The 138,664-nt window shown below is 35.1% G+C and overlaps 3 protein-coding genes across 13 annotated transcripts in view; 2 read left to right on the forward strand and 1 right to left on the reverse strand.

Annotated features, from left to right (window-relative positions):
• Positions 1 to 24,988: 24,988 nt before the first annotated feature.
• Positions 24,989 to 83,744, reverse strand: Gale (UDP-galactose 4'-epimerase). Of its 10 annotated transcripts, none has more exons than XR_013880401.1 (16): positions 83,626 to 83,744; positions 78,360 to 78,424; positions 77,899 to 77,984; positions 74,849 to 74,949; positions 74,369 to 74,434; positions 72,021 to 72,095; positions 70,687 to 70,786; positions 67,663 to 67,718; positions 67,286 to 67,329; positions 66,957 to 67,047; positions 66,513 to 66,579; positions 48,316 to 48,354; positions 47,755 to 47,870; positions 43,419 to 43,548; positions 28,552 to 28,660; positions 27,554 to 28,121 (listed from the first exon to the last, which is right to left on the reverse strand). XR_013880401.1 is itself a non-coding variant. In XM_080163288.1 (15 exons), the coding sequence occupies exons 2-15, from the start codon at positions 78,401 to 78,403 to the stop codon at positions 25,545 to 25,547; spliced, it is 1,101 nt and encodes a 366-aa protein (XP_080019414.1). In that variant the 5' UTR covers positions 78,404 to 78,424; positions 79,027 to 79,048; the 3' UTR covers positions 24,989 to 25,544. The 10 variants fall into 10 exon arrangements, 8 of the variants coding, with proteins under 8 accessions (XP_080019414.1, XP_080019413.1, XP_080019409.1 ...); XR_013880402.1 differs by lacking the exon at positions 83,626 to 83,744 and adding an exon at positions 81,942 to 82,092; XM_080163288.1 differs by lacking the exons at positions 27,554 to 28,121; positions 28,552 to 28,660; positions 83,626 to 83,744 and adding exons at positions 24,989 to 25,630; positions 79,027 to 79,048.
• Positions 83,745 to 113,162: 29,418 nt separating this feature from the next.
• On the forward strand, positions 113,163 to 120,100 carry LOC145321735 (uncharacterized). 2 transcript variants are annotated; one of them, XM_080163296.1, is made up of 5 exons: positions 113,163 to 113,353; positions 113,779 to 113,835; positions 118,591 to 118,690; positions 119,099 to 119,215; positions 119,608 to 120,100. In XM_080163296.1, the coding sequence occupies exons 1-5, from the start codon at positions 113,202 to 113,204 to the stop codon at positions 119,920 to 119,922; spliced, it is 741 nt and encodes a 246-aa protein (XP_080019422.1). In that variant the 5' UTR covers positions 113,163 to 113,201; the 3' UTR covers positions 119,923 to 120,100. The 2 variants fall into 2 exon arrangements, with proteins under 2 accessions (XP_080019422.1, XP_080019423.1); XM_080163297.1 differs by lacking the exon at positions 113,779 to 113,835.
• A 15,293-nt stretch (positions 120,101 to 135,393) lies between these two features.
• Positions 135,394 to 138,664, forward strand: part of LOC145321734 (uncharacterized) — a 14,578-nt gene continuing 11,307 nt past the window's right edge. Inside the window, exons 1-2 of the mRNA XM_080163295.1 lie at positions 135,394 to 135,463; positions 135,899 to 135,916. Of these exons, the coding sequence (XP_080019421.1) occupies positions 135,395 to 135,463; positions 135,899 to 135,916 (87 nt within the window). The 5' untranslated portion in view covers position 135,394. The remainder of the gene's footprint in view (positions 135,464 to 135,898; positions 135,917 to 138,664) is intronic.

The following is a 138,664-nucleotide window of genomic DNA, read 5'->3' on the forward strand; positions in this document are numbered from 1 at the left end:
TCAGGAATAAGCTTCAAAGGGTTTAGGCTTCGGAGGTGGGGGGGGGGGGGGTTCTGTGCTTGCTTTGAACTTTGTGGGAAAGCACCGAACTAACTTAAAATAGACAGGACAAGACTTTGTGGTCGTCTAAACACTCTCTTGGGAGGTATAACTTGAGTCAACAACTTTTAACATTCAAACCTTCATACAGAACAGCAAGTAACAGTGATAAAGCACAAGAACAGAAAATACTATAAATAAATATTTTCTGCAGTGATTTTTTTAATACAGAATTAAGTAAGTTTGGAAGCATTAAACAAAATGGAAACATTTTAAATTAGGTCTTTGTTATATTTGACAGTTTTTGTTTGAAAATAATATTTGCTATGTGGATAAAATGCCTATCATAATAACCAACTAAAATTAAGCGATACCTATAATTTTAAAATACTTAAATATGAAATTAATATTTTCATTCTTATTAAAAATACCATCTTATTTCATTTATTAATTAAACAACATTCATAAAAAAACCAAACAAACTCAAAAGAAGGGGACATTTGACTGGTACAAAATGTTTTTTAACCAAGTTATCTTATTCCGTAGCTCAAAAACTTCTGTTATTTTTCATGAACTTTGATTGGTCTGTTTCTATTTAGTAGTGTAAAACCTTTATTTAGAAAATTATGATCTACAGAATGGCAAATTTCATTAATCATCGTTAGAAAGCTATATATATTTATCTTTCTTTGTCTTATATCCCTGCCTATAGAGTAGCTTCGCTACTAAATATTACTTCCCCACTACTTTAATAAATTGTGTGTCTATAGAAGAATGTTATTTTATGTAAAGTTTTGTGATTTCTCTTGGGATGAATCATTTTCTGCTCAATTTAGTTTTGTCAACAGTTTTAATGGGACTCTTTCCTTGATACAATCATGTCCACATTGTAACACTCCAATACCATCCCACTTCTTATTATTTAGCCCGCTGCATGTTTCACTTTATTAGAGAACATGAAAAACTGTTGTAGGATCCAAGTAATAATATATCCATTCCTATTTATGACTTCTTTATCTATAATACAAAGTAGAACGATGTCTGTTTGTTTGTCTGTCTGTCTGTTTGTTTGTCTGTCTGTTTGTAGCGAAGGATCTCGCTTACCGCTGAACCGATCGGGTTCTCCTTTACAGGGTAGCTTCTTATAGGTCCCGGGGGGACATCCCCAACCCCCCCAAAAAATGAAAATTACTCCCACCAAAATTTATTGGTTATTGGTTTTCACTAGCGATATAAGGGACTATAACAACTTTATACGTTGAGACTTGGTAAAAACAACACATTTACCAAGGTAAAAATTCTCTTTCATCTTTTCTTTATCATTTTGTGCCGTTTAACATTAAATATATCAAATTTTAACATTCATTCTTCAAAAACTTTTTTTAACTGAAAGAATCGAAGCATTTGGTGTCAAGGACGATTTTTATTTTCATTTTTTTTTAGGGGGGGGGGGCCGGGGGGCGGCGTAGTAAAAATCTCAATGTTGGTGGTAATTCAACTTTTTTTTTTGTTGGGGGGATGGGGTAATGACAAGTTATACCCTGATAAGGAAAAAATGTAAACCCTGAAAATAAAAACTATAACTTCAGATATACTTTAAAACCAAGATATCGCTCATTCTTTCCTCCAATATTTTACACACAAGAATGACAAGGTGGAGATTTTTTGCCATTGTCAATCCACATATTCTTAAATATTCAAAATAAAAAATGTATGAGACAAATCTAAAAATATACAGAGAAAGAATGAATAACCTTTAAATATCAATTTATAACACATTACTTCAATCCAAATGCATCTCTTTAATAATAATAATCATTTCCTAAATTTAGACTGAAAACGATTTTCTTTCTTTTCATTAAATGCAAAAGGTTAGGTTATGTTAAGTGATGATAAGCCCCGCATTGGTAGTTCCCCAAGAAATAATGGGTAGGGTTAGGTTGACAATATTTAGGTTTGAGTGAAAGCACAAATTTTTTTATAAGCATGTAACTGTAATTTTAATAGTATTCTGTATTTAAAACCGATATGAAGTGTCCATCTTTGTTAACTGTAATTGTAAAGGATAAGGAATTTGTAAGTAATTGATATTTATTGATAATAATGTTAAATGTGTATGTATGTGTGTTTTCAGCGAAGGATCACTATCTTCATAGTGTAGCTTATTCGTAGGTTTAGGAGGGTTTTCCAAGATAAATCGCCCCTAGAAAAAAATGAAATTATTTATGTAGACTATGCACAACCATATATGTATAATATTTATGCACATTTTGAAACATTATATATCCATATATCCGTGTGATTAGCACATATGGCTAGTAATATGATAATAATTGTACACTTTTTACACTATATATGTACACTTTTGTACACCACAGAGACATTATATAGATCTACCCGTGTGATTAGCACATCTGGCTGGCAATATAATAATAATTGTACACTATTTATGTACACTCTGTACACTATGTATGTACACTTTGAACACAATTTATGTACTTTCTGTACATAAACATAGCTGTCTATCCGTGTGATTAGCACATCTGGCTAGCAATATTATGATAATTGTACACTTTGTACATTATTTATGTACACTTTGTACACTGTAATGTACACCATATAAATATATCTGTCTATCCGTGTGATTAGCACATCTGGCTAGCAATATGATAATAATTGTACACTGCTGAATCTGCAAATATAATCGCAACTTTGGCACATTAGGGTTTAACAGAACATTTGGATGATTTTCAAATGAGACCGAAAGAAAAAATATCGTAGTTTTTTTTAGTAATAATAAGGTTCATCTGAAGAAAGATATTTTACCTCTAATTTACTATTTCTTCATCTCTATATTTTTTTTTTAAGTCTATTCAGAGAGGGAGGGCACATTGGGATGTTTATTACACTAGTCCCCGACGTTTTCAAATAACGTTTCCATACTCGTTAGCCAGAAAACATCAGTGGATTTTGTTGTATTTTGTTTGGTTGGTTCATTACGTTGAGTATCCAAACGTTTTAACTGTTAATTATAAAGTATAGAAGGGATAATTTTGTTTATCATAATAGTAAAACTATTTATCTCCATCAAAAAAAATTTAATGCTAAAACATTAATGAAATTTTAAAAAGCAAAAAACAATATGCCCATAGTTAAAGATATATTTTATGAACAATTTTGATATCTTTATTAAATAAGATAATGCTTGACTATTTGCATTTGTTATACAAATTGTCGCCACTACCCTATAATCCTTTTTCATCTCACTGTAAAATACTTCTATCATAACAGCCCAAAAATATGGTGTTCCTACCTTCAAGCAACAAACAGATTTTTCAATATGCTTAAAGAAAAATCAAAATGTACGTTTGTCTGTTCGACCAAAACAAGCTCTTTACAGACTATAACTCTTTGAGGGATTTTAAAAGTACAGAAATTTAAATTAAACCAATCATGAGCAATAAACATTAAATGTTACATTAGCTATAACAAAATGAGAGTAAAGTAATAGAGGGGGAAGGGGTTAGATGACTGGTCTCTTCCTCAGAACCCAGTGCCGACTTTCAATTGGGTCCTTGAAAATAAACCAGTAGCGTTGGGAATATTAACAAAGCCGCTAAAAGTGGCTACAAAAGAGCAGATAGCAATTTGCTAGCAGACGAAATAGTTGTCTGATTATACATTTATATATCTATAATACAAAGTAGCATGATGTCTGTCTGTCTGTCTGTCTGTCCGTCCGTCCGTCCGTCTGAAGCTTAAGATCTCGGTAACCACTTAACCGATCGGATTCTACTCTTCAGGGTATATACCTATTGGTCCTGTGGTGGTTTTAAGCTATTTTCTTGGGGGGTGGGACACCCCCAACCCCCCCAAACCCCCCCCCCATTTTTTTTTATTTGCTGAAGATTTCCTTGGTCCTTTAGGTTTTGTAAAAGATTTCCTTGGTCCTTTAGGTTTTGTAGAAGATTTCCTTGGTACTTTAACGAATTTCGCCTTAATTTTTTTTTATCGGCTCTTGGGGCAAAGCCCCTAGAGGCTAGGGGCGAACCCGCTAGTTGAGATATATTATAACAAGGACATAACTTTTTCGCGGTTTTGAATGTACATGCTCGTGTTGAAGGTGTTAATTTGTGTGGAATCCTCCACGGACATTCCAAAAATAGGTGGAAATAATCGCAAATTACTATATACAAATATTACATCTCAAATGTAATACTTTTTTAAGACATCTTTTTCGTGTGTTTTAAAACAATTTTTAGAGGGATGTGCACTGAAATAACTGTTTAAAATCAACGTACTAACAGCTGTGCCCCTAGCATCTAGGGACTCAGTATTTAAAAGGATAATAAGGGGACAGGAATATAGCCTAAATCCATTACATAGCTAAAACCTGAAAAAAACGACCCCATACAAAAGCTTCTTATAAGGAAACCGTTTTGATGTTTAATATAGACAAAGCTTTATGTTGGTCATGATGTCGACGCAAATAACATAAGTTATTGAAATTTAATGTCAAAAAAATATTTTAATGTATCGACTAACATATAAGAAGTGTAAAGAAAATTTGCAATTGAAAAGAGAAATTTATATAGACAAAGATAAAAGCTGATCAATATGAAACATGCCTTTATTACCCATTCAAGTGTCATAGATAGTTAGTTAGATAGATAGATAGATAGATAGATAGATAGATAAATAGATAGATAGATAGATAGATAGATAGACAGATAGATAGATAGATAGATAGATAGATTTAACAAATGCACCATGACTTACCCTAAATATAATCTAATTATTATATTTCAATAGATTGATGTATCATTATCATAAGATCAACACTTCTCTAGTACAAAATTTGTATTGTTTGTTCAATAATATTTCATTTATTATTGTCTGTCCTTGTATCAGTTATGCTGTTCATTATAATTATCTTTCTTCCCATATTATACACTCTTAATTACTTAACTTTAACTCAATAACCAAGTTAGTTCAGGGACATACTGACAAACGAACATACACTCAATATTTATAGAAGATGCACTACATACCGTTAGATACAATCATCAAATTGTACGAATCTTATAAATAACACAACTGCCGCTAGATTGCAAGTATTACAAATATTTATTATTATGCACAGCTACTCTATAACTATTTCGTCTCTCCTTTACAAAGTAAAATTAAGTCATTAGATTTTACACTAAATATATTTTTTTAAGAGGGATTTTTTGTACAATTTTCAAGTTTGTTATCAATATACAAAAGACCATTTAATTAGCATTTCTGACAAAAAACAACCATGTACTTTAAGTAACATTAGTGAATCCAGACAATTGTCTTTTAGAAAAAAATTGTTCTTGTTGATATTTATGAATTGTCTGCTAATAAGATTTATATCAAAATTAAAGGGACATGAAACACTTTGAAATTTCTAAAGATTCTATTGGTAAAGCCTAGAAAAGATATCCTTTAAAAGGATTATGCGTACAAATCTCAGCAAAGGCTGCTTAGAATATGCAACACTTTACATAGACCATTGTCTTATCCCATTAGATCAATGTGATTACAATTTTAGGACTCAAAGTTAAGACTTTTAGAAAATGGTCGTGCAATCAAATAAATAGATGTTAAAAAGGTCTTCCTCCCCATTTCATATAAGTTTGGAATTATCTGCGTTTTTACCCTTTCCTGGTCAATATGAAGTATCACTAAAAGGTGTCTTATCATTTCCACATGAGGACTTGTTTTTCGCGTCTCCAAATTTCTATTCGTAAAAAAGCCCCACTTCTTCCACCATTAAAAATATTATATGTGTTATTGAACTTTCAGAAGGGATCTAATGGGATAAGACAATGGGGGTAATTTTATATACATCCCTAATAATGATTAACAAAATTATCCCTTCTGTAGATTCAATTATTGGTTGAAAGGTTTGTACACTATAAGTTTTAAATCAACCAATTAAAATTCAATAAAAAGTACCCAAAGTTTTTAAGCTAACCAATAAGATAACATGGTTATAAAACTTTGGGTACCATCGCGGATTTCATGGCACATCATCCCACTAACCAACCATGCACTTGATATAATTATAACTTGACACTTAGATTCATCAAACTAATATTTATCTATATCAATCTGTCCATCCATCGAAATGTGCCAATCGGTTTGACAGCATATTGACCACCGTAGGCATAGTTAAGTGGCCAGTATGGGTTAATTCTATTATAACAGGGATGACAAAATCCATAAAAATCGAAGTTTAACAAATTAAAAGTCAGAGACAAACGAACAATAATAAATATAGGGTAACAACGTATTAAGATTCAGCATTATTAAGAAGTTGAAGAGAAGAAAATAATTAGTATAAATCTCATATTTACTTAAATACAATGCATACTTACTTTTAAAAACTTGAGTATAGAGAATGAGATGATTCGCTTATTACATTATACCCAACGTCTTAGCTGGAGCAGTTATTTAAAAATTACAAAATAAAAAGTTTCTTTATGATTAATCTAAGGTAAATTTCGTTTTAGATTAGAAAATTAAATTAAGATTTGAAAACTTTTTTGTTATCATCAATATTTTTGCAATTTAAACATTCTTTGAGCGAAGCTACACTAAAATCAGGCCCTTCGGGGATAAGACAATAGACGACAAATTGTTGTACATTCCCAATGATAATTGCCAAAATTACCCCTTCTGATATTTTTTAATGTACTAGCGGCTTCGCCCCTAACCTCTTGGGGCTGTGCCCCAAGCGGTAATTGAAAAAAAAGATAAGTATTTCTGGTGCTGCTAATTTTATGTGAAGTATTTTCCCCAGAAAACATTTTTTTTTTTTTTTTTTGGGGGGAGGGGTGAAATATTAATTTTTGTTGGGGTTGGGGGTGTTCCACTCCCCAAGAAATTAGCTTAAAACCACCACAGGACCAATAGGTATATACCCTGAATCCGATTGGTTCAGTGGTTACTGAGATCTTAAGCTTCAGACGGACGGACAGACAGACGGTATCAGTATTATTTTCAATCCAATATCCTCTCCCTCTCTTTTTACAAGTGATGATGTATTTTCTAGATATAAAACAATGGGGATTATGTATGTAATGGTTTACTTAATCGGAAAATTTTTAAATATCAAAGACTTTAACAAGTAAACTGTGCTCTACAAAGTTTAGCTTTCCTTACGCTTAAACTTTATCCTATAAGATTTCTTGCAAAATTAATTGAAATTAAAGTTGATATATTTTTGCTGTATCACGCTAATCTCCTATGACTAACCATTTAAAATATATACTTTAGATTTACACCCCCAAAGCCTTTTGATTGCATCACATTATTAAAAGCGAAACTTTTCTCTAATTAGGATCGGTCCGTCCGTCCGTCCGATTTAATTTAAGCATGTTAGAACTGTCCTATCGATTTCAAACTTTGCATGGTGATTCCTGTAGTAGTTAGGTACGATTTAAAAAACGTAGCAACTCTATAATCATTACCAGAATGTCCGTACGTCCATTTTAAACATGTTGATTTTTAACTTTTTTTTAACAATTTTTAATTGATCTAATTATCCGATTAATTTGATTTTAGGTATACTAATTCCAGAGTCAACAAAGTACAATAATATAAGCAAAGCAACTCTATAATCAAATCTTAAAAATGTATGTATGTCCAAAAAATACTAGAAAATATCTGCTAAAGTACACATTAACTCCCCCATACTCCACACTATAAAAATGTTTGGCTCCTTATCTTAATAAAGTTATCAAAATTTGAACACGAAACTGCTCTCGGGTATGACTCTCAACAGCTTGTGAGCCACATAAATAAAGTGGCTGTGAACAAAAATAATCTTTTACAACAAATTGGTGGATAAATTAATTTGTTATACTTCTAACCGTAAAAGAATATGAGAAATATGAAGTTTTTTGTAAAAAGGTGTAATCAAAAGAAAAAAGAGTAGAGAAAGAATAAATTTAACTTGACATTTTTAACGGAAAATCAATATGATAAAAGGCCACAACACTACTAATTTTTAGATTTCTAGCTCTAAAAGAATTCTGATATAGTAAGGGTTGGGGCGTTTTTGGGTTGACAACATGGAAAAGAACAAATACCAAAAAACTTCATGTCATACAGATTAATAAAAAAATTTACTTTCTGGTGTTTGCATTGCTGAAATATGTTCACGAACACTTTAAGTGCATGAAAGGCAAATCTGAAAGTAAGTGTGGGAGAAAACCTTGTCAAGTTTTAGGTGTTTAAAACATTTTCAAAACTCTTCTCACGCCACCAAAAACTAAATTTTACCAATTTTTATTTTAGATTAGATGGTACTTTTTTATTTGCACCCTTCCAATTAATGCACTAAAATCTTTAGGATTATTGGGATTTCTTCAAGCCCTCTGGCGAAAATAAACAAATAAGATAAGTTTTAAAGAAAAAAACTTTCTGTAAAAAACATTTACGGTAGGAACTCTATCTCCTGTAGACCCTTTGTACTTTGTTATCCAAACTGAATTTGGCATTTGAATTACATTTTCAATGTTGCTTAGAATTAATGGATGTAGAACAGTATACGTGGATATTAAGAAAAAATTGTCGTCAATTTGAGTTGCTATTTCCCCCGTCATTTATTGGTCGATTCGTTCATCTAATATAAGGGGAGGGGATTGGGTTAAGGGAGGGGCGGAGATGAATCGATATTTTAACACGGTGCTTGTTTTAATTTATTAGAAAACATGAAAATCAGGTGTAAGATCCAAGTAATTTTATAAATTCATTTAGAAATAAAATTATTTAATATTACAATGAACATTGGAAATAAACACTTTCAACTGCACTGCAAGTAAAAAATCTTATGGTTTTGAGAGGTAGGTATTTTGAAAGAGACATTTTCAATTAATATGGAAAATGTTCTTTTTTTTGCAGGCGGACAGAAAATGAGATGTATTTGGTCAAAATATCAACAGTTCAGCTCAAAGGGTAACATGTAACATCTTTTTAGGTACATAGCATCTCTATAATTATCCAATTACCTCACACATTCACTTACTAATATTTTTTTATAGCGTTATTAGGAAGAGTCTAAAGCTATTAGAGAGAAGTATAGTGTAAATGTTAGATCTTTAAAAAGCTACCATATAATTAGGTAGTCTGTATTGTATTATATCAGAAAACATAGCCTTATCGTTTAATGGTTACCAAGAAATTCTGGGTTTAGTCCCTTTCGTGACAATGCCTCTTAAGGGGCGTTTTGTCGTATTTTCATATAGATTTTCTTCTATTCCTAGCCACTGCGGGGGACTCTAACTTACTTAACTTAACCTAACCAAACCTATAATAACCTATTAAAAGCTACTGTGAAAATACGACGAAATGTCCCTAAATAGACGTTGCCACGAAAGGTTCTTTAGCTAAACTTCTTTCAGCAGACAGACAGACAAATATTGTACTACTTTGTATTGTAGATGCTTATCTAATTAAAATTTAAACATAAAACTTTTTAAAGTTACATTTTATATAAGAAAGTAACTTTTTTGTCCGCTAGCAAGTGAACCAATTCGCTTTTTAATAGATAACAGGATGGTTTTAGGCTATTTTATGCCCTCCATGGTGCTAGGTACACAGCTGCTAGTTTATCAAATAACTGAAAAGTTGTATTGATTGTGTAAACGCCCTGTAAGTAATAAGAGTTCCAGTTATGGAGTAGTATCTCGGCGAAATTTTAATAAAAGAAACTCAAATTATAACCTATTTTAATAACTTTTAAGTTCCCGGAAAAATTAATGGAATATTTTCATATTTAGAGATGTGAGAAAGTAATTTGGTAAAAATAACACAATAAGAAAATTATAAATTAGCCAACTATTCGTGTAAATCTTTAGTTATGTTTAGGACTTTAGGTAGGGAGGGGACATTGGGCTGTTTATTAAACTAGTACTCAAAGTTTTATAATGTATATGCTTATTTGTTGACTTAACAACTTTGGGTACTTTTATTAAATTTTGATCGTTTATGTCCAAACATTTCAACCACAAATTGTAACTAATATCTAAGGGCGCAGCCGCTAGTAACAAAAATTTTGCAAAGCTCCAAAATTAAGGATATATTAGACACTCGTAAGACGGTCCGTTTTAGAAAATGTCCACAACTCTTTGGATGGATTTTATACATCATGCAATTAATCTACTTTATAACTTCATTTCCTTTTTTATTTTCTGAATAAATGCTACGCTTTTAATGGGCATAACTAACCTTGTTCACTTAAAACCAAATCCTTATTTATGTTATTTGAGTTTAAGGTTTAAATATGCCCCATGTAAAGCAACAAAGCAAACCATGCAAACAAGGAAGAGAATGACCAAAGAAGAATCGCATAATAATGTCAAAAACACCTAAGCTGACTTAATAACATTCAAATTTTGGGTCCGATAGGGGAAAGTGCTTATTCGTAGCTGGATAAAGTGTATCAAAATCAGCCATGTGACGTCATAAAAATGATGTAGAAGAGAGGAGAAGTGGGAGAGAAAACCCTAAAACCCTGGGTAGCCCTGTAGGGTTAGGACCACCCCCCCCCCCCCAATCCGCCTCCCCTCCACAAAGGTTAGTCAAAGGACAAAAACCTACCGCTACCCCTCTTATTTTCAATTAGTAAGCACCGACGAATAAATTGAATAGTATCTTTGCAACCCAAAATGCTTAAGTCCTTTTTTGCCATGTCTTGCATAGATGTAGTTTGAATTATTGCACATGGACCATGCGGAATGTCAATTTCGACCATAGACAAAGTATACATGACATAGAACGGCAAATCTTCTTAGCATTCAAAACAGAGTAATTGATATACTAACATGTGTCTGTTACATATAATATGATAATATGTTTAGTCGATGTAAAGATGTAGCAAATAACCACGAATTAATCACACATTTGGTAATAACAAACAAACTTATCTTAGTTGTAGAGTATTAACACCACAAAGACTCTAGCTTCTTATAAAAGCGGGAAGTTTGTAAATATTTTACTCAAGACACTAAATCGTTACAATTTTCATGAGAAATACGCATTTTATAAGGCTTACAAAACGCTCTAATTTTCGTTCTATTTAACGTAATTTTGTAATTTTTTTTGCTGGTTATTTCATTTTACATATACTTTTATCATTTTATCAAAAAAAAATTTATCTTTTTTCATCATTTTTTGGAGAAATTAATGCTTAAACTAAGGGTATCTTTAAACGCAAAATTGACGCACTTAGAATAAAAAATGCGTATTGAGTACAAAGGGGGGATAATTTCAAGTCATGCATGTTCCAAAGATATCTTTTTTTCCATAAAATTTTAATGTTTAGTCCACCGGAGATTACCCTGAAAATCATATATCAATTTAGGAAGGTAATTTTTGTAGAATAGTTACTGAATTTACAACTTTATGTACACTAAATAGTTAAGATCAAAGGCGTGCAAAAGGTTGGTGTAGGGGTTGTTTACACCACCCTTGTAAAATTAAGGGGGATGGATACACCTCCCTAGGTGTCCACCCATGTCCACCCTCTTGACAAGAGCCTACACCCTCAGATACACCCCTCTATAAATTCCAAGGGGGTGTAAAGGAAATAAATTTACACCCCTTAAAATAAAGAGTGAGGGGGGGGGGGTGTTTAAGGCGGGTGTATAAAATTAAGCCACTGATTAAGATAATTCTATGCTATCTATTTTTAGATAAATTAATCATTAATTTCCAGACTTAACTAAAAAAATCTTGCAATATTCTGTACAACTGTACTGTACAAATTTTAATCAGTAAATAAAAGTGATTGACACAAGAAGGAGCTCTCATACATATGTAATTAAACCACAGTTAATACCTCTAAAGATCTTGATTGATATATATTTATAACTTTTAATATTGTTTACAATAGTGATTAAAGTTAATGTTGGGGAGGGAGATATTTCCCAATCCTCTTTTTAAAGTTTGTAAAAATGTATTACTTATGTAATGAAGTTTTGGTGACATACTTAAATAAACTATCCTTGATTTTGGTTAAAGGGAGCTGTTAAAAGTTGTAAGTGTCCAAAAATTTAGGTGGTTATAAATTAATGGAATATAACCTGATATTATTATCATTTATGTACAAAAAGATTATAGATACAGTATTACACTTTTTTTCATAAGTAAATTGGATAATTTTTTATATTTTTTATTGCAACACAAGGTTATTTGTTTATCTCCTGGTACAAGATTCAACATTATTATTAGTTAAATCTAATTTTCTATTGAAACAAGCATTCAACCATTTTTACAGTATTATCGATTTTAATATGAATTATTAAATATGTATTATTAACCCTTAACAGTCGGGCCCCTTGCCGCACCTTAATCGGTTGGTGATGGGGTGGGCGTTCAACGCTCCCCCCCTATTATCTCAGTTCCTATTAGACCTAGAGGGCTAAATCTTTTTTGTGCAAGTCCCCTGTTTGATAATAAATTTCCGACCTTTTATAAGTCAAAGTCAATTTTTGCTTAGTTCACCTTTTTATTTAACAACCTTTTTTACTTAAAAATTTTAAACGGCTGTAATTTTCTTATTTTTGAAGCTAGAAGAACAATTTTTTTACAGAAAATGTTTATCTTTAAGTAAATTTTGTATTAGAAATATCAAATATAAATTTCAGCGGCCGCAGCAGGCGGTCAGCAGGGAAAACGGCTGCGGATCTCTATGAAATTTAGATATGTTATGTTGACATATAAGAAAAGCTTACGTTTAAAAGGGGGACACAACTGAAGCTTTTTTGATGCTGGGGGGGGGGGGGGGGGTTCTCCGGAACCACTTGATGAACCATGCAAATTTTTTGGACTTAAGCTTTTAGGGGTATGAACATCTTATGGTTTCAAAGTCAACCCCCTACCCCCATCCTCTAGCCCCCTGGGGCTCAAAACCCCCCTAAAAATGAACATAACCTTAATTTTCTCAGAAACCATTTGACCAATAGGGATGATTTCTTAAACTTAAGCTTTTATGGTTATAAACTAACTTCTAGTTTAGAAGTCACCCCCCTGCCGCCTACTCCTAGCCCTCCGGGGCTCAAAAAAACCCTAAAAATGAACCTAACCTTAATTTTCTCAGAAACCATTTGACCAATAGAGATGAATTCTTAAACTTAAGCCTTTATGGTTATAAACTAGCTTTTGGTATAGAAGTCACCCCCCTGCTGCTAACCCCTAGTCCTCCGGGGATCAAAAAAACCCATAAAAATGAACCTAACCTTTATTTTCAAGGGGGTGACTTATAATCTAGGAGTTAGCTTATAATCATAAAAGCTTAAGTTTAAGAAATCATCCCTATTAGTCAAATGGTTTCTGAGAAAATTAAGGTTAGGTTCATTTTTAGGATTTTTTGGAGCCCCGGAGGGCTAGGGGTTGGCGGCAGGGGGTGACTTAAAATCTAAAAGTTAGTTTATAACCATAAAAGCTTAAGTTTAAGAAATCATCCCTATTGGTCAAATGGTTTCTGAGAAAAATAAAGGTAGGTTCATTTTTAGGGTTTTCGGAGCCCTGGAGGGCTAGGGGTTGGCGGCAGGGGGTGACTTATAATCTAGGAGTTAGTTTATAATCATAAAAGCTTAAGTTTAAGAAATCATCCCTATTGGTCAAATGGTGTCTGAGAAAAATAAGGTTAGGTTCATTTATAGGGTGACCCCCCCTCCCCCCCCCGACTGATTAAGGTGCGGTAAGGGGCCCGACCGTAAGGGGTTAATTAAGTGAATCAGTCTGTTAGACCAATGGTAGAAACTCAGCAGATAGACGAGACAGACAGACAGGCAAGAAGAATGATCAAATTACAGTTTGACCATAATAGACAATTCATTAAATAAAATCCAATAGAGAACCTGTGAATGATCAGACAGATGGAGGGATAGACAGACAGACGGACAGACAGACAGTTTTTGAGGCATTAACAAATTAGAATTAGGCTATGCTAGATGATTCATTGAAATCCGAAAAAGAGGCAGTTAGACAGATAGACTGACAAGTGGAGTGACAGACAGACAAAAAACAGACAGACAGAGGGACAGACAGACAAAGGGGTATTGCCTAAAAACAAATTGGCTGCTATATGAATCATTAAAACCCACCATAAAAAGAAATTTACATTAGTTTCATTATTTCGATACTCAACGCCCCCCCCCCCTCCCCAACTCAAAGGGGTTTATTATTTCTTAAAACCAATAGGTGACTTCTCAGCATAATAAAATTGAAAATACTTTTTATTTCATCAATTTATCTTAAATAGAACGAAAGTTATAATCATTTTATTGTCTACAAGAAAAATGCTTTGAGTAAAAATCAACCTAATTGTCAGTAAAAACGTCATATTTATGCATATTTACACAGTAAATAAATTTTAAAATTGTATTCTATTGTAATGAATAACTTAAGGGGGTTGTATGAATTATAAAAAACCTAAAAAAAACCTAATTTGGTTAAATTAGTCCACGTAAAGATTGATTTAGTACAGTACGTATGAATAAGTTGTCAATTTCCTGCCAGAGTCCTTGTGACACAACATCAGATGATAATCACAATTATGATGTATGTCCTATCCATAGAATATATTTCGTCAATGATAAGTTGTAACCCTTAACCACGATTTGGTCACAAATTTAGACATGCCAATAAACACAAAAGAAGGGTCAAACATCCTGAATATCATGTACGATTCATTTTTACTTTTTTAGCAACGTTTAAAGATGTCTTAGTGGCATAGCAACTCTACCAACAAGACCTTATGTTAATTTTAAACATGTTGATTTTCATATTTTGACTTATTTCTTACGCTATGAAATTGTATTAGCATGATTTTTAAAAATATTGATTCATGGAACGATTAGGTTACATGCATGTAATACATCATCATAATCGCTTTTATGATGCTGCCATCCTTGTTTTAAATTCAAATTAATGTTGATGTGCTACTTATAGAAATAATTGACATTTTTTACTATAAATATTTTGTATGATGATGTAAGCAATATTTTTATACCATATAAGCCAGATATAACGAGGGGATATTTTTTGTTGGTTGCAGCAAATCAACTTTACATTTAGGGTTTGTTTGAAAATAACAAAGTTTTTTTTTAAATATGGAAAATGTAATAGTATTTTCCATTATGGCTTCAAAATTTATTAATATTCTCTGCCATACTGAAATCATGTGTATCAATTTTCCACGAATATTAATATAAAAATCATAAAATTATTATGAGTTTTTTTTAGCCCGGACTTTCTGCCACTCAGGGTTAACAAAACCTGTTTCAATCTTATAATTTTTATTTTAATATTCGCGGAAAGCTATGATAAATAACTAATAAAACATACAGTATGACAAATCTATACATATAATTTGGTTTTGGTTTGTACAGGGATCATAAGGGATAAGACAATAGGTGATAAATTAAGGCATACCACCAAATCTGTAGATCAAAATAATCGATATGAAAGTTTGGACATTACTAGTGCTCTTACCAATCTCATTGCAATAAAAGTACCAAAATGTTTTGTTTAATTATAAGACTTCGAATACTAATGAAATTTACAATGTCCCCTCTCTGGGTCTGTGCGTCATTTCATTCAATTTAATACATATTACTGGCTGCGATGCTTATAAACAAAACTATCCTTGTTATAATACCATATCTAGATTCACTTATTTACCGCGGATTAACTCTCGTAAAATCACTCTAATCTATCTATACCCCAAACAAGGACAACAAATTCTATAAATTGAATAGTGCAGCGATTGACGGTATTGTAAGTTGTACAAGTACCCAAAGTTTATAATAGACATATTGTTGTGCCTTTATTGACAATTCTTAAAAATGGTCCTACGACAAACGCAGGAGTCCAAAACGTCGGAGTTTACAAACGCAGGAGTGGACACTTAACCTAACCTAACCTATTTTAGACCATCTTACAGGTTTTTAAAATGTCTAACCCCTGCGGGGGGCTTATTTGTACATTCATATCTTAAATCTAACCTAATCTGTATAAAAATACTTAATCAAATTAATGTTTAACACTCCTGCGTCTGTCCAATCCGACGTTTGGTACTCCTACGTTTGTACTGGAATCTTAAAAATCCTTATGCGATCGAAGCCCACAATTTATTGACGTCACGCGGTTCACCTTTTGAGACACTTTGTAAAGCTTCACTTTGTGGTAATGAATATTCAGTTACCTAATAATACCTAACTGTCACAGGAATCACTATGCAAAGTTTGAAATGTTTAGGAAATTACTTTGACGGATTTTCCTTGTTATAGAGTACCTTTGCTACAAATAATGAACAATATGAACTTGAAATAATGAAGTATTACCTTAATAAATTAATTAATAAAAGTGTTCTGTATAAATTATAATTTTAAGGTCAAATTTGAATTTCTAATAAGATAATGAATCCCATATAATTAAATTGTTATATTTAATTAATAAACTTCAACCCAAGTTAATCTTGGAATAAGGGATAAGCACGTTCAAGAAAATGTGATTAAGTTGGGTAAGGTCTTATTTCAATGACAGTCTGACAGGATTCACACCTATACGTTTTTATAAAATTGTAATCTGAAACTACAATTCTTAAATAGCCAGGAAAAGTAAGATATACAGAACGCTCTAGGATGAAGCAGCTTTTAGTACCTAATACAAATGTTCAATGATAGGCCAGTATACATTTTACCATTTGGTCGATTACAATGCATACCGGTCTATCATTGGTCATTTGTATTTTATGACGTCATTTTTAATAGGCTTTGTGTGCTGCTTTTCTAGGATTTATATGCGTTTTCTAGCGCTTCTTGTGCTTTTTGGTTCTTAACTATTTTTGTTTTGTAGAAGCCTTGTTGAACTGGTTCTATCAGGGATATTAAGGGATAAGACAATGAATGGTGAATTCATGTAAACCCCCAATAATGAAAAATAAAATAGCCATTCTGTAGAAAAAAGTTTTAAGGTTGAAAGACATAGACACTGCTAGTTTGAATTACCCAATCAAGATTCAAAGTTGCAAGTCACAAATGAGAAAACCTATTTATAAAACTTTGAATACCAGTATAGTTTACAGTCGAATGTCCTCTAATTCATACTATTCTATAAACTTTTTCCCGTTTAAATTTTAAATGATTTAATAAAGTGAAATTAAATTAATTTTTCTTGAGATGAACTATTCCTTGTCCAGGAGTTAATGACTCAATATGTTAATATTAATTAGATGATTTCTTAATCAAGAAACATTAACCTTAAGTAAAATAGGATAATTGTGTTCATATGTGGCTAAGCTAAGAATAATATTTTGCTCCTACCTTATAGTTAAACAAGGACAATAACATCCAGTAGTAATAAGGTAATAGTAGAAAGGGAAGTAAAAGTATAGGGAAGAATTTGCACTGCTAATAAAAATTGGTCCTCCCTAGCGTTAAACGATGATTTGAAACATAGACGTCCAAGGGGGGGGGGGGTAAAGGGGTGATTACCCCCCCCCCCCCCCAAATGAATTTTGGATTTTCAATTTTTATACCCCCCCCCCAAATAAAAAAAAATGCCTCTATAAAAAAAAGATTACCCCCCCCAAAATTTTTATTTTCAAAATTTTACCACCCCCAAAAAAAAGCTTGCACGCCCCTGATTTGAAAGAAAGACATAAACAATAGTAATAGAAACGCCAATAAAAATCTAATTATATGATGCTTAATTGCCTAAGGAATCAGCATTAAATCTTAAAGTTATAGGTTGATTTATTACGTAGTATGAAAATTTTAATGATATTTTGATACTCAATTTAGAACTTACTGTCAAAGAAAATCCATTCAAAGTTTAAAATTAATAGGATAATTCAATATGCATAAGTTTAAGATTTCATTAAAATTCCTGTACAAACGATACCGGCCAATATGTAGAAAAGCCCTTCTCTGTAAAGTTCCAGGGATCTGAAGGGATAAGACAATAGCCGATAAATTTATGTACATTGTAAATTCCCAATGATAATGCATAAAATTACCCCATCAGAAGATTACAATTGATGGTTGAAACGTTTGGACACTTAACTTAATAGCCCAACCAATCAAAATTCACTAGAAGTTCACAAAGTTCTTAAGCCGACGAATAAGAAAACGTAAATTATAAAACTTTGGGGACTAATATAATAATCAGCCTATTGTCCCTTCTCTCTCTGGTAAAGTGCAAAATATAATTAATTTTAGTTTAAAAGCAGCTTGTTATCTATAACTAGGTATTTTAATAAATATAATAGCCAGGCCATGAACAAATAATTTTATATAATAACATACACTTTGTTTTTAGATGGCCAATTAGGTCGAAAAATATGTACTAAGAATTTTTAGCCATACTTTAGCTGTAAATAAAAATAGATTTGTCAATCATATATCCTTCTTTTCCAATTTTTAAAGCAATTTTTTCTATAATTAAGGTCGGTCCGTCCGTAACGGTTAGCTCTTTTAGATAATTTAGGCAAGCTAAAATGTTCTATCAATTTCAAATTTTGCATGCTGATTCCTATAGCAGTAAGGTACGAGTTAAAAGCGAAGCAACTCCATAATCGTTACCAGAAAGTCAATTCTTCCATTTTAAACATGTTGATTTTTAACTTTTTTAACAACTAATTTTTATATCAAATTTCATATATATTATCAATATCCTGTATTTAAGCAGTTTTTCAATTTACTTACAATTTTGTTTCGTTCGATTTAAAAACAAATTTATATTCTGATTATTGAGTTCTGACACTCTACAAGTATCAATGTTCATTTGTCTTACCGTTTCAGAGCTTCGCTTTTATGGATGTTGTCATCCTTGTTTATCTATTTTTGCATTTGAGTGTTTTTTTGTGCGTGAAGGAGTATTCATAAATGTGTTGTCAACAAACATACCGAAAAAAGGGTTTTTGTAAGGGATGGGGTTGACATTAGACAGCAAATTATACTGGTCCCCAAAGTTGTAGCAACATGTACTCTTATTTGTTGGCTTTATTAAAGTTTGAGACTTTTATTATGTCTTGATTTGGTTGAATGAGCCACCAGTGTCAAAACTTTCTCTAAAAAATCTGGGGTGTATACTTCAATTTATATTCTATTTTTCTATACCTCAATGTCCCTTGTTTATTGGCACAATTGTACATTTTAACTATTACAACTTTTAGTATTTTTTTAAGTTACAAGGTTGTGTGATTTTTCTTGATACATTTTAAATTATTTCTTCAATATTGGTTTGTGGATTGTGTATTTAAAATCTATATATAAAAGTAAGCGGATGTCTGTAAGTCTGTCTGTCTACCAAAGGATCTTGCTAATCGCTGAGCCATTGTGAATCTCATTTTCAGTGTAGCTTCTTTTAGGTCCTAGTAAGGTTTATAGATATTTTTGGGGAGGAGAACCATCACTTTTTATAGAATCACTCCAAAAGAATGACTCCTTCAAAATAATTTTTTTATTTATTTTATTTTATCAGTTTAAATCAAAACCAATTAAATTTCCTTTTAACAAGAATGACAACATCCCTCAAAACTTTAGTCTCAATTACATTATCCCTATTGGTTGATGACTACGGGATATTTTATAAAAACTTACTTTCTTATTGAGATTAAATTATAGAGAGTCTTTAATACAGTTTCTACACTTTCAAGATTTAGTCTAAATTGAATTTCAGGGTTATTCGTTACGGACAGACGGACTGACGGACATACCGATCACAAAAAAAGCTTATGAAATTTTAACTTATATAAAAGAACACTTAGGACTCCGTATTCCTTTTCTTTCTCCCTTCTTTTTCCTCAGTCGCTGTATAATACTTCCTTTTACTATTGTGGTGTTATACCTACCATAATATGATAGAGTAGCGTTGCTACTAAAAATTTAGACTCATCATTAGACTATAAAAATTTGTATTTAAATTGAAAAGTGTTCCATCACTCCCGCGAATTAATATAATACTGCCAAAGTCAGAAAATCATTGAATTTTAGTAATGAAAAGTTGTTTATTTTATTTCTTGATTAAATACAAACTGCCTTGAAAATAGATATATTCTTTATATAAAAACATGGATACATTTTAATATATTACCCCTCAATATGTATTTATATTTTGCGAATACTTTCATATTTGTTTTTTGATTAATATACTTCTTATATAAAAGTAACAGGAGTCTTTCTGTGTGTCTATTTGTACCAACGCATCTCGCTAACTTCTGGTCCAATGGTTCTTATATACAGTGAAGCTTCTTATATGTCATGGAAAGGATTTTGGGCGGGGAGGATACGACAAGTCTCCCAAGAAAAATCGCCCCCAAAGGCCTCTTGTGGCGTACACGCTTGTTATTGGCAGTTCCTTTAAAACTGGTTATAATGTGTAAGTGATGACACACCATATTGAAATGGTTCACCTTGATTTTGTGTGTTTAACGTTTACCTAGGTATATTATAGCCTTAAAGGTGTTTCCATAAAGCTGATTTTATTTTAAGCATTCCAGCTACTCTATAATATTCATTTTCCGGCTTTCAACCAATAGCTCGTTTATTAATTTTAAGTAATACAGTCTCTGTGGAGTTTACCTGAGCATCCTCTAGGTAATGTGTACTTCTTTCCTAAAATAAAGTTTCTATATTTTGCTGAGAACGTTTTTAATAAGTCTTAGTATGTTCTTTTTTTCATTTTTGATAAATTTGTATTTTCTCTTTGGTAAATCATGTAAAGATTACCACTTTTTATGGAAATCTTTTAAGCATACCACATATTTTTTTTTTTTAAATCTCGCCTCGTCATTCTGTTTGATTAGATTTGAAATCAATTACTAAAATATGTATTTTCATCACCGTAAATAATGCTCCAAATTCATATTGTTTTAGGGATGAAAATTTCAAAAGATTTCATTGAATTTTTCTATCCGTAAAATAAATGATTAATGATAATTGATTAACACTTGTATGTGAACGTAATATAGAAAATTAGTTGCGTGCGCAGGTTAAATCCAGTTGAAAAGGAAAACAGTTTAAGGAGAATATTGACACTTTCCTACCCCCTTCCTTACTAACACTAATTATTTGATAGTTATCGAAATTCTACCTTCAGTCACCATTAATTTGTATAGTAATAGCAGAAAGCAAGGCCTTTATTTTGCAAAATCTATTTTGAAAATCATTAAATATAGCTTTTATGACCAAGTCCAGACGTACAGTACTGTACCAGTTTCATTATGAAAGTTTGAAACCAGCGAAATATTACATGACAAGGATGACAATATCCTCAAAAAGGCAAAGAACATCACAAAAAGATAATCTTCATTTATAAAAGTGTACGCGTCAAATATACAGACAGTCATATTGAGTTATTGAATAAATTCGTATTAGGACATTTTAGGATTTATCCTCTACAGCAGCAGTATACAAATTATATGTTCCTTCCAGACGTACCAACGTATGCAGAGCATCATAGAGGATCTTCCCAAAAATGCTTAGCTTTCTATCTATAATAAAAACTGATAAAATTACACCTTTCCCATAGAACTTTTACGTTTCCAATATAGCATTACAAACAGATTAAGTTAATTGAATACTGGATGTTCATTTCATTGGGAAACACCTGTCACCTATCTTAAATAGAAGCCAAGAAAATCATGATTTTGCCCATAATTCTTCAGAAGTACAGACGGACATTCAGAGTTATAGAGTAGCTTGTCTACCAATAATGAAGCATGTAAATATATTCTGGCAGACGTATTGATATATTTTCAAGGGTACTTCAACTATATTCACCCAGATAAACTATTACAAACTATACATAATACAAATATATTATGTATATAATGTAAAACAGTTAGATACACAAAAGGATTACTGTGTTACGGTAGAGATAACCTGCTAGTATAGTTTTGTGAAGATTGTCTTTTCTCTTAAATTGATTTATGAATAAGATCTTATCTCTTTATTACGTTGTTCATTTCAATATTTGGACTGTAAATTATCAGGGATCAGACAAAGGCTGATAAATAAATGGGGTATTCCTGTCCAGTTTTTTGTTTAGGAATGAATATTTCTATATTCATTCCTAAACAAAAAACTGGACAGGAATATCATTCTCATTTAAACAAAAACTCATTTTTATGCTAAAATGTGGTTTAATTTTGATTTTTAAATTTCATTTGTTTCCCTGGTATAATTTTTCTTTCTTTTAATAATTAATAAAAATTCTAAAATCTTCCAAAAAAAATTTAAAATCTTCTTAAAATGATACCCGGGATATAAATGATCATACCCGGGAAATAAATGAATATTTACATGATTTTACACAAAATTACCCCTTCTGTGGATTACATTTTGTGGTTGAAATGTTTGCACATTCAACTTATTGAACCAAACAATCAAAATTCAATAAAAGTTCCCAAAGTTGTTAATCCAACGAATAGGAAAACGTTATTATAAAACTTTTGGGACTAGTGTAATAAATAGCTCAATGTCTCTTCCCTCCCTGGTAAATTATACAGGGTGCGCCACATAAATCCGGACTTTTTTTAAACGGCCATTGCGCCAAAACTACTTGACCAATCAGAACGTTTGACCCCACTATAAAAAGCTTAGGTAATGACCTTTTTGCCCATGAAAATCTTTGGACGATGGAGGACGTGTACGCCGAGCTGGCCGCGCATATATTCAACAAGGCAGATTCGAATTGCGCAGATAAATTACCGTGGATTTATGACTTGGGCCTACTAAATCTGACCTCAGCCCATCTGTAGGTGAGATGGACTAATGTAACTTGCTAGAGATACTAACAGATACCTAGTGAAAACACTAGAAAAGACTAGAGCTCTCTATCCCAGCTGACTTGGCTGTAGTGCTCCGACAAAGTGGATCGTGGTAGATTTTAAGATGTCAAAAACGTCAAAAATCTTGAAAATTTCTCGGTTCTTGACTTCAGGGGCCCATATGGAACCTTGAAACTTGTTTTAGACTATGTATTGCGCTGATAACCCTATCTTAATCTTCATGCCATTTTTAAAAAGGTATAAAACGTTGTTCTAGCTTAACTGTGGCCCAAATGAGAGCCGCCGTGTCAAAGAGTAGCTTAAAAGATGGGTTAATTTGGATCCTACTGTTACTCACTCTATAAGGATATGTGGCCTCCCAGCAGCCCCGATCTTAATCCAATGGACTTTTGAGCCTAGAGCGCCATTAAAGCATGAACCAATAGACGCGCCCATACCAAGAAGACCTCTCTCACTGCTCCTATCATGGAGAACTTCGCCTGCTTGAACAGGGATATGGTGACCAGGGTCGGCGGGCGGTTCAGGGGGCGGGTAGAGGCGATGATTGAGGCTGGCGGCGATTTTATTGAATATTCTAATAGTCATATACCTAGTTTGCATTCCAGTTTTTAAAATTCCATAAAATCTTTAAAATTGACGATTTTATGTTCATTTGTTTCAAATTAAGAAAAAGTCCGGATTTATGTGGCGCACCCTGTATTGATACAAAGGCTAACAATCGTTGCTGTACTTGTTGATGTACATCAGTTTATCTTTCATTGTCTTATTCCTAACCTTAGGAAAACTGAGTGAATGGTCACCTTATCGCCAATGTATGATAGTTAATTTAAGTATTTTACTAATAAACTACGTATATAGTTCAATTGTACAGATTTCAATGGGTAGTTTATAAGAGTTACACCAAACAATGGATTTAGAATATACGTGTATATTAAGGTACGGGAAAATTGTCCTCAATTTAGGTTGCTATTTTCCCTGTCATTTATTGGCAAGCTTATTAATCCGGTAGGTGGGGAGAAAATGAAGTAAAGAGGGGTATGGGGTGGATCGTCATTTTTGCCTGCTGCAAGTTTCACTTTATTGGATATACATGATAATCTCCTGGAGTGATATCCAAGTAATAATAAATCCATTCACCAAATGACTTTTCCGACTTTTGTCATAGTTTATTTTTATTATGGTTATTTTCTTCATCATAATTCACAATCCCCCAGGCCCCTGCGGGGCGTTTTGGTAAAGATCCAAAGCCATTACCAAGATAAGAACCGTCTAATTACTTTAATGAGTTTTAATTACACACATCAACAAGAGAGAGGAGAGAAAGAGAGTAACAGTGAGGAATATCAGTTGAAGTCAGTTTACTTAAGTGGCTACGCTACTTGTATATACCAGACATTTTAGTTTACGACTTACTTACTTATGGGAGAGAAAATGGTATTGGTATAAAAAGGTATCCATGCTTCGTGTACAACCTCCTCCCTACCCCAGAGAAAAAGTAGTATTATCCCCTTTCCCTACGAAAAATATGGGAAATCCTAATACACTTTCATAATGAATTTTTATACCATTATAAATCTTAGACAACATAAACAAAAATTAAAAACTTTTTAACCTTTCCAATACCATTGATATCTATACCTGGCACCAGAAGTACCAGGTACCTGGAACGTACCTCAGAATTCAAACTCCCTTATGTTTCAATGCATCATGATAAAAATTACATAAAAAAAATTTGCTTATCTACAACAATTAGACACATTTTGCTAACAATTAAGGATAACATAAAGGCCGTAGCATGTACAATGTACATACATTTTCCTATCTTAGAGTATGTGATTCTATTTAATATAAATAGCTTCAACGCCCCTAGCCTCTAGGGGCTCTGTATTCTAAGAGGCAGAGAAAATGAAATGGCTAAAACCACCACAGGGCCTTTGTGAAGCTTCCCTGAAGGGGAGAAAACTAAAACGGTTCAGTGTTTGTTGAGATCTTAAGCTTTGGACAAAAAACAGAACCATTTTATCTAATAGCACACCAAAAACCGGTTAAGTTTACATTAATACACCCATATGCCACACTGAGTAAGCTGTCTTCGTGCTAGGAATTCCATTAAGGTTTAATGTCATAAACATGTATTATTTTAATATATTCAAACCAGGAATAAAGAGGGTTTATTAACATAAACATGTATTATTTTAATATATTCAAACCAGGAATAAAGATGATTTAATAACATAAACATGTATTATTTCAATATATTTAAACCAGGAATAAAGAGGGTTTAATAACATAAACATGTATTATTTTAATATAATCAGCCAATAGAGTAGGAAATATAAACACACCCTACAAAAGAAGCAAAAGCTATTTGCTAGCAGACGAAAAGGGTTTCTGCCACTTGTCTAGGATTATACATCTATACTTATACATTTATTGATTTATCATTCTCAAATAATGATATTATTAACGTTTAATAGTAGCAATGGATCTATCAGGCTAAATGAATTGAACAATTATAACATTCAATTCATTATTATCATTTATTCTAGATGTACATATAAACTTATCAGATCTTTAACAATCAGAAATTTCCTCTTTTACGTGGCAGATAAAACATTTTGAAGTTTTTAAACATCATTGTAGATTTATCAGGGATAGATCAATGCAATCAATTTTGTTGAATATTGTTATTAATATCCAGTTGTTGGGTATATCCAGTTGGACTCTTCTTCTGCCAGTTATACTCTGCTGCACCTAAAATATACATATTCTATGATATAAAGTAGTAAGATTTTATGTTTGTTTGTCCGTCAATATCCCTTAACTTCTGAACCGATCGAGTTCTCATTTTAAGAGAAGCTTCACAAAAATCATTAGAAAGTTTGGGTCTAGTCCCTTTCCTAGCAACGCTCCTTAAAAGGCGATTCTTCGTTTTTTTTTCACAGTAGCTTTTTCCCTGTGGGGCCAATTGCCTAACCCTGTGGGGCAATCACCTAACCTAACATAAAATAACCTATCAAAAGTTATTTTAAAAATACAACGAAAAATGCCACAAAATGACTATTCCCCAAAAAGTTGTTTTGATTTTAAATTCAAGTCTTAGATTTTTTCTAGCTTCCCCAGACCCTACCCCTTCAAAAATAGAATCAAGCTTCTTAAAAGTTAATGGACATACTAAATTAAATTCACATTGCATTGAATCTGCGATGCCAAATTGGGATTTTTAAAAATCATTTGCTTTAAAACCAATTAGATGGTTTGAGGTAGAAGTAAACCCCTTTTTTACCCCACCAAACCATTGAAATCCCTCATTTATCCCCCTCAAAAAAAAACTTGGATATTCTCGGTGGAGGGAGATTACCTTAATTACACCTTCCAACATGAAAACCTGCTTCCTTTCATTAGTTATTTAGGGTACAGATAGACACAAAAACACCCTTCTGATTTTATATTTAGATACCATGTTTACTTTCATTTTTATGAAAAAGCTTTGTTTGAATGTTTTGTACATGTAGATTCTTGTTATAACAATTTACCAACACCTCTTTTCTTCACCAAATCAAAAGTGTACAAAAAGACAATTTTTTTAATATTAAGTTTATTAAACACACATAAACATAACAATAAATAGTAAAATAACAAAAAAATATTAAATATAACATACAACACAAATTTATATTGAAAATTGATTTTAAAATTAAGAAACTAGAGACAAAGAAATAGGTGAATTTACACCTAATTTTAAATTAAGATTAAATAAAAGGTTAACTTTAAAGTATGTAAACAGAATGTTGGGGAACATACATTGTTCGTTCAGCCAGCATTTTGAAAATTAAAATAATGTAAATCCATAAAATAAAATGAATAGTTTCTTAGAATTTAAATTGTTTAATGTAAACTTCAAATATTTCTAACTCATTGAATTTTAAATGATAATTTTTTCTTCATTGTTAAAAACTTTATATATAAAGGGTCAAATGTAATAGGATAAATACAAAAATAATAAACAAAATATACTAAAATAAAGCAAAATTAAGTAAAAAGATATAAAAATTTTTAGAACCAAAATGATTGGGCAAGATATTTTACATTAGTAAGGAATGTGAGTTATTTGTAGTTTTCTTTAGTGGCCTTAAAATTTTGATTTATAAAACTCCTGTGTTAAAATAGACTTATTATTTTTTAGTCTTGTAAAATATATCTTTTACAGCTAGATTCTAATTTGAATTTTAAATATATAAATAATCTATAAAGTGTTTTAAGAAATCTAGGAGAGTTAAGTGGCTTAAGTAAACCGTAGTACACTCATATTCCCTTCTGTTAAAGTACTTAAAAAATTAAATGAAATTTTAGATAGGGAATGTAAATTTTTGGTAGTTGTTTTTTTAACATATTAAATGCTAATAAGATTTTAACCACAACCGCATTGATAAAAAAAAAATCAAAAACCCAAGAAACAAATCAAGTCATATGGAAAAATGGTTAAGACAGTGAAGGATTAATTAATCCTACCCCAATTGTCATGTGTAAGATCATGCATTCTGGGGGAGTATGGAGATTGATTTATCTACCATTGTCTTATCCTTCTCCTAAACAAAACCTGTCGTTTTATTTTTTTTAGATAAAAAATAAATTACTTGACTTTTAAATTGGGTTGCTTTTTTACACTTTCGATACTCTTTAACACAATTAATCTAAATTAGTAATTACATTAAGATAATAATTTAAGTAATTATTAACTTTATCAACAATTTTATAAACTAAGTATAAAGGTAAATTGAACCAAATTACATTGAATTAATTTTTGGGTCATGGATTTTATGATATGTTTTTTTCTAAAGCATAAAAAAAGAATTTTTAACAATATTTTTTAACTTACAAAAAAAAAACAAAAAAACATTAAAAAAAGATAAAAAAATATTATATAAGGCACAAAACACGGTCAAAATGTAGAACTATTTTTTTGCATATTTTAAAGAATTTTGAAATTGAGCTTCTTGCTATTTTAAGTCTTTGGTCTGTTTTGTACAATATTACTTTAATTGTAATTCAAAATCTTTATTTTCTTTTTTTAAAAATATTTTACAAATGTAATAATAAGATAAAAATTCAGTTATAGCTAAATAATAAAAATCTAAAAACCAACTTGCTATACAATTTTAAAATTTCAGTTTATTTTATTTTCAAATTTTGTTTTGTTATGTCGTAAAATTGATTTGTCAAGATTGCTAGTTTAAAAGTTTACCTATTTTTTCGTATTGTACATGGTTTAGCCTCCGTAGTTCAAATCAGAAGCTTTTTATAGTGCCTATAAAAATGACGTCATACAATACAAATGACCAATGATAGGCCATTTGACAAACTAAATTATCAATGGCAGGCCAGTGTACATTTTAATTGACCAATGGTAGGCCAGTATGGTCATCTCTTATATGCACTCTAAAAAGATTCTTTATAACAGTTGCTTTTTTATTTCACAGGGTGTTTCATTTTTTACGACATTTAACTCAAAATCTTTTAATTTTCAATTTGTTTATTGTAAAAATCTCAATAGTCTTAAAACAAGATTAACAACGACACCTATTAACTTTTTGTTTAATCAAATACTTAATAAGAACAGATCAATTAAGACGCCCTGTAAAATTAACAAAGCAAAATATGTGCGGCGGCCAAACCCTTAATTTGCAATAAAAATACATATGTACAAAAGATTGTTTTCTTAAAAATTCAGCTACTTAGCAAACCCCTTGGGGTTCTTCTCCTGCCAGGCCCAGTGGTCGCGACCTAAAAATAGAAATAGATATATAGACCAAGGACAATCACGAACACGAATAATAAGTAGCGTAACAAAAATATACTCAACTCAAAGCATTATAATATGTTTTTAAGGATAACAACTGAAGACTTATGAACCAACAACCCTTTGATTTTAATAACTTTTTCTGGATGTTTCAGAATTATAAAGATGTTTTCCACCAATTTAAAGACCTAATTTGATACTTGGACTAGAAGCCGCCACCAAATTATATTTGTCACAGTTAATAAGCAAAACATATGGTATATAAATTATTAATCTTTACATAGATATAAATCTGTTAAATAAAAATGAATAAACAACAATAAAACATTATTGATACTTTTTACTCAAACCTATTTTCAGGCCACCTGTCACCCCCTTCCGTATCATTTAACAAGGATGACAACATCCATAAAAGCGAAGCACTGAAACAGTAGGACAAACGGACATTAACATTTGTATAGTGACAGAACTGAATAATCAGAATATAAATGTATACGAGTTGAACCAAAATAGTAAGTAAATTTGTTAAAAAACTGCTTGATACAGGATAACGTTCATGGACATACTTACATTTTTAGGACTTGATTATAGAGTTGCTTCGCTTAAAACATTATACTTTATTGTCCCAGGAATTAATGTACCAAAAATCAGATCAATAGTGAAAAAATCGACATGTTTAAAATGGACGTACGGACTTTCTGGTAATGATTATAGAGTTGCTACGCTTTCTAAATCGTACCTAACTACTAAAGGAATCACCATGCAAAGTTTGAAATCGATAGGACAATTCTAACATGCCTAAATAAACGAATAAAAGCTATCTATCTCGGACGGACGTACGGACGGACGTACGGACGGACGTACGGACGGACGTACGGACCGACCCTAATTATAGAAAAGCTTCGCTTTTAAAAATTATTTATATATCTTAGCATCATAAAGCTCGTTTTTGTTCATCCCCAAAGAAATGGAAACCTCCCCTCATTTGATACTTGTCATTTTAAATATTTAGCATTTTAAAACCAATTGATATAAACAAAAGACATGCAAGATCAAATAGTTTTTATTCACCCTTTGTAAGGGATTTTAAAATTTTGAGGTTAAATCTTTCTTTTCTTCGTGTTTGATGTTTGATAGTTAGTTACACGAATAGATTGGTTTGGATTGGAATAGCCTAAAAATCTTTGGATCCATGTAATAAAGAGCTTTACTAAATATTCATTTCCCTATTTGTCGAACAAAAATAAGAATCTCTTTCTCTGTTACAAAAATAAAAAAAGGGTTCAAGAAATTTGTTTGTCATCGTAGTCTTTCTATATATAGAATGTAAAGCACCTCTACAATTAGAGTATATAATATTGTCAGGAAAGGAAAGGCTTGTCCTTTTTCTCTAATAAAACACATTGATCCATTCGTGTGTCTAACTGTTTGAAGTTTTGAATTGGGTCGAGATCAATGATCATTTTCACAAAATTGACCTTGAGGATTTACAATGATGCAGGAAAAGGACAATGATAGCTAAATGAATCTTCCACCAAGGTTTATGGTTAAAATTCTACCTCTAATTATTATTTTTAGGGGTGGGGGGAGGGATTTTTTAAAGATTATTATACAGATAATTTTCTTCAATTCCAGATGGTTTGGGTTTTAATAGGATGGCTTGATTTTAAATCAAACGATAACAATTTTGCCTGTTGTTCGCACAGTGATTTATAGGTATCATAGTTTTATATAAAAAGAAAGAATTACAAGCAATACCTTGATAAAGCAATTGCCTTTAAAATCTTAAACAGGTCGACTCTAATGAAAAGATGATATATGAAGCTAAAGAAGGTGTATTAACTTTTTTGCTTTTTATTTAGAATAGATAGTCGGTGCTTTATACCTTAAAACCGACTTAATCATTTTTAAAAAAAACTTAAATTACTTCAAAAATAAGAGGTCTGCAAAAAAAACAATTGCATATTTAAATTCTATGGACCATTTTACATCTATTACTTACTAAAAGCACCGACTAGCTATTCTAAATAAAAAGCAAAAAAGTTAATACACCTTCTTTAAAGGAAAATGATACCAGGTACATTTTTTAACTTTTTCAAGTTTGAATTTTAATTCTTTATTGGTTTAGTATAAAATTTTAACATTAAAGGTAAACAATCGACAAATAAATATTCTCTAATACTGTATGATATGTCAATCAAATCCACTATATATAGGCAATATAGTAGAAATATAATGAAGAAAAAAACCTATAAATTTACTTGTCACTATACCCATGAGTTTGCTCCAACCTACCCTCCCCCCTCAGTATTTCCCTGCCATATTTTTCCGGTGTGTCCGGAAACCCCAGAACCAATTTCAAATGAAAACTCAACACAACATTAACCAGTTGGGTACAAGAAGGAATTTTTGAGTGTTGGAAGAGCTATTTTGTAAGTATTACGTGGAAAAGTAATTCACTATTACAATTGAATAACAAATATTATTACTATTTAAATTCACAGCATCCATTTTTAAATATATCCAAAGAATATTACAGAAATTTCAATAATATTGTTTTTATATAATTTACTACATCACTAAAATACATTTCCTATTAGATAAAGTAGCAAGGTTTTTTATGAAGATTAAGATCTCAATAACTACTGAACTGATTGGGTTCTCTATTACAGGTAGGCATTACATAGGTCCCGTGATTGTTTTAAGCTATTTCATTTTCAGATTCAAGTCTTGGGATGGTTTGAAGCTATTTTTCTAGCCCTTTTGAATATAGAGTCTTTAGATGCTAGCGGTGCAGCTGCTAGTTATATAAAAACCACACCAATCTTACCAAAACACGGTGATCCGTGTATGTATCTAACTGTAAAACACAAGGATATATATTTTCAGCAACACAGGAAGATGCAGAAAAAAATAGAGAAAAGACGGAGCAAAGGATGTATTGACAGATAAACAGACAAATAATGAACATAAAGATAAAAAATGGATGGATGGATAGATAGATAGATAGTAAGAGAGATTGAAAGGATGAAAGAAAGAAAGAAAGAAAGAAAGACAGAAAGCGAAAGAATTTCATTTAGAAGAGTATAAGCATTGAAGATGAAAAAAGAGAACATTTTTGTAAAGGTACAGAGAATGAATGATACATATTCAAATTAAAAAGAATCCTATCAATTTATCAATTGAAAAGATAGAAAGATTTTTAGATAGGTAGATAGATAAATAGATAGATAGACAAAAAGGTCGGGAGAAAAAGAAGAGGAAAGATGATTTAAAATGACTTTTTATAATCAATGGCATGGGGTCTAGCAAATTGGGTTGTGACGATAATTTTCTAGAGAAATGTTAATCAAGAACTCATAACAAATAGAGCAGGGAAAAATATGTTAATAAATAGCGCAGCAATGACAATATATTAGTGATGACATTTGTATTACTATCAAAGTCCAGTCACTCTGTTTTTGAAAAAAAGTTGGCGTTTTAGGTCAAAATTGGCAATATTTTTTATCCAATATTGTCAAAATTACACCTTGACCACTGTCATAAATACAATTTCATTGTCCTTTTAACACTTCAAAAGTTCAATTAAATTCAGTTTCAGCAGTTATAGTCGGTAAAACACTTGATTTTTAAATCTAGATGACTAGCTCATTTAATTTTAAGCAATTTCCATTTTATATATCAGTAAGTGAAAGGTCACAATAAACTTTAAAGATTCATTAACGGATGAACTAATTTACAAAGTGAAATTCCCTTGTTTTAGAGAAATTACATTCTTGAACAGTATTCGGGTTAAAAATTAATTTATATATGAATAAATAAGTTTTAGTAATTGTTACCGACTTACCATTTTAGATTTAATTTTTGACGGACAGACTAACACACTGACATGCGTTAGTTTAAGAGTAGTTTCACAAAGAACAATATTTTAATTAAAAATTAACTTTTCCATGAAGTAAAAAAACACGAAATTCCGCCCAAGCCCTATGTTTATCATTTTATGTATTGCGCATCATTAGGAGATTTAAAATAGATCATTTTCTGGGGGAGTAAATTTAAGGATGGATCGACCACCACTGGTTTCAACAAATAATAGGTTTTTCTCGTATTCATTCGAATCCGGTGGATAGGAACCGGTTCTCATCCATACGAAAAAAACTATGTCTAGCATCGTATTATATCCAGCTTTCTACGAATATAAAAATGTACAATCATAAGATAAAAACCAGTTTTTTTTATCCAGTGCCTTCGGCTCCTCGTGTCTAAAAAAATGGTTTTAATCTCATAATTGTACATTCTATATCCACGGAAATATGTTTATAATATGATGCGAGAAATAATTATTATTGAATTTAAAGAATGGTACACCCATAAAAATGGATTTTTAAGGGGTAATATGAAGGTTTTAAAAAAGAAAAAAAAAATTGAGGTAAAGCAGTAATGTTTTACTAAGTTTTTGGCCCTATTACAATGAGCAAAAAAACACTTACAATTTGTTGCATCTTTAAAACTTTCAATAGTTTTATTTTTTAACTAAATAATAAAATATTTTGATTATTTTCATGAATATAAAACTTTATAATATACTAGCGGCTTTGCACCAGGAGGTAATTCTAAAAAATTAAATTAACTGCCTAAAAAAAAGGAAAAAAATTGGGGGAGAATTTTTATGTTTTTTGGGGGGTTGGGGTGTCCCAACTCGCAAAAAATAGCCTAAACCCATCACAGGACAAGTAAGTATATTCCTTGAAGAGTAGAATCCAATCGGTTCATTAGAGATCTTAAGGGAGAGACGGATAGACAGACGGACGGACAGACGTCATTCTACTTTGTATTATAGATAGCTTAAATGTTGTTAAAGATGTGTGTTTGTAATATTTGATAATTTACCCTGTATATTGTCGAAAAAGAACTCTAAAAGAAAAAAAGAACTTTTTGAATAATTGACAACCTAAAAAATTGCATAAATATTCTAGATTTAGGACACTAGAGTAAAACCTAAATATTGTTTGAGGCAAGTGTGTATATTATTTGTTGATTCACCCACATTTCAAGGATAATCACATCATAAAGCATCCATAACATACAGAGAGAAATATTAATTGAATCAAAACAAACGATTCCATAAACGATTATATCCAATAAAGAAAAAAGAAAAAAAAATACTTTAGATAAATAACAAAAAAAAAATAGTTTTTTTTACGATTTTATGTTATCTTTAGTAATTTCTTTGCTCTCACTCAATAAGCCCCTTATATTTCATAGAAACTAAATAAGTTAGTGAATGGATAGCTTAATTCTTTATGATTAAATCCTTTAGGGATCCCGAACCCTGTTGGGCTACCCTGTACCCATTATAACCTAACCTAACCTTGCCTAAGGAAAACAGAAAAACACAAACCCCTATTTTAAAAAATGAAGGGGTTCTTTGGAAGGAAAGCACCAAAAGATATTAGTTATATATTGGCTACAATCCTAATAACGGCATAGAAAAAGGTTAAAAATCCGCTAATAGTTTTTTCAACATAAAAAAATGTTTAAACAAACCATAGGAATCAATTTACTCAACCCAAAATAATATTCAATAATGTTTTTAAATCAATACTCATCATAAGAATAACTGTATTTCTTCAATCTACATAAATTCTTAAAAAATTATTATATAAATTGTTTAAAATCAATATATCCAATTTTTATTAAAACAAACTAAATCATATTTTTTTTATTAAAGATTATCCTTTCCTTTCCAATATGTCTTTCAATGTGAATATATTGTAAAACTCTCTAACACTTTAACAATCTTTTGATAAACATATTATGATTTTAATAAGTTGAATGTTAATAAAATTAGATATCTTGCCCTAATACAGCTCGATCTCATAAATGCTACTCTAAACGTGTTTCTGGAAACCGCAAAAAGACCTGCTATTCACATCAGCTATATGTGTAGGATATTGATATTATGCAATTATATTATGTCTGAGACTAAAATTTAATAGAGGTACCCTACTACTTATTCCCATTAAATAACATTACCAAAATCAAATGAAACACAAAAAATGTCTTTAAGATATTTTAGAGAATTCCATTCAAAATCTTTTCTAAGTTGAATTAATAGGACACCTTCCTAAATAATTGTAAGTAGCCCATCCTTTGAATTTCAACTTAAAATTATGCATACACTGTTTGTTTCAATATACAGTCACAGATTAGAGCTATAACCTACTTAAATGTAAGGTTATTTGTAGGATTCTAAAGGGAAAAGACATTGGCCGATAAATTGATAAACATCCCCAATTATGACACACAATATTACCCCTAATGTAGAATAAAATTAGTGGTTGAAACATTAGAACACTCAACTAAATAAACCAACCAATCATAATTCAGAAAAAGTACCCAAAGCTGCTAATTTAACGAATATGAAAAAAAGTTACTATAAAACTTTAGGGAATAGTGTAATAAACAGCCTATTGTCCCCTCTCTATCTGAGTTATTTGTCCTTTTTTATGCCATTGAATATTTATTTAAGTAGGCAGTGTTTACAAAATATCTTTTAATACTTTCTAATATCAATATCAAAAAATGTTCATTTTAGACATGCGGTTATAAAAAATCTTACTACCTATGTTTAGTATAACTGCTTGAAACCTCTATTTACTATCTACACATGGAACGACATTATGAAGAGGGAGGGAGGGTACACTGGCATGTAATCAATAATGGTTTCGAAGTTATCAAAAACATGATATCTCATTCGTTGACTTAAAAACTATGAGCATTTGATTGGTTTGTACAAAGTTTTAGTGTCCAAACTTGCATCCTTGCATTATGAGACAATAGTATTATGCTACAGTTATAGTCAAGTTGATATGATAACAATACCGAAGATCTTTTGTTATCCCAAGAATCTTAAGGGATAAGATAATAAACGATAAATTGATGATAAAATTACAACTTCTGCAGTTTAAAATTATTGGTGGAAAAATTTGGACAATTATAGTTTGTAGCAACCAATTAAGATGTAATAAAAGTCATCAAAGGTTTAAAGTATTTAGAAACTGTGAGTACTAGTATCTCCCTCCCTGAGTTAACATATTCTTTTTAAAAACCTAAGTCATATGCCATGTGATCTAGCCTACTGCTGCTCTGCCAAGTGTCTGACATTGTAGACAAAAGACAAGCCAATAAAATATACATTCATTGAAGGATGTTCTTCCATTCTCGCAAATAAACTTGAAATTATGTATTATCAATTTCATTGGTTGTATTGCTAATGAAATTAAAATAAAATTGGTTTTTAATTTGCTGCAAATTTATTCCACATTATTTTTTATCTAAAATATACTATACAAATAACTTATGATAAAGCCATTTCGACTTTCAGCTATCTTAAAGTAGTAAGGTTTTTGTTTGTTTGAAGCAAAGTATCTCTGAAATTACTGTTTTGTTTTAAGGACTAAGGACCTCCTTGCCAAATAATCTGCTAGGGGCGCAGTCGTTTTTAAGATGATAAAACATGTTAAACAGATTCTTTTAAAATGGCATATTAGCAGAGGAACCAATCTGTCAATAGCTATCAAAGCCTGTAGAAGTAACTTTAGCAAATAGCTTAAAGCTGTTTAATGTAATAAAAAATTTGCGTTTTTGATGTGACTCCTTCATTGAATATATGTACAACTTATGATTCACTTCAACAAGGATGTCATCTATTTGTCAACAAAGGAGTGTAGCTCATACTAATTAGATAATTGGTAGATGTAAATCTTTAGTATTAAAGACTATTTTAAACTTAAGACTTTTTTAAAAGACTGAATATCTGTGCTATATCATTTATCAAATTTCATTATCTCATTAACTTTTATTGGACAATGTTTGTCTAAAATTCCCCATTTTTCATGGTGATTAGTTTCATCTAATTGCTTCTATGAATGTCACGCGCCAAGCAAAGCAGATGTGCGTACTATTTCATTATTTAGCTTAGGGCCAGACTCGAACCCATAGTGTTAAGAGTCAGGGAGGAAGGGGACATTGGGCTGTTTATTACACTAGTCCCCAAAGTTTACTAAGAACGTTTTCTTATGCGCTGGCTTAACAATTTTGGGGACTTTAATTTGGATTTGGATTGGTTAGTTAATTAAGTTGAGTGTTCAAATATTTCTAACACTAATTGTAATTCACAGTAAGGGTATGTTTGTGTATCATTATTGGAGCTACGCATAAATTTGTCGGCCATTGTCGTATCCCTTAAGATTCCTGATTAAGAGTTGTTTTGTGTTGTAATTAGCATAAAAAATAATTGTCTGAAACTTGAAGTGTATATACATATTTTGAAGATGGTTTCAAACAAAGTAAATTATGCAGTCTCATTCAAACTAAAAGCATTACACTTCACGGAAAAAGAAATAGCTAGTCCAAAGTTAACTGGGAATTAGAATTTAAAATATTGCCATTCTGGCAGTCACAGAAGATCAGCAACTCTTGCTAGATCTATAGGGCTAAAGATTTCTTTTACTTAAAAAAAAAACATTTAACGTTTTTTATACTGAAATATCCTATGCAAGTAAAAAATAATAACTTTTAGGTTACAACAAGTGATGTGCGGTAAGGGTTATCAACACCACCTTTAAATTGAGCAGTAATGTATGCCTTCTCTTTTTTCACCCCCTGATGGTTTCACATCCTATGGTGAATTGCTGTGCACGCTACCGGTTACAGCTTTGATTCAAAAGATCCTTATACTTCAGATCTCCAGGAAACTTTAAATCTCCTATGGACTAACATACTTAAAATTTAAACATAAGATTATCTTACTTGTCTTAATGACATATAAAAACATAAATAAACTTAGATCACAACACTTTTGATTAACACAAACCAGTTATCTTATTCCTTAATTGCTGAAGGTAACTAGAGTCTCACTTCTCAATCCCAAGAGGGGCTCAATTTTAACAGGTCTTTAGGGTTAGAGCAAATTTAGAAATAATTTGCAGAATGTTGTCAGAATGCCTTTCATTCTGTGATTGTGATCTCTATAACTTCTGGGCAGAAGAACTTGTTATTTTGAGAGATTATTTGAACTCTTTTAAAATTAAAATTCCATTCAGAGGTGGCTTTAGGTGTTGCAACATCTCATTATGGGGGAGGGAGCGAGTCTCTAAAATCTTACAAGGAACAATACCCAGATTTCCTCCAAACCATTGGTTTAATGACCAAGAAATTTTTAGGATCCTACTGGACAACATATATCAAACCATAATTTTTTACTATGTATTTATTGGAATATTTGTGTGAAGCCTATTTAAAGCCTACGCCCTGAAGTGCCTTTCATTCTCTCACTCTCATCTCATTATGCTAATTTAGTATTTCATTAGTCTTCACAGGGAGGGATAGTTCATCTTTGGAAAATTATCATTCTCTTTTAACATAATAATTTCATTCAAAGTTTCTATTAAATAAGTTATTATTTAATGAAGTCATATGATACAATGTTTTTCCTATTTTAATCCTGAAAATACCACAGTTTATTCAATAGCTAACTTTAATTAGAAATTCCTGGTATAGTCCCTTTCATGGCAATTCCTCTTATGGGGCGTTTCGTCGTATTTTTTCATTAGTTTTTATAGTTTTTTTAGGTTATGTTAGGTTAAGTTGGGTTAGGTGATTGCCCCGTAGGGCTATGAACTTTGCCCCGCCGGGTTAGGCAATTGGACCTGCAGGGTTAGAGCCCCCGGCAGGGGCTAGAAATAGGGGAAAAGCTAATGTGAAAATACGACAAAACAAGGCCACGAAAGGGACTATACCTGAAACTCCTTGAATTTTCACTCACAATTTTATGAAATATAGTATTACTTTAATTCATTAATTCGAATGTCTTGAGAGGTTTAAACATGTCTATTTTAAATTAAATTAATTTATTCTTTTCGTAAGTTCATGTTTCTTAATAAAAACAAAAAAGGTAACAAGACACAATGTGGAGCTAGGTGAAACAAGGATGACAACATCCATAAAGCTCTAAAATAGAAGGACAAACGAACATTAACACTTGTAGACTGTCAGAACTGAATTAGCAGAATATTAATGCATCAGTACAAACAATATTTTAAGAAAATTTGTTGCAAAACTGCATAAATAGATGATACTGTTTAAGGACATACTTACATTTTTGGGACTTGTTTATAGAATACTTCGCTTATAACATTGTACCTTGTTGTAATAGGAATCAGTTTTCAAAAAATCAAAAGAATCGGATAATTTTAACATACAAAAATTTGTTGTCAAAAAAGTTAAAAATCGACATGTTAAAAATGGACGTACGGACATTCTGGTATTGTTTATAGAGTTGCTACGCTTTCTAAATTGTACCTAACTACTAAAGGAATCAGTATGCAAAGTTTGGAATCGATAGGACAATTCTAACCTATTTAAATTAACGAAAAGAGCTAACTCTCTGTGACGGACGTAGGGACGGACGGACCGACCCTAATTGTAGAAAAGCTTCGCTTTTAAAAAAAGACTAGAAAAAAAATTAAAGAAACCAGGCAAAATAAGTGCATACACGGGATAGAGCAAAAATAAATTTAAAAAAAAACAATGACAGAAAAAATATAATTAAAGAAAAAAGTTAAAGAACAAATAATCCTATATCACAAAGAATTAAGGATTTTTGTCTGTAGCTATAGATCTTGGAAATTGCTGGTATGAATAAGTTTACTTCTTCAGGAAAGATGTATACATGTCTTGAAGCCTCTTTAAGCTATTTTCCTAAACTCTTCCTATCTCCTCTATAGGCTAGAGGCGAGCAACTATTTAAGAGAAAAGAAGAATAAGTATAAGAGAGGCACTTTTAGACAGAGTGAGGTAAACAAAACAAAAAATGAGAAAGAAAGAAAGAGGGAAAAAAAAGAGGACAAAAGTAAACAAATTGTTTACCATTACAGTCTGACATAGTCACACTTTTCACTACAAAAATACAACAAATAACACTTTTTACAGTGTCCATACATGTCCACAAAGGTGTCAAACTGCAAATTAAGAACAAACTGGGACATATTAGAAAAAGATTAAAAGCAAATAACATAAATGAAGTTATTTAATGTAGAGATTTAAGTGTAGAATAGAGAAAGTTTTATACCCTAACCATAAAAGTTTTAAAGGCATTTGTAGTGTAATTTCTTTTTTTTACTATGTATTAGGAAGTTCTTTTGCAGACGTAATTGAACACTCATTTTAATAGCAAATCTACCTAAATTTTTATTCTTTTGATGGTCTGAAATAAGTTTCCTAATCCCATTGAAATAAAAAAAAAATGGGTGAAGGGAATCATGAAAAATTGGTTCCTTTAATTTGTTAATATAATATAGGATATAATGAATTCTTAAAATGGATGGGCATTATTTCCTAAGAAATATCAAATCCAAACTACTATCAAACCTGATAGTTCTTGTGTATCCATACAATTACACAACTATAAAAATAAGAACAGTGTATCCATAAAATTTGTTTTACATTATGCTTAGGTTTTGGAATAAAACAAACCGGGGGAGGTCAATGGATTTGACAGTTAATTTCTCTCAAAGAGAAAAAGAAAGAAAGATAGGGTGTATTGATTGCTAGATAACTTTAATTTTAAAATAGAGTGTGAGACAGAAAAAAAAGAGATGGAGAGAGAGAGAGAGATGGAGAGAGAGAGAGAGAGAGAGAGAGAGAGAGAGAGAGCGAGAGAGAGAGAGCGAGAGAGAGAGAGAGAGAGAGAGAGTGAGTGAGAGAGAGAGAGGGGGGAAGAGAAAGAGAGAGAAAGACAGAAAGGAAAAGTGAGTAAAAGAGAAAGAGAGAAGGAAAAAAAAGTAAAGATATTTATTGAAAAAAAAAAGATCTGTAAATTTGCATAAACAGAAAAGCGAATGGGAACAGAGAAAGATTTAAAAATAGGAATGGAAGTGAGAATGTGAAAATAAGAACCCACAGATTTTGTTATGCTGGAGTAAAAAAACCGGACCCTCCCCTCTTATTACCTTTTAGCCTAAATACATGTCATTTTAAGATACTTCAAGAAAAGGCTTAGTATTAGCTCTACATGGGAAATGAAATGGATTATTAATAACAATATTACTAAACTGAAGATTGCAAAAAATTACCTAACTCTGTCAATATTAGGGCAGGTGTCCTACTTTAATCTTTCTTAATGAAATGGATCTTACAATTGGCCGTAGGGGAGATTCATAGACGAAGCCCATTTTGTTCCGAATTTGTATCACTTTTGAAAAGTGCGACTCCAGTTACGACATATTTTTCTTTCCCGAAAAAGGGAAGGGGGGAAGAAAATCTGTTCAAAAGAGATGGGGAAAACCCCCTTTTCTCTCATCTCTTTTTTCTTCCCCCCTTCCCTTTTTCGGGAAAGAAAAATATGACGTAACTGGAGTCGCACTTTTCAAAAGTGATACAAATTCGGAACAAAATGGGCTTCGTCAGATTCATATCGTAAAATCTTAGTGATGACTTGTGTAGACTCAAATGATCTACCAGATAATATGGATAGGACCTACCCAATTCACTTTGTAAAGTACCTCTTTCTGTACTCCTACATAGACAAATCCCTTGGTTCCTCTATATGTGTGAGAAAGATAGTTTATCCGTGAAAGAATCCATTTGTTGGCAAAACTTTAGGCAAACCCTATCCATATAAAATACAAAAATTAGATATAGCCAAAAATATTTATTTTACTTTGTGAAGACCCATAAAAAGTACTCTTTATATGTAGCCCTTCAGCCTTTCCCTAGTTCTACTTCGAAGACAATAAAAAATATCAAATCAAACTAGATTAATTTTCGTGAAAATTTGTGCCTTTTTAAAATGAAAAATGGGTAAGATACTACAAAATTACAATAAACAGACACATAAACATCCTACTTCTTTTACAAATAGACATCCTATTGCTGTATTTAGCGTCTGGGACCATACAAATAATGAGCTCATAATTCCCTTTTTTTTATGCGCACCTTTTTAAACAACACTAAAGCCAACCAACAACACAAGGTCAAAATTTTATAAACTTATGAAAACAGCAAAATGCCAATAATTTAGTTTAGATTTTAATTACTATGTAAAAAAACGGTGCCAGGCTAATAAAAGAGAACTAAAATTATGGGCAATATGAAAAAAAAGGTGCTTCAGCTCTCTTGTAGCTAAAACCAATTGAGACTTCCAGAAAAGAGTTGTGTAATCAAAGTGTGTTCTACAGATGATTAAGGAACGTCAATATAAGCATATCAAATCTTAAAAGCATAAGTCGCTAATTATTTAGAAACTCACACGTGACAACTTTAAGTGTCCTACAATATTTTTAGACTAGCCATGTAACACACAAAATTTAGAGTATTTTTACTCCTTATAATGCAAATCACTTCAATTTAAGGGAAAACTAATATTAAGCTAAAGACTTTTAAAATCTTCTCAACTGATGCCTTTCTAGGCGTTTGATAATATTAGCAGTGCAGTGCAGGGGTTGAGCATGTTGTAGACTATACCAAAAGCAGCTAATTATCAAGCAAATACATCCAAGATTCTACTCACCCCGCTAGATAAATTCCTAATGGTGCTAATCAACAATATTTGCTAATATGTGAAATACAAAAGCTTCAACTTTGAAAATTGAAAAAGTTTTCCTTTCTATGACAGATAATATAATAAGCTAAATTTTTATAAACTTTTTGCAATATGTGTAAATATGATAGAATATCTTATTAGACTTTTATACTGTTATTGTTGTTAAAGTTAAAATCATCAGTGGAGAATCGGAGAATTGTTATTTATAGCATCGTATTGACGAAATCTTTTTGCAGATATTAAAATTAAATATTATAAGAATAACAAAGATGGTATTAATTTTAATATTCGTGGAAAATTGTCTGTAATGTGATGCTTTTCGTGATCTCTCAAGTTTGGCGGTTCTATCCAGAAAATATTAATCCGAATCGTATTCAAAGCCATACTTGAAAAAAATCTTCTAATTTTAATTTAAAAATCTCTTAAAATCATATATCTTGTGTTGTGTTTTTTATATTAGCCATGGGCACTATATCAATTATTATGCAGTTAAATATAATATTTAAATTTTAGGTCAACTAAACGTTCCCATATTAACAGGGAAAAATATCGTATACAATAAGGAATGGTGACAATAGTTTTGTCTAAAAAGTTTAATATTACTTTTTTGGTAGCTAAACTTTTTTCTTATTATTAAAAAAAGGTTTAAAATGAAAACATGTGTTAAAATGCAAAAAATGTAAAATTTCATCAAATTTATGTATGAGCAAAATTTGCTTTTTACAGCAAATTGAAATTTTATTAAAATTAAATCAAAATACGTTTTTTATTATAATTTCGCAACTTTTTTACAACTTAAAATGTTCAAAATGGTGTGTTTATGTTGAAAGATTTCGTGATTATTATTTTGATTTACATGTAGATTTTATACTATGCATTGTTATACAATTTATTGTTTATATCAAATTAATAGCATTTTTTTTGGTTAAATTGCAATTAAAAAACGAAAATGGAAAAAAACACGATAATTTCCATCACCATTAAAACAGTAACTATATTAAAACTTAGATGTCAATTCTTTAAAGTAAACAAAAAGTTTTCTTAAAATCTGGTAGCGTTTTCGGTTAATTATCTTAATATATGTATAATATCAACATCCACAATACATAACCTAAACCAAAATAAAGAAAACTTACACATTTCAGTGATGGACAGCTTAGCCCTCCAGCCAAGCTCTTTGGCAGCTAGCTCGCAGCTGGCGTAACAGCTGGCAACATCACCTGGCCGCCGGGGAGCTATCTCGTAAGGAATTTCTTTACCACAGATCTGAAAAACAAAATAATGAAAGTAAATATCAAGATATCGGTTTATTATGATGTATTTGATATTGAGTTTATGTCAACTTGACATTCCTATTCAAATTCAATTCTAGGCCCTTTTATCAGATACATACAAAAATAAAGTTTAATAATGGAACGACAAAACGGTTGTTAAAATCCAGGTATAAGGTATAGTAGCCAACAAGTGAAATGAATCTAAAATAATATTTGGGGGGGCAAATGAAGAGGTCGTCAATTTTACGATGTTTTGTCCCCTAACGACAGCTGAAAAACTCGTATAATTTCGTGATTTCTTTCGAATTAATTATGTTATTGGTATAAGCTGGTTAAAATTGTCCATTTATTCAAATCTCGTATCTAACTTGGAAGGCACTATATTTCTTTCCACATAGGTTAGGTTAATTTGGGAAATAGGAAAGATGGTAGTCATTCTTTTAAAGTATAAGCGAAAATGTGTCCAATCATATTTTTATTTTTAGCGTTTTTACAATCAAATTTGCCTTTTTATGTAGAAGGATTCTAGTTTATTTTTTCCTTTTAACCTATAGCGATACAACTTTATATTTATGAGATTTCTTTTCAAACTTCTTCCAGAGAAAATTTTGAAAAGATTGGTGTATTTACAAAACGACCAGTTTTTACTGCAAAAAACAGCGAAGCTAAATTTTATCAAATTTTGTCTTTATTAATTCATATTGGTTTAGCTCTACAATAATGATATAGACCACTTTGGAAAGCTTTTAGAAGCTGACTAATCAAACAAGATCAAGGATTTACATACAAAAAGTTGTATACCATATGTTTCAGGGGTCACAATAAAAAAGAAATTGAGAGAAATACATGATAAATAATAGAAAATCACGCAACCTTTATAATAAATAAATGTTTCTTTTGTGGTAAAACCGACAGACCAACGGATAAGTTAAGTTGTATTATTCATGTTAATAGAAAAAAATCAGGAGTTCATCTTAAATAGTCAATGAGAAAATAACATTTTACCATAGTGTTACAGATGGACGGACGGACAGTTAAAGTAAATTAGCTTCACTACTAAAATTTTGGATAGGATAGAACATAGTTACATTGTAATCCAACTGATAAGAATTTGGGGAAGTAGATGTGTTGGAATTTATGTAATTTCTTTTGGCGCCATTTCCTTAGTTTTAGTTTTACATCTTATAGACAGGAAAACAACAAATAACATTAAAACAAGGTTTATTTTGTTCATAAGCCACACCATAGTGTACAAACCAACAGACTTGTAATAGACTATAAATACATTCTGCAATTTGCTGTTTTCAATCTTATCTAGATAGATTTATGATTGGCCAAATCCAAAACATAATAGCAATGCTGCAGCGTCTAATCTAATCCACTAATAATTTAAATTTCTGTGATTTTTCATGATTTTTTCATGATTTGGGATACATTTATTTATGGTCAATTTTCTTATTTCTTTCGAGCTATCTACCTGAAAGGCCTATGAAGGAAAAACAATGTTTATATCTTTTTTAAGTCCAACAAAAATATATTTGGAACAAAAAAGGTTTTGCAGGCTAAATTATTTTTCTTGGGTTGTCATATCTCTGTAGATGAATTTGGCAAACACATTTCTGCATTCCAAGCATGTTTCCTTTAAACTTGATAACTTTTCACTCTACACACACATACACACACGCACACACACACACACACACACACGCCCAAACACACACACCAATAAACTTCTGAAGAGGGTTGAAGCAATGGCCCTAGCTGGGATAAAGTATTTAAAGACTCTCTTCCTGCTGCTATGTCACATGCATGATAGTAGTTACAGTTGAGGAATTGTCCTGGACAAGAAGACACATATTGGGACCTCCAGCCAAAGTTTGTGAAATTTAAGTACGTTTCTATGCATTGCATTCATAGCCATCCCCTCGAGTATATGATCCTTCCCTCTAGGTTAGGTAAGGGTAGGTTATATGGAATGTATTTATATTGAGTACTGTAAAACCCTTCAAACAGCAAATTTAAGCACATACCCCCCCCCCCCGGCCCCTATTTCAAAATGAATTTTAAAAATGGAGGAAGGGTAATTTTTCGATCAGTGATCGATAGGCACTACGAGGGAAGGCACCAAGGAAAGTAAGTTAAAATGCTGTGGAGAAAGAGATTTTATATATCATATATGAAATACATAAAAAAAATTGTAAATCCTATGTTTTTTTAATAAAAAAAGGTTTGCTTTTATGGTTAGCTTAGATCTAAAAAGGTGTAAAATAGATTAATTAAACTCCCATATATGTAGACTGTATATTAATACCTAACTGGTTTTGTTTGATTAGCCATAGTTTCTTAGGGTTTGGACCTAAGACTCCTGGAGTATGTTGAGACACTTTTGTATAGCCACCAGGGCCAGCTTAAGCTCCACGTTCAAGTATGACTTGACACGCTGTCTCATGAGAGCTCATCGTTATTACCTCACCCTCACCGGTTTTGAGTATGGCAGGTGTTCCAGATTAAGTCACCGTAATGAATGACACTCTCCTCAGAGGAGCCTGGGATTAAGGGAAGTGATGGTATTATACACTTGAATATTAGGCATCCAAACTACCTAACAATCTCCCTTCCAACGCAACTGGGGGAGGTTGCGTGAATACACATTAGAGAATTCGAGACAACATGTTGTGATTGCAACATGCATGGGTTTGAACTCGAATTCTCATCACCGTAACTCCGTGCGGTATCACAGAGCTACGGCGCCCCCTAACCTAACTGGTATTTTCCATTGCTTATCCCTGTAATCCTGTATAAATTGAAACACAAAGAACAAACAAAACTTAAACTAAACATCACAGAATTAAAATTAGGGAAAGGACAAAAATGAAAATTGTTCTTAGCAGGGATTAGATATAAATAAATTTTAAGAGTAATTTTAGAGTGGCTTTTTCCTACATAGGATATTTATATTACAACAAGGTATCATTTATATAGCCAGTGCCTAGACGTGCAGAGACCCCTTCCCCCTCTTAACCCCCCGCTGCTAAGTATTTATATTTTCTATTGGTTAGGTTAGGTTATATTTGTTACAAGGTAAAGGTAGTTTTTCAGGGTTAAGACCAGCAGGAATAAGGCCCCCAGAAAGTGCATAAAGAAAAAGTTTACTTAATTTCAAATTCTTTCCAAAATAAAGAGGGAAGTTCTAAGTTTGAAAGGAACTTTGGTGGAAAGTACCATAAAGTCTCTAGTTTTTCTTTGTTAAATTTTTAGGCTTTGATAATTTAAAACTATTCACTTTTTATCAAACCTATTTACATAAAAAAGCACTGTTATAGTTAGTTATTGTTGATCAAGTTTAAAGAACGCAACGTTGTGTTTAGTCAAGCTTTAAACTTATTCTTAATCTTCTTAGTTTGCAAATTAATTTTTACTAAAGAGAATGTCATCCCTTATCCATGTACTTCTAAATTAGTCAATTGAACATAAAATCTACATAATTATACTTTTATATTCATTTTCATGACCTTTAATTTAAACTTTGTTTCCAATATTTAAACATTTCTTAATTGTATGCTGCAAAAATTACATTTGCAATGTAAGCGAAAATAGATTATATCAATTAAATGCTATAAGCTCCTTTATTTTATATTATGTTTCTTATCTTTTTAATATGTCAACACAAAATTTAATCCTTGAATGTCAAGGTAAACAATTTTACTGATGGGTGATTTAGTGACTGCCTTAAAGTTTTAAGTTTACCATTTGCTCGTTATTGGGGGAGGTTGTGGTTTCAAATCTCATAATTAAAGACGACAAAAGCTGTACTTACCGCTACTATGTAAGATGCGCGACATTAAAAGTAAGAATATTTAAATGCTTTGATATAAAACAGACGCAACTCATTACAGCACAGTTAGGACTTCCAGAGGTATCAATCAATTAGAAGTAACGAAACGAACGTTAATGATCTTGGTGTAGCATCTAGTTCTAGACCTCTCAGCGCAACTTGAAAGATACTCCGCGCCATAATTGCGATGTAAAGCGTCCCTATAAGCAACCAAACCTTTGAATGCACGACCTTTTTGTTCGAAGTCTTAACTGTTTATGGTAATGATTTGCGCCTATTATGGGCAAAGGCATCTCATCTCCCCGACAACGAGCAGATGCGCTACGCGTAGAGCCACGGTCACGGGTTAATAGAAGAACATACCTCTGAAAAAGCCTTGATCATCTCCAGGACAGTGTGTCCTTTACCAGTTCCCAGGTTGTAAATTTTACACCCAGAAAAGCTGGGGTCCAAAATCTGGCGCAGTGCGGCTACATGTCCTTAAATGAAATTAGTCTTTTCATTATTTCATTTGTCATCTTTTAATCGTAATAATACTTCTAAATAATTAATAATTCTATATCTAGGTTCCAGTAAAACCTAATTATAACAAAAGACATTAAAAATAGTTTTATAGCTACTATGCAAAGCAGTCAGATTAAGCAGTAAGAGAAAAATTAATGTTTATTTTAAAATTCGCAACATACAACAAACTTAGATTTAAAACTTTTTAAAAAGTGTTATATAATCAAAGGGTTGTCTTTCATTTATTTTTCAATGTAAAAGCTATACATATGTATGTAGTCTTTATCTTAATATCCATAATTTAAATTAACTCACTTGTCATAGTAATAAATTTTAAAAAATCTAATAAGGAAAATGAAATATCTTATCATTTTCTGTTTAAAGTGACATTTTAGATATTTTTTATAAACATGTTTTTACCTTCAGCTAAGTCCATGACATGTATATAATCTCTGCAACCTAAAATATAGATAAATATATAATTTGTTTCCATTGCCCTTTCCCCGACTGTGCCTTCCAATATTTGTAATATGAAGGTTATAATACAAAGTAAACACAACATGGTATTTATTACTCACAGTACAATTTTTATCCCATGAAAACATTTTTTCCTTATTTTTTTTACCAATCAGGACCTTATGTTGTTAAGAAAATAAAAAGATATACATATATCTAAAATAAACCTTTTGAGTGGCAGAAAAGTTTAAAAGTTTGCTGAATTTATTACTTGATAGTAAGTCTCAATCAAAGGCTCACATTTGTCTCAATGATAATGGTTTACTTTAAACATTCACTATTTAAAGCACTTTGACTTGCATAAAGCATTTGATACCTAACTCTACAAAATTCTAAAATGTACCAGCACAAAGATATATTTCTGAATTAATTTATCAAACTTTCAATATTGCTTTTTCAATCTCATAACTTATGTGGACAAGGGGTGTCAATATGAATTAACCTATATAGGAAAATGCTGTACATGTTTGTTCTAAAGACACGGGGTGTCCAAATGAACCTTTAAAGGAAACTGTTGTACATGTTTGTTCTAAAGATGAGGTGGAAACGGGGTGTCCAAATGAACCTTAAAAGGAAACTGTTGTACATTTTTGTTCTGAAGATGAGGTGGACACGGGGTGTCTAAATGAAACTATAATGGAAACTGTTGTACATGTTTGTTTTAAAGATGAGGTGGACACGGGGTGTCTAAATGAACCTATAAAGGAAACTGATGTACATGTTTGTTTTAAAGATGGTGTATAAAATATCTAACATTCTACTTCACACACTTACAACACTCTCTTTTCCTTAATAAAGAACATGATTGCATTCTTTGTGTTATAAGTAGCAAAGCTACCCTACAATTCTAATGTTTATCAGAAAAAAATTCAAACTGGACTTTCTTGGATGCAATTGTCAAATATTTTTTTTTAAAAATGAAATCTCTTTGTCTTAATGCATACAATTACAATGCTACTATATGAGATAGGTTTCTAATATTTAATTTGAAGGTTCCTTTGGATGAGCTGATAACTAACTAAGTCACTCTATTTTTCTACCTATTCGTCCATAATGCAAATAATTAAATATCATATCTATGCTTAAAATTAATTAAGTTACTAAATCTATATGAATGTGCATTGAAATTTATCCTAACGAACAATAATCATGTACTATAAAACTCATTTTGTAAGTTCTATTATATTAAAAATCTTTCTATACACACATTGAGACATCCTACTTCTTTATTTATCATGGACATGCACTTTTTTACTGTTTTATACATATTTCTTTGTTTTCAGGTAGAAGGTGAGGCCATAAATTTGTTTGAAAATTTAATATCTAAAATATTACTTCCTGCATTTATCTCATAAACTACACAAACATACACACATACAAACACACACACACACACACACACATACAAACACAGACTCACACATAAAAACACACAAACTAACAAACATAAACTACACAAACATACACACACACACACACACATACAAAGGAAGAAACACAAATTTTCATAGCAAGCATAAAGTTGCAAAATATTCTAATGACTTCGCCCCTAGAATCAATTGGCCTTAAAACTATCCATAGCCGTTAATTTTGAAATGAAAAAGCTTAAACATCCTTGGAGATATATAAAGCTCCCCTAAAATTGGTTCAGTATTTTGTGACATGTTAACGGACAAAAAATAACCTTACACCTCTAAACAAAGGGATAAGAACATACTTTTATCCTTGTACTACTTGTATATATATAACCTAGCAAAGCCCATGGGGGCTCTAGGGGCACTGTCAAAAGGTTTAAAATCATAACTTTAATTTTAATGGAATTCTGACTTTTACAAAGCATTTGATTTGTTTTATTCTAAATATTTATCTTTATCTTTGGCTGTAGACAATCAAAATTCCCATTTAATGGTTCTACCCGAAAAGAAAAAAAATTGAGATAAAAATGTATCTTACTAAAAAATATTAAACTTATGTTAAATATAACTTTTTACCAAAAGTTAATTATAAAATATGTTGGTAAAAACTAAATTGTGTTCACAAAATAAAACTAGTTGGTTTTATAAAGTGGTGGTACACCATATACACACACATACAGTTTTTTTATGATCATAATTCTTTTTCTGGTAGGTTTGGAAAGGTCCCTAGAGAATTTGTACAACTTACTACCATTTACCAGGAATAAGGTATCATTATATAAAAAGTAACAGGATGTGGGTCTGTCTGTGTGCTTGTACCAAAAGATATCGGTAAACAATGATCCGATGATGCTTTCCTTTAAAGTGAAGATTCTTTTAGGTATATTTCTATTTATTTTTTAAGAAAGGGTACCTAATAAAAAAAATCGTCTCTAAAAAAGTGAACAAACCCCCCCCCCCCCAAGAAAAAAAAAAACTAATTAAAGTGCCCTAGAAACATCTAACAATATAGGTACATTTCTATAAATTAAAATTCTCCACTACCCTCTTGGGGATTCGCCCAAAGACAGATTGAGTAAATACCACAAAAAAAACAATTACTCAAAAAGTTTCACATCTCTTATTCCTGATCCTATACAGTAAATATATATACCAGTTACAATTTAATAAAAATAAACTTTATATTCCTAGTCAGTACATGCGCTATATACAGTCATCTAAAGGGATAAGACAATGGCCAATAAATTGATGTGCATGCGATACCACGTGATGAATTCAAAATTACTCTTTCTGTAGATTACAATTAGTGGTTGAAACGTTTAGACACTGAATTTAATGACACAACCAATCAAAATTTATTACAAGTCCCCAAAGTTGTTAAGCTAACGAATAAGAAAGCGTTATAGCAAAACTTTGGTGACTAGTGTGATAAACAGCCCAATGACCCATGCCTTCCTGGCTATATAAATGTGTAGTGCAGCATTTTAATATCTTTTAAAATAAAATAAGACTAAAAAACATTAATCTATCTATAATACAAAGTAGCTTGATGACTGTCCGTCTCTTAAGATATCGGTAACCACTGAGCCGATTGGATTCTACTCTTCAGGGAATATACCTACTGGTCCTGTGGTGGTTTTAGGCTATTTTCGTGGGGAGTGGGACACCCCAAACCCCCCCCTAAAAAAAAAAATCCTCATCATTTTTTTTTGAGTATGCAGATGATACTAACTATTTGGTGCTGCACCACATGTACTACATTTTTGTTTTTGATTACCTCTTGGGGCAGAGCCCCTAGAGGCTAGGGGCTAGTACAAATATAAACCAAAAAGAAAATGGTAACGAATAAAATTGCTAATATTTATGATACAACATGAGACGCAAGTCTGTTAAGATCTCGCTAGGCATTAAAATGAATGAGCTATCCATTTCAGGGAAGCTTCGCATAGCCAACAGGGATAATTTAGACTATTGTTTTTTTTCTAAATCAATGTCTTAGTGGGTTCTAAACTATTTTTTTGTTGTCACGTTCTGATACAGAGTACCTATATGCTAGGAGCGAAACATTGTGGAATAGTCCCTTTCGTGGCAACGCCCCTTAATGGGTGATGCGTAGTAATTTTAAAATGGCTTTTTATAGGTTATTTTAGGTTAGGTTAGGTTATATTGGGTTAGGTGATTGCCCCACAGGGTTAGGCAATTGGCCCCACAGGGAAAAAAGCTACTGTGAAAAATAAAAAAATCGCCCCTGAAGGTTCGTTGCCACGAACGGGACTATACCTAAACATTGTTATTGATATACATTATACATATGCTTTGCTACTTATTGACACAATTGTCCTTTCTTTCTTGATACACCTTGTGAAATATAAATATCAGTAAAGTTTACCTCTCAATATACAGTAAAATTTTACAAACATAAGATAAGATAAGATAAGATTTATTTTCCTCAAAGGTACAACATATTTTATTAGATATATATCATATATTAAGGTTACTATGCTTTGATTGGTTTGATTCTTCTGATTTGTTATGTTTGATACAGGTTTGAAAACAATTTACATAATAACTATTATTAAGTACCTAGCATGGAATTGGCCGAACTTCGTCTCCACCTAGTTGCCAGGCCAGTTCGAATAGGATGAAGATAACATTTTACAAGAAAAATTCCATGCAACATTGTACCAGATAGTTGGCATAACCCCTTAAGGGTTGTGGAGCCACTGGTGTACTTTGACGCTTGCCAAGCCGATACAATGTTATATGTGCAAATAAATAATCTTAACAATAATGATAATAAAATACAATATCTTGCTGTGTATTTCAGACATCCTCCTACTATCAGTTGCAACTTCTCCAAGCATAAATTCGGAACAATTAAGGAACCAAAACCTTCAAAAGAAGTCGCTATTCCCGTTGTGATCCCTTATCAACTCCACCCAGACAGTTTCCTTTGTAACAAATTATTTTCATTATAGAGTGGAGTTTTGTCCGTGTCTAAGGACATCTCCACACTAATAATTACAGGGCAACAATAAATATCGCGACAACGCTGGTCCAATCCAATAAATAAAATAAAATAAGATACTCTAATGATGTGTCTATAGATAATAAACCGTACCTATATAACGTATTTAGGTACCTAAGTGAACAAGGTGTAATGATTGGTTTCGATTCCTACGGAATCTGAGTTTCATTTCTTGAGAAGGGATATAATAATCCACTAATGTACAAAATAAAATAAAATATAGGTCATATGCGATTCCTACGGAATCTGATTTTGGTATTTTGAAATAATGGGAGCGTGTCCCTAAGTGTGTAATGTTCGATTCCTCCGGAATCTGATTTTTATGTTTTGAGAACTAGTCACAGCATAGCTGTGAATGGGGCACCAACCTATAGTGGAAAAAAAAAAGGGGGGGGGGGATGGGAGAGGGGAGGGGAGGGGAGAGTGGTTTGTGTTCAAAAAACGTTTACATTAATCTCACCCTTTTTAAAAGAGAAGGGTGAAAGTAGGTCATGGTAAGATTAAAAAGACTGTGGCGTGCTGTCGCGCGCTCAATTTTGGTCATAGCTTAGCTTTTAGTGGAGTTTTAATCTTACTGTTGTTTAGGCACAAAAAATGTTCGGAGAGGAAGAATATCAACAAATGTGGCAGCCGCTACGCAATCGATTGACAATAACATATCAACGACTTCTCAATATAGTTAATGGTGACAATGTCAGCGAGGAAGTGCGTCGTGAGGTAGCCCGTCTACTATACCAGCAGGGTTATCTTGAAACCGAGTTGGCACTCACTCTGTACAACCCAAACAAAGACATGGAGTATCATGAAAATAAATTGGGTGAAATTGCTCAGCAGATAACTGCTCAAGAGGGGGCTTGTCTCCAACTTTAGCTCCAGAAAGTGGCCATTACCGGTTTAGACTAGTTATGGTCAAGTTCTCTACGACTTCATATACAAGATATCCGCAAAAATATCCGCAAAACATCCACAAAAAATCAACAAAAATAATCAACAAAAAGGTATTCACAGAAAAAACTGCAAAATCATTTACAAGATGTGTCTGATATGGCTATTAAAATAATTTGTTTTGTGAGAAACATTACTGTTAAAAATTTAAAAAAAAAGTTAATTTGTGTGCTTATTTTAAAATATACCATAAATTCATCAATTTTGTTTTAATTAATAAATCCTAGATATCTTACTATGAACTTTCATTAATATTATTTAAAAGAAATATGTAAAGTAATAGGATGTCTGTTAATATGTTGCTATGGGTCAAGCCTAATAATATTGCATTAGCATCAAAAAAAATAAAATAAAAATATAAATTAGTGAAGTAAAAGACTTAGTTAAGTATGGGAGGAAATTCAAGGAATTGAAAAGGTAGGGGGGAGGAGGGGGGGGGGAAAAAACGAAGGGAGAAAATGGGGCGTGGTAAGTGGTTTATTCACGGCCGTGGCTTCTTATCAGACAGACGGAGCGGCGCTTGTTGTTTGGTATAGGTAGAAGGGGGGGGTGGGGAAAAAAAAAGGGGGTGGGGGGAAGAGTGGTTTCCTGGTATAGCACAGAAGAATAAAAGAAAAGGGCGGGAGGGAAACAATTGGTTGTAAAGCATAGGGGAAAATACGCGGGAAACGGAAGTGGGGAAAGTGTATTACTGATTAATAAATTTAATTAAAGATTGCATAATGTATGGTGTTAAAACACAAAGGGGGTATAAATATGGGGGAGATTAGGTCAAGATTTAATTGTTTCCAAGATGTCAAATCAAGAAGAGGAAGTAGGACAAGGCCAAGGTGCTATACCAGGAGGAGCGCCGGAAAATCCGGTAGAGGCTGGAGGTGAGGAAAATGTTCCCCTCCATGCTCAGGTACAGGAGCTCGTCGCCATGCTCGATACAAGCGAAGAAGCAGATGATCCTGTACCCGTACACGGCGTCCAGCAGCTGTTGAACCTCGCGGCAGTGCCTGATCTACTCCCATTTCCGGGGGTAGACAGGCGCTGTTTAGACCTCTGGTTTATGGTCAAGCGAAGGTTGATGGGCGTCGTGTACGAGGGAGACATGCTGATGTGGAGGAGGTTCCGCAACGACGTCATCGATGAAGAAGTCCTCCGCATGATGTATGGGAACTATGGGTTAGTCGTGCGGTTAATTCAAGCAATGCCCACGTACGCCCGGTCCTTCCAAGCCAACATGGACGCCATCGCCGCAATGGACTGCCTGGTCACAGTCCAGCAGGACATCCTAGAGGAGCTGCTCAACCAGGAACCCGACGGCGCCGACGGCGACTCCAGCGACTACGACTCATAGATGGCTATGCCTTCTGTACAAGAGCTTAACCAGTCTGCGATAGTCATTTTAATAAATTTCGATATCAAAATTTGAATAAATAAAATAAATTTTCGGCCAAAATTCATCAAAAACTTTGTTATTTTTATTAGATAGATAGAGGTTGCGTGATTCGTTAGCTGCTGGATAAAATAATATAAAAGAAATAAATTATGGTTAAAATATGAAAACGATAAAATGGATAAAAAACAAACTATGCCAAGCTACTCTATACTTGGGTATGTGTGTCGGTTCCTACGGAACCTATTCGTTATGATTTGAGGTTAAGAAAATGCTGTTTTATTGAATTTTATCAAAGAAGTTTAATGCTTACAGAAAGTCGAGGGCTAAAAATAAAATAAGGAGTACGGATAGAAACTTAGTTTAAACAAAGAAAAATCTAAAAAGAACAGTGTAGATTCCACTTTTGGTATTAACCAATGTTGAGTAAAAAGAAAGAAAAATATTTGCATTTTAATTAAAACTCAATTTTGTTTAGGTAATAAGTAAAACATTTTTTCTTAAAAATATTTTTATTATCAATTAACTTAATTTCAAGTGGAAGGTTGTTAAAGATAGTTGGAAAAGAGTTAAGAGGGGCGTGCAGGAGAAAGTTTCTATTGGTGCCCGGTTCGTAAGCAAAGTTGTTCCTGTTCCTTGTGCCATACGTATGTCTGTCTTGAACAAAGTTCCAAGTGTTTTCAAAGATTTTAGGAAAAATGCCTAATTTATAGGCGTGCATGAATTTACAAACATTGAATTCAATTAATAGGTTGAATGGAAGTATGCCATTAGATTTAAAAAATTCAGCTGTGTGAGCTCTGCTTGGTAAGTTTTCAATTATTCTAATGGCTTGCTTTTGTAGTTTAATAATTGGTGCTAACAGATACATAGGGCAGGCAGTGAACAGGAGACAACAATATTCGATGTTCGACTTAATGTAAGAAGTATAGAGTAGCTTTAGGTGTTTTTTGTCCAACAAATGACGCATTACTTTCATACTATAAATTATTTTAGAGACTTTGCTATAGACTTTTTCAAGATGATAAGAAAATTTCATTTTCTCGTCTATTTGAATTCCTAAGTGTTTGATACTACCCTCGTTGGTACCGCTAACAAGATCCAACTTAGTAATTTTTGATTCATCATTTTCATTGTGATTGTTCATGTTTACATAAACTTCGAAGTTGGTCTTAGCTGCGAGCTCAGCGGGGGTGAGTATCTCTCGGGGGGAGGAAAAGACCATACATTTGGTTTTGTGGGGGTGTATGAGAAGCTTATTGGCGTTGTACCATTGGGTCAGTCTGGGGACAAGCTCCTTTGCAAGGTTTATTAATTGGATAATGTTCTGCTTTTCAATGAAGCCCACTGCGTCATCAGCAAAGAGATTGATTAGGATCTCTTCACTGCATGAAACAAGGTCATTGATGAAAATTAAAAAAAGAATTGGTCCCAGGACTGACCCCTGGAGTACGCCAATGATAATGAATTCAATAGTAGAGGAGAAAAGGCCCTTAAAAAATACACGCTGCTTTCTATTTGCATAATAACTACGGAACCACTCGAGTGCAACCCCCCTTATCCCTGAATTCTCTAATTTGCTAAAAAGGATGTCCCTATTTATCATGTCGAAACACTTCCTTATGTCCAGAAATATGGCCATACAGGAAGCGTTTCGACTGAGTGCTTGGGTGATCATTGTACTTAAGTTCAATACATTATGAAAGGTTGAGATCCCTTTCATGAAGCCAAACTGGCGATTGCTAAAAAAAGACTGATCCTCTAAAAACTTAACCAGCGTATCACAGACATATTTTTCAATGGGTTTGGAAAAGTTATCAATGAGACTAATGCCTCGATGATTATCTGCCTCGCTGAGTGAACCTGATTTGTGAAGGACAACTATTTTGGAAGTTTTCATTTTTTCAGGAAAAGTGCCATTTTGAAGTGATAAATTATAAACATGTGTTAGGGGAGTGGCAATGGTATCAGCACAGCGAGACAGAACATACATCGAGACATCATTGATGTCTGTGGAACGCTTAGGTTTAATGCTACGGATAATATTAATAACCTTGAAGGGGTACAATGGTTCAAAAAAGAGGGAGTCTTGACATGGGGGTGGTAAATATTCAAAAAAAATTTTGGGGGTGGAAGGAATTTCAGGCCTTAGGGAAGACCCAATCTGACTAAAATAACGATTGAATTCGTTAGCTATTTCTTGGTCATTTTCAATTTTGTTTGGGCCTACTTGAAGGTATGTGCACTCAGGGGAAGATTTATTAAAACCAATGACTTCTTTGAGAGTTTTCCAAAGTTTTTTCCCATCCCCATTTGCATCTCTTATTTGTTTTCTATAATAATCAATCTTTGCTCTTCTCACTTGCCTATTATAATTATTCCTATAGACATTGTAAATACTTTCATTTTCAATTGTTTTGTCTTTTAAAAAGTTGCTGTACAATATGTCTCTATGCAATCTACAACGCAATAAGTAATCTGACATGAAGGGTTGCTGGGGCTGGGTGCGTTTGTTTTTTCGTTTTTTTCTAACTGGACACTTTTCATTATAAAGTTTTAAAAAGGTTGAAATAAAGTTATCATAAGCAATGTTTGTGTTGTCTTGACTTAAAACATGGTTCCAGTTAGTGTGGTAGAGTGCATAGTTTAAGGCATCAAAGTTTTCATCATTCAATTCTCTTTTTTCAAAAAAATCTGGAAGTTTGGGTTTATTTACTTTTTCTATTCGGAATGAATTAATAATTGGCAAGTGATCGGAGATTTTTGAAGTTAAAACAAAAGATGACATTAGGTTTTGAATAAAATTCCCTACCCCGAATAAATCAAGAAGGGTTGCTGTGGTTCTAGTAACTCTAGTGGCTCTGGTAACAGTATTTATGATACCATTAAAAGAAAAGGATTCAATAATTCTCATGGAATTGCTGTTTATATTATTTATTTTGAAAAGGTCAAAATTGAAATCTCCTACAATGAAGTATGGTATGTTTAGTGCTGCTATTCTATCAATTAAATCCAAGAAAAGTTCAAAAAATTCTTCGATTTCAGCATTACTTTGATTGGGTGGGCGGTAGCAGTTTAATAAACAAAACTTTAAACCATTGTAGGAAATTTTTAAGCAAATAGATTCAAGAATATTTTCTTTAAATGAGAACTTATCAAATAATTTATCTACTTTATAATATCTGCTTACTAGAATACCCACCCCTCCCCCCCTATTATTTGCTCTGAGTTTGACATGCCAATCATAATTATTAATCCCATAGCAATCCATATTTACATCCTTATTTAGCCATAATTCTTGGAAACACAGAACATTTAAGTGGATATCGTGTTGCTTGAAGAAGTCTACGGTGGAGACAATATCGTTATATTTAGAATGTAATGACTGACAATTAATACTAAAAATATTGAGAAGGTTTTCGTTGAATGTTTTCAGTTTCTGTACAATTCCTTGTTCACTTGAAAAGACACAATTTATTCCGAATTCATTTTCGAAATCATTAAAGTAGTCACCGTAAATCGGATTCATAAGGTTTAGACCAACGTTATCGTTCAAGTTACCGTTATCCTGGTTAATTTGTTCATTAGGGAGGTTTGTCATAGTAGAGTTGGACCAGGAGCACCGCAGGAGGAATCGTTTTAACGTCAAGTATGGACATCTGAAACACAGTAGATATTAATGGACAAATAAAGATAGTTAATATACAGAATATTATCGTTGAAACGAAAAAAATTACTATATTTACTATATTTATTCCGATTTCGTTTAGTTTATGTGTGTGTTGGGGGTGGCAACACATTGAAAAGCTAGTTTAGTTCCCCCTACTCATTTTCATTCAAGTTCCATATATTTTATATGCTAATTAACAAAAACAGAGATATGGAGGTGACTGAGACCATAGTTTAAGTAAGAACATTAGTTTCAATTCAATTCATTCAATTTTGAATAATAATCATTAATCTTTAATACACTGGTTATATAGTATTTTAGCAGAAAATGATTAATTGAGAATGATTAATAGGCGACATTGACGTACGAACAATTATAAGTTAAGTAGTATATATAATATTATAGAGTTCACGTCATATGGATCAAAATTAACTCCAAAATATTTAAAATATTCCGAAAATAATAACTATGTTGAAAGTTTTATGTTAGGTACCTTTTTTCGCCGTTCAAGATACTTAACTTCATGTTGAGATTACCGCTTTAGTTGCTATACGCTTTGTTTTGTTGGCGGTGTCTCTCACTTCCTTGATTTCTCTGGATTTGGCCCTCGTGGCAACAGGATCAGAAGGTGCTGAGTCAACGGTAGATGCAGAAGATGCAGAAGAAGCAGGAGATGCAGAACATGCGGCGGCAGATGCGGCGGCAGGCGTGGCGGCAAGTGCGGCGGCGTGTGCGGCGGTAGGTGCGGCAGTAAATGCGGCAGGTACGGCGGCAGACGCGGCGGCAGGTGCGGCAGTAGATGCAGATACGGCGGCGGTCACGGCGGCAGGTGCGGCGGTGAGCACGGCGGCAGGTGCGGCAGTGAGCGCGGCGGCAGGTGCGGCAGTGAACTCAGCGGCAGCGGCGGCGGCGGGTGCGGCGGCGGGTGCGGCAGGTGCAAACTGTGCGGCGGCGGCAGGTGCAATGGCGGCATTTGCGGCACTAGGTGCGGCGGTTGCGGCGGTTGCGGCGGTTGCAGTTGCGGCATTACGTGCGGCAGAGTCAATTGGAGGGAACACAGCCAGGTCCTCAAGAGCTGGGGCAGGGGCAGACGTTGAATTATGCTGAACCGTGCTGGCTGGATGGGCAGTGATTGTGCTAAACTGTCTGGGGAAGTCATCCTCTGTTAAATCAGCTTGGTTCGAGAAGAATGTTTTCCTTTCCTCAGGCGTTAATTTGTTGAAACGGAGGATCGGCGGTGCTTCAGACAGAAAAAAATCCTCGCTTCCAGGTATGGGCAGAGCCATTTCCTTCAGGTCTTTGCCGAACGGGTTAAGGCAGCGTATCCAGCGGCTGCCGTTCTTGAGCTGAAATTGCACATATTGGCCAGCGACTTTGGCCCTTGAGATCTGGTTGGTGGCATATACGAAGGTCATTGTCTTCCTGTTGAGGTCTGACATATCTTGCTTGGCCTGTACAAATCTGTTGGGAAAGAACGGGACCGGTGACGCGTTATTCCTGGGGTTGAACCTCTTGATCTCGGCGTTGTAGCGGTCGAGCACAGCCTTCTTATTGTTCATCCACGCGTCGAGGTAGGATCTAGACATAAAACGAAAGATAAATACAGGGATCTGGCCCTTTGAATATGGGAGCATATGAGCACGCTCAACGATATCACTAAAATGTGAGGGGATATATTCTAATTCCCCTCGTTTAACGGCGGTTTCAAGGGTGGGCCTTATAATGTTTCTGAATATAACAAACTCTGTGATATTTTCACGGCTCCATGGCTGCTGAAAGTTCACTATTCTACAACTCCAATCGCGACATCTTTGCTCTCTTATCGAGTTTTGTAGAAGTTGATACTGTACGAAATTTTCCCTCGACGATTCGACAGAGTTTAAATAGTCCTTTTGTTGTGTAATTGTAGTCCTAATCGCTTTTTGCTCACTTGCGACTAATTTAGCGTCGACGAAATTTTCAATACCTTCGATAGATTGTAACTTAACGTTTAAATCTGAGACTCTCGATTTAATATCATTAATTTCGGTTTTATGGCTGGCAAAAGTACTATGGATAAGCTCATCCCTTACCTTGGCTATATTCGCATCGTATTCACTAAACTTAACATCCAAAGCTGCGTCCAAATTTGTTTTAAATTTTGACCAATATTCTGGGTTGTCACACGTACTACAGGCCATGATGAAATGAAGATGGCGGATCCGAGGGTGCTGAATGAGTGTGGGTCGGCTGACCAATAGTGGGACGCGTGAAAATGTTAGCCAATGGGAGAGCTTATTTGTCGGGAGTACTTTGCGCCGGTAGAATGTTGCCAGACCGATAAATTATCAAAAAGTTTTAGAGAGTGTCTTCACTATAAATTGTTCAGTAAAGCGATTAGGTTACACATAAATTTAGATTTTTTAAAATTAATTCATTTAGTGTTTTATTTTCACTTTTTTGTGTTAACAATTGACCGATACGTTAACACAAACACATTGCCAGGCCTAAATACGAGGTGCCCTCTGGCTACAGTGTCTTCCCTTTCCTCCAACTGCGGAGTGACCACGGGCAGTGGGGAGAGGGGAACTAGTTGAGAGAGAGGGGGAAGGTAGAACTGAGCTTAACACATGGGGTAGGGCGGGGAGAGCTTGCAAAATGCGTGTTCTCAGCCCGACTCTCTGAACTAAACTAAACTAAACTAAACTAAACTAAACTAAACTAAACTAAACATTTTATACTACATTGCGCATTTACAACATCCACGCCTGTTGCATTGACGATTTGTACAGTTTGTACTACGTTGTACACTCACTGAAGGCCGCACAAATTTTACTACCGATTTTTAGATGAACTCCAATTTAGTTCCCGAAAGTGTACCTAGCGTCCGCGTCCTATCTCGAAATTTGCTACTAGCTAAAAAAAAGCTTCAAACTTTCAAAAAAAATATTAAAATTTTAAACATTAAAATTTTGAATGTATAATGTATAAATCGCTTTGTTCTCACAAATTTTCGGAGTAGCTGAAAATAGGGTCTGCAATAATTGGGTTGTCTGCTGTACACTTTAGGAAACTAGGGCTCGAATAGGAAATCCATTTGGAGCTGATCGATTTTTACATGCAGTATTTCTAAAGTTTAAGCAATGCTAGTTTTAATAAAAATCCTCAAATTTATAACCTAACCTATGAGAGAGCATTTTTATAAAACTTTGGGGACCAGTATAATGTAATATCCTTTCGCTCCCTTATATTTACAAACCTACAGTATGTGCATTTTGACGGCACGTGACGGCCATAACCTTAATTAAAGCAGCGCCTGGGCCAATTAACAGGCATAACATATTAGCCTTCAAATTTCGTGTGGCTTTTAAAACTGTATTATACAAATTATTGACATAAATATAGTGGGTTACTTTTCCAACCAATACTACTAGTATTTTATAAACATACTCAATTTTAAAATTTACTTTTCCTTAAGCATTCCAGGTAAAAGTTTAAAATTTGTCGTTAAATATGTAATTTTTATTTTATTTAGTGGATGGAATAAGATATTCATTAATTTAAAAAGTTAGGTTTTAAATATGTGAGGGTTAGGTCTATGTAATAGAGAAAAAATAGCTTTCGTTTTTTTTACAGTTTTTTAAAGTAAACAATAACATTCCAAATTTTAGTTATTTTGCTTATTATTGAAGATTTTCAGTTCATTCACTTAAAACTGTTTCTTGACCCTTTAACCTCCCTTCTCCACTTTAATGAAGAAAAACTCTAAACCTGCGGGATTCTATCACTACTGGGCACTATTCCAGCGGGATTTGTTATACCTTTACTTGACCTTACCTACCCTTTTATAAGCATCAAAAATATGTTCATGTCCTTAAAAAATGAGCATGTGGTCCAAAAGCGATATGATATATTCTATATTTGTACATAAGTGATTTTATTATTTTATAATATATCTAAAGTATCACTTAAGATGTCTGATGTTTTGTTTATGTAATTTTTATAACATTTCACAGATAAAATTAAAAGCTATGGCGACAAAATTTAAAAATATAGGTTATAAAAACAAATGAAATGATTTAATTTATAATTTTTAAAAAAAATTTGTATAATTCCTGTTTTTTAACTTTGTGTCAGTAGCGTTTAATATAGGTATCAACGACTCAATCAACATCCTTCTTAAAATTTAAATTGGCTGTATATTTTGCTTTAAATATCAAGCAGCTTCGCTTTTATTAGACGTAATCTTCCTTTTTATTATTTTATTAATTAAATAAGTACTATTTATTTATTTCCCTTTTAAAAACATTTAATAAGTGTTTTACCAGTGGGAGATTATTAGTATTTCAATAGTTTCTTAATAGACAACAAGGATATAATGTTTATAAGTAGCGCAATGAGGGGAGGGGGTGAAATGGACAAAAAAATCAATTTGGGTATAATTGAACTTTTTGGGTAATGATGCAAATTTTATTTGAAGCGCACATAAAGTTTTTATCCCTCAAAAAATTAACGAGGGGTTAAAATTATCTTAAGAGGGTGGGTGGTAAGTAACTCAAAAACACACATCAAAATTTAATCGGTTTGAGGGAAAAACTAGTTAATGAGTAGCTACACATCTAAACACATATTAGATGCTTCTTAAGGTTTGTTTAATGTCAATGCTATGATGTATTACATACATATACTTTTACAGCAATACTTATACTTCAAATTTAGTATCTGATCCCATCCCCCTTTTCCCCCTTTTAAAATGTAATTTAGGACACATTATTTGAGGATTGGACTATCGACGACAAATTGGTGTACACCTCAAAAATGATAAAACAAAATTACCCCTTCTATAGATTAAGATTTTTTAATTGAAAAGTTTAAACAATTCTAGTTTGAATTATCCAATCGGGATTTGAACACAGTCGCCAAAGTTTTTGAGCCCGCTTAAAAGATAGTACATGCTATAAAACTTTGGGTGCTTGTATAATTATATCCTACAGTCTAATGTCCCTCACCCTCTCCCTGAATTTTAGATGTTACGGGCTCAGCAAACGCCCTAGAAAGCTTATAGGAAAGGGAGCAAATGATCGTCCATTTGCGGTAATAGGGAATTCACCCATATTTTTGTTAATACACTTATGCAAATATAATTTTGTTTGTTTAAGAATTTATTTTGCAACAAGCATGATATAGCATGCATATGCAACATAGCTATAAAAAAATTTCTAGAAAATGACTAGTATATAGCTTTCTAAGGTTTTCGATATCTATTGCTTTTAGATAATCTTACAGACATTTTAATGTTTAGTATATAAACTTTAATTGGGATATACACGTATGACCTTATGCATCATTACTGTTTAACAGTTTACTGTTAATTTTCTGCCTAAAAAGGGAGTGATAAAGGTCGATCGTTGACCTAAAACGAATGTCCAAACTTTTTGAGTAACACTTTAATTCACAGAAGTAGGGGGTAATCAATAATTTTGTTTGTCATTATTGGGGATATTATCAATTTATCGTCCATTATCTTATCACTTAAGATCCCTGTTTTTCTCCTATAATGCTTTTAAGATATGTTTATTTAAGGGGTAAGCCAAGTAAAGGGAAATAATAATGCACTGAAATAGCATTCTAGAAGTGTTAGATAATAAGCTATTACATGATATCTTTACTATGTACTTTTAAAAAGTAAAGGGATGACAACGTCCATAAAAAAAGTAAGGGTTTAATTTTATTTCACACGAAAAAGAATTATCCTATGAAGAAAGTAGTAAGACTTTTTGTCTGACCTTTAAGATCACACTAACCACTGAGATTTCATTTTTGAGAAGCTTCATATAGGTCCTATGATGGATATAGTCTTTCTTATTTGATTTTTTTGTGAATTACGCATAGGAGTGGTTTTAGTCTATTTCTCTGCATTCCCCTCCCATCCAATACAAAGCACCTTGATTCTAGGGTCGCAGTCCCTATTACTCAAGAGAATAGTAAATATTTCTGGGAGAAAAATTATTTTGGACACCCTGTATTATATTATGGATTGATGCAATATTTGATATTTGTTTAGCTGTATGTGTCTAAGTATTATTTAAGTGGACTAGCGGATTTGCCCTTAGACTTCAATACTTTTCGATTTCTTGAAAAAATGTTGTTTATATAAATTATATGTAGAGGATATTTTAAAGGACAACAGTTAGGATTTTGTTGTTTCATTTATAATTGCCATTTGTGTATTATCATGTCTTTGGTAACTTGTACACTGCACTGGGGGTGGTAGGGTTGTAAATTATTTCAACTGACATTATCCAATTTACCAATTTACCATTATTTTTTCTGTCTCTTTCAATAATAAACATTTCCATGCTGATATCCCTTAATTTCTTTGTTGCTAAAATAATCTCGCAAAAAAACCCTGTTTTTTTTATGTAGCGAAGATAATCTAGTCTATACATTATTTGTTCGTCTGTCTGCTGGTCATGCTTCTGAGCCATAAAAATTTTATTTCAAGGTGTCGTTGAAGCAGCTTATAGCAGGGGCGTCCAAGCTTTTTTACCCCCCCCCCCCACAAAAAAAAAAAATTTACCCCGGGGGGGGGGGAAATTGGCTTGGGGGGGGAGGTAATGACCCCCCTGAAATCTGTTGTCAGGGGTAAATTTTATTTGCCCCCCCAAAAAAATTTACCCCCGGGGTAAAATTTTTTGGGGGGGGGGATAATTTAATAATGTAAAAAGGTACCTACCTAATAATAAAATACTATTAAATATTCAGTAGTAAATTTTTTTTTGGATTTTTTATTTTTTTTTGGGGTGGGTATTTTATAAAAAAAAGTGACGTCATACAATAGAAATGACCAATGACAGCCAGTATGCATTTTACCATTGGTCAATTAAATGTATAATGGCCTATCATTGGTCATTTCTATTGTATGACGTAATTTTTTATTAGACACTATAATATGCTTCTGCTTCGTGATTTTCTTTAAGTTTATATTGTTAGCATGTAAAACTTTTATGTTTCTGATATTAGCGAACGTTTTCAAAAATTAATTTGAGCTACTTAGATTTTACACCCCTTTGTGATATGTATGATAGTTATTGAAGTGTATGGATGTTAAGAATCTATAGTAAGGTACAGAAATGAATTCCCATGTCTGAAAAGGGTACTTTTCAGACATGTACTATGTTGAAACTTTATTATAATATCAAAACTGTAGGTACTATCACAATAAGGTTTTTATTTAAAATTTTAAATAAGATAATGACCTAAACATTTTTCAGTATGTATTTTCCTTTAATATAAATGTATGTGTGTCTATAAATGATATTCTCAACAATAGAATACTAATTTTCACCCAAAACAAAATTGTCCACACACGTACCTAACCGATGAATGTCTGTGAAGTAAATGATATTTTCAAGTGTTTACATTTATCTGTATCTTTACTTCTCTTCACAATACATGAGGCCTCTCCCCTAGCGTCTAGGGGCTTAGTCTTAGGGTTGATGTAAAATCATGGTCAATAGACTAAAACCTGCCCTAGATCATTATAAAACTTCTTTAAAGGTTGTAAAACGATTGGTCAAGCCATTTACGAGTTTACACTGGACATACAAAGTTGGAAAATATCTCAGAATTAAAGTGAATTTTGTATCAACCGTTTTAGAGATCTTATGGAGATGTTACCTGTTCCATCGACAGTATCATAATCATTTCCATAGACAACCACCTTCTCTCTACGTCCTACAGCAACCTAGATAAGCAAATATATGTTTTAAAGAAGCAAACTAAGGAACTCAAAAGAAAAAGGACGAAAAATTTATTTAAACAATAGCCCTTCTATTGATTATTTTATTGGCTAAAAACTTTGGACGTTTGTGGTTTTTACAACACAAACAAGATTCAATAAAAGTACCCAAAGTTGTTAAGCTAAGGAATGAGAGAAAGTGTTTATAGAACTTTGAGTAGAATCAGAGTAATTTACAGTCCAATATCCCCTCCCTCCCTGGTTATTTATAAGAAACTTTAAATAATATCTTATCAAATCTAGCATTACATGCAAACAGACAAAATAACATAGTGAGGGAACATAATTTTTCAAGAATACACTTTCTTTATATAGAAATATACCTGTGCTACATAAGGCATTAAGTTGTTAGGGATTCCATTAGGGTCCTCTCCTATCTCTCCAGATGGGTGAGCCCCCACAGGGTTAAAATACCTAAATATTTATTACATAATCAGCATAATTGTTAAAATCTGGATTTGCTTTATAAGTCTAGGTTTAGTGATTTTTTTCCATAGAAAAACTTTACTCATGATCAATCTATTAAAATCCATCAAGTATTTTAGTATATAATCATTTGAACTGTTAACATTAAAGGCTTTGAAATTTAGGTACAATATTAAATTTTTTCATTAATTTTATAGATAGACACTGTTTTTGCTTAAAAATTTACCTAAGAATTTGACATCCAAAATCAGGGTAAGCAGTTACAACATCCTAAAGAAATAATTTTTAAAAATCATTAATAGGTTGCGTGATTATAGGATTAGTTAAAATATGGAAAGGTTGTGTGATTATATATTTTTATATTATTTGATTCGAAACATAAAACTATATATTAGCAGATATAATAAAAATCAAACGCTTTCAAAACCACAAATCTAATGAATTTTTACACATTTTATTACATTTTAATCAATTACAATCATATTTGTTTTTGTGGTTTTTGCAAAAATGGAAAATTTGTCTTAAGTTACTTAAATTATTTTTTGCTGGCATGACAATTTTGCTGATAAAATTACACATTTAATAATAAAAAAAGAAAGATACCTTCATTATTTCTTCCATAAAAAGCTTGGTCCTTCCATAAGGGTTTGTACAGTTACCTAAAAAGAAAAACTTGTTAAGCATGTAATTTTGGATAGTAAATTATGCTGGTACCTAAAGTTATAAAGGCACGTTTTCTCATTCGTTTGCATAAAGACTCTTACGATTATTTGGTACAAAATGACAGTGTCGAAACTTCTCAACTACTTTAAACTTTAATCTACAGAGCAAATGGACGTTTTATTGATTTGATTGAAATTCGTGAAAGTGAGCATTGCTCAGCGATTTATGAGCTATAAAAAAGAATTAGACTGTGTTTACTGTTTATGCCCCCCCCCAAAAAAAAAAAAAAAATTATCAAATTGAAGGGCCCGAATATAAAATAGTAAACTATCCACCCCCCCCCCCCCCACAAAAAAAATCTTAAGAATTAGGTGGTGGGGGAGATTTGGAAGCAAAGTAACTTGATGCTTGAGGCGAAGACTCAAGTGCCTAAAAAATGCATATAAAGCACATGAGAACAGGTAGAAAAATTAGATTTCCAAGTTTTTAAAACGAAGTTTTTCCACATTTAGGATATCTGACCGTAAGTTTGTTAAGATCGTCTTATTGATTTAAAACCTTATTGATTCTCTTATTATATAGGTATGATCAGGGGCGTCCAAGGTTTTTATTTTGGGGGGGGTAAAATTTTTTTAGGGGGGGGTAAAATGGCGCGCGAAGCGCGCCGCAAATTTCCCCCCCCCAAAAAAAAAATTTTTACCCCGGGGGTAAAATTTGCTTGGGGGGGGTAATTACCCCCCCTGAAATCTGTTGGCAGGGGTAAATTTAGTTTACCCCCCCCCCCAAAATTTACCCCCGGGGTAAAATTTTTTGGGGGGGTAATTTAAATTTTATTAAATATATAGTTTGGGGGGGGGTAATCGCCCCATTACCCCCCCCCTTGGACGTCTATGGGTATGATCTGTAAAGTGTTATCTGGAGAACGTCCATTTTATACATTAAATTAACATCATATTAAATTGAGTTTTAAATTTAGATTCCCAGGACGACAATGCACATAAGTATTAGCATTACTAAATATGTTTTAATAATAACTTTCTACATATTAGACGACAATAATTGTTTGTGTTTTAAAATTAGATGTGCTCTTCTTTTCATGGGTGTTGTCATCCTTGTTTTTATTCCATTTCATGGGAGAAAAGATTTTTTCAATTAAACTTTTACAATCATTCTTTTATGGTGTGATTTCATCTCCGCATAGTATCACATCTGCACAGTGTTTCATATTTGCATATACAATATTTTGATTGCAAATAAACAAGGATCACAACATCCATAAAAGCCAAGCTCTTAATCAGATGGTAGGACAAACCAACTTTAGGACTTGTTGAGTGTCAGAATATTAATTTATATGTATAAACTAAGTTATATGTAAATTTGTTGCAAAATTGCAAAAATACAGGATTAAGTTTAAGGACATACTTCCTTTTTAGGAGATCATTATCGAGTTGCTCCGCTTATGATATTGTTGTCCTAGGTATCCTAGAAATCATAATACCAAAAATCAGAAGAATAGGATAATTATTCATATTATACGAGGAAAAATAAATTAACCATAAGAGATAAGATAAGTTCGATCCTAATTATGTAAAAGTTTCGCTTCAATAATAAGAGATGATGTGATGTTGTTTAATGAGTGGAGCAAAAAATAAAGTGTAGTTTGTGCTGTTATAATAATATACGCGGTTTTTATGATTTGATAATATGCCATACACATGCGGAAATGTATTCACACCCTCCTTTATACCTCTCAGAGAAAGACACCAAAAGACAAACACAGGAGAGGAGAGAAAGAGAAAGGGGAAAGAAAGAAAGAGAGAGAGAAAGGTGTTGAGAGATTGTCCTGTTGTACTTTGGTTCGGTTATTATATCAACATAATTAAACTGTGTATTCATATTAACTACTATAACACAAATAAATTAGACAGTGAGCTCATGGGCCTTTGTTTTTTTTGTTTTTTCGGGGGGGTGGGGTTGTTGAAAAAGTGTAATATTTTACACTTCAAGTTTTAATCCTCTAGTGGTAAATATGGGTTTTAAGTTGTAATGTTAAATGTGGACATAGTAACAACGTATAAAGTAGACAAATTAGTCCTGAAATGTCAGAAAGATAAAATTTCATCCAAAGTTATTTTAATAAAAAAACAAAAAAATGTAAGTCAATGGAATGCCTCCATATTGAACAGGATGTAAATGTGTGGTAGAAAGGGCTTGAGTGCAGGTTAAACTTTAACTTGCATTAACTCTTGATAGATAGATACATAGATACCTGGTTAGATATATGGTCAGATAGAAAGATAGATAGTTGACCAATAGATTGGATGGTGAACAACAAGATAATGCGGGTAGACCTAATTTTATACATATGTAATGACTTACATGGTTGTACTCATTTACATAGAAGTTTGGAGTTTTACCGTAAAAAGTAACGCCGGAATTGAATACCAGATAGATGGATTGCTAGATATAACATACAGAATAACTTTCATCAACAGGAAGGTATACAGGTAAACAGTTTTGCTGGTGACTAGATGGATAGATAGATTGATGTACTAACCTACAGGATGGCTTTCATCTACAGGAAGTTATTGAGGTTGACCGTAAACAGTTGCACTGATGACTAAATACCAAATAGTTGTATTGATAGATAGATAGATAGATGTACTTACCTACAGGATGACTTTCATCAACAGGAAGGTATTCAGGTAAACAGTTTTGCTGGTGACTAGATAGATAGATACCTAATTACTTACCTACAGGATGGCTTTCATCTACAGGAAGATACTGAGGTTGACCTAAACAGTTCGCTAGAAATAAATACCAGATAGATAGATAGAGAGAGAGAAGGGTTACTTACCTACAGGATGACTTTCATCAACAGGAAGTTATTGAGGTTAATCGTAAACAGTTGCGCTGGAATTGAATACCAGATAGATGAATAGATAGATAGAAGGATGTACTAACCTACAGGATGGCTTTCATCAACAGGAAGATACTGAGGTTGACCGTAAACAGTTGCGCTGGAACTAAACACCAATCTGTTGACACCAAACTCCATCATAACCTAAATGATTATTTTCATGAAGTTAGTCTAATAAAAAAAGTTAGTAACACTGTATTTTTTTCTTTGGTGCTTTCCCTCAAAGTGCCTTTTTTATTAAAAGCGAAGCTTTTCTATAATTAGGGTCGGTCCTCACGTCCATCCGTACGTCCGTCCGAGATAGATAGCTTTTATTCGTTAATTTAGGCATGTTAGAATTGTCCTATCGATTTCAAACTTTGCATGGTGATTCCTGTAGTATTTAGGTACGATTTAGAAAGCGTAGCAACTCTATAATCATTACCAGAATGTCCGTACGTCCATTTTAAACATGTTGATTTTTCTACTTTTTTAACAACAAATTTTTATGTGATCTAATTATCCGTTTGATCTGATGTTTGGTATATTGATTCCTAGGACAACAAAGAACAATTTTATAAGCGAAGCAACTCTATAATCAAGTCCTAAAAATGTAAGTATGTCCATAAACATTATCCTGTATCAAGCAGTTTGGCAAAAAAAAATTACTTACACTTTTGCTTCGACTCTTATACTTTTATATTCTGATTATTCAGTTCAGACATTATACAAGTGTTAATGTCCGTTTGTCCTACCGTTTCAGTGCTTCGCTTTTATGGATGTTGTCATCCTTGTATAAATTGTAAATAAGGGAGTGTTACTTTTTTCTATATGCATTACCCCTATACCTGCAGAACATTAAATCTGAGTGGCTAACCTGTACCTAATATAACCTAACCTAATCTGACTCAAAGAAAAACCTAATATATCAGGTAGCCGATTTAGTAAAGAATAATATTCTACTAAGAGTTAAGACTCTAGGGGGCTAGGTGTCGCTTCGGGTACTAGACCTATATCTCCACGCACCTTGGAACATACTTGCAATTGCAATGATTGCGGTGTAAAGCGTCCATTCACCCATCAGACAACCAACTCTCTGAGATGCACGACCTTTGTCTGAGAAGTCCCAACTGTGCACGGTAGCGAGTTGCGCCTGTTTTGGGCCAAGGCATTCCCCCCACTCTAACTATTTACGTCGCGCATCTGACATAGTAGCAGTGGGAACAATTTTTAACGTCTTTAGTTATGACGCGGTGTCGGACCGAGATTCGAACCTATCACCTTCCCGACGACGAGCGGATGCATAATATTCTACAAACTATGTTATTTTTTAAATTTGAATGCAGCTTATGTATATTTGGGCCATGTCAACCTGTCCGTCAATAAAAGAAGCACTTACCTCCATTAGATTCGCACTGCCAGTAACATTATTTCCATAATATTTTAAAGGTTGAGCAACCGATTCACCAACGGCCTAAAAATTTGGTAGAATCAGATCAATTTGGTACCCAAAGTTTTAAACAGGTTCTCCAATTCGTTGAAAACTCTGGGTACTTCTATTAATCTTGATTTGTTGGTTTAAGCATTCAATTTTTTCAACTAATGATTTTAATCTACAGGAAGTGGTAATTATGTTTTTGATAATTGTTTATGTACAATTTATCACCCCTTAAGATCCCTAGAGCTCACATAATTCTAATAATGATGCTAAGAGTTTAGTCTCCTGTCTTCGTAATAATCTTACAAAAAAAAACATCATTTGACCCAATTATTTGCAACAAAAAAATACTTAAAAAATTAGAATTTTCAATGTTAAATTTGTCCTCAGCAACTCAACATTAAAATTTAACCCAGATTAAATTTGTAAAGTTTCTGGGGTTTGAATTTGATTTATCCAACCAGGTAGTCATGACTTCTCAACAAGGAGGATAACATCCATAATACCAGGAATCTAAAGGGATAAGATAATTGCCGATAAATTGATATGCTTCCCAAATGATTCTACACAAAATTACTCCTTCTGTAATTTACAAATAGTGGTTGAAACTTTTGGACACTTAACTTAATGAACCAACCACTCAAAATTAAACATAAGTCCCCAAATTTTTTGAGCCCTAAGGAAATGTTATCTTAAAACTTTGGGGACTAGTGTAATAAAAAGTTAAACAAAAGTCCCAAAATTTTTTGAGCCCTGAGGAAATTATCTTAAAACTTTGGGGACTAGTGTAATAAACAGTCCAATGACCTCCCCCCCCCCTCCCTCCCTGTGAAAATACAGAAAAGTGATTTAAAGATCAGATGTTAAAGGGTCTTAAATCAAGAATTTATTGCTAGGAAAAAAATAAAGAGTTTATTTTGTGTTTTTAAGTTTTAATATTTATTTTTTGTTGCATGATTGACAGACTGGCAGACCAAGTAAGTAATGTATAAGTCATTGGTAATGTATAAGGAATCTTCATAAAAATATTCAGCCGTCTATCTTGAATTGTATAAAACTATATTTCCCCTATTGTAGCTTTTTGAACTAACAGAAGCGTCAGACAAAATTAATTACAGAGTAGCCTACTACTAAAACAAAGTAGAAAATAAAAAATTGTTTTTGTATATGATCCCATAAAATAATTCTCAAATAAAGTATAATATTACAGTCTGTATTTTTAGTTTATATAATAGTTTTATGACATTTAAATTGTTTAAAATTTGAATAATAACAATAGATATTGTTAGATTGAACAAAATGTTGAATTATATAAAAATGATTTTATTATGACGTTGTTAAAATGTATTCGATAGAATAAATGGTTAAACTACCACATAGGTGTAAATTGTATGTGATAGTAGTATCAAACTGTTTTTTATTCCAATAAAAGATAAATTAAATTACTAGGACTAAGCTTTTTAAGGTTGTTCTAAAATCAAAGTTTGTCTATTATACATATATGATGCTGTCATAATATAAGATTTTAAGTCATGCTCTTTATGTTTACTAGCGGCTATTTTAGGTCATAAGACTACACCCCTAGAGACATCTATAGACACTTGGAGGAGGGGAGGACTCTCCACTTTGAATTATAATCTTTTTTTTTATTGTCAAAAAATTTATTTTTATATTTGATTAAATTGATAAAGGAAGTGAAAATTGAAGTTCAAGTTCATAAAATAAACTTTGTTACAACAGATGTTTCAACTTTTATTATAGAATCATTCTAATATCATTTACGTCATTCTTAAACAACTTGTGGAAAAATGTACATTTATTTCTTTAAAATATCACTTAACAAGGATGACAATATCATTAAAAGCGAGGCTCTCAAATCAGACGATAGGACAAACGAGAATTAATAATAAAATATTTTTTATTAGTCAAACATTTTGCTTACATCAAAACTACACGAATTAAACCCTTAAGTAAAGCAAAACTTTTAGATTGATTTAATCTTGAATTAATTTAGGGTCACAAGGGATAAACAATGTACGATATATCGATATAGGAAGCTAAAAAATATTTGTAATCCTTCAAATTCAAATTTTAGTTGTACATTGACATCTGAAAATAACAAACATGCTTGAAAGAATTTGTAATATCATATGTTTGTGAGTTAATTTTTTAAAGAAGTAAGGTTTTTTTGGTCTATTGCTAGTCCGAATGGTTGTACTTTTTAGTGCCACTACAGATATCTTGAGGGTGTTTTAAATCTATTTTTCTGATCTCCTCCGCCCCCAAATAAAGCTACATTAAATAGTCACCTTTAAAGCAGCAAAATGAATAACACAGTCAATTTGATTTCCACCTCCGCTGTGACAAGCAAACACCTTAAGAAAAAGAAGAATTTTTTTTATATAAATGTATTTGAAAAGAATGAAGATGGCAGTGCCACTTCTAAGACCTTCTTCCCGAAATCAAAATGGGATAAATTTTTAAGGCATGGATATGGAAAACTGTCCGATATATGTGTACAAGCATTTATCTTTATGTTTAAAAAATCCATTGATATCAATTTTAATTATTACTTTCTTCACTTATGCTACATAAAACAACTTCTTCCCTGTTAATTTAATCTCTTGCGGTTTTAATTACGGACATAATTGTTCTTGTTATTTAAATTTTACCTTTCTAAGAGAGTCTTTGTTGCAAAGGTTAGCTTCATGGAAAACTACCTTCCCTGTTAAATTAATCTCTTGCTGTGTTAGTTTTTGACATAATTGTTCTTGTTATTTAAATTTTACCTTTCTAAGAGAGTCCTTATTACAAAGGTTAGCTTCATGGAAAGCCACCTTCTTCCCGGTTAATTTCTGGATCCTGTTTATTGATTCTGGGTACCCGTTACCTGAAAATAAGAACAGATTTAACTTTTTTACGGATGGAGGGGACATTGGACTGAAAATTATACTAGTACCCAAAGTTTTATGTCCACTTTACTTATTCGTTGACTCATAAACTTTGGGTACTTTTATTGAATTGTGATTAGATCGTTTCAGTCTTGTAGTGTCCAAACTTTTTAACCAAAAACTTAAATCTAATTTTAATCTAGTTACTGACAGACAGACAGGGGGACAACTTATTTGTTTGATGTTAGGATATGCTTTAGTCTAGTTTGTCCTTCTATCTGACTGCAATTAAAATAACACACTCAAAGAAACACACACACACGCACACACATGTATTCAACGAATTTAAAAAGTTTTTAATTGGATAAAAGAATGAACTCATTACAACTTTGCTGTTCGATCAAGTCCGCTAAAGTTATAATATAAAATTGGCTAAAACGTCAAAAACTCATTAAATAAAAGCCTTGCACATTAAAAGTTTGTCTTTTGTACGTCAATAATATACGCCTGTGTCTGTAAAATTGGACTGTCGATTACAAAGAACCAGTAGAACGAGAATGTACGCAAGATTAAAAAGTATAAGGGCTGGGTAAATAACCCTTCACATACTCTAACTAAAAGTTGAATTGATACATACTTTGTTCATTTAAGTAAATTTTTCTTTACTAATTAATTGAAAAAAAAACACACAAGATAATACCATATGTAAAATATATGTAGTGTACAAAATTGAACCCTGATATAGCCTATCATTAAATGGTCACATGTTGCTAAACTTGTGTGATAACTAGATTATGATAATAAATTTTTCAATTGTAATACTTAACTTTTTTAATAATTTGCTTCCTAGAGCTATTAATTAGAAAGTTATGGACATAACGGCTAAAATATGATTGTCAAATTTGGTATTTTATTTTATGGATGATAGATACCCATTAGTCTGAGATTGAACGGAGGATTAAAAAGCATAAGGGCAAACAACCTCTCAAATACTGCTTTTAAAGGTTAAAACAAATATTGGTTTCAACAATATACATAGGTATTTATTTTGTATTTTTGTAAATAAAACACTAAAAAAACTCGAGAAACACTCTTTCATAGACGTCCAAGGGGGGGGGGGGTAATGGGGCGATTACCCCCCCCCCCCCCAAACGAATTTGGGGGTGCCGTAGGCAACCCCAAAATTTTTTTCATTTTACCCCCCCCCATTTAAAATTTACCTCTACCCTGGGGGTGCCGTAGGCACCCCCAACCATTTAGGAGGGGGTATATACCCCCCCCCAAACAATTTTGGGGGGGTAAATACCCCCCCCCAAAATAGAAAATCTCTAACAAAAAAAATTTTTGCGCGCTGTGCGCGCATTTTTAATACTAAATTTTTGATAAAATTTAAATTACCCCCCCAAAAAATTTTACCCCAGGGGTAAATTTTGGGGGGGGTAAACAAATTTTACCCCTACCAACAGATTTCAGGGGGGGTAATTACCCCCCCCCCCAAGCAAATTTTACCCCCGGGGTAAAAATTTTGGGGGGGGTAAAAAAAATTTGCGGCATTTTACCCCCCCCCAAAACCGAATTACCCCCCCCTTAAAAAAATTTTACCCCCCCCCAAAATAAAAAGCTTGGACGCCCCTGCACTCTTTGTACAGAATATGCATTGTACAAAACTTGATCATGAGTTTGCCTGTCATCCTTTTGTGAATATTTGTGGATGGGAAGGAACAGCTACACAACTTTTCACTTATTTAAACTTTTAAACTCTTTCTCCGATAAAGGATTTTAAAACTCAATATGCATACAATAAGTGGATAATCACATTAAAGTTAGGTATGCCTATCTACTACATATAGGTTAATTATTGTTGTAAATGGGTATACCTATCAGGAAGATAGATATTGAATATCATTAATGTTATTTTCTATAGAATATTGTTAGCTTGTTATTGCTTCGCTTTTTATGGAAATAATTGCCCTTGTTTTTATTCTTTTGGACGTAATAAGCTTTGAATTAACTGAAAATATACGTGTTACAGTAAAAAAAGATTGTTTAAGTTATAAATATTAAACAAATTAAAGTATGTAATACATATAGAAAAGTTTCATGATGTCTTTCTTTTTGTCTATAGGTTAGGATATCGCTAACCGCCTTTACAAGGAAGCTTCTTATAGTTTTTGAAAAGGGAATTGAAAGTGAAGGGTCGACTGACTCCCCCCCCCCCCCTCCTTCCCTCACTTCTTTCGGAGCCACTACAGGTTTCTAGGTGTTTTGACGCTGGTATTGTGATAAAACCGTGAAATCAAAGTGGAAAAAAGTGCTATGTGAAAAAAAGAATTAAAAAATAATAGAATTAAAATAGGAAAAATCACTCAGGTCATACCTGTATTTTCGATGTCTTTTTAAATATTAAATAAAGATTATTTTTGAATGATTTTGTCGTAAATATTGATATAATAAATACAAAAATATTCGTTTTCACATTGACACACCATAAATACTTATTTAAAATGATATCTGTACTTTTTTAGATAAGCTTCAAACTAGTACTATACATATTTACTACCAATTTGAAGTCCATACCAATTCTAATCTGGTAAAATTGTATTTCTAAATAACCTCCTTACAAAAAAAACTAGGATGACAACATTCATAAAAGCAAAGCTGTGAAACGTTAAACAAACGAACATTAACACTTGTGGAGTGAAAGTATGTCAGGAATAATGTTTTAAATGGACGTACAGACTTTCTGATAACAATTATAGAGTTGCTATGCTTCTTAAATTCTAAACTTTCATACAAGTTATCATTCAAAGTTTGCAATCTATAGGACAATTTTAACATGTCTAAATTAACGAAAAGAGCTTAACGTTCTGGATGGACGGACAGACAGACCCTTATTATAGAAAAGCTTCGCTTTTATTAATGCTAAGCAACTTGAAAAATAATGTTACCTCGTATACTGTTAAGAAAGTTATCGACCACAATAACATTGTAGTCGTCATTCAGCAGCTCTATAACTGTGTGTGATCCCAGATAACTAAAACAAATAATAACATTAGAGCAGCGATTCTTTGAGTTATCAAGTTTATTGATCACGTAGTCATACAAAATAACGAAACTTAGTAGATATTTTTGTTTTGTTTTTTAGAAGGGGAGTATTACAAAAATTTATGGTAAAATTTGTATGGGAACCTTTGTTATAATTCCAAGAATTCTGGAACCCTTAAATTCGTTCATTTTTTTTGGGGGGGGGGGGGGGGAGAAAACACCCCTCCTTGGATATCCCTAAATGCAATAATAAAAAGTGTACCTTGGATAAAAAAGATAAAGCAATTTTAAAAGAAGTTACGGACTAAAAGACCAAAAAACAAGGATGAATTAAATCGTAGCTTCACTACAATAAAATACTTACCCCGCACCCCCGGTGACCAAAATATTCTTTCCCTTTCCGGTCATTTCTCCAGCCAAAGTTGATCCCTGAAAAAAAAACATTACAGTTATTCCGTGTAAAATTCAGATGTCAGGTACATTATGACGGTTGGAATAATCTACAACCCTTTAAGTCCCTTATCACCAATTACATAAAGCAAAATTGTGAGTATTTAGAGCCACTTGAAGTTACACAACATGTTTTTATTATAGAGTAGTTACAAATGTCATTTACCCTTATCATAGTCAGTTCCTGAGGTCCAACAAAAATCAAGTCTTTATATCATATCCTTTGTCTAAAAGTCCTAAATGAACATAATAATTTGCATTGTCCAAAAAATAGTTAAAACTTTTCCTGGATCTGTAAACAGCTTATTTGTAAAGGAGAAACATGTCGGTCCAGCGGTTAGCTAGATCTGGAGCTACAGACATGAAATACAGACAGACAGAAACACAGATATCGTGTTACTGTTAAATAAGAATGAGTAAGGATATCTTAACATTTTTTTTAATAATGCGACACGCCTGACATTATAGCAGGAGCAACACAAGTACATAATTTTCTTATTTTAAACAAGGAAAAATACTAAAAAATTAAATTACCCTCACTTATAAAAAAAATAATAAAACATTTGTAATAAGCTACCCACCCTGGTAAAAACTAAATGTCCAACTGTATATAAAAGTAAGTAATGTGTTAATAGAGTTATACATTTGGTGTCCTATCTTTTCCGCATTTAAGAAATATTATTTAATCAATCTGTCTGTCTTTCCGACCGTCCGTCTGTTTGAGGCTGAAGATCTCGGTAACTAGAACACCTATTAGGCTTTTCTCTTTAGGTGAGGCATGTAATCTATATAGCTTTAAAAACGATTCTATATACAGAGGGAGTTCCAATTACTCATTTGGGCAAAGACCTAGAGGCTAGTGACGAAGTTTCTAGTTATTAACAAAGCATTAAATGTCCGGTTACTTTATTTTTCTTTATTCAAACACGACCTCTATACTAATCTATTTGCTATATATTGTGTAATTTGGACATTAGTAATAAGTTTGCACATATTACATAATGCGGATATGATTGCACACCCTTTCTTTTAATTTCCTCCCCTTTCTAATTTCTTTCCCAACTTTATCGGCTAAAGCTATTCTTTATCTTACTTTTGCTTTAATTTTCTTAAATTGACATTTGTAGTACCTTACCTATTTGGTAACGAACTATAATAAACCATTAATAAATCAACTATACCTCACTTAATCTATTAAATTACAATTAATAAGATTACAATGGTTTTATACAATCGTATTATTTTTGATTTTATAGTAAAAATTAAAGCATGATTTTGAATATTAATATTAATATTAATGTATATATATGATTATTTTGCTTGAATAAAAACATGTAATTGGGCATAAATATTTTTATTCTTCAAATTCTAAGTAATTTTGATTAAAAAAATAGCTGTATTGCTGCTGAATCATTTCGTCCTCTATTCTTCATTAGCTAATATTTCATAAGATTTCAGGGAAAAGGGAAAAGCAACAGAAAATTGAAATTTATAGATTCAATTATAGAATTGTTTAGTTTCATATGCATTCAAAAATAAATATTTTTATTCTTCAAATTCTAAGTAATTTTGATTAAAAAAAATAGCTGTATTGCTGCTGAATCATTTCGTCCTCTATTCTTCATTAGCTAATATTTCATAAGATTTCAGGAAATAGGGGAAAGAAAAAGATTTAAAAATTTTATTTTTTAATTTAAGGTTCTAATGAAAGCAATATATAAACTGCCTAACTTTGTGATATATTAAGTTCTACATAGAAATAGATAAGATAAGAAAAAACGATTTTGTTGGTATGTTATAACGAGTATAAATATTAAATAAATATTTGTTGCACTCTTTTAACTTTTCAAGGGTATCCCCAAGTCCTTGCATATTTGTATAATAAACCACAAGTGTAATGTTTATAACAATATGTATGTAAAACAGGGATGAAAACATCCATTAGTAGCATAGCATTGGAATTAAAAACAAACATATATTTACGGACAAGGGTAATGTATATTAGAATCTAAGGGTAAGGGGAATCTCCACGAGAAATTTAAAAATCTGAAGCTTTCTCTAAAGCCTATGAAAAAATGACGTCATAAAATACAATTGACCAATGATAGACCAATATACCGACTAAATTACCAAAGGCAGGCCTATATATATTTAAATTGACCAATGGTAGGCCAGTATGACGTCATTTTTTGTAATTGGCCTGATAAAAAGATTTTCAAAATCCTTGCTTATGCTTATAAAGCAGATAAGGATATTTCATTTTCCACACAAATTCCTTTTAAAATCAATGATATTCTAGAATGGAAGCCGTACGTACAGACGGAAGGCAATGTTAGTTATAGAGTAGCTTAACTATTAACAATTTCTTATAGAAAATCGATTGTGGTTAAAGGTACTTTGCCTTTATTCCATTATTATTCTTCCTATAATAATTTATTTTCTACTAAACAATGAAACAAAATGAATATTGGATTTCTAGTAATAAATTAATTTCCAGGATTTTTTTTACGAGAACACTGTTGCTCCTAAATTTTAGCCAGTTAGTAAAACAAAAAATTAAATGTCTAATTAGTATTTTTTAATTTTACCATCAATAAACAAGGAGAACTTATTTTAGAGCTCATCGTTTTAGAATGTTCGGACATACCCTAATTAAGAAGAAGCAGCCATCCAGAAGAAAAATATAAAACATGACTTAATAATATTATTAAAATCTAAAATAAGCTGTCCCTTCAAGAACGTGATAAAAATATGATATCAATTGTCGATAATACTTTCTTAAGAATTTAAAGAATAATTTTGTAGGGAATTGAATTTTCACGTCAATCTATCCTTTAGAAAAAAATGAGTCAAAAATAAATAAAGAATATATATAAATTAAGTCAATAGGCAGGTTTAAGCATATTTTAAAAAAAGTATTTTAGATAGAAAAAGGGATAATATCCTCTTAGAATTTTTTTTTCAATTTTGAAAATTTGAGTAACCCCCCTCCCCCCGACAGAACTCTATGAACTCTGGCCGCAGCGCTCGGCTCCCTAGCCTGCCTAGGCGCAGCGCCCGGCCCCCTTGCCTGCCTAGCCGCAGCGCTCGGCTCCCTAGCCTATAACCTAACCTAACCTAAAATAGTTGTTCTCTGTCGGGGGGGGGGGGGGGGGACTCAATTTTTCAAAATTGAAAAAAAAAATTTCTATGAGGAGAACGCCGAAAAAGGTTATTACACTGATGTAGTTTTTAAAATCTTAGACCTGTTAGATTTTTGTAACTGCGCTATATATAACAGAGACTGTTCTTAAGTATTGAAGCATTAACAAATTAGTTTTGATGACAAAACAGCAGTAAAGGTTTTAACAGTAATTTTAAAAAGTTAAAACTTAAAATCTGATTTCAATTGACATATCAGATGGAAGGACGGACATACAGACAGACCTTAGTTTAAGAGAAGATACAAAGTATATAATCTTGGTCCTTTCTGAAAACAGCTTAAAAATATACATACCTTAGTTTTTAAAGATTGAAATGTACATTTTTAGTAGAAAATAAGCACTCTGTCCCATCTTATAAACATACTTGAAGAATTTAAACAGGTAAAACATTAATATAAAAATATAACTATCACAGATGTATCAGAAAAATAACAAGTTTAAACTGAACAATAATTAGCTATATTAGCTCTATAGGTGTAAATTGGGAGTGCAATCAATTCCACAAATGTATCAATTTAAAAAATCACAAAAAAATGCCAAAAAAATTTACTACAACACCCCCCCCCCCCTTCCCCAAATAATCCTTACCAATTTGCTTCTTATCATCACTCCCCCCCCCCCCTCCCCCAATGAAATAAGTTTCTATTGTGTCTTTGTTCGACTAATTTAAGTTAAGCAGAGAAGATAAAATGAGGTAGTGATGGCACATCTGTAAATTGATACATTCTGATTCATTCCTAATAGCTAGGAATATGAAGTGATTACTATTTACTTAATTGGCTCTTCTTGTATTCTCTTTAAATATCTTATTTCATAATTTACAAAAATCCAATTTAGAAATAGTTCCTTATTTTATAAAAAAAAGCTCATGTGATAGGGAATTTCGTAATTCTATCAAGGTTTTTGGTATATCTCTATTTTTCTGGCTTTTTAATACAAAAGTGAAATATTTCTATTACAAAAAGATTAGAAAACACACGACTATTAATACTGAACCAAAAACAAAACTTCAATGCCTTTCGTCGCAACATTGCCTAAATGCAGAATGTATCTATATGAGGCTAAAAATACTTAAAGTATGCCTTATAGTGTCAGTAAACGCTATTGAAAGAAATAATTTAAAGAACAAATTTAGTTTTTTTCAAAATAGCCTTAAAACAGCATGTTTAAATAGACACACGAACTTTATGGTATGGTTTTATAAAGTACTCCACAATCATGATTATTAATTAAAATTGAAAGATTTAATATTAAAAGATTAAATTCAAAGGACGATTCTAACAAGCCTAAATTAATGATAAATGAAACAATTTCAAAATAAAATAGTTAAATAATAGTCACTTTACGAAAAACCAATGAATTCAAAGATTTCACTATGTGAAGGTACACGTAGCTCTACAAATATATACATATCAAAATATATATAAACATTACAGCAGACTAACATTGTAGCTGTAGTCAACCAAGGGCTTTCTCATATCAAAGGAAAGGAAGATTGTTAGAGATTGACAGAAGGAAAGGCATTGTTATTTAAAGAAAGCTTATTCGATGATTTCTTTTTATATATAATTGTGAGTGTTTTTGGTTTGTCCGTTAAGACCTCTCCAAACACTGAACAAATTATTTTTTTTCATTGCTGGGAAGGAACCATTGTGGTTTTATGCTATTTTAAACCTAAGTATTTCAATATGGTTTTAGGCTCTATTTTTACCCATTCCTTTCAAATACTGAGCCCCTAGATCTTATTGGCGCAGACACTAATTCAAGGACAATGGTAGAAAAATCAAATTACATTTTTCCGTGAATATTTTTACACACAAGTTTGTAATTAGAGTTCTTAGCTAGATCAGAATTTTAATAAATTATCTAATGAGAAGTTTAATTGATAATAACCTATTGTCATGAATGGGCCAACGACAGACATAGCCTACTTATTGAGTAGCTACATACGCTACAATTTACATTTCAAAAATTTACCATACACGGAGGCATTTTTTTCTCACACAACTGTTTGAAGTGAACACTGAATACAACTTGGTATATGTGTGTTGATTTTTGTGTATATTTCAATATACTAATTCACACCAAAAAAATCTGAAAAAAATAACAACTTTATTGTCCCTGTTAGATCTGGAGGCTCTTTGTTGACAAAAAATTGTTTTTTTGTTCGTGACTGTTTCACTTCTTTTTTTAAGCTTAGATTTTGGGGTAGGGATGAACTTAACCTGAAAAATGGCATGAAGCGGCAATGTTTTTTAGGTCTTTCAAAGCTGGTTTTGGGAGCATATACCTATGGTACCGGTAAAATTATAAAGGAATTGGGGGGAATTAACATATTTCTAAATTTGGGGCACCCCCATATTTGTTAAGAGTGTTAATCCAGGGAGTAAGGGAGGGGACAATGGGCAATTAATTCAATATAAGAGTTATCAAAGAAAGGGCATGAAATCCAGTTTAATCCAATAAATTTGTACGAAATTATAAAGGGATTGTTAATTGAATAATAGATTTCCATAGCGTCATGTAAAGTGAAATCACAACTTGTTTTTGATGAAATATATTGAGGTGTTTTGGTGTGATTTTTATATTAAAAGATTTTTGGACCCGGCCAGCTGCTAGCAAGAATATGACTGCCCCTTTTTATTCTGTTTATTTCCCTTGCCCCTTGCCCCCACCTCCCTTCTCCCTTCTCCCCGTCTACTACATTCCAAACTAACACAACGAGTGTTTATTTCCCTTCCCCCCACTTCCCTTATCCCTTCTCCCCGTCTGCAATATTCAAAACATACATAACGAGTAGCGGCATTCTATGCGCAAGTCCCCAAACTCAGTCAGAAACTGCTAAATTCTTGCACATTCCCTTTAAGCCAGTCCCCAAAGTCTAAGACTCCTAAAAATTGAATATTCGATCCATTGTCCCCTCCCTTACTCCCTGGTGTTAATCACTTCTTTACCTCCCCACTTGATCTAGGTGAGCAAAAGGTTTAGAAACTAAACGCTAGATTAATATGAAAGTGCTTTTAAGGGAAGGTTGCTGCGTCATTAATAGATGGTAAACTAAAACATTTGTACTTAACTTTAATTCATGATTTTCAATTCATATCTAAATATGTTCTGCACTCCGCTAAATTTGACATAACTAATCGCTTAAAAGATAATTATGAAAACAGACTTTGTTAAGTAATTAATATGGGGTATGTTTGTGTATTTGTATTTGTGTAAGAACATTTAGTGGAGGGGTGGCAGGATGAGATTTAAATTCAAACCTTACTTTTTATGATCCTATGAATGATGTAGAATTTACGTGGATATTATGTAGTCAATTTAGGTTGTCATTTACCATGTCATTTATTGGGTAGTTCGTTCAGTCAGTAAGGGGGGGGAAGGAAAGGATGTACGGGATAATTATTTTAGCCCGTTACAAGTTTCACTCTATTAAAGTATATGATAATCTGGTGTTAGATCCAAGTAATAATAAATCCATTAGATATGCCAATTAAAGTTAATTAAAGATTTGACTTTTCTGGGATACTTGTATTAGATCTAACTAACTTTAGAGGAACACAGTAAAAGTGTCGGACTGATTATGACGTAAAAAAAATTAGCCAATGAGAGGCCACTATAAATTTTACCATTGGTCAATAATGGCCTCTCATTGGCTAATTTTTTTTGTTACGTCATAATCCGTCCGACACTTTTACTGTGTTCTTTTTACGGGGTAGCGCTTTGCGGTACACATTGAAAATAGAGGATATTGCTTTATAATTTAATTTATTTCCGTGTTGTATTGTGGTATCCGCCGAGGATAAATGGCAGACACCGGAGTTCAATTAGATTACGGCAGTGTGACAGACGTGGACACCTTACTATAGAGAAGCTACGCTTCTCTAGCTTTCACTAGATAATGATCAACATCTATTTTCAGTTGTCACTTTATTGAAGGGTTAAGAGATACTGCAGTTATATACAACAAACAATAATTACATGGATAGGAATAAATAATCATAACATAAAAGCATAAATAATACATATACAATGGTCAGTTTGGGCAATAATGATTCCCCCATCCCTGGAAAGGGTGGGGGAGAATTAAGAATCCAGTTAACCATAATAAACATGACAGATTCAAATCATTAATTCTAAGCTTAGGGAGGGGGTCACTAGACCCCTTCCCCAGGACTCGGGGGAGGGCCATTGACCCTACACCGAACCCCAGATCAGGGGTGCCATAGATATGGCTCACGGTTGCCGAATACCACAACTCTCCCCTCGGAAGGCTGGGAGGTGGCTTCCCTACCAGACTTCCGACAGTGGTTGAGGCCTTCGGCCCGCTCCTTAGGGCTAAACTATATATACAAACGATAATGATTCAATGGAATCCTAGTGGTGAGTATCTTCTTAGGGTTGATGGGCTCCCAATGTGGGATAGAAGGCAGAGGCTGCCTTGGGTTGGATACGTTGGTCAGCGCCGGCAGGTATCAGGTTTGCTGGTGGCACGGTTGTTGCTGGAACGGTCAGCAGTGGGGCCTGCGGGTTGTTGTTGGCAGCGGCTGGGGCACTGGCTGCCAGGTTGATTGTCTGAGCAGCGGCCTGTCCTCCTGAGGGGCCGCGGGGTCTGCCAGAGGGCGGTCCTGGCCTACCTGGGCGGTCATGCCCGCTGTCAGTTGATTTCATAGACACCATTTCCTCGGCTGCTTCCCTGCCGATGGGAATGGCATCCCAGTCCACTGAAAAGTCCCGGGACTTGGCATGGTTGAGCCTGGCTCTAGCCAACGCCTTCCTATACAAAGCTGGATGGTACAGGAACACTTGTGATATCGCATTCAGGGCTGCCCGGACTCCTCCTTGTGCTGCTGCCAGAGAAATGATGGTTAGGTCCCCCAGCAGTTTGAGGATCAGCAACAGCAAGCACAGAATGGCGGCGCCATCTCCCCACTCGTGGATGGCTTGTCTAAATCCTGCCCAGACATCCAGGGCTGCCTCTCCTTCCTCCGCCAGTCGGTCAATGTTGTAGGACACTATCCCATGGTCTCCTGTGGCCGAACAGCTGCCTTGCTGAACGCAGGAGCCATAGGATAGGCCGGTCAGCATGGCACTCTTGTATGCTGGGAACGCCAGCAGTTGTTGCCAGTCATTCAACTCAGCCTGCGAATACAAACCACCTGAACTGAAGTCATCTAAGGGTTCTGTCAACAACTGCTTAGGCGTATCCAGCGGGGGTGGCCTCTTCTTGGGAGCAGGGGTTAACTCTATCCAGCCTTCCTCCGCGTGCACAGTCAGGGGGTAGGTGGAGGAACAGGGAATCTTGGTGGCGTGCTCACTGTATACCCGTGTCACAGCGTCTACAAAACCTGTGGGCTCCACTGGCACTTTGTCCCAACACTCCTTGTGTTCGCGGACAACATACTTGTGCCTTTGGCAGGTCAGCTGCAGCAGGATGTCTCCCCTCAGTACCGAGAACGTGCTCCCCTGGACACGCACCGGGTGGGCCGGATCTAGTTGCTGGAGCTTCCAGCAGTTGGCCGCTACTTCTTCTGCTGCAGTGCTTCTCATGCGCGTTTCCAGGGTAAATCCAATATAACCTGCATGGATCTGTGCTTGAAGGGGAACGTCAACATCCCTGGCCGACACTCTGGGCAGCGCAGCCGCGGCTGGGTCAGCTGCCACGAACAACGCTGGATGGTTGGTGGCATGGGCCTCGAAGTCGCAGTTCACAATTGAGGTGGGGTTGGTCATGTTGATGAAAAACTGGGCCTGATGGTCAACCAGATATGCATCCCTCACCAGGCTGGGCTGGAGGCTGCGGATCAGCCTCAAGGGGCAATCTCTTCCCAGGTGGTCCCACACGTAGGTTGCTTCCCCAGTGATACAGGACAGCTCAGAATGGGGACACTCGAGGGTCAGGTGGTCAGACTGGGACTCCACCCGTCCATCCTCCACCACATAGGTCTCCTCCTTGACCAGCAGCCGCCGCTCCTGGAGCACTAATTCATTGCGGTAGAGCTGGCCCTCAAAGTGGACGTCCTCCCCCTCGCAACCCACCCCCTCGGGGCTGTTGACGAGGGCGCCCACCATATCAATGGTGAAGAACAGGGGGTGGTTCAGCTGGAACGTCAGTGGCTGGGTCTTGCCTGGCAACGTGTATACTCGGTTCCTGGCCAGGTCTCGGCACGCTTCTGGGTCTATCTTGGTTGGCCTCATGAGGGTGGGGACCGAGGTCACCTTGAGGTGACCCCATACCCCACACCTGAATGTCCACTGGGACACGGTGAGCTGACAGCTGAACCCAGTGGTTTCCCTCACCTTGACTTGCTGCAGGACGTGGACGTCATGGCCCAGGGGCACCTCCTGGTGTAGGGGCTCCGTGTCACACATCTTTTCTTTATTGTAAGACGTGACATGGGTGGGGTTGGCACAGTCCCACCCCACCAGGACGTAGCTGGTTGTAGGCCACACGGCTGCCAGCAGGAGGCCCCACAGGACCATCCACCAATGGGAGAGGCTTCCAGGTAACCATCTTCCTCGTACACGCGGCTGGGGATCTCCGGCTCTGGTCACGGCTGCTTCTTGGGGCTGGACACGGCTGGGCTGCTCCTGGCTAGACACAAATTTCCATTGAGCGTTATCTGTATGCGGCCGAGGCACCCCGATACCCTCCCCAATGACAGACTGGCAAGCGACTGGCACTTGCCTGGGTGTCGGCTCCCCTAGCCCTAAGTGCTCCCTTCCCTGGTCCAAGGCATGCCCAGTGGCATGGGGCTGAAGTGCATGTGGCACAGGCTCGCCCTTACTCAATGCCCTCCCCTGCCCTAGGAACTCAGGTGCATGTGGCACAGGCAAGTCCTTATTTTCCCAAATTTCAATCTCCCCAGCCTCAGGTGCAGGGGGCATAGGCAAGGCTGGGTGTTTACAATGTTTTGGATACAACACATTTAACAAATTCAACTTATCCTGATGGTGAGCCGCTGGGTTCCCTTGGCTGGTAGAGGGCTCTGGATGGCATGTAGCTGGACTCTCCCTGCAGGCTGGTGGCTCTGGCTGGCATGTAGCTGGGCTCTCCCTGCAGACTGGTGGCGCTGGCTGGCTGGGGGTGACGGGTGTCACCCCTTCCTCTGGGACCGCTGGCTCGTTCCAGGACTCAGGTCTCTCGGTGGCGGCGACGGTTGTCGCCCCAGACATCAGGTTGGAGGCTGGCTCGTTCCAGGATCCAGGTATCTCGGTGGCGGCGACGGTTGTCGCCCCAGGCACAAGGTGGGAGGCGCTGGATAGCACCCCCCCATCATCCCAGGTGGCGACGCCGGGTGGCGTCCCATACATCGATGCAGAGGTGCTGGCTAGCACCTCCTGCCTCTCTCGTTCAGCGGCTGCCAGGGCCTCCCCATACACCGTCTCAGGGACGCTGGGCAGCGCCCCTCCACTCTTGCTGGGTAGGCTCAGTCGGGCAGGTTCCATCATGTTGAGGCTGAAAGGCTGGGGCCTCAGCACCTCTGGCTCGGCTATGTTGTTGGTTTGTACCAGCTCTGGCCCCAGATGGTTAAGACTGAAGCCTAGGCCAACCCGGTTGGGTTCAGCCGCGCCGCCCAGTACGTTGATCCTAGCTGGGACAGTCCCGAACTGCGGCATCCCATCGGCTCGGTCCGCAGCTCTGGGGGCGGCTGCTTGCGGTGGTGGTGCTGGGGGCGCGCTACCTTCCATATGGGCCACTCTGCTGGGCTTCCCTGGAGGGGCACCCTTGTCGGCGGTGCGCCTGCGGCTGGCTACCTGGGCCCAGTCAGCTCTACAATCGGCCGCCGTGTGACCGTCATAGTGGCAACGCTCACACTTGGCAGAACGGTCACGGCGTGGCTGGGTGCGCCTCTCCTCTAGGCTAACTTCCACAGGCGTTGGACAGTCTCGAGCTCGGTGGCCTCTCCCCTGGCAGCGGTAGCAGCGACCTGGAACCTTGTCATCTGGAGCGACCTTCCCCATCTGGTGGAGACCCGGAGCCAAGGAGCCAATCTCCATTGGCTCCGACTCGTCATATTGGGGCAACTGGATGCAGGCAGATCCAGTCAGCCCGTCGGTCGAGTCCACTAAGCACACACCTTCCTTCAGCTGCTTAGTAACCATGGTCACGGTGAACATGGCCTTGCGAGTGTACTCAGGTACACTCGCAATTTCATGGTTCATCATGAGGCGTTTTACATTGGCGTTACGAATTCCACGATTTAATTCGTCCACCAACAACTCAAGATCCTCATGGTTGTAGGCGTCCCTATACAAGGCGCACTTTGTTGATATGTACGCCTGTATAGGTTCTGTCGAGTGTTGCTTGTAATCCCTAAACGCTTGTTTAAGCGTTTGGGATTCAAAAGCAGGGCGAAATAGCAATTCACACTCGGTCTTGACCTGTTCGTAGGTCAAGGCTTGGCCTGCCTCGCCAAACAGATGGGACGCCATTTCCGCCGCTTGCCCTACCAATGACAGTAGTAGGGCGTTGCGGCGGTTGAGGGAATCATGAGGTGGCACGCGGTAAGCCGCCCATGACATCTCCAGTCGGCGGATATGTGCCGACCAGGACTGCTTGGGCGGCCCTCTAAACTCCGGCAGATTGCTCAGCATCAGCTTGCGGTACTCGGCTGGGGCCGGCTGAGGGTCATCCTGGAGCCATCCTGGGGCTTGGTCACCTCCTGGGACTTGATGCTGGTCCATTGGGTCAACGGTGAAACGGCAGGCACAAAGTTATACAGTACTACAATGAATGGGTTGTCACTTGAGGCTTCCTAGCCTAACAGCCAACACTGTTTGTATCACTAGGTTGGGAGTTTTAGTTGCAAAGATATAACTTGGCTGTACTTATCAATAGTTAGGTGTTGAGGTAGATAGATGTTGAGGGTCTGAACTGCTGTCAGGAACTGATTGGGTTTTCCCTTATCACACTAGAGCTAGGAGGAAAGAAACTTGCAATTCTTTTTTTGCTAAAAATACCCCTGTTAAATGCTATGGAGTAGCTCCGCTCTGGTGTGAAAGTGTGTGTGTGTGTGTGTGCGTGGAATCTTCTGTCCTTGTAACGCGCGTTCGCGCCGTCAAATCCGCGCACACGGGGAAAACGCGCTCTCACCCCTCAGCTCGCTCTCTCATTGGTCCGCTTCGTCCGTTGGATTTATGATATTTTCCGCACTCTGTTGCGCTACCCGTGAATGGCGCTCTGTGTATCCGATCGCTAGCTCCACACTACAGACGGACTTAGTCTAGTGTGGGTAGGAAGGGGGGAAGCGCGTGAGGGGACGGGGGTAACTCCGTCCGTTCCCACTGTGAGGGAGGGGGTAACTGTGTGCTGGTGTAATGGGGCCTTTGCTTCTTAATCTTAGGCTTATCTGTTATATCACCCTGATTGTATTTGCCTTCAATGGAGAGGGGCCCCTCCCCTTCCCTTGGAATAAGGGGTGTATTGTTTTTGTGCTGTGGGCTTGAGATTGTTTTGATTATATTGCATCTAGCTTTTATTTGTTTGTCCTTATCACAATTGCATAACAGATTTGTTGACCAACTCTGTTCTATTTTTAGCTGTTATCACAATATACAGTAATCCAAGCCTGTTCTATTCTTAGATTTATCACAACACAACAATTTGTTTGCCAAGCTTTGCTCATAAATCTATTGTTTGGCCATCACACTAGGGTGGTAATCCCTGCAAATGTGATATAATATCTGTCTTCTAGATGGGTGGCTGCGTTGTAGCTTCTCAGGATACTCGGGGTTGACGTAGTTTTTCTCTGTTCTGGTGCACTACACCCGTATGTTAGCTCGCAGCTTGCAGCTATGTGGCATGTTTCAGCCTATCGGCGGCAGGGAATGTCCCGTCCTGCTAGCGCCACTGGTTCGGATCCTGCTATTTCTTGCAGTAAAGTTGGCCTATTTTCAGCCGTCTACACGTATTTGGCTTGTTTCAGCCGGTCCGCAGGCCTGTTTCAGCCCTTTTGGCGCTCAATTCTCCGTTAGATATCAGCGCTGCTCGCGGTTATTCGTCAGATTTCGCTGTCTCGCTTCCACAACTGCCGGATGCAGAGTTAAACTTTGCTGTCCAGGGTGGGTAATTCAGGTTGCTTGCGTCAGTTTTGCCAGATTCACTGCTGGGAGTACCTTAGCCTCAGATGCGCGTCTGCTCTACACTTGTGGTTCGCCGTAATCTCACACAGCTGTCACCAAAGTTGTGGTATCCGCCGAGGATAAATGGCAGACACCGGAGTTCAATTAGATTACGGCAGTGTGACAGACGTGGACACCTTACTATAGAGAAGCTACGCTTCTCTAGCTTTCACTAGATAATGATCAACATCTATTTTCAGTTGTCACTTTATTGAAGGGTTAAGAGATACTGCAGTTATATACAACAAACAATAATTACATGGATAGGAATAAATAATCATAACATAAAAGCATAAATAATACATATACAATGGTCAGTTTGGGCAATAATGATTCCCCCATCCCTGGAAAGGGTGGGGGAGAATTAAGAATCCAGTTAACCATAATAAACATGACAGATTCAAATCATTAATTCTAAGCTTAGGGAGGGGGTCACTAGACCCCTTCCCCAGGACTCGGGGGAGGGCCATTGACCCTACACCGAACCCCAGATCAGGGGTGCCATAGATATGGCTCACGGTTGCCGAATACCACAGTATATCAGACACTTGTATAGTGCATAATAACAGCCACAAAAATTATATAAATGTCTGATTTGAAAAATTCTATAATAGGAAATATCACAAAAAAAAGATATTTTGATATGAAAATTGTAACAAATATAAACTGATTAATTCATTCTTGCTATATCATATCCTTTCATTCCCTGGTACAAATGACTTAATGCTTTAAACATGCATGTCAAGTTTCAAATTTTACTTTACAAAAAAAACAATACATTTTCACTTAAAACTAAGATGGAAAAAATGCTTAAAAAATCACTTTAAAACAACGTGTCTTTTTGTTATGAAAGCCATTGAATGACTGACTGAGTAAGCACTTGTAGCGCACGTAATACTTATGTCCAGCGTGTCTACTATGTGATGTACCTTCCCTCAAGGAGGGAGAGGATAATTGTAGATAGATTAATCCATTTTCCCCCATCAATAATAAGATACTAATAGCATAATTATAAACATAAGAATTGGGGAAAATTAATTTATTATCCATTGTCTTATCCCTTTATCCCCGACGTTCCTTCTTCCTCTTATCACTATGACAAATTAAGTGGAAAAAATATGAATTTCATAACTCATTATTTTTCCTTATTCTTACCAAAATAGATGATTGTTCTTTTTCTACTAATGCTTATTTTTAGTAACATAGCTGCTTTTTAACCATGGGTATGGCTTTCCGTTCGTCGGTTACTCAAAGATGATAATTTCTTGCATGTTTCTGACAAGTTGTCCGGAGATACATAAAAAAAGGCATGGACATTACTTTAATCCTTGTACTAAAGTAACAGGATGTCTGTGTGTTTGTACCGAAGGATCTCGGTAACCGCTGAACCGATCGGGTTCTCCTTAATAGGGTAGCTTCTCATAGGTCCCGGGAAGGTTTATAATTATTTTGGGGGAGGGTACCACCACCCTCCCAAGAGAAATCATGAAAAAATCGAAAAAATGAAATATTCCTGCCGCATAGTGCCGCTAGCGTAGTGGCGCTGCGTAGAGACATGAATTTTACAGCTGATCGTAACATAGACAAATTATTTCTCAAATTAGATATTTAAAATAAAAAAAAACATTTAAATGGCACTAGAGGCCTCTAGAGGGCGTAGCCGCTAGTATTATATAAAGCAGTAAGGCCTTTGTCTGTAGCTTAGGCAATGCATTTAAAAACGGCTGAACGGTTTGAGTTCTCGATTTTTGGTAAGTTTAAAATAGTTTTTTGGATGGTTTCAGACTATTCAATTTTTTTTTATTTAAGTCTTGGGATAGTATTAGACTTTTTCTGCCATATCAGCTCTCCTTTGAGTATAGAGCCTCTAGAAGCTAGTTTCTTATACAGTAACAACAACAAAGTCTATTCTTTTATGTTCTACTACGTGGATAATTCCTGTCATACGTAATGGTATAAATTCTAGACTAAATTATTCATTTTTAAAATATTTTTTGCACATTATTGAAACACTGTGTGGTCAGTCTTAGAGAAAGTTGTTTTTTATGTATGCGGTGAATGAAAATGTGAGAGAGTTAGAGCAAAATTAAAGACATGGGAGAAAAGCGTGCTTTACCAGTAAATTCTGATTATAAAAGTTATCATACCACATAAAAAAATGTTTTATTGAGATGTATACAAATATAATACAAAAAAAGAAAAGTTAATCCATAAAAAGCGCAGTGTAACAGCAAGCTAAACAAACATTTTAAAGTAGAAAAATAACAGTTAGCTGTTTGTTTAAAATCCACTAAACGATTGATGTGTAAGACATTCCGTTAGAATACGGAAATAGTCTCTATAAAGAGTAGCTGCGCTTCTAAAATGTATAACAGTTTTGTAATCTTTTAGGGAAAAAAAGTATTAAATATGGGTAAAACAACTCTAGAATAATAAATCTATTGGACAATATGAAAATATCATGCAGATAGGGCATGATTACAAAAGTCGTCGTATGCTCAACTGTTTTCTTAGTTGGATTTTGTTATTGTGTTGTGCTTAAGTCCTCTAAAATGGCTAGATTTTTTTTGAGAAACTTCTCAATAAATCTGGATAAGTGGTAGGAGGGATAAGGGGGAGGTGCAAGTGCCCCGAAATTATATATAATCCCTTTATAAAAAGCAGAAAAATCATTAATATATAAACTTTGGTGCGATATTTTCAACTGAATCTGCTGTAAGTATTGAAATGTAAAGTGAACTCTGTCTAATAAATCACAAAATAATGTTATGCATTACCTTTCACAAATTAACCTATATGTGTTGATGATAGCATAATTTTTTTCGTTTAACTTTTAATAGAACATTATAACTGTAAATTTCAGGTTACTTACAAGTACAAAGGTTGAAATAAAACTATCAACCTGTAAACTGTGTAAAGTGGGCGGAGATTACAAACAATAATGTAACCCCCCACCCCTCTGCTAAGTTACCCCTTCAAATCCAAACTTAGACAACATAATAATAATTCAACCTATATTCAATAACTCTTCAATCCTGTTATGAGCAAATCATATAGACATGTTATAGTTAATATTTATATTACATGATTATATTAATAAATTAATAGGTAATCGTTTCATGTTTTTATTATTACGGTTGAACATAATAAGTAGATAATATTGAATTAGGTGATTTCTCGTTGGCGGCACCAGGTGCAACAGAGCCTCACTGGCTGTACTGTAGGAATCTCGGTACTACTTCCGTCGGCCGGTTGATATCATTCTATATAGCCGGATAGAACATGCGGCGCGCGTGTAACCACGGTGTTTAAAATCTCCGCCTCTTTTCATTAAATTTAATGCTAAGGAAGAAGACCAGAAAGACTGTACAAAAAAAACTGGCTCGATTTTGCTCCATTTTTTCAGTGACTTTTCTAAGGGAAGGTTTTTATCTATTTCCAGAAGGAATACTTAACCATCTTATGAGATTACGCCCTCTAGAAAAACATCCCCCCCCCCCCTCTTCTTTCTTTTATTCTCAACTAAACCTTCCTAAACCCTCTATAGTGTCATTAACGCGGGTAGTTATTAGAACCCCAACTCTACACACAAAAATACTTGATAGTTAAATGTGAAACAACTACTTGTTGTTCGTGAAAGATTTTTAGATGCGAATTGTCTGAACCAGGCTATCTAAACTTTCATGTTGTACTTTAACTTGATTATTGAATTTATTTTTGTGTTTCCCTTAGAAACGATATCAAATGTCGTCTTATAAAATCAACTCATAAAATTGCCAACTACAAGGTATTTCTTACTTTATTGCATTGTTCTTATTGATGGTTGGCCACGGAAACGTCAAGAAAAATAATGTATGAATTCCTTTCCTTCTACTCTGACCCCCTCCTAAAGATTTTATTTTCGTTTTTGTGGACAATTTCTATAGATTTCGGAAGAAAAATTAACAGATTTACTTATTTCTTTATATCCACTCCAGGAATAATTTCTACACATGAACCACGTCACTTTTGCATGTTTTAATCCTTGTTTAAACTTTCCTCTAATGCTCTAATAATTCACTATATAGATTTGTAAAATATTACTTGGATTCTAAATATTAATTTAATTATCCCCTCCCCATCCCTTATATTTATCTATAATACAAAGTAGAACGATGTCTGTTTGTCTGTCTGTTTGTCTGTCTGTTTGTCTGTCTGCTTGTATGTCTGTTTGTCTGTCTGTTTGTCTGTCTGTTTGTCTGTCTGTTTGTCTGTCTGTCTGTTTGTCTGTCTGTTTGTCTGTCTGTTTGTCTGTATGTTTGTCTGTATGTTTGTCTGTCTGTTTGTCTGTCTGTTTGTCTGTCTGTTTGTCTGTCTGTTTGTCTGTCTGTTTGTTTGTCTGTTTGTCTGTCTGTCTGTCTGTCTGTCTGTCTGTCTGTCTGTTTGTCTGTCTGTTTGTCTGTCTGTTTGTCTGTCTGTTTGTCTGTCCAGAGGCTAGGGGCGAAGACGCTAGTTGATAAGATAAAACATTAACTGTTAGTCCATTGTCCTATCTCTGTATCCCCGATATTTATTTGTTGATGCCGGAATAGTTATTTCTTTCATCGTATTATAAACGGCTTTCCGCGGATATAGAATGTACAACTATAAGATTGAACAATTTTTTTAGCCCCTAGGTGCCGAAGGCACCGGCAAAAAAAACTGGTTTTAATCTTATGATTGTACAATTTTATATTCGTAGAAAACTGGATATAATTCGGTGCTAGACATAGTTTTTTCGTATGGATGAGAACCGGTTCCTATCCACCGGATTCGAATGAATACGAGAAACTGTGTTTACCATTCAGATACATGGGATACCTACCTACCACCCTTTTTATTACTATAAAATTATGGCATGTCCGTATGTGTCCTGACGTATGTATATAAAAGTATTTTGAAATTTTTGAAACATTTTACTGTTTATACCACCATTTTTTTTATCTAATCTGCGTTTCCACCCTCATCAACTTCTCCCCCCCCCCCCCTATTTTGTAAAGAATAAATACCACTTATCTATACCTTAATTTGGAGAATTACTTTATGTAAAACTAGCGGCACTTAAGGTTGGAGGGGGTAAAAGTCGACCTCATCCCATTTTAAAATTTTGTTTAAAAGAACAAAAAAAATGTTTTGGGGGAGGGGGAGTGAAGACACCCTCCCCAAAAATAGTTTAAAACCTTCCCAGGTCCTATAAGAAGCTTCACTGTAAAGGAGAACAATATCGGTTCAGCGGTTAGCGTGATCCTTCGGGACAGACAAAAAAACCTTACTACTTTATATATTAGGATGTTTGTTTGCGTCCTTGTTATTACACATGATAACATTCTTTTTCCTATTCCTGACAAACATTATATATTTGTATATTCACATGGATGATGGTATAGGTGGTATTTCTAAGATTTTATAATATTCCTTTAGAATTTAATTCATTTATATTAAAGTTTGCATCTAATCGTAGTTGGGGAGATGATGGGTTCGAATCTCGGCTCAATCCGCATGGAAACTGAAGACGTTAAACCTTTCCCCAATGTTTTATAGGCAATAGCTTCCACTCCTCTTAACTAAAATACTGTTTTCTGTTTCCAAGCTATCAACGTAAAATTAAGCAGCTATAATGGCATCTCAATATTATGTTAGTGTGGTATTCGGCAGCCGTGAGCCATGTTCTATGGCAACCCTGACCTTGGTTCGGAGAAGGGCCGAGGGCCCTCCCCCGAGTACTGGGGAAGGGGTCAGCCTGACCCCTCCCTATGCTTTAAAATTAATGATAGATTTTGACAGCCTTATTATGGTTAAGCTGTATTGTTTGGTTCCCCCACCCTTTCCAGGGATGGGGGATCATTATTGCCCAATCTGATTATTGTATATGTATTTATATTGATTCTGCTTTAGGACTATTTATTCCAATCTGTGTATTTATTGTTTGTTGTATATAACTTCAGTAAACCTTAGACCCTGAATAAAGTAACACCTGAATAGACTCTGTTTATTATTTAGTGATTGCTAGAGAAGCGTAGCTTCTCTATAATATATGTGTCCACGTCTGTTCGCACTGCCGTAGTCATTTGAACTCGGGTGTCTGCCATTTAACCAAGGCGGATACCACATTAGCCACGTAATTAAATGTCATTTTGTAGAATTTTTTGTTGAATATTTATTTTAGATATTTAGGTGGTATTTTCTTATCCTTACATTTATCTGTATGAGAGATGTTGGTTTGTAGGGTAAATACTCTAGTAGTAGTAAGTAGATAATATATTGATACAGGGCTATATATGTAATCAAAGCTTTCTCAACAAATCTATGATTTATTAATCGAAGAGTATCTTTTAAAGGAAGATTCTTAATATACAATGTAAAATTTACAACCCTCGCTAAGCCCCTTAAAACGACATACCATAAAAGCTCATTATAGTAACTGTAAAAAAAATTGCGTCATGCAATACAAATGACCAATTTTAGGCCAATACACAGACTAAATCACTTATGGCAGGCCAGTTTACATTTTAATTGACCAAGTGTAGGCCAATAGGACGGTTTTTTTATAGGCACTATAAAATGCTTATTCAAAGGAAGAATCCTAATAGAGATTGTACATAGATAGTATAACCTCTCTAAGACCCCTAGACGACATACCAACATATAGATTTATCAAATAGCTGCGTTATTAGAAAATTTATTATGATGATTGTTAATATTGATCCCTGTTATTGGATGTTTTTAATCCGAGGGGAATTATAAGACAATGTTTGCATTGTGCATTCACGTCCGCGCCGTAACCATATCACATTATTAAATTATCAAATCTGCCAATTTTTTTCAGCATAAACTACCTCTTTTCCTTGAAATAGTTTAAAAATAAGGATGATGAATATGCTTCGATTTCAAGATATCATATAGAGACGCTTTAAATTGGATTCGATACTACGTCTACTTTAGGGTATAAGGATATGTAAAATCCATAATTTATTTGCTATTGTGTTTTTGCAGAGCTGTTGTGATTATATGCGGAGGTGAATGTACACCAATGTTTGCTACTACTCCTGGGCTATTCATCACAAGATGTGCTCTAAGATGGGCTTTGAGTAGATTTAACCAGGATAACCTCTGAAGACAAGGACGTCCAAGCTTGTTTTTTTTAAGGGGATTTCAAAGGTTTGAATGGGGATAGTCTAATGAATTACCAAAAATTTGAGAGGTTTAAAATAAGGGGTTTCTAAAAAGTAGCTTAAAACCAAGTTGAATATTCAAATAAAAAAATTAGAGTTTAAGACAGACATCTTGCTACTTTATAGCCTGTCCTATAATATAAAGTAGTAGTAAGTTTTTGTCTAAAACTAAAGATCTCTGAAAATACTGGTCTGAATTGTTTTGCTTTTCGGGGAAGCTTCATATATATTTTAGGGTGGTTCTAAGCTATTTTCTTACCTCCCCTATAGACTAGGGGCGAAGCAACTAGTAATTATATAAAGTAGCAAGGTTTTTTTGTCTGTAGGTAAAGATTTCAATAACTACTGAATCGATCAAGTTCTTCATTTAAGGAAAGCTTCCTGTAGGTGAAGGAATGGTTTTAGGCTATTTTTTCAGTTTTAAGTATTGGGGTGGCTTTAGGCTATTTTTCTACCCTTCCTTTTCCCTTTGATTACAAGGCCCCTAGATACTAGGGGGCACAGCCGCTAGTATTAGGATATTGCAAGAAGCCTATCTGTTTTTAGATGTGTTTTCTATGGGATTCGCAATTTATTAATGTCACCAGAATACATTTATACAATACAAGGATAATAACATACATTAATGCGGAGCTCAATAAATCAGATATCTGATATCTAGGTATCAGAGCTTTGCTTACTTCAGAAGAGGATTAGTCAACAACAAGAATATTTTAGATTACAAATATGATGACTTGTTTAGTAAATGTAATAACTCACTGCAAAGAAAACAAGGATGAGAACATCCATAAATGCGAAGCACTGAAACGGTAGGACAAACGGACATGAACACTTGTATAGTGTCAGAACTAAATAATCATAATATAAATGTATAAGAGTCAAAGCAAAATTGTAAGTAAATTTGTTGAAAAACTGCATGATTCAGGATAATGTTTATGTACATACTTACATTTAGGACTTGATTATAGAGTTGCTTAGCTTATTACATTATACTTTGTTGTCCCAGGAATCAATATACCAAAAATCAGATCAATCGGATGATTAGATCACATGAAAATTTGTTGTTGAAAAAGTAAAAAAATCAACATGTTTAAAATGGACGTACGGACATTTTGGTAATGATTATAGAGTTGCTACGCTTTCTAAATCATACCTATCTACTACAGGAATCACCATGCAAAGTTTGAAATCAATAGGACAATTCTAACATGCCTAAATTAGCGAAAAAAGCTATCCGTGACGGACGGACGTACGGACGGACCGACCCTAATTATAGAAAAGCCTCGCTTTTAATAATTCATTGCAAAGAAAAAAATCAGTGAGTCGCTCTTGGTATTGTGTGAATTTAAATGTTTCAATTTTTATCCAAGTCTTGATTGAACTGTACTAACTTTAGAGTCCAATCTCTATTCTATTAAAGGGGTAATTTCATGATTTAGGGTGCCCATCAATCTAACGTGTATCGGACAAACCTACGAAGATTCCCTAGTTATAGGGCAGCTACGATATTGATAAATACATATGTGGTAGCGGCCTCGGTTTAGTGGCCGCTTCCCAAGTTCAGGATTACGGCAGTGCGAACAGACGTGAACGTATAATTATAGAGAAGCTGGGCTTCTCTAGATATCACCAAATAACAAACAGAATTTACTAAGATGTTACTTTATTCAGAGTCTAAAGGTTACTGATTTATAATACAACAAATAATAAATACACAGATTGGAATAATTAATACTAAATCAAAAGTTCAATATAAATATACATGCATCAATCAAAATGGACAACAATTATCCCCCATCCCTGGAAAGGGGTGGGGAACCAAACAATTCAGATTAACCATAATGCGGCTGTCAAAACTATAATCAATTTTAAAGCATGGGGGAGGGGTCAGGTGGACCCATTCCCCCGTTACTCGGGGGAGGGCTCTCGGCCCTCCTACGAGTCGAGGTCAGGGTTGCCATGCAGCATGGCCCAGGGTTGCCGAATACCACAACTCTCCCCTCGGAAGGCTGGGAGGTTTGTCTGCACCGCCAAACTTCCGACAGTGGTTGAGGCCTTCAGTTTTCCCTTGTGGAACGGTTCCCCCACCCTAGCGGTAAGGGGGGGGTGTTCATGGACGGTTGGCCTTATCGGCCTCAGGGGTGTAGGGACTGTTATTTACAGGGGTTAACAATTCAATGGAATCATAGTGGTGGTCTGCAGGCTCTTAAAGTTGATGAGCTCCCAACGTGGGGTAGAAGGTAGAGGCCGGCTTCTGTTGGGTCCGTAGATCGGTGCCAGCGGTTGCCAGGCCACCATGGGGCACGGCCGGTCAGCAACGGGGCGGTCTGGTTGGCTGTGGCAGCGGCTGGGGCACTGGCTACAAGGTTTACCGTCTGGGCCAGCCTGGCCTCCCGAGGGGCCACGGGGGTTTCCACTTACATTTCCAGAGTTAGGCCCAGGCTTGCCTTGGCGGTCATTTCCGCTATCGGAGGATTTCATGGACACCATTTCCTCGGCCATTTCCCGGCCAATAGGGATGGCATCCCAATCCACCGAGAAATCTCGAGATTTGGTGTGGTTGGCCCTGGCCCTGGCCAAGGCCTTGCGGTACAGGGTTGGATGGTACAGGAATACTTGTGACATTGCATTCAGGGCGGCACGTACACCTCCTTGTGCTGCCGCCAGGGAGATAATGGTCAAGTCCCCCAGTAGCTTGAGGATCAACAGCAACAAACACAGTATGGCTGCGCCATCTCCCCACTCGTGGACGGCCTGTCTGAAGCCAGCCCAGAGGTCCAGTGTTTCCTCCCCTTCCTCCGCCAGCCTGTCGATGTTGTAGAACACAATGCCATGGTCTCCTGTGGCCGAGCAGCTTACCTGCTGGACGCAGGAGCCATACGATAGGCCGGTCAGCATGGCGGCCTTGTACGCCGGGAACGACAGTAGCTGCTGCCAATCATTCAGTTCGGCCTGGGAATACAACCCTCCCGAGCTAAAGTCATCCAGGGGCTCGGTCAGCAGCTGCTTGGGTGTCTCCAGCGGGGGCGGCCTCTTCTTAGGGGCTGGAGTTAGCTCTATCCACCCCTCCTCGGCGTGCACAGTTAAGGGGTAGGTGGAGGAACAGGGAATCTTGGTGGCGTGACTGCTGTACACCTTCGTCACGGCATCTACAAATCCGGTGGGCTCCACCGGCACCTTGTCCCAGCATTCGTTGCTCTCCCTTACCACGTACTTATTCCGTTGGCAGGTAAGCTGGAGCAACACATCTCCCCTCAAGATGGAAAACGTGCTCCCCTGGACATGCACCGGGTGCGCCGGATCCAGCTGCTGGAGCTTCCAACAATTTGCCGCCACCTCTTCTGCGGCTGCACTCCGCATCCGAGTCTCCAGGGTGAATCCAATGTAGGCCGCGTGTATCTGGGCCTGGAGGGGGACATCCACGTCCCTGGCCGACACTCTGGGCAGCTCTGCCGCGGCCGGGTCAGCTGCCACGAACAATGCGGGGTGGTTGGTGGCATGGGCTTCGAAGTCGCAGTTCACTATAGAGGTGGGGGTAGTCATGTTAATGAAGAATTGTGCCTGATGGTCCACCAAGAATGCATCCATCACCAGGCTGGGCTGGAGGCTGCGGATCAGTCTCAAGGGGCAATCTCTTCCCAGGTGGTCCCACACGTACGTGGCCTCTCCAGTGACGCAGGACAGCTCTGACTGGGGACACGCCAGGGTCAGGTGGTCAGACTGGGACTCCACCCGTCCGTCCTCTACTACGTAGGTCTTCTCCTTGACTAGCAGTCTTCTCTCCTGGAGCACCAGCTCATTGCGATACAGCTGGCCTTCAAAGTGTACGTCCTCTCCTTCACAACCCACCCCCTCAGGGCTGTTTACAAGCGCCCCCACCATATCAAGGGTGAAAAACAGGGGGTGGTTCAGCTGGAACGTCAATGGCTTTGTCTTGCCTGGCAGGATGTAGACTCGGTTCCGGGCCAGGTCTCGGCAAGTTTCTGGGTCAATTTTGGTCGGCCGCATGAGGGTGGGGACCGATGTCACCTTCAGGTGGCCAGAGGCCACACCTGAAGGTCCACTGGGACACTGTGAGCTGGCAGCTATACCCAGTAGTCTCCCGGATCTTGACTTGTTGCAGGATGTGTACTTCATGGCCTAGGGGCACCTCCTGGTGTAGCGGCTCCTGGCTACACATCCGCTCCTTATTGAAGGCTGTAACATGAGTGGGGTTGGCACAGTCCCACCCTATCAGGACGTAGCTGGCGGTGATCCATACGGCTGCTAGCAGCAGGCCCCACAGGACCATCCACCAGTGGGAGCACCGGCCGGACGGCCACCATCCCATCGCTCGCATCTGCGGGTTCTCGGCTGCCTGGTTCTCGTCTCTGGTCACAGCGGTGCCTTGGGAAGGGGGCCTGGTTGTCTGTTCCTGGCTAGATATAAATTTCCATTGAGTGTTATCCTTAGACGCCCGGGGCTTCCCTATACCCTCCCCAATGACGGACTGACAGGCAACCAGCGCCTGGTGGGGCGTCGGCTCCCCTAGCTTCAAAGTGGCCATTCCCTCTTCAAGTGCATGCCTAGTGGCATGGGGCTCTAGTGCGTGTGGCACAGGCTCGCCCTGCTTTACATCCCTCCCCAGCCCTAGGAACTCAGGTGCATGTGGCACAGACAAGTCCTGATACCCACAAATCTCAATTTCCCCAGCTTCTGGTGCAGGGGGCACAGGCAAAGCTGGGGGGGCACAAAATGTTTGATACAATACATTTACTAATTCTAAATTATCCTGACTCAGTTGAGGGTGAGGGACAGCTGGACGGCCAGGGGGCGGACACTCTTGGCTGGCTGGGGGCTTGAGCTGACTGGGGGTGACGGTTGTCACCCCTTCCTCCGCGGCTGCGGACTCGTCCCAGGGGTCAGGTCTCTCGGTGGCGGCGAGGGTTGTCGCCCCATGCATCGGCTTGGGGGTGCTGGGTAGCACCTCTCGTCCTTCCCAGGTGGCGGCGACGGTTGTCGCCCCGTACATCGTCTCGGCTGTGCCGGCTAGCGCCTCTCGTCTCTCCCACTCGGCGGCCGCGAGGGTCTCCCTGTACATCGTCCAGGTGGCGCTGGGTAGCGCCTCTCGTCTCTCGTTGGGGGTGACGGGGGTCACCTCCTCCTTCAGGGGGCTCGGCCTGGCAGGTACCATCATGTTGAGGCCCAGTGGCAGCGGCCGCAGGACTTCTGGCTCCGCAATGTTGGTTGGCTGCACATATTCTGGCCCCATTTGGTTTAGGCTGAACCCCAGGCCGACCCGGTTGGGTTCAGCCACTCCTCCCAGCACGTTGATTCTCGCTGGTATGGTTCCAAACTGCGGCATACCTTCCTGGTGGCCCACAGCGCTGGGGGCGGCGGCCTGCTGGGGTGCTGTCGGTGGTGCACCTCCCTCCATGTTGGCTACCTGGGAGCTGGACTTGCCCGAGTTAGCGCCCTTGCCTGCTAGACGCCTCCTCCCGGCCACCTGGTCCCAATCGGCCTTGCAATCGGCCGCCGTATGGCCTGCGTAGTGGCAACGTTCACACCGGGCAGGCCGGTCACGGCGGGGCTGAGGGCGGCGCTCGTCTTGGCTGACCTCCTGGGGGGTAGGACAATCTCTGACCCGGTGGCCTTTCCCATTGCACCGGTAGCAGCGGCCAGGGATCTTGGAAGCGTCGTCCGGTGCGACCTTCCCCATCTGGTGGAGACCCGGAGCCAAGGCGCCAATCTCCATGGGCTCCGAGTTGTCATAGTTGGGCAACTGGACTCTAGCCGAGCCTGTAAGTCCGTCGGTTGCGTCCACCAGGCACACACCCTCCTTCAGCTGCTTGGTTATCATGGTCACGGTGAACATGGCGCGGCGCGTGTACTTGGGGACCAAGGCGATCTCGTGCCCCATTATAATGCGCTTCACGTTGGCGTTGCGGATCCCGCGGTTCAATTCATCTATGAGGAGTTCAAGGTCCTCATGGCTGTATGCCTCCCTGTAGAGTGCGCACTTGGTGGAGATGTAGGCCTGGATGGGCTCCGTCGAGTGCTGCCTATAATCACAGAAGGCCTGTTTCAAGGTCTGTGATTCATAGGCTGGCCGGAACAACATTTCGCACTCGGCCTTGACCTGGTCGTAGGTCAAGGCTTGGCCTGCCTCCCCAAACAGGTGGGAGGCCATCTCCGCCGCCTGTCCCGCCAGGGATAGTAGGAGGGCGTTGCGGCGATTCAGCGTGTCATGGGCGGGCACTCTGTAAGCCGCCCATGCCATTTCGAGACGCCTTATATGGGAGTTCCAGGACTGCTTGGGCGGCCCCCTGTACTCCGGCAGGTTACTTAGCATCAGCTTGCGGTACTCGGCTGGAGCCGGCTGGGGGTCATCCTGGAGCTATCCCTGGAGCTGATCGCCTCCCCAAACTTGTGGTTGCTCCATATGGTCAAAAGTTCAGCGTCGTGTCACGAATTTAAGCCGAAGCTATTGGTTGCTTACGCTTTCGGTCACTATACCAACAATCACTACCTTTTTGTCACTTGGTTGATAGTTGGGAACACAAATATAAATATGTATACACTGTGATAATTTCTTGCTAGTCACTCAGCTTTGAGGTAGGCTGGCAGTTCTAGGAAGTTGTTGAGGGTCTGAACTGCTGTCAGGAACTGATTTAGTTTTCCTTATCACACTGTAGACAGGGGGTGGAGCTTTGCAATTCCTTGGGATCTATCCTTTGTGTGCTATAGAGTAGCTCCCCTCCTGGGTGTGTGTGTGTAATACCCCTTCACAACACGCCTATGCACTATCAGGGCGCGCGCACACAGGTGAAAACTCTCGCCTATCCCTCAATCTGCTCTCCCATTGGTCCGTTTTCTCCCTTTTGTCCGACGGATTTCGTTGCGTTCCGAGCTTCTCTGCGCAACCCGTGTGATGCGCTCCGTTCTCCCGGTCTCTGTCTCTGCATGGTGGACGGACTTGTCTGAGTGCGGGGAGAAGGGGGAACGTGTGAGGGGACGGGGTAAGGCCGCCCTTCCCCAGAGGGGGAGGGGGGTGCCGCGGGCCTCAGGTGACTGAGTTATGAAAAGTAGGTGGGCTTCTTCTTAATCCTTGGCTTATCAAAATGTCACCTTGGATTATATTCACTTTAATTTATGAGGGACCCTCCCCTTCTGTTGGGGTAGGGGCGGTGTATTTGCCGTGCTGCAGGGTTGTGGCTCCAAGTTTAACAATGCATTGTTATCTCGCACCTGGGTTCTATTTTTGGCTTACCAATCCCTGCCCACAAATCTTTTGTTTGTCCCTCACACCAGGGTGACAATACATAAAATCTGATACAATATCTGCTTTCCTCGGTGGGCGGCTGCGCTGTAGCCTCCCGGGATACTTAGAGTTAGTGTAGTTTTTCTCCTACTTATACACTACACTTGTAACTTCGTTCACAGCTCGCGGCTATTTTGCTTGTTTCAGCCAGTCGGCGGCAGGGAATGTCCCGTCCTGCAGAGCCGTGGGTTCGATTCCTGCTATCCGTCGCAGGTGGTAATGGGCCTATTTCAGCCATCTACAGTTGCTTGGCCTGTTTCAGCCAGTCCGCGGGCCTGTTTCAGCCCGTCCACACACAATTCTCCGTTGGATTTCGCCGCTCTCCGCGGTTCTCCGTCCGATTTCGCCGCTCTCCGCGGTGTTCCGTCAGGTTTCGCTGCTCTCCGCCGCTCTCCGCCGCTCTCCGCGGTATTCCGTTAGCTTTCGCTGCTCTCCGCAGCTCTGGAGGCCCCCTTGGTCTCCTTCTGCTCGTCTCCTGCCGGCTGGATACTATTACCCAGGCAAGTTACTAAGGTTCTCGCTTCCACAACTGCCGGATACAGAGTTAGACCTTGCTATCCAGGGTGGGTAATTTAGGTTGCTTGTGTCAGTTTTGCCAGTTTACTGCTGGGAGTACCTTAGTCTCAGCTGCGCATCTGCTCTACACTTGTGTTTGCCGTAATCTCACACAGCTGTCACCAAGTTGTGGTAGCGGTCTCGGTTTAGTGGCCGCTTCCCAAGTTCAGGATTACGGCAGTGCGAACAGACGTGGACACATATAATTATAGAGAAGCTGGGCTTCTCTAGATATCACCAAATAACAAACAGAATTTACTAAGATGTTACTTTATTCAGAGTCTAAAGGTTACTGATTTATAATACAACAAATAATAAATACACAGATTGGAATAATTAATACTAAATCAAAAGTTCAATATAAATATACATGCATTAATCAAAATGGACAACAATTATCCCCCATCCCTGGAAAGGGGTGGGGAACCAAACAATTCAGATTAACCATAATGCGGCTGTCAAAACTATAATCAATTTTAAAGCATGGGGGAGGGGTCAGGTGGACCCATTCCCCCGTTACTCGGGGGAGGGCTCTCGGCCCTCCTACAAGTCGAGGTCAGGGTTGCCATGCAGCATGGCCCAGGGTTGCCGAATACCACACATATACAAGGAACAGATACAATCACTGATAAACGTCAGATATAATTATTTAAAGGAAGTTTGGTGGTTTTAAGCTATTTTCTTGGGGAGTGGGACACCCCCAACCCCTCCGAAATGAAAATTTTCCCCCGAAAAAATAATTTCATATTTTTTTCTAATTCTAATGTTTTTTATGTTTTTATATTTTTTTATACTTTTTTTATAGGTATTTTTTTTATATTTTCAATTATTTTTTTTATTTTTTAATTTCTTTTCTTCTTTTAAACTTTGTTTTATCAAATTTGTGAAACCATCCTCTTTTTTAGGGGCGAGGCCCCAAAAAGGCTAATGGCAATGAAATTTTTAAAAACATTAAAAAAAAGAAAAAGTTCGAAGGTTTTACAGTTAGGGAGTTGAATCCATTTTTATAGAAGCAGAAATATAATCTATGATTATGGTTTGGACCCTCTAAAACTGTAATCTACCCTTCCACTTTCCCCTCTCTTGGTGAAGATATCTTCAACGCCGATACGATTTTTGAAATATAAGATTCCACTTTTGTCTCTCTTGTTGAAGATATCTTCACCAAGAGAGGCAAAAGTGGAATCTTAAATTTCAAAAATCGTAATATAAGATTCCACTTTTGTCTCTCTTGTTGAAGATATCTTCACCAAGAGAGGCAAAAGTGGAATCTTAAATTTCAAAAATCGTATCGGCGTTGAAGATATCTTCACCAAGAGAGGGGAAAGTGGAATCTTACATTTCAAAAATCGTATCGGCGTTGAAGATATCTTCACCAAGAGAAGGGAAAGTAGAATCTTACATTTCAAAAATCGTATCGGCGTTGAAGATATCTTCACCAAGAGAGGGGAAAGTGGAAAGGTAGATTACAGTTTTAGAGGGTCCAAACCATAATCATAGATTATATTTCTGCTTCTATAAAAATGGATTCAACTCCCTAACTGTTTTAAATAACATAAATCAATATAAATAAATATAAAAAGTTATTAAGAGTTATAAAATGTTAAAAAGAGTTATACAATGTTATAAAGAGTTATAAAATGATATAAAAAGTTATAAAAAGCTATGAAATACAGAAAATATCTATAAAAAAAAATGTAAACAAAATTTTTAAAATTCTCCCCTGAACCTTCAGAAATAAAGCCCCTAGAGGCTAGGGGCGAAGCCGCTAGTACTCTGATAAAGTGAAAGGGCTATAAAAACAATATTTCGTTTACCCAATCCCCTACCCTTTTACTGGATAAACGAACTGACTAATAAATGACACGGGAATAAGCAACCTAAATTGACTACAATTTTTCCTCTATCATAAAATATCCACGTCCATATTCTACATCCACTGAAAAGGTACATTTTAGAAAGCTAAGCAACTCAATAATCACTTTTTGTCATGTTCATTTTGCTACAACTTTTTCATGACTTATTATCCTCTTAATATTTTCAATGGTAATTTGACAGTAAGCATCTCTATCATTTTGTCTTAAAATTGGAAATATGTTCATTTCAAGTATCTTGTATTTAACTATTTGTGATAGATCAATGAATTTTGTTAATGTTTGTCTAAATCATTGATTTATATAATACTAGTGGCTTCGCACCTAGCCTCTAGGTGATTTGCCCTATAAGGTAAGGGGAAGTCAACCCTCCTATATAGAAATTGTTTTAAAAAGATAGGCACTGCTACAGGCTGATGCATAGTACAGATTTTTTTTTAAAAATACAGCCTACCTAAAAAAGGGGGTTGGAGGATTTTTGTTTTTTAAAGGTTGGGGGTGTCCCACCCCCCAAGAAAATAGTCTAAAACCACCACAGGACCAGTAGGTATATTTCCTGAAGAGTAGAATCCGATCGGTTCAGTGGTTACTGAGATCCTAAGGGACGGACGGACAGATGGACAGACATCATTCTACTTTGTAATATAGATATAGATTCACTTTTAACTACGTTGTCATGCTTGTTTTTGATTTGACTAAATAAAATCATAATTTTGCATTAAAATGTCTATATCACATTATTAATGTTGTTGTGATGTAAAAAATGTCTGGTTAATGTAATATTTAAATTTAGCACATCAACATTGAGTTAAAATCTCATATTTTGTCAGAAGTGAGCAAAATTCTAATCTCCCACTTAATTTTGATTTTAGGTTAGGTTAAGTAAGGTGTAGAACCCTGCAAATGTATTCGTATTTCAAGTAAGACCTCATATGGTCTTTACACAAAGAAGCTCAAAATAAAAGCAATTATTTTATAATTATCTAAACCTCCTATTTTTTTTGTTGCATTATTTACTGACAGACCATCCAATAAGACTAGAGTTGTCTAGCTGATTTTTTGGGATCAAATTTCATTCCATTTTATACACTCTACAGTTTATATATACTCTACAATTGTTAATTTTCGTGCGTCTATGTTCTCATAATATACTCATTGTAATCCATACATAATACAGAATGCCTGTTTGTGTGTGTGTACGTGCGAAGGATCTCGCTAACTGCTGCTGGACTGACATGGTTCTCCACTACAGTGAAGGTTTATAGCTATTTTGAGGAAGGTTACCTACAACTTGAATTAGAAATCGTACCTGCGTTTTATGAAGATAATTGTCCTTGCTCTCAGAGTATCTGTGTGTGTGTGTGTATGTGGATGTGAGTGTGTGTGTGTTGTTTGTGACTATATGAGTAAGTATGATATCATACCCAAAACTAATTACATAGAAACAACACACACACACACACACACACACATACGCATCTCCTTAATTTTTAAAAATATTTGTCTGAATTTTTAATGAATAAATTGATACTACGCCCTTAGAGGCTTCTAGGGACACATTAGGGAAAAGTCAACCCTTCCCATTTTTCTTGGGAGAGTTGAGATTCTCTCCCCATATCCCAAACCCTTTCAAGTACCTATAAAAAGCTTGATCGGAAATGAGACAGAGAGAAGGACATTATGTTACTTTTATATGAGGAAACCTCACCTAATCAGTAACTTATGAACAGTAGAAATAAAAATGAAATATAGCCCAACTAACTAAAATAACAATTCATCAATCGATTCATTACACTGGTAGTGCGAATGGGGCGCTTGTCCAAAATTTGGAATATGGAGATTGCTCTTCTATGAGTACTACTTAAAATGGACTTTCCTAAGGATTGACTATTATATCAATGACTTGTCCCCTGAGGTAAGTGCATTAATTAGAGGGGTCTGTCAATCAAAATTAGGTATATACCTCTGTTGTACATATTTATAATGAAGATTAGATAAATTATTCTAGAAGCGAAGCTTTTCTTTAAAAGTGATGTCTATACATTCAATTCATTTGAAACTTAGATCTCGCATCTACAACACATACATTTCATATTTATATTAATATGATGATATCTTTATATGAGTTCTACAATATTAAAACAAAAATTGGAGGAAAAGAGAAGGGATATCAAAGGAAAAAGGAAGTTTAGGGAAGCGAAGTGATGGGAGAGTGAAGTGAAAATTATTTGCACAAACACTTATAGAGAAGCTTTGTACTAAAAATAGATGTAAAACTACAAAAATTAATTTACTTTTTTGAGTACTTTAGTTCAAAGTCCACCAAAAAAGTGATAGAAATATTTTAAAATTCAAGTGTTAAAGTCACGAAAAAATTATGTAACAAGGATGACGATATTCATGAAAGCAAAACAGACAAAAAAATCACAATTTGTGTGATCCAAAAACAAAAATATTATTTAACGTCTGGATTTGTGAAAAGTTTGTATAGTTTGCCTCATCGTTACAAGAATCTCCATACAAACTATGAGAAAGATAGAACGATTTTAATATTTAAATTAGCTTTTTTAATTTGTTGCGAACGTATAGACATACAAACGGAAACCTGCTACATTTAGAGTGGCTGCGCCACTAAAAAAAGAGTAAAATTAGTCGTGTGTCGTGATTTCATAAATATTAGATAATCATTATGCAATTTTTTAGTAGCACAGCTATTCTATAACTAGCTATCTCCCTTTAGAAAATGTTTTGAAAAGGCGCAACAAGGAAGCACTAAAAAAATTGTCATTTGCGACGTCATAAAAATTCGTCTAAATCCATTTTAAGGGGCTTCCTTTCCTACTTTTTTCTTTCATCCCTTCTTTTAAAACGTATTTTTATTAAGTGGAACATGACACTTTAAAACGCTTTGCAACAAAGATAGAACATTAAAACAATGTTCATACAATCAAATGGATTAAGCTTGTGAGCAGATTGTTACGTGAATAGATTTATTGTAATATGATAAACTAATTGTCGGACATATCTTGATTGTAAAGTAGGTGCGGTATTTAACTCACTAAAACATTTGTTTTCGCGTCTATGTAAATTGATGTATTTGGGCAGCGTTAAAATGCACTATTTTCCGTCTAACTCAAAAAATCAAGTGTGCGCTATAATTCATAGAAACAGGAATTGTTATTTATCGCATCCTTTTATAGACAACTTTCCGCGAATAGTAAACTAAAAAAAAATAGTATTAAAATTTAATTCCAATTTTGTTAGACGGGAGAGGCTGAAGGCCCAGAATAACAAAACTGGTAGCAAGTTACGATTTTTATTTTAAATTGTCTATAAAATGATAAGATACATGATTTTTCAGCATGTTTCAGAACCAGTTTTAATTCAGCGGTTTCGAAACCATACTGGAAAATATTTAAAGTTTCAAATAACCTTTTTATGTTATTATCAACTGTTCAAATACAGAAAAGTCAACATTATTTTAATTTCAATTCTTTTTTATGCAAAAATTTGTTCTTGTTGTAACATACATATCGTTTTCTTTTTTTAAAATCTACAGCAAACAATTACAAAAACAGGATAAATCTAATGTCTATTGAAATATCCCTGTATCCCTGCCTGGCACCTTCCCAAATATATACCGGATGGGGCCCCTGTTACTCATAAATGGGATAGGAGCATAGGGGGGCAACATATTTGCCAGGAGGTAGCCAAAGGGGGGCACCTAGAGGGGGCCACTTCCTAGCTTTTAATGATTCTTCTTTTCCAGTTTTACTTTGTTAGTCAGATATTAACTAATTTATACTAATGTAACTTTGTGGAATCAATATTGCTCACTTTTATGTGATTTTATGTTAGATATTTTTTTTCAAAAAAAGAAATCATAATCCAAATCATTGATTCATTTGTTTATGATTTAAATTAAACTTTGATATCAAATACAATTCATACCAAAGATAAAATCCAATATAGGTTTATCCTTTAGGGTCCTCTTGTTGTAGAAACTGCTTATATGTCAGGCATCGTTGTAAGTTGTTGAAATGTTTTGGCCTAAAAACAGGCGCATCTCATTACCATGCACATTAGAGAAAGGAAGATAAAACATACATTTGGTTATGTAGCTCTTGGACCCCTCCCCTCCCCCCCCCCCCCCTACAAATTTGTAATCTATAAAACTAAGTAGCTTGATGTCTGTCCGTCTATCTGTCTGTTCGTCTGAAGCTTAAGATCTCGGTAACCACTGAACCGATTGGGCTCTACCTTTCAGGGATTATACCTACTGGTCCTGGTGGTTTAAAGCTATTTTCTTGGAGGGTGGGCGACCACCAACCCCCAAAAAAATGCATATCCCCCCCCCCAAAAAAAAAAAAAAATTGGCAGTTACTTCACATAAATTGGCAGCACCAGAAATTTTTTTTTAATTACCTCTTGGGACAAAGCCCCTAGAGGCTAGGGGCGAAGCCGCTTGTGAAAATATAAATCATTTGAATTTTTTCAGAAATTAAAATGACTTGCGACACACAAATCCCCCTGACCATCAGGGATTTCTTTTTCGAGGATCCTTTCTTTAAGTCCACTTGGGAGCACTTTGAGAAAATCCGGGAGAAAATGTTGGACGAGTCCAGAGACTGGTGGAAACAGGTCGACCAAGATTTTAGGTAAAATTGCAAATTTTTATGTTTGTGAAAAATTGAACAAATGGTTGCAAAATAGTTTGTAAGAATTTGTTCTTTGGAAAGCTATGCATTAGTCCTGTGAAAAAGCGCGATATTCCACTCCACCTAAAAAAATGTTATTGCAAAGATCATCACCCTTCCCCCCATAAAAGAATTTCTATATTTTTTCATTATTTAAATGTGGGTTGAAGTGTATCTCTTTCACTCTTCGTTTACACATTTAAATCGCTTCAATTTTTCTTTTTTTTCCATTTTATTCATACAACAAAAAAACAATATATAAGAAATGACTAATATAAACAAAATCCTAATGTAAACATACAGTAAACATTTTTGTCACGTAGAAATTTATTTTGAGTTAAAGTCAAATAGTTGTTCTAATGATGCAATATTTTTTTATATTTAAGGCCTTTCTCGCTTATGTCAGATGAGTTAATGAGATCAGAGAAAGAACGAGAGAGAAGGTGTTTAATTGCTAGTGAACCATTCCTAACCCCCACTTTAAATTATTTTTAGTAGAGAAGCTAATCTATATAATTCACTTTTTCTGTCTGTGCGTTAGACAGTCAGCCCGTAACGCTTTGTGCTAAATGTGATTATCTTCAGCTGCTATTCAAGATAGACAGCTGAAATTTCAGCAAAGATTCCTATGACACATGCGAATACATTGTTTTCCCGTCTGCCTGGCTGTCATGCTTTAAAAGACATAAACCTTATGAGGCTTCGTAATTTTCTTTAAATTTTGCATATTCTCTTTCTTTCCTTACTTTTATGAAAACTGAACATCTGCTCACTTTGTCCCTTTTACATTTCAGATTTTTTTGCTTCGCTACTTTTGATGTTGTCGTACTTGTTTCATCACATAAGGATGGCAAAAAACATGAAAGCGTAGCTTAACAAATAAATAATTAGCTTGTTGTATTTCAAAATTTTAAACAAAACAAGGATGACAACATCCATAAGTAATATAAAAAAAATTAAGTAAAATCACGAAACCTTTCATGATTTATAATGTGGAAGTATAGGAATCGATCTAGCTTCACGACAGATAAGTAAATCTTAACGAAACTTTGTGGAAGTATGTAAAATATATACTTATTCAAGTCCTAAAAATTTCAGCCGTCTATCTGGACTAGGAGTTGAAAAAAATGAAACATTAAAAAAACAGAAATCGATCTAGCACCCCAATTAATTGACATAATTTAATGAAACTTAATGAACATATGAAGAATGTAAACTTATTTAATCACTGAAGATTTCAGGTTTCCATCTTGAAAAGGAGCCGAGAAAATCACGTTGTCCACAAAATGTTTCATACGGACAGACGGACATTTCAAATTATAGAGTAGCTTCGCTACTAATAATAGACAGCTTATTTTGTAATACCACAGGATCTTGATGCGATTTTTTTAGTTAAATAGCAATGGGTAAGTTTTTGGTCTGTTGGTTATTTAAATGGGGATAGTTGTTGAGATAAAATCAACCTTATTCGACGTTCACTCAAAGCCCAAAAATAATGGACTTAAAAGTGTATTAAACTGTATATAAGACATTTGCGAATATATTGATACCATTAATTTGCCTCTTAGATAGAAAAAAGTATGTTTTTTTAATATTTTTCTCTTGCTACAAATCAAATTTCAAATTTGAGTCACCAAAAATGCTAAACTAATTTTTGCTCTAGAAGAATCAATTTTTGGAGTTAGAAAGTGCTTAATACACCATTTTAATCGCCTGGCATTGCTTTATAATATACAGGTAATGACTTGGTTTTTTATAGAACAGCTGACTAAAAAATCGAGGTTTTGTGATAAACCCACTTTTGTTGTTGCTCCATAAATGATATTTTTTTCCCCAATTTTTTTGGCTGTAAAGAAGCTTTATATATTCATATAACATCCACCTAAATTTGACTTTTGATATTTTATTTATAACATCACCAGAGGGAATTGAATTTTGGAAAAAAAATATCAATTTATATTTTACACTGCTATGCATTGTTCTTGTTCTTGTTTCTAAAAAAAATTTATATTATAAAAAAGAGAATTATTTAACGCTTCTATAGGTATGTTTATCATTTTTCTAGGCTAAATATAACTATAATTACACCATTTTAAAGTTAGACATCTTAACATATTAACACAATTATTGAAGCGGTCTGTATTATTAGGCTGGCAACCCTTAAAACAGCTGCATTTCATTATCTTATTATATATAGTAATTATTATATGTATAAACACACTTAATTTTTTAACTTTTTATTGGTGGAATACATATGTTTCTCTATAAAAATAGATCATCAGTTCCAATTAAGATGTATAAAATAAGAGTTAAAAAAATATATATATATATGTCAAAGCATTTTGAATCCTTTTAAAAGACTAAATAAGAAAGAAGTGTTAGAAAATTGTGCCCCCTGCGGGGTTTTTTACTGCTTATATCCTCTTAGGGTTGGGGGGGAATTAGCATCTTTATATAAAAAGAGGGAGGTTATTAATTAGTTTGGGGCAACCCCATAATTTTTAATCTTCCCCTCCCCCCCCCCCCCCCAAAAAAAAAATATAAAAAGCTTTGGCGTCCTTGCCTCTATTATATAAAGATTACCCCACAAAATGAACATGGGGATGCCCAAATTTAGATATTGCAATTCCCCCCCCCCCTTCCCCCCAAATCAAAAAGCTTGGATGTCCTTGATTAAGTAAGCTCATTTAAAACATACTGAAATCAATTTGGTTACAACAATTATCCTATTTAGTTTTTTAGTAGTGAAGCTACTCTATAATTCAAAATATTTGTCCGTCCATTGTCTGTCCATTCATCTGTATGTCTGTTCATTGGTATGTTTGTCTGTCTGAGACAGAAAGGGGAAAACGATATTTTCTCGGCTTCTATAAAAGATTTAAGGCTGAAATTTTCATGGATTGAATATTCTCTCTCTCTATCAATACTCCATATTTTCATCAAGTTTCATTAGGATTTGCCAAAAAACTGGGGTGGGCTATATCGATTCCTACATTTCAAGTTTTCATGATTTTCTCTACTCCTATTCAAGTTAGATGGTTGAAATTCAGGGATTGAATACTTTGATATTTTGCATAATTTTATCAAGTTTTATTGAGATTTACTTAATGGGGTTCTACCTCAAACATAGGAGTCCCAAATGTCGGAGTGGACAAATGCAGGAGTCCCAAACATTGGAGTGGACAAACGTAAGAATGGGACAAACGTCAGAGTGGACAAACATCAAGGTGGACAAACCTTGGAGTGGAAAACATTGGAGTGGACATTGCTTAAATAAAACCTAGGAGTGTCTACTATTTTAATAATATTACAATTTTGGAATTTTTTATACTCTTGTCTACAAAATAATGACTATGGCTGCAGCGCTCAGCCCCCTAGCCTATATCCTAACCTAACCTAACTAAGAAAAGTAACGGGACGAAGGTAGGGGGGGCTGTGTTTGTATAAAAAAATTCAAAATTGAAAAAAAAGTTTGGGACTCCTGTGTTTGTCCACTCCGATGTTTGTCCCAAAAATCCTGCGTTTGTCCACTCCAACGTTTGTACCACTCCTGCGTTTGTTCCACTCTGACGTTTGGGACTCAAGCATTTGTCCCTCCAATGTTTTTCCACTCCTACATTTGGCATGGAACCGATTATTGGTTGGGGTGCTAGTTTGATTCCTAGATTTGTAAGTTTTAAGGATTTTCTTTACTCCTATTAAAAATAATTTAAAAGGCTGGTTTTATACCCCTCATAATATATTACGGGGGGTGATTACCCCCATCCCTAAAAAAAATTACCCTTTTACAAGCAACTCCCCCTGGATACTCCTGCACTCCCCCTTGTAGTGACTAGGCCAACTTTATGGTCTCTGGTTTCAGGAAGCCCATTCAATTATGAGAAGTTCACATTATAAGAGCACTCTTATAGCATCCTCTCTATTAGCATTACATGTGTAATGCATTATAGACACTTTTAACAGTTATAAATCTATCTCAACCATAACATTTATAAATTATAATTACTAACTTCATTATAGACAGACAGATAGATATTGTGAGGGATCCTACACTTTATAACACCTTGTTTTGCATGGTAAAAATTGTTCCAATAGTTCTTGATATTGATATTTTATTTAAAAATTACAATAACTTGAATATAATGATGTTTAAAAAATGCTGAAATTATAGTTATATTTAGACTAGAAAAATGATTAACATACCTATAGAAGCATTAGATAATTCTCTTTTTAATTATAAAAATATTTTTTAGAAACAAGAACAAGAACAATGCATAGCAGTGTAAAATATAAATTGATATTTTTTTCAAAATTCCAAAACTATCCAGGGTCCTATAAGAAGCATCCATAAAACACAGAACTCAATAGGTACTGTAATGGTCGAAATCTTAAGCTGAAGACAAAAAAGATTACTACTTTATATAATAGGATAATGAAATGCAGCTGTTTTAAGAGTTGCCAGCTTAATAATACAGACCGATTCAATAATTGTGTTAATATGTTAAGATGTCTAACTTTAAAATGGTGTAATTATAGTTATATTTAGCCTAGAAAAATGATAAACTTACCTATAGAAGCGTTAAATAATTCTCTTTTTTATAATATAAAATTTTTTTTAGAAACAAGAACAAGAACAATGCATAGCAGTGTAAAATATAAATTGATATTTTTTTTCCAAAATTCAATTCCCTCTGGTGATGTTATAAATAAAATATCAAAAGTCAAATTTAGGTGGATGTTATATGAATATATAAAGCTTCTTTATAGCCAAAAAAATTGGGGAAAAAAATATCATTTATGGAGCAACAACAAAAGTGGGTTTATCACAAAACCTCAATTTTTTAGTCAGCTGTTCCATAAAAAACCAAGTCATTACCTGTATATTATAAAGCAATGCCAGGCGATTAAAATGAGGTATTAAGCACTTTCTAACTCCAAAAATTGATTCTTCTAGAGCAAAAATTAGTTTAGCATTTTTGGTGACTCAAATTTGAAATTTGATTTGTAGCAAGAGAAAAATATTAAAAAAACATACTTTTTTCTATCTAAGAGGCAAATTAATGGTATCAATATATTCGCAAATGTCTTATATACAGTTTAATACACTTTTAAGTCCATTATTTTTGGGCTTTGAGTGAACGTCGAATAAGGTTGATTTTATCTCTGTTATTGGTGATCCACTTGCAATAATTGATCAGGAATAGTTCATCAATGATGTTAAGAGAATTCAAATCATCTAAAGAATCTAAATCCAGTGAAAGCAAGTCTAGAAACAGTGATAGAAAGATCAGCTTTAAACAGGAAATTATTGTGCAATAACTAGAAAATAAACATTTTATATCTTCAAATTTGTAATGCCTTATAATTAAAATCTTGCATAATCAACACTTATCTTTAATCTATAAATGTAAAATGATCGATGGAAAAAGATAGTGCGAAGCTACTATATAATTCACAATATCCGTCCTTCTGTCCGTCAGTCCGTCTGTCCGTAAGACACAAATAGGGTAAAACGTGATTTTCTCTGCTCCTATTCAAGATAGACGGCTGAAATTTTTAGTAAAGATTACTATGACATATTTGATTACATTTTGGGGTTAGTTTGAATAAGAGATAACGCAACTGTTATTCAATCAATTGTTTTTATTGTTTTGAGCATAGAATAGCGTGATGCAACTTGACCTAATGCACAATATTTGTATAAATCAGGATGAGCATCCTCTGGACCTGTGGCACCATCACAAGGACTGGATGATGCCCTTCCCAAGGAAATGGATGCAGCCCAGTCTCTTCAAGGAATTCCAGGATCTGGATATTTTCCAGGTATAGTTTGAAGTTTTCCTTAAAGTTTCTGGCGGGTACAGAACCCCCTTTTACTTTTGAAGTAAATTAAAATGAACGGAAGGTGAATAGTTTTCTTTGTTTACTATAAACCCCTGTGGGAGGATTTAAACTCTGCAGGGATACACTAAATCCGACTAGGCAGGCACCGCAGTAGGACTTTAAAGAGGGAAAGGGAAGGTCAGTGTAAGGAAGAAAAATTGAAAAGAAGGGAAGAAGTGTTATTTTTTTCGGGGGGATATCACACTTTATGGTAAAGAACCTGCCTGTTTTAGGATAAGTCATAAACTCAGAATATTTTAATTTGCTTCTATAATTTACCATTGGAAGTACATCTTTGTCTTACCTTTTATTTATGTTTCTATTGCTTGCAGGACAAGGACAGTGAGGTGATTCGTGTGAAGGAGGATGACAGGAAGATGGAGGTTAGCCTGGACACCTCTGGATACAGACCAGATGAGTTGAGTGTGAGTGTATCTGGAGGTGTTGTCACTGTCGAGGGTAAACATGAGGAGAAAGCTGAGGATGGAATTAAGATGGTCTCCAGACAATTTCTCAGGAAATATACACTTCCCAGTGGAGCCAAACCTGAAGATGTTGTTTCAAATCTATCCTCTGATGGCGTACTGGTTATTACTGCTAATAAATCTGCCCAAAAAGCTATTGATGTCAAAATAAAGAAACGATAAATTTTATTTAATGTTATATTCTTTTGAAATTATTTCTGTAAATTATCATAAATATACAAAATATTTATGTTGTATCACTTTTAAGTATGTTTATATGTATACATGTTTCTCAAAATTTTAATATTTATATCTTTTAATTTACTGTACTTTTATTCATAATAAACTCCTATTGTATGTAGTTTTTAGTCATCGTTTTCAGGAATTCTAAGAAGATTCTGCTGACTATGTTGGTAAAACAATGTCTGCCCGTTTGTTTGAAGATATTGATCTCGGAAGGTCTAAACAACATTGGGTATGAATTTTGATTGGTTGCTTTATCAAGTTCTACCGTTTCAACCACTAATTGTAATGTACGGAAGGGGTAATTTTGGTGAATTACATTAAGGATGTATATGAATCTATAGGAGGCTATTATCTTATCCCCTTATGTCCCTGAATTGTAGTAATACTATGTTGACAAGGTGGTACAGAGGCATAAATCAAATCTAAAATAATTTCCACTTTACGCTTTACATAGCAAAATTTCACAGATTTATCAAACTTGTCAAATATTGTGTTCATACAAAATCTTCAAAGCAACTTGTTTATGGTAGCAAAGCTACTTTATAAACAACACAAAATCATATATGCACTAATTCTTTCTTTCTTTATTTATAATTCGATATTAATGGTTTGTCAAAGACTCATTTTATAGCAGATGCTAGAAACTGCTGAAAGACAGCTGTCGCTATAGATTAGTTAATGAACAGAATAGGTGCAAAGTGCTGTGACTTTAAAAAAAAGGACGGCTGATTTCAAAGGTTAACCTAGCTGCCGAAGCCTGAATAGTACTTTATTCTCATTATAAATGTTATTCCACTAAAAGGTACGTGCAGCTACGTCCAAAACTGTATAGAAAAAAAGAAAAAAAAATCTTCAGTAACCAATAAGAAGCTTCAATGTAAAGGTAAGAAAATAGTGCTACATCCTAGCTTTTTTATATAAGGATACGTAACTAAGCAAAGCGTTTTTACGATAATAAACTTTCGTGGGTTGAAATGAACACCTAACATTTTGCTTGCTAGAAGTTCAATATATTTAGGTTACTCATATTTTATTCAAAACTTGAAGAAAGAAAAAATATTTTTATTCCGTTTACTTTAAAGTTAACTTGAAAAAAAAGTTGGTAAATAACGAATTCTACCTATAATTGGTGAACAATGTTCAAGACAGGTAATGTTTTACCTCATAAGGTCATTAGAATAGGTTATATGCGGGGTTAGGTTTGATTTGTTAATTTGTTAATATGGTATCTTTATTACACTACTCCCATATGTTTTACCATAATTAAAGTTTACGGCCAAGCCATTTCAGATAGAGAGCTCAAGTATTTTCTAGTGTCTTATTATTGTATCTAACAGTATCCCCAGCAAGTTGCATAACTCTACCTCACCTACAGATGGGCTGAGGTCAGATTTAGTGGGGACTAGTCAAGAATCAAGATTAAACCACCGGCGCATTTAGAATATGCTTTGTTGAACATATGCGCGGCCAAATCGTTGTACACGTCCATCTTCGTCCAAAGATTTTTTTTGTGCTAAAAGGTCATTACCTAAGCTTTTTATAGTGGGGTCAAACGTCCTGATTGGTCAAGTAGTTTTGACGCTATGGCCGCTTAAAAAATGTCCTGATTTATGTGCCGCACCCTGTACAGCTATTTTTTGCAACGTTTTGCTATGATAAGGACAGAAATGCTAAGTTTTGCAAGATTTTGCTATTTTGAGGACAGAAAAGCAATTTTTTGGCAAGATTTTGCTATGTGATGGACCAAAAAGCTATTTTATGCAAGATTTTGCTATGTGAAGGACCAAAAAGCGATGTTTTGCAATGTTTTGCTATAAGGACAGAAAAGCTAAGTTTTGGAAGATTTTGCTATGTAATGACCAAAAAGCTATTTATGCAAGATTTTGCTATGTGAAGGACCAAAAAGCTATGTTTTGTAAGATTTTGGTATGTGAAGGACAGAAAAGCTATGTTATAGAAGATTTTGCTATGTGAAGGACCAAAAAGCTATTTTTAGAAAGACATATCTTACAAATATACAATGGTGATTTTTTTGGCTCATTTTACCGCAGAAAAGTTTTTTAATCATGGTCAGATTTTGTACAGTACATGTTCATGTACAAAAAACATTGGAGGGAGCGGACAATAGGCTGTTTAATACACAAGTCTCCAAACTTTTATATCTTGTGGTACTTTTACTTAATTTTGATTGTTTGGTTCGTTTAGCTGAGTGTCCAAACATTTAACCAATAATTTTAATATACAAAAGGGGTAATTTTGTGCATAATCATTGGGGATGTACATCAATTTGTCTTATTCCTTTAGATCCCTGGGTTATTTGCCCATTATATTTTTTTTACCTGTGTATGTTTTCGGTTTACTTGGTGTCAATCTTTAAAAATTTCTCCTTTATACTACTTGAAAGTGCATTTTAGTCAGGGATCTAAAGGGATAATACAATAAGCGATAAACTGATGAATCAACTTAATGAATCAACAAATCAAAATTCACTAAAGCCCCCAAAGTTATTAAGCTAACGAATAATGACATGTTATTATAAAACTTTGGGGACTGGTGTAATAAACAGCCCATTGTCCCCTCTTTCTGATATTAGTAGAAAAGATAATCTTTTATATATCCTGGGTCAGTCCGTATGTCCGTAACGGATAGGTCTAATAGTCGATTCAGGCATGTTAGAATCGTTCCTTTGATTACCAGCATTTCCCAATGATTCCTGAAACAATAAGATACAAGTTGTAAAGCGTACCAACATCACGACCAAAATGGAATCATAATGATTTTGTTAGTTATCCTATCATTTAAAAAATAATTATTATCAGGTTGATTATGCACTATATTTTTAGCGGAGCATCCATCTGATTAAACATCTGGTATTTAAGAAGATTTGTCTGATTTATTTAGCTTCACTTTTTATGGATGTTGTCATCCTTGTTTTTCCTAGAATAAATAAAAATAATGTTGCATTGTCTAATAGTGTTTAGATATGTGTCTCAAAGTACCTTGTTGAGCACTGTTACCCCCTACCACTCTTCTTATTTTGAAGCAATTTGACATTGGGTAGGGCGCTTCGTTTGTTTATTTAGGTTACGTCAGGTTATAATGGTACTAGTTAGCCCCACAGGGTTAGGACACCGCATTTATAGCCTCCGGATTGTTAGGTTCCCCCCGTATGTTTTAGGCATTAGGAAAAATTTTAACTTGCTTTTAAACAAGGATTTACTGTAGTTACATTTTCAAGAACCTTTAATAGGGATGGTTTGCTTTTAGAGAGTGTACCTTATTATCTAAAATCAGAACTTACTGGTAAAGATTATTAACTTGCTACGCTCCTGTCTGTCACAGAAATGATCATGCCAGATTTAAGATTCAGGTTCAAAACTTTTCAACAAATCGTTTAATCCTACAGAAGGGGGAATTTTGTAAATCATCATTGTTGATATAAATTAATTTATCGTTCATTGCCTTATTTCCTAGGATCCCTGAGTGTTATAGACGTTATCATTATTTTTGTACAATTAGCGCAACAAAAAGCGTACAGTTGAATTGATGACAGATACATTAAGGGTCTGATTTGTACAGTATATATAAGTTTTTCTAAAAGTTTACAATTATTTTAAAAATATTATACATATTATTCAACGCATAAAAAAGACAAGCAACATATTTATATTTATTTGTACACTTTAAATTTGCGTACATATTCTCGGATTACTGGGTAACTGTCACCGTTATTTCCTTTGTGTAATTTTCTTTGGAGAGTGCATCAAATTTGAAAGTCTGTCTATTTCTGTGCACAATTTCTAAACAATAAGTGACGGGGGTACCATAGCTTTAGGTCTTAGGGGAGTACAGAAATCAGCCCTTAAACAATCAAATTCCGTATTATGGGCCCTCAGGACTAACACAACTGGGTTAAATCTTTATAAATTTTCATTTTTATATGATATCCACCGAAAGCTGTCTTATATATGATGGGATAGCTAACCAGACTAATATCTGAGGAATATATTAGCAACCTAAATTGACGGCAAAAATTCCCCTTTATCCAAATATTCTACATCCAATTTTGCTAAAATATGGAAAAGGAAAATTTTAAGGGCTTTTAAGGAGAAATTTTATTTAATACATAGCATTGATCTTGATTATAAGAGTTTGAATGCTTATATGAAAAATAATTTAAGTGTTGTCTAATTTAACCAACTTACCCCTATCACAAATTAATCATTAATATCTTATTTTCTTCATTGGCTTGGGGAGTAGAATGTCAAAAAAAAATTAATGTTTTTCAACAAATTAAACCTTAAAAACTTGTTTCGCCAAAGTAGTTGAGACTGCTACTAGCCATTTGGAAGTGAGCTTCACATTAAAAAATGACACTTATGATTATACTAGCGGTAGCGCTCCTAAAATAACCATAGGACCAGTAGGTATATTCCATGAAGAGTAGAACCGAATCGGTTCAGTAATTACCTAGGGCACTTGATGCTGTACTCTGACGTGACCAATTCCTGTGGTAACATTACATTTTGCATTCTTTGATGCACCAAAGAATAGTGGCGAATCAAAGCTCGCCTCCTAGTCCCAAAACGCCCCCCCCCCCCCATCTCCCCCCCTAAATGTTGAAAAATGCCCCATTTTGCCCCCCCCCCCCTGGTCAACAAAAATGCCCCTTTTTGCGCCCTACCCTACAAAAGCAAAACTATCCCAAAAAAAGATCAAGAAATACTCAAAAAAAAAATTTTGGCGCTTTGCGCCAAACAGACAGTTACTATTTATTTAACCTTACAAAATTTTTTAATTAGTTTAGAAATACTCAAAAAAAAAATTTTTGCGCTTCGCGCCAAACAGACAGTTACTATTCATTTAACCTTAACAAATTTTTTAATTAGTGTAGAAATTAGGTTATAATCTTTTTTCACTGAACATAACAAACCAGGTAATAGGAAGTATTTTATTTTGTATAATATAAACTTTTTACCAAAGAAATTTTGTACATCCCCAATGATGATTACCCTTATATAGATTACAATTAGTGGATGAAATGTATGGAAACTCGACTTAATTAACCAACCAATCAAAATTCCATTAAAGTCCCCAAAGTTGTTGAGCCAACGAATAAGAAAATTTTATATGAAATATTGGGGACTAGTGTAATAAATAGCCCAAAAACCCCTCCCTCCCTGCATATTTAAAGAAAAAATTTGCGCTTCGCGCCCTTCCAAATGGTTTCTGCTTTTTATTTCATTGTATATTTTGTTTTTATTTCTACTAAAATCTTAAAATGAAACAATTTTAATAGTTTGGTATATCTATCATTGTTCGAATACTGATTCAGATGACCTTAAATTGATTTGCTTTCATAAGTATACTAAAGTAGAATTTTATTTATTTCATTTTATAATTTATTTAAAGAATTTTTATGTAACATATCTTAACCTTTTACTAAATACCTTTTAGGATTTATTTTATATTCAATTTCTACTCCACAAAGAGTTACTAATGTTTATTGAAAAGCTAATCATACTGTATGTTGATACTTATTTTCTGTGGGTATGGTTGTAATATATATAAATACTAGCGGCTTCGCCACTAGCCTCTAGGGGCTTTGCCCCAAGAGGTTTCAAACCAATTTTTCGTAATTTAGATTTTAAAAAAACATAGACAAACAGACATCGTTCTACTTTGTATTATAGATAAATGATAAAGTTTAATTATACAAATTCTAACCTTTTCACTTAATAACTTTATATTTTGTAGAGATGTAGGGGCGACTTAGCAATGCCAAATCTAATATCCCACTAAATTGCAAACACTGTGTTCTTTACATTGGAGTTTGGGACTGCAAAGCGGTATAGAAATTTGTAGGGAGAGGATAAAAACCATATACAGTGATCAAATTTTAGTTTATGAACTCAAATGTTTTAAAATAAGTTTTATCAAAATTAATGGAGGTGCTTGTTTGATTCCTAGATTTTCACGTTTTTTTTATAGTTTTCCTTTCCTTATCATTATAGACGACCCAAATTTACAGAGATAATCTTTTATATATTTTCACCAAGTTTCATTATGATTTGTACATTCATTTGGGTGCTAAATAGATTACAAGATTTTAAAGTTTACTTGATTTTCTCGACCCTTATTCAAGATAGACGGCAAAACTGTTCAGAGATTGACATACTGCATATTTCTATTAAGCTTTATTAGGATTTGCTTAATTGTTGAGGTGCTAGATCGATTCATAGTTTTCAAGTTTTTGTGATTTTCTCAACTCCTGTTACTTTTTATATAAGGACAATGCATTATCATATGGACATCAAGTCTTGACATTATTTCGTTCGTTGGCTTGTTGGTAAAGTAAGCGAGTCATTTAGTTTTTTAGATTTCAAACTTTGCATGGTGATTCCTTTAGTAGTTAGGTACGATTTAGGGCGTTGCTACAAAAGATCTACTCTACAAAAGACCTACCCCTACAAAAGGTCTACTCTACAAAAGACCTACCCCTATATAAGACCTACTCTACAAAATACCTACCCCTACATAAGACCTACTCTACAAAAGACCTACGAATATATATTGTTACATAAACATCAAATTTATTAATAAAGGAATACATAATCAATACATGGCCGCAGTGCTCGGCCCCCTCGGCCCCCTTGCCTATAACCTAACCTAAACTTACCTAAATATTGAAAAAAAAATATTAAAATTTGAAAAAAATCTACCAACCACTTTTTGTAAATCAACGAAATTCTAAAATATAATTAAGTTAATGTACGATAAACATTCATACATTATTACATATAAGTTAGGTTAGGTTAGGTTAGGTTAGGTTAGGTTAGGTTATAGGCCAGGGGGCCGAGCGCCCGCGGCTAGGCAGGCCAGGGGGCCAAGCTCTGCGGCCATGACCTTCTAGCATTACGATTTTTTGTAGAGTAGGTCTTTTGTAGGCGTTGGTCTTTTGTAGAGTAGGTCTTTTGTAGGCGTTGGTCTTTTGTAGAACCGATGAGTAGGTCTTTTGTAGGGGTAGGTCTTTTGCAGCAACGCCCGATTTAGAAAGCGATTTAGAATGTCCGTACGTTAATTTTAAACATGTTGATTTTTTTGCCTTTTTTGACAACAAATTTGTATGTGATTTAATTATCTGATTGATCTTATTTTAGGTATATTGATTCCTAGACGGCAAAGTACAATATTTTAAGCGAAGAAACTTTATTATCAAGTCAATCCCGCCCCCTTACCAATTTGAGTTCTAAAGAGAAAAAGTGAAATTTTTATTTTTTGGAGGGTCATTTTTTCGTGTAGATACCCTCTCCCAAAATAGTTTTAAGAAAATGCACTGTAAAGGAGAACCATATCTGTATAACTGTTAGCGAGATCCTTCAGTACAAATAGACAGACAAACATCCTGTTACTTTATTATATGGATTGACAGTAAAAGGGGGTTATATAGTCGAGTAGAGTGTATGGAAATTGAAAGTATCCCGCACTGATAGAGTTAAGTTGAGTGTTGAGAAAGAAAACAGGGAGTAAGGGAGGGGACAATGGATCGAATATTCAATTTTTAGGAGTCTCAGACTTTGGGTACTGGCTTAAAGGGAATGTGCAAGAATTTAGCAGTTTCTGACTGAGTTTGGGTACTAGCGCATAAAATGCCCCTACTCGTTGTGTTTGTTTTGAATATTGCAGACGGGGAGAAGGGAGAAGGGAAGTGGGGGCAAGAGAAATAACTACTTGTTGTGTTAGTTTTGAATGTAGCAGACGGGGAGAAGGGAGAAGGGAGGTGGGGGCAAGGGGCAAGGGAAATAAACAGAATAAAAAAGGGGCAGTCATATTCTTGCCCAGCCAACTAGCAGCTGGCTGGGTCCAATATTCTTGTAATATAAAAATCACACCATAAAACCTCAATATATTTCATCAAAAACAAGTTGTGATTTCACTTTACATGACGCTATGAAAATCTATTAATTAATTAACAATCCCTTTATAATTTCCTCCAAATGTATTGGATTAATCTGGATTTCATGGCCTTTCTTTGATAACTCTTACATTGAATTAATTACCCATTGTCCCCTCCCTTACTCCCTGAAAAGAAAAAGAGAAAGCATCCCGCACAGATAGAGTTATTGTGATAGTGGAGAAAGAGAGAGCCATACGCATCAGGGATCTAAAGGGATAATGGTCTATAAATTGATGGACATCCCCAATGGTGATACACAAAATTACCCCTTCTGGAGATTACAATTAGTGTTTGAAACGTTATTATGAAACTTTGGGGACTAGTTTAATAAATAGTCCAATGTCCCCTCCCTCCCTGGTACACTTAGGTAGGGTTAAGGAACTAACAGGTTGCTTCATTAGTTAGTAACATGTAAAAGCGGTCTGTTCCTTTATCAAGCAAGATAGAGAAAACTCTATTTGATTTCTACTCAGAGAAAAGAAAAATTTATGTTAAGGTGTTGTCAGATAATTTCTCTTTAGACTTTAATTTGTTAGTTAAATAGCTCGTTGGTTCAGTGGTATATTATCCCTGAGTAGCAAGAAAAAAAGTCCTTAGGTGTAAATAAAAAACTTCCCTGCCACAAAAGTTTTAAGACTGTAATTTTCTAATATTCTTTTTTTTATTAAGGTGTTAAATAAGGTGGCTCGGAAACGGGAGAGGTGCAGTACAGACCAAACAAACAGATCAAAGCAAATTTCAAGTTTTTACCAAGTTTAAAGTGGATAAGAAGATACAAGAATGTACCACTATGTACTAGTAGAGAAAAAGAAATAAATGAATAAACCAACAAAGGTAAAATTTGATTAAGTTTTCTTTTCTTTTATTTTACTTCTTACAGTTATACAAAACAAATGTCTGATTAGAAAAGTAAAATATATATACCACAAAAGGTAAAATCTTCAAACACACAAGTGTATACTAATTAGAAATATTATTACAATGGATAAAATACCTGGTAAATATAACCAGAACATATACTGTATGAAATGAATACTACTTAAAGACTATGTCCTTAGATTTAGAATATTATATTTATACCAAGTCTTTTGGTATTTTAAGCTTTAAGAAAATTTTAAGTTGAAATTATTTCTAAGTTTTTATATATGCTTAAGACTCTAAGGTAAAGTATAAACTAAGAAATAAATACAAGTGTTTAACACTTGGAATCTTTAAGGAGAATGTAAGTTAAAATATTTCTAAGTTCTCTTTTATTCTTAGGGCTGTAAAGTAAAGTATAAACTAAAAATAAATACAAGTGTTCTAGCACTTGGAATCTTTAAGGAAAATGTATATTAAAATATTTCTAAGTTTTCTTTTATACCTAGGGCTTTAGAGTAAAGACTAAACTAAAAATAAATACAAGTGTTCTAGCACTTGGAATCTTTAAGGAGAATGTGTGTCAAAATATTTCTAAGTTCTCTTTTATACTTAGGCCTTTAAAGTAAAGTATAAACTAAAAATAAATACAAGTGTTTTGACACTTAGAATCTTTAAAGAAAAATGTATATTAAAATATTTCTAAGTTTCAGGAAAAATAGAAGAGAAATATGACACTTAGAAAATTCAAAGAAAACTCAAGTAAAAAATGGCAAAGTATGAAATCTACTTAAGAACTCCTTTATACTCTACTAATAGAAAACCTTATTGAACCTAAATTATAATGCTAACCTTGATTAGAGCTAGAAGCTGAGTAGTGAACAATCTTCCCAAGACTGATACAAAAGTCTTGAGATTTGCCCTTTTTATACTAAATTCTGGCTATGACATCAGAGCTTTTAGCTTGTAAAATCTAGATTCAATTTAGGTCATGATAGTAAAAAGACTATAAAATGAAAAGCTTCTAAAGCACTAGATATCTTATGTAATACAATTGTTGAATATATGTTAGAGTATTTGATTTTCTTTTCTTGTTTTCAGTGTTCTTATTTGTTTCTGTTTTCTCGCGTAGTAGTTGGATGTCTGTGTTTATCCTAAAAAAAAATAGGTTTCAGTTTTTGTAAATATTTTCATCTTATGATTTTTCTTTACCTAGTTCTGCCTGTGTATTATCCAGGAAATATTCCCCTGAGCGTGTGTGTGATGTGTAGTGTTAAGCCATAAAATTTTCTTTATGCTAGGTGCATAGCTTCTCTACATTTTTTTCTGTCTTGCACTTATTTAGGACCTATTTTCGTCCTAACAAACAGACAGTGAAAGGGTTAAGTCAAACCATGACTTGCACAATATCCCTTAAATTAAATTGCCATATTATTTTTATTAACTTAAAGGAATTTAGACCCTATATTTACATTGATATTAAGTATTATTACTAAAAAATGTATAATTATACATTACATATATCAGAAGCTTTTTATAGTGCCTAAAAAATGACGTCATACTGGCCTACTATTGGTTAATTTATATGTATACTACATCCTTCGCTATAAACAAATAGACCGACATCGTTCTACTTTGTATTATAGATTGTACTGCCATTGAAAATTTAGTCTGTTTATTGGCCTATCATTGGTCATTTGTATGGTATGACGTAATTTTTTTAAAAGGCAATATATAGAGCCTGATATATTACTATTTTAATAATGAAAGTGTTACAATATATTTAAGTAAATATAAAAATAGCCCCTGCACAAACGCTTACAAGGTAAATAAGGTTAGATAGTGCGAAGCTTTTATATACTAAAGGCGAAGCCATAATAAAATTTTAAATTGTATCCAAAGTGAGATTCAGCGATTTTAAGAAATGGTAAGGATGGGGGGGGGGGGGGCAGGTGGATAATGGTTAAACGTAGAGAAGGGTTAAACTGAACAAACACAAAACGAAAGTTTGTAAAAAAAAAAAACATCCATAAAAGTGAAGCTCTGAAACGGTAGGACAGAAGGGCATCAACACTTGTATAGTGTCAGAACTGAATAATCAGAATATAAATGGATAAGAGTCGAAGCAAAATTGTAAGTAAATTTGTTGAAAATTGCTTGATGCTGGATAATGTTCAAGGACATACTTACACTTTTAGGACTTAATTCTAATGTGCCTAAATTAACGAAAAGAGCTAACCGTAACGGACGGACCCTAATTATAGAAAAGTTTCGCTTTTAAAAAGGGGTTGGTGAGCGAATAAATGTTAAAATCATGTAAGGCAGAGTTCGGGTCAATACCAATGCGTAGTCGTACCTACAATATCCTAACCCTTTATCGGGGGGGGGGGGAGGAGGGGTGGTGGGAGGTGATATACGTAAAATATTAGACCATGACTATAAAATATATGAAATTCAATTTCTAAAATTATATCACTTGAATTAATTATAATAATTTGTGGGTATTTTTAACATGTCATCGGATATTTTTTAATGTTTTGGCAACCTTATAAATAAGATTTAAGAAAAGTTTTATTATTAGATTTTTTAAAATAAAAATAGCGGTGGTTGCCCTCATATCGCATACGGAACACATACAACTTAGTAAAACAAGGATGACAAAATCCATAAAAGCGAAGCACTGAAACGGTAGGACAAACAAACATTAACACTTGTATATTGTCGGAACTGAATAATCAGAATATAAAAGTATAAGAATCGAAGCAAAATTGTAAGTAAATTTGATGCAAAACTGCTTGATACAGGATAATGTTTATAGACATACTTACATTTTTAGGACTTGATTATAGAGTTGCTTCGCTTATAAAATTGTTCTTTGCTGTCCTAGGAATCAATATACTAAAAATCAGATCAAACGGATAATTAGATCACATAAAAATTTGTTGTTAAAAAAGTAGAAAAATCAACATGTTTAAAATAGACGTACGGACATTCTGGTAATGATTATAGAGTTGTTACGCTTTCTAACTCGTACCTAACTTCTACAGGAATCACTATGAAAAGTTTGAAATCGATAGGACAATTCTAACATGCCTAAATTAACGAAAAAAGCTATCTGTTACGGACGGACGGACGGACCGACCCTAATTATAGAAAAGCTTCGCTTTTAAAAACACGTAATTAAGATTCGTTTTAAGTTGAATATAGGTTGAGTTAGATTAAGTTGGTATTGACGCCCATCCCCACACTTTTTTTCGTTCTGGCTCCGAACCTTCTCTAATCCAGCGGAATAGTTATTTCTCGCATCGTATTATAAACAGCTTCCGCGGATATAGAATGTACAACTATATGATTAAAACCAGTTTTTTAGCTCCGAGGAGCCGAAGGCACCGGCTAAAAAAACTGGTTTTAATTTTATGTATATAATACGATGCTAGACATAGTTTTTTCGTATGGATGAGAACCGGTTCCTATCCACCGGATTCGAATGAATACGAGAAATATCATTCTGCTATTTTAGGGTTAATTTAGCTTATGCTGATTTTTCTGTAAAATCACAAAGTAAACAATAATTTTTGCTTAACCTTAAAGTCGTTTACCCTACTTTTGTTGGTACCCAGAGATCTAACGGGATAAGACAATGGCCGATAAATTGATGTACATCCCCAATGATGATACGCATAATTACCCCCTTCTGTAGATTACAATAAGTGGTTGAAACGTTTGGACATTCGATTTAACGAACCTTCCAATAAAAATATAATAAAAGTTGTAAAGCTAACGAATAAAAAAAACTTTAAGGACTGGTGTAATAAACAGCCCAGTGTCCCCTCCCTCCCGGCATACTTTCTCTTCTCATACAATTGTGCTTATTTTTTTAATTTGCTCTTTTGAATTAAACCTAAATGTTTACCTATTTAGATTGTATTATTCAGTAACAATTCTTAAGAAATATAAAATAATTCTGGAGGGAAAAAAATTTGCGAACTAAAAGTCGAGATAGGTAAATATTTATCAATAAAATATAAGCTAAAATTTTTGCAGTATTGAAAAATATGCATTTTCTCCTAAATGAGATGACAAAAATTTGGAAATAAAGAAAATATATGTGCAATTTTAGATGTGACAAACAAATTCAATACTAGCACATTACCCTTAAATAAAATTAACACGATGTCTGTGGGTCTGTCTGTAGATGCGAGATCTAAGTTTCAAAATAATTTGAACGTACAGACTATACTTTTAAAGAAATGCTTCGCTTCTAGATCAATTTATCTATACATAATATAAATTGGTACAACAAGAGATATTACTCCAACTTTGATTGACAGTTTAGTATAATTATCGCGCACACCTCAGGGCATAAGATACTGCTAAAATAGTCAACCCTAAGGCAATTTTTATGTATTATTTGGCTTATTTATTATCAATATACTTCCATATATGGATAATATAAGCAAATCTATGGTAATCTATATGTGATTAACTAATGTTATATGTTTATATTGAACTATGTATCCATTGTTAAATAACCATGTAACTATTATGTAAACTAAGCATACCTAAAGCCACTGATCTATTTACGTCATAAGCTTAACATACAGACACTGTCTTGAACAGACAGAACGCTAAATCCGGGTAATTAGTTATCTTTATAGCTTGCAATCACAAATTTAGCTCAGTTATTCATTAACTCTTGAACTGATTAGTTCTCTCTTCTTCTCTCCTGGCTTAAAGGTAATGAATTAGTTAATTTAGCATGCATTGTATAAGTTTAAATTTAGGTTCCTTTGTACTTGGCATGAATTGTGCATATGTCTTATGTTAGAGGCCTAACAATATGCACGAACACAGTAATAGTGTCTGACTGATTATAAAGTAACAAAAAAAATTAGCCAATGAGAGGCCACTATAAATTTTACCATTGGTCAATAACGGCCTCTCATTGGCTGATTTTTTTTATTACGTTATAATCAGTCAGACACTATTACTGTGTTCAATATGCACAATTAGATGACTTGTACTCAGGCACACTCTCATCCTACACTACTTATGTTTATTATTTCCAATCCTGTAATATTTATACTTAGCTAATTCACATGTATATAAATACACTTAATTAATCTGATTTCCTTCCTTTTTATACTTGATATACTTATATTACATTGATCTAAGACCATAACCAACCATTTACTCTTAGTTTAAAGCACTATAATACCATGCGTGAGTATTTATTGGACTGCCATGATTTCAACTAAATTCGTATTATAATTGTGAGAGTAAAAGGATAAGCATTCTTCACTGATACTGATCTTGAGAATTTTTATTGAAAGTAAATTTTAAGTAGTACTCATAGAAGAGCGATCTCCATAAACCAAATTTTAGACAAGCGCCCCATTCGCACTACCATGTCTGTCAGTACTAAAGGTTGGATCTATCCGATTGATTGTTCTCCTTTACAATGGAGCTTCTCATTTGTCCTGAGAAGGTTTATAATTATTTTACTACCACCCTACTAAGAAATATTAACTTTCTTTTATTTTTATTTATAAAACTAGAATTGGAAATGGAGTGGTTGACTTTCATATTGTCTCAGATTGGTTTTGGGTTATTTTTAATCTTTCTCCACCCATTTGGAAATTCCAATCTCACTCTAAGAGGGAAGGGGGGGGGGACATTGGAAAAGAATAAATGTGCAAATAATAGTTGTGGGATATTGTTGTTCACTACTGTACTATGTTCTTTATATGGTTTAGGAGTGCAAATCATTTGCAAATTGTAAAGGGAGTGGATCAGCAATAATAAAAGTTCTCATATCAATATTTATAGAATGATAAAATTTTGATTTATTCACTTACTAGTTACTTGTATATTTGTGATTTACTTTTAAAATTGTTATAAAACATAAATATATTGTTTTAGATGTCAAATAGATAATTAATAATATTAAAGTTAAGCTAAGTAGATGGAAAGATAAATGATTTAAGTAGTAGATGTTAATTGTTTCTAAAAAGATCTGAAACCATTTTAAACATCAATTTTTTGGTATAATTATTTTACGTGATGCAGATCTCATATAATGATTCCTAGGAAGAAACACCATGCAAAAAGCGTAGCATTTCTACAATTAATTTAGAAAAAGAAGAAATAAGACTTATTTTAAATTTTAATAATACCCTGGAGAAAAATTATTATGCCTTAGCCTTTCCGACCTCCAAAATGGCAGCTTTTAAGATAAAATATAATACTTAAATATAAAAATAACAGGATGTACTTGGATCTTTTTTACTGCACCGAAAGATTTTGCTAACTGCTGAACAAATATGGTTTTCCTTAAGCTTCTAATAATACCTTGAAAGGTTTATAACTTTTTGGGTGAGGGTACCATCACCCTACCTAAGAGCCGTTTGTTTTTTTATATATTGATTACAAATACAGCATATTTTAGATCACTAGAATACAAAATTTTAAAAATAACAACAATCAATTTTAAAATTTGTATTGCGATATTTTGCTATCCTAATAGCCTTGTATTAGCTACAGCCGAATGATTATGATATGAAACGCGTTAATAAATGATTATTTTCAGATAAGATGTGGTGGACAATAATCTTTGTTATTTTATTTGATAATTTAGTTTGTGGACAGATTGTTTATAATGAGGTAATGATAGATTTATTACTCTAGACTGTCAATTAAAGACCATACGTTCATACTTTTTAGCAGGGTTTTTGACTATTCTTATATTTTACTGCATATCCTTGTTTGAACCGATTTCAAAAATGTTGTTATAAGGTAACAAGGTTATCAAAATTTAATTTCCCATCGTTTTTAATGATTTTTGTTATTCAAGATAATAGGACAGGCAGCTTTTTTTGGAATATTTCTTCATATATTTGGTATTTTTAGTTTGATTTTCATAAGTTTTGTGGACAATAGTATCAAAAAAAAAAAAAAATTCCCATTCGTCTGAGCTATCCTTGTTTGTATTCCATTCCACAATTTTTTGTGCTTTGCTAATTATGGATGCTGTCATCTTTGTTTATTACACAAACATTGCCATCATTGTTTAAGACTGATATATTTTCTTATTTTCAGGAATGCTCATCATCAATAAGGAAATAATATTATTATGTTCATTTTTTAAATTCTTTGTTTTGATGATTGCTTTAGAAGCCCTATTTTTAAAGTTGAGATTTGTTTAAGCTTTTATTTAAAATTGGTTTTAGTTATGAAGCAGTTCTATAAGTGTTTGTGTGGTATCCGCCTAGGATAAATGGCAGACACCAGAGTTCGAAAAGACTACGGCAGTGTGACAGACGTGGACACCTTACTATAGAGAAGCTACGCTTCTCTAACAATCACTAAATAACAAACAGCATCTATTCAGTTGTTCCTTTATTGAAGGTCTAAGGATTACTAAAGTTATATACAACAAACAATAGCTACACAGATAGGAATAAATAATCATAACATAAAAGCATTATAATACATATACAATAGTCAGTTTGGGCAATAATGATCCCCCATCCCTGGAAAGGGTGGGGGGAATTAACAATGCAGCTTAACCATAATAAAGCTTGTCAGATTCAATCATTAATTTTAGGCATAGGGAGGGGGTCGGCAGACCCCTTCCCCAGGACTCGGGGGAGGGCCTTTGGCCCTTCCCCGAACCCCGGTCAGGGGTGCCATAGGCATGGCTCACGGTTGCCGAATACCACAACTCTCCCCTCGGAAGGCTGGGAGAGGGTCTCCCTACCAGACTTCCGACAGTGGTTGAGGCCTTCGGCCCGCTCCTTCGGGCTAAGATATATACAAATGATAATGATTCAATGGAATCCTAGTGGTGATTTTTTTCAGGGCTGATGGGCTCCCAATGTGGGATAGAAGGTAGAGGCTGGCTTTGGTTGGACACGTAGCTCGGCGCCGGCAGGTGTCAGGTTGGCGTGGGGCACAGCCGCTGCGGGGCCGGTCAGCAGCGGGGCATTCTGGTTGTTGTTGGCAGCGGCTGGGGCACTGGCTGCCAAGTTGACCGTCTGAGCGGCAGCCTGGCCTCCAGAGGGGCCGCGGGGTCTTCCAGAGGGCGGTCCAGGCCTGCCTGGGCGGTCATGCCCGCTGTCGGTCGATTGCATGGACACCATTTCCTCGGCGGCTTCCCGGCCAATGGGAATGGCATCCAAGTCTGCTGAAAAGTCCCGGGACTTGGCATGGGTGAGCCGGGCTCTGGCCAAGGCCTTCCTGTACAAGGTTGGATGGTACAGGAACACTTGTGACATCGCATTCATGGCGGCCCGTACACCTCCTTGTGCGGCTGCCAGGGAAATAATGGTCAGATCCCCCAGCAGTTTGAGGATCAACAACAGTAAGCACAGTATGGCTGCGCCATCTCCCCACTCGTGAATAGCTTGTCTGAACCCAGCCCAGACATCCAGGGCGGCCTCTCCTTCCTCTGCCAGTCGGTCGATATTGTAGGACACGATCCCATGGTCTCCAGTGGCCGAACAGCTACCTTGCTGAACGCACGAGCCATAGGACAGGCGGTCAGCATGGCGCTTTTATACGCTGGGAATGCTAGCAGCTGCTGCCAGTCGTTCAACTCAGCCTGTGAATACAAGCCTCCTGAACTAAAGTCATCCAAGGGTTCTGTCAGCAGCTGCTTGGGCGTATCCAGCGGGGGTGGCCTCTTCTTAGGTGCGGGGGTTAGTTCTATCCAGCCTTCCTCCGCGTGCACAGTCAGGGGGTAGGTGGAGGAGCAGGGAATCTTGGTGGCATGGCCGCTATACACCCGTGTCACGGCGTCTACAAATCCTGTGGGTTCCACTGGTACTTTGTCCCAACATTCCTTGCTTTCACGGACAACGTATTTGTTGCGTTGGCAGGTAAGCTGGAGCAGGACATCTCCCCTCAGTACAGAGAACGTGCTCCCCTGGACACGCACCGGGTGGGCCGGGTCTAGTTGCTGGAGCTTCCAGCAGTTGGCCGCTACTTCTTCTGCCGCTGTGCTTTTCATGCGTGTCTCCAGGGTGAATCCAATGTAACCTGCATGTATCTGGGCCTGCAGGGGGACATCCACATCCCTGGCCGATACTCTGGGCAGCGCTGCCGCGGCCGGGTCAGCTGCCACGAACAATGCTGGGTGGTTGGTGGCATGGGCCTCAAAGTCGCAGTTCACTATTGAGGTGGGGTTGGTCATGTTGATGAAAAACTGGGCTTGATGGTCAACCAGGAACGCATCCATCACTAGGCTAGGCTGGAGGCTGCGAATCAGCCTCAAGGGGCAATCTCTCCCCAGGTGGTCCCACACGTAGGTTGCTTCCCCAGTGATGCAAGACAGCTCAGAATGGGGACATTCTAAGGCCAGGTGGTCAGATTGGGACTCCACCCGTCCATCCTCTACTACGTAGGTCTCTTCCTTGACCAGCAGCCGTCGTTCCTGGAGCACTAATTCATTGCGGTACAGCTGGCCCTCGAAGTGGACGTCCTCCCCTTCACAACCCACCCCCTCGGGGCTGTTGACAAGGGCGCCCACCATATCGAGGGTGAAGAACAGGGGATGGTTCAGCTGGAACGTCAGTGGCTGGGTCTTGCCTGGCAGCGTGTAGACTCGGTTCCTGGCCAGGTCTCGGCACGTTTCTGGACCGATCTTGGTTGGCCTCATGAGGGTGGGGACCGAGGTCACCTTGAGGTGACCCCATACCCCACACCTGAATGTCCACTGGGACACAGTGAGCTGACAACTGTATCCTGTTGTTTCCCTAATCTTGACTTGCTGCAGGACGTGTACTTCATGGCCCAGGGGCACCTCCTGGTGTAGCGGTTCCGTGCTACACATCTTTTCCTTATTGTAGGCTGTGACGTGGGTGG

The sequence above is a fragment of the Acartia tonsa genome, chromosome 6, assembly GCF_053477335.1.
Source record: "Acartia tonsa isolate MP-2025a chromosome 6, ASM5347733v1, whole genome shotgun sequence".
NCBI classification, from domain to species: Eukaryota; Metazoa; Arthropoda; class Copepoda; order Calanoida; family Acartiidae; genus Acartia; species Acartia tonsa.

What these genes read in the sequence shown, in the direction of transcription:
- Gale (XM_080163283.1), bottom strand. An exon ending in TTGGTCACCGGGGGTGCGGG is followed by an intron (nt 77,985 to 78,359) that starts GTAAGTATTTTA and finishes TATTTGTTTTAG; the next exon opens with TTATCTGGGATCACACACAG. An exon ending in CTTTCTTAACAGTATACGAG is followed by an intron (nt 74,950 to 77,898) that starts GTAACATTATTT and finishes TCTTATTTTCAG; the next exon opens with GTAACGGGTACCCAGAATCA.
- LOC145321735 (XM_080163296.1), top strand. Translation starts at nt 113,202, where the DNA reads ATGACTTGCGACACACAAATCCCCCTGACCATCAGGGATTTCTTTTTC. An exon ending in GAGAAAGAACGAGAGAGAAG is followed by an intron (nt 113,836 to 118,590) that starts GTGTTTAATTGC and finishes ATAATTGATCAG; the next exon opens with GAATAGTTCATCAATGATGT. An exon ending in ATAGAAAGATCAGCTTTAAA is followed by an intron (nt 118,691 to 119,098) that starts CAGGAAATTATT and finishes ATTTGTATAAAT; the next exon opens with CAGGATGAGCATCCTCTGGA.